The 120053-nt window shown below is 49.8% G+C and overlaps 8 protein-coding genes and 1 long non-coding RNA gene across 9 annotated transcripts; 5 read left to right on the top strand and 4 right to left on the bottom strand.

Moving 5' to 3' along the window:
• The first annotated feature begins 16536 nt into the window (after positions 1–16536).
• LOC128725935 (uncharacterized) lies at positions 16537–27940 on the top strand. The gene is made up of 6 exons (XM_053819709.1): positions 16537–16672; positions 16778–16909; positions 25145–26416; positions 26562–26752; positions 26824–27355; positions 27819–27940. Exons 1-6 carry the CDS (start codon positions 16570–16572, stop codon positions 27938–27940), a joined length of 2352 nt encoding a protein of 783 aa, XP_053675684.1. The 5' UTR covers positions 16537–16569.
• Positions 27941–36357: 8417 nt separating this feature from the next.
• Positions 36358–40237, top strand: LOC128723248 (uncharacterized). The gene is made up of 4 exons (XM_053816966.1): positions 36358–36637; positions 37663–38230; positions 38315–38639; positions 38720–40237. The coding sequence occupies exons 1-4, from the start codon at positions 36358–36360 to the stop codon at positions 39944–39946; spliced, it is 2400 nt and encodes a 799-aa protein (XP_053672941.1). The 3' UTR covers positions 39947–40237.
• A 1229-nt stretch (positions 40238–41466) lies between these two features.
• LOC128726892 (uncharacterized) lies at positions 41467–46071 on the bottom strand. Its single transcript, XM_053820735.1, has 9 exons — positions 45844–46071; positions 45189–45286; positions 44872–45092; positions 44021–44797; positions 43591–43944; positions 43106–43534; positions 42531–43030; positions 42226–42362; positions 41467–42140 (listed from the first exon to the last, which is right to left on the bottom strand). The coding sequence occupies exons 1-9, from the start codon at positions 46069–46071 to the stop codon at positions 41480–41482; spliced, it is 3405 nt and encodes a 1134-aa protein (XP_053676710.1). The 3' UTR covers positions 41467–41479.
• Positions 46072–46929: 858 nt separating this feature from the next.
• LOC128724845 (DNA primase small subunit) lies at positions 46930–48366 on the bottom strand. Its single transcript, XM_053818567.1, has 3 exons — positions 48231–48366; positions 47190–48147; positions 46930–47125 (listed from the first exon to the last, which is right to left on the bottom strand). The coding sequence occupies exons 1-3, from the start codon at positions 48364–48366 to the stop codon at positions 46930–46932; spliced, it is 1290 nt and encodes a 429-aa protein (XP_053674542.1).
• Positions 48367–51023: 2657 nt separating this feature from the next.
• On the bottom strand, positions 51024–74378 carry LOC128726893 (putative cyclin-dependent serine/threonine-protein kinase DDB_G0272797/DDB_G0274007). Its single transcript, XM_053820736.1, has 5 exons — positions 74064–74378; positions 61255–61446; positions 53151–53434; positions 52901–53068; positions 51024–52826 (listed from the first exon to the last, which is right to left on the bottom strand). The coding sequence occupies exons 1-5, from the start codon at positions 74154–74156 to the stop codon at positions 51827–51829; spliced, it is 1737 nt and encodes a 578-aa protein (XP_053676711.1). The 5' UTR covers positions 74157–74378; the 3' UTR covers positions 51024–51826.
• Positions 74379–83839: 9461 nt separating this feature from the next.
• LOC128724844 (enhanced level of genomic instability 1) lies at positions 83840–88074 on the top strand. The gene is made up of 3 exons (XM_053818565.1): positions 83840–84017; positions 84103–87643; positions 87744–88074. Exons 1-3 carry the CDS (start codon positions 83855–83857, stop codon positions 88072–88074), a joined length of 4035 nt encoding a protein of 1344 aa, XP_053674540.1. The 5' UTR covers positions 83840–83854.
• Positions 88075–89109: 1035 nt separating this feature from the next.
• Positions 89110–92763, bottom strand: LOC128724843 (uncharacterized). The gene is made up of 4 exons (XM_053818564.1): positions 92760–92763; positions 89759–92130; positions 89556–89688; positions 89110–89489 (listed from the first exon to the last, which is right to left on the bottom strand). Exons 1-4 carry the CDS (start codon positions 92761–92763, stop codon positions 89110–89112), a joined length of 2889 nt encoding a protein of 962 aa, XP_053674539.1.
• Positions 92764–93624: 861 nt separating this feature from the next.
• Positions 93625–94065, top strand: LOC128726833 (cytochrome b5-like). Its single transcript, XM_053820668.1, has 2 exons — positions 93625–93876; positions 93946–94065. The coding sequence occupies exons 1-2, from the start codon at positions 93625–93627 to the stop codon at positions 94063–94065; spliced, it is 372 nt and encodes a 123-aa protein (XP_053676643.1).
• Positions 94066–104034: 9969 nt separating this feature from the next.
• LOC128723484 (uncharacterized) lies at positions 104035–119000 on the top strand. The gene is made up of 3 exons (XR_008410813.1): positions 104035–104112; positions 107233–107578; positions 118587–119000. It is a non-coding gene; the product is annotated as an uncharacterized LOC128723484 (long non-coding RNA).
• The last annotated feature ends 1053 nt before the right edge of the window (positions 119001–120053 follow it).

The following is a 120053-nucleotide window of genomic DNA, read 5'->3' as shown; positions in this document are numbered from 1 at the left end:
GTGATGTACCTCGGTCGCTTCTTTCTTTTTTGTCGTATTTTCAAAACGCGCTTTGAGTGTTTTTCTTTGTGGTTAGCGTAGGGAAGCGAATAAGTGGATCGCGATTCCTTTGTAAACCTCCTGGAGGCTTCTGGCGCGCTGAAGCTGAATCTAGCGAGCACTTTCCGCTTCATCGAGCCGGTTCGTCTAGCTCCGGTGGTGAAGCGAACGTGCCGGAACGGGCGTTTCCCCGGTTCGTTATTTATCTTGCACGCCTGATCAAACACCTTCCCGGTTTGGGTCCTTGCGTCCCCGAGGCGAGGATTCCCTCCTTTCGCAGGGTCGTGCCTGGGCATCTCGCGGAATCGCCAATTGCGTGAACTCGCGTGCGTGACGTCTGCGCCGTCGGCACGAGTGGTATTTATTTTTCACTTATCCTTCTCTGTCTCTGCATGCTACGAGGTCTCTGTTCGATCGAACGGAAACGTTCCCCGGGTGGGATTCGATCATAGAGGTCTCCCATCCCAAGGGATTCGTGGGCAAATATGCGCTCCAGCCCTAGGGCCTTTGTTCACGCGGTGGATGATCAATCAAGGCCGACTCGTACCGATGGGAGTCCCTTTGGGGCGGAGTTTTGTGTCGGTGGCAAAAAGAACAAAAAAAAACAAATCGAAGCGCTACCAACGAAGGTGCGTGATTCCGCTCGGTAATTGAAACATAAATCACTCCCGAGAAGGGCGATCATCGGCGATTACGGTTTGTTGCGGCTTGGAGTCCGCGAGGTTTCTAATGAGCTCCAACCGAAGGTCAAGGATGTGCAGAAATTCGATCATACGGCTCATTTCCTTCTCGAGAGCATATTCCAAGGGCGAATATTTTGCTCGCAAATGAAGTTGTTCCCTCGACGATCCTCATGTGGATGATCTTACCTAGCGCACGACCTAATGAGCCGGAACAAATAACCCCACCATAGATTGGGGCATTGGAGCTGTAAGCCGCTTAATTGTGTGCCGGGTCCGTCTCTATTGCTCCGAAACCGGGAAAATGTCCGCAGTATAGAAACGCCAATCAGTGACCGGCATTGTCGTGTGGTTGAGCCGCGCTCGGATGAGTCGGATTAATGCCGGATATTACTCCGGAACGTCATTCGATGCGGGTGACGGTTGGCCTGAATTGTGAATATTGTCCAAATAAACACCGCAAGAGTGAAAGGCTCCACGAGCCAAGCGATCGATTAGGTCGTGTGGGAAGTAATAATCACCGAATTGGTCGGGACATTCGAAACCTCGAGCCTCCAGAGAGGACACACCTGTAGCCCCAAAGTTGACCCAATTAGTACGTCGAGATCATCTTCGAATGGGGGCTCTATTGTCGGGTAGGAGACCCCCACGACGCCGTTCCCGGAATGTCGGTCACGTATTTCATGCTTCTTGGGGTTTGAATATCGCGTTTCGCTCCCGCTGTGACGGAAGCAAACAATACCCGCAGTAAGAGAGGCCCGTTTTTGTTCACCAAACAACGAAATGCAAATAAATCACTCCTAATGAAGTGGTAGCTCCACGCCACGCGGTGGCGTTATTAATTTCGATGGCTTTCTTTACACTTGCTCGAGCGAAAGGGAAGTGATCGTCAGCATTTACATACGTGCTGTTTTGCCGCTCCAGGTGGGAGTCCATTGTGGGGCACTAGATTGTGGTGGCGAAAACGAGGCAAACAAGCTCGGTAAACAGCTACATCAACAGGAGGGGATGATCTCATTTCGAGGGAAAATGTACCGCCCAGCCAGCGAAGACATCCCGTCAGCTCGGGGAGACAACCTGTCAATTAGGGGGAAAACTATTACGATCGGCTTGGTGGTGTTTTTCCGGCGGCAATGTAACGCTTTTTCTTCCGCTTCCGGTCGCGCGACATAAATCACGTGCAGTGAGAGCCCAGCTGCACTGGAAAACCACCATAGAAAAGCCTGCAAAACCAGTGGCGCAAAATTTCTCGCACAAACGTTTGCGGTTGACAGTCGCGTGGATGCCATCGGTGGTCCGTTTCTCTGGAAACGGAGCCACCGTGCGGTTGCTGTGCTGATGAACGGCTTCATCAACTGTGCAACCGAGCCACTTGATTGTCTTTTACACCGTTGAATGGCCACCGCCCGTGGGGTTCTATCAAATTCTTACGTGTTCATTCGGAAAATGTGAGCTTCAACGATCCCATCTTCGCCGGTAAAGGGGGCCGGATTTCGTTCGTAATGAAGAAGCGGACGAATTCCAGACTCCCGGAGCGGCTAAAGCGCAGCGGATAAAAATAGCTTCGGTGCGCGCGCAACCACCGGACGGGCAGAAATCCAATTAAACGTAACCGTAAAATGCTTTTGTCTTCTGTCGAGCACGCCCGGTAGGTTCGGTTGTTTGGCTTTTCGAGTGCCGCCCAAGAATCTGCCGCCCGACGTGGTTCCCGCGGTTCTGACGCTGGTGACAGCTTGGCCCCCGGGAGACGAGGGTTCGTCGCTCGATCGGTCGTTGCAGTCTCTCGTCGTTGCAGTGCGCTTCAGCGAGCAAACCGACGCCTTTTTTTGTCTCGACCGATCAAACAACCAACAACCCGGGCTGAGGAATGGTTTGTCGATTTTTCCGACGGCCGCAAGGCGCAATAGAAAAACCCCAATGCTGGCTACACACGTATACGCGCACGCACACACAAAGCAATCGCGTGAGCGGTTTTGATTAGACGTGCAAGAATCATAAAGTGAAAATGCCCGGTTTGAAGGAACAACGGCCCGGACCCGGACCGTTCAGGAACTGCCGTTAACCGGCGGTGATGAAATATCCGAACGTCATCGTTTAATGGCGTTCGCGCAGAAGCCCACGGTTGCGATTGATTGCGGGATTAATTCGGGGCGTGTTGGGCGCCGCTTTGCTGCTCACACCTTTTTTTTCCCCCTGCTCGGGGTGGAGGGCGTTGTGCTCCAGCTTTGATTCGAGCCTCCCCGAGCCCGAGGATCAACCCTTTTTTTTGCCTGCTGCTCCACGGCTCGGTAGCGAAGGAAAGCAAATTTTTCGGCCATTGCCTCTCGCTGGCGTGCTTTTGTCTATTAATATCGGCCTGAAAGGAAAACCGTTCGAGGTCGGGACGCGGATCGAATCGATTGGGCAGGCGAGCGAGCAGCCGCTTGAAGTTACCGCCCGGTCTGGCTCGAGGATCCACGTTTCGCGGCTTGTATTTTTTCCCTCTCTTTGATTGAAAAATCAAACACTCACGCTCGAATTAGCCGGCACGTTTCGTTACACTATCAACGGTGGCTTTAAATACTGCCGCCGGGTGATGGAATTACGTCCGGCCATTCCGCTCCCTGCAGCAAAGTCAAGGAGCTTGGAAAGGGATATGGAAACGAGCCTAAGTGGTGTCTTGGCGCCCCGTGAGTAAGACATCGACGGTTGAGGCGAAATTATTCGATTTACTTGTCGGCGCGCGGCGCACCTAATCGTTTCCACCGCGAGGACCGTAGTGTGTCAAGGTGGTAATTTAGGTTAATATCGTCCCCCTGATGGCGTATCATTATAAACAAATTTCATACCTTTTGCTTGCGCTCCTCTGGCTGGCGGAAAATCGACGCGGGAAGAACATTAGCGGGTCCATTTGCGAAGTCCAATGGATAGTTTCTCTCCATCAGGGCTGAAAAAAAAACTTCAACACACACAGTCAGCGAGCCATCAAACTTGCACTTTGGGTGAAAAACCGCCATCCATTATGATCGCAATAATTGTGTCGATAAGTAATAATCATTCTTTAAATTAAAAACCACAATAAACTTTGCTACCTTATGCTGCCGTCCTGGAGAAAATGGTTAAGAACGTTCTTTCATCTTACTCACAGTGAGCAGAACGGCAGAACAAAAATCGAAGGCCAATCCATTGACCTTGGCATTGCAAGCCATCCAGTGCTATGAACCCCGGGAAATCGTGCCGGAATGACACTCGTGCTAGGGCGAAACCGAAACATGGTATGGCGAGCTGAAACGACACGAAATGGCGCAACACTTTCGTTTTAGCCGCTAAGGCATTTGGCAAGCGAATGACGACGAAAATGAAACTGTTTTGAATTTTATTGCACTGATTTGCCCGAGGGGCAGGATTTTATGTCTGCACGATCGCTTATGTCTTGCTTCGATCAGGTGGCGTTTCTTTGGGCATTATCCAACCAGCGCCTACTCGGATCTGTTTGGAATTTATTTACGACACATTCACAAACTCCGACGCTCTTTCCTATCCGTTACGCAAAAGATAAACCAGAATAGCAGCACCAACTGAAACCCACCCATCGACTCGGTAACTGAAGATTGGATTGGCAAAACCTGGCGACGCCACAACAGGTGCTGGCTTCTCGCACCGCAGGGGTCATTCATCTTCACCTCCGGACGGTAGATGTCTACGGCTCTAGCCTCCAACCTGGCCAAGGTGTTAGCTTAACCTTCGAGCCTCGGGCTTCCGGTGGCCAGCCGTGAACGCTTCTCGTTAGAATCCGTTAGCGAACGATGATCGATCGCACGCAACGCTGGAATTGGCGATTGAGGTGGAAATGGTGCTCGTGAAATGGAAAGTACCCACCGATGCCGCTCGATGGGGCGAAAATTCCACACCGCACCGTATGGCGAGGTTACCGGGCGTTTAATGAGCGTTTTTCTCCACCCCTTGGGGTGCGATAGAGGGGCGCATTTTTAATGGAATTGATGATGTAAGTGGAAAATAAAAATGATACAGATTTGTTGAATGTTGCTTCTCGTTGTTTTGCTGCTATTGTTGCTTACATTCGCGATCAAAAAGCTTTCTTCACGAAAATCACGAAGCCAGTGGCATTGTGATGAGAATTCAACGCAAGTTGGCAGAAATAGAATTCCCTTTGGTATTGCTTTCGCATTTGCGAACGTAAAACAAACCGTTCAATTGAACCGCAGCCATAGGGTTTTTCTAATTTAATTTTCCCAGACCCATCTCGGCCCAACCATTCGTTCTTGCGCCAAGTTCTAACCGCAGGTTCACGCTCGTACGAATTGCATGCTTTCAATCACACGCGGTGTACTCGCAGCCTGCGTGATTACCGGGGGTTTCGATCGAAATTATCGAGCGTGAGAGCCCACGGTTCGGCCCCCACGGGCCCATTAGAGCCGGCGAGAAAAAGCCCATCCCGGGGAAAGGGCGAGGCCATTTTGTTTCGGATTTGCACTCCACCGTACCGTACCGTGGGTGATAGTGCGAAAGATTTGCGTACAAATCCACGGTGCCGGTGTGCGGTACAGTGAACCTGCGCCGATCGTACGGTACGATGAACTGGCGACGGCAACGCCTGTAAAGGCGACGAACCCTTGCTCACAGAACAGCTGGAAGGTGAACATTCGCACGCTGATCAATCCTTGCCGTTCGATCGAAACCGACGGCCTTTTAAACGGGAATGCACGCGAGAATAATGACTTAATTACGTGCGAGCAAACGAAATGGGCCCTTTTTTTTACGAGTTCGCAACCCTGCGCGTGGTGAGATCGTTGGGGGTGTTTGGAGGCGCTTTTTTTGCTGCTTCAATTAATTAAAATAATTTCCCCAACCCACTCGGGACGCTTGGACGGCCTGTACGGTGTTGAATGTGCTTGTTGTTGAAAAACAAGCTAAAATCACCCACAATCTGTCGGGGTTGCCTCAAACCGACCGTGGAAATGCACTTGCACGAGCATAATTATTATGATTACAAGCGCCGCTGCTGCTAGTGGGCTGTCTTCTTCGCCTTAAGCCCGACCTGAATGAAATGCGAACCATTAATAAAGCCACTCGAGCACAATCGAGGGAAACGGCTGCCGGTGACAATCGATTATTTCCAGACGCTCCAAGAGGCAAGCGAGCGAGCGAGCGAGCGAGCGGGCATCTTGATCTCGAGCACCCTGAAGCAACGATAGGGATAGGGCCAACGTCAACATCAACGTCATCATTATCATCCCGCCGGGTCCATCGCCAGCAAACAAACGTACCCCGGCATGATGGCCCGTGTGGGACGTGTAAGTGGTTGCTTGATGATTTAATTATGGTCACACAATTTTCCCTATCCGGCCACGGTGCAACGGAGCGGCCCTTCAGGCGCACGCCGAAAATGTGTCCTTGGGCTTGGATGTTGGATTGCATTTACAACGGGGTGCCTGAAACCGAGACCATAATCCGGAATGCTGGAAGCAATTGTATCGGGTTAGGGCAATTTTTGTTCACCACCGAGTCCGATATGGTCTGTGGCTGATGTTTCGGTTCGTTTTCCCTAGCTTCTTTTTTTCTCTCCCTTCTTCCAATTTCCCTGGCCACACTCGGCGAGGGGTTTTTCGCCCTGGCCTATTATTGCCGTTCACCGACCGGGCGCCGCCGTCCCGAAAAAAAAAGGGAGAGGAAGCGACATTATCGTTTGGCAGATTTTATGATTCCGCTTCCGGGTTTTTCACACACTTCCGGCATTACTTTACTCGTGTTCCCTTCGGTCATTCGGTCTACGAGTCGCACGAGTGGACGTTTCACAGCTCGAGTGTGGGGTTATTCGGTTCCCGGTTCCCAGTGGTGTGGGTGCGTTTTTTTCCCCCACGGCAGCCACGTGCAGATGGTGTTTCGTTTTTGTTTCCACCCACGATGAGTCAAACGCTCTAAGGGCTGCCGATGATGGTCGGATTAATTGCGCCCGATGCTTCCCCGAAATCGATGCCATTTTCCGATGGCGTATGGTGGCTTTTCGCGCGGCTGAAGTCACCATTCATCCAGCGCGGCAATAAAGTGTCACCCGTGTCGCGGCACTCGTGGAAGGATAAAACCCACTCCACCGGCTTCCGGCGATGACTACGTTTGTGTGTTTGTGCACGCTCGCGCTTAAGCCGTTGATTGAAAAACGGGCCCCAGAATCGGCCGGGCAAAAACGGTCACCGATGCGGTTCGTCGCACGTGAAGAGGGAGGAAAACCGGCGCAAAACAAACAAAATCAATTTGGATTTAAGGGTATAATCTGATTTTCGATGTGCATTTATTGCCTGCCGGTTCGACCGGGTTGTCTGGGAGTGTTTTTGTTTTTTCTCGTGTTTTGTTTCGCGGTGCGATTTGTTCCCTCCATTTTCTTACACCAAACGGCCACCGCTGGCGTGGCCGGAGTAGTTGCGTTTGGGTTATTTTTGGGTGCTGTTACGGCACAACTAAATCACCACCACCAGGGGCAGCTAGTTAATTCGATTGGAATAAACATTCAACATGTCTGGGTCTGTTCGCGCTGACGAAAGAAGGGACAAAACTCCGCGGTACTTAAAACTCTAGCACGTCATTGCCCATTTTTTTTCTGTGCTTCTGAAACCCGCCATCGAGACCCATCTACGCAGCGCAACCCTGTACGGAAGGAATTACGACCGACGGCTTAGATTAAAGACCGAATGGGAACGATGCCAGGACGCGCTTGTCGCATTTTCTTTGCACCGCGACCAATGCGAATGTCTCAATTTGAGCACGGAAGGGAACTCTTGTTGGAGTGGCTTTGTTTTAGCTTTTTTTTTTTTCGTACCCGAGAATCCATTAGAACCCGAGTAGGACAATGTTCGTAATGGCGTATGGACTTCCGGTTGTGCGATTTGATGACGCCTTTAAAGATGTGCGGATCGCTATCACTTTAATGCGATACGGCATGCAAGGGCGCGTAATTATGCACCTTGTGCATGAGCCTGGGAAGGAGACACAAACCCTCGAACAACGCGCGTTTTCTTGAGCGTGCGTATACGACGATGCACCAACTGAGCCGACCATCACCGGAAACCGTCCCAAAAAGCACTCCCAACCACGGCCACACTGTTTGTCTGCATTATTTGAACTGCGTTCTTTTTAACGTCCACCGTAATGGAACCCGTTCGTCTCGCTGGACGTGCGTTACTCGAGATCTGACGACGGGGCCAACATTCAACGACGACGAACATTCAACGACAACGCATTCTTGCGCGTTGTTTGTTGGTTTGATTTTTCACTTAGCTTGCTTTGGGATTTTTCCTTCACGTTCAGCACCAGGACAGCGGGATGCACCGTTAGAAGGTGGACGAGAATAAGCCCCTGCCCGAGGTTTTGGTTAAAAAAAAAAGAACAGAAGGAAGAAATATCAACACCAGGCTCACCGGTTAAGCGAACGAGTCTCGTGGTTTAAAACGGTAAAGGACCGCCGTTGTCGCCGGCATTAGCCAACTAATGGGTGTGTTTTTTCTTATGTTTCTTGCTTGCACCTCTTTGCGGCTCCATGTATGGCACCGGCAGCGTTTCCCAAAAGTTTTTTCGCTTTTGGACCATCGATATTTGGCTGCAAAGCGTCAAGGGAGGTCTCCTCCTACGAACATTCGTGTTGGGGGAGCAGCTTCTTAGAAACGACAGTAAAATACGCCCGCAATACCGGGTAATGAACGGGAATATGAGCTGTACATGAAAGAAAAAAAAGCCTGCATCGGGACGAATCACGCCAATATCACAGGGGTAGCAAAATGCATTATTTATCAGCCACAAGAACGCGGAAACGAGCCACGTATTGCGTTGCTAATTATGGACCACCACGAGGCGGAGGGTTTTCGCCTAATAATTTCCACGAACGCGAATGCACTCCCGGAAAACGGGGACAAACGGGGCAGATGTGATTGCACCGACCGCTCACCAGCAAGCGATAACGATCCCGGTTCCCTTCGGTGAAACGAAGATGGCTCCCAAGATGGTGAATACCTTCTTAGTCCGCTCGCCCGGCAGGCCCAATTAAAAGACAGCAACCGACGAGCGAAAGTGCAGCCGCGTGTTGTATCTCTTCCCTCTGTCTCGTTTGCTGTTTTCGCTAATAAATGCCTTCCGTTTGCATTCCACGCGGTGGTTCCGCCGAGAACTCACTCGCGGCGAGAGGGTTTTTCCGGGATCGACCCGCTTCTTCACTGGACCGAAACGGTTCCCGGTTTTTTTATCCCGTTTTGTGGCACTAGTTTTCGGGCCCGGCATCGGGATTGGACTGGCGATGCAACCCGGCGTACCGGTGATGCGCTCTCCGATGTCATGCTCGGCGTATCATGAGATTTGATGTAAATCATGTGAAATTGAATCTTGCCTGCACTCGTCTGCGAGCCCGTAATTAGCGGGCACATGGTGGGAGCGTGACCAGTGCCAGAGCCAGCTGACGGGAGCCGTTAGTGCATGCGAAAATTGCGCTGCTGCGGGAAAACGCGAAACGAGAGCGCATTCGGCAAGGATCTACCGCTTGAACGGTGCGCGGCACAGATGGGTGCTGTTAATTATTATCTAATCTCTACTACGCCGACCAGCGTGTACGGTTGGAGCTCGAAGCGCTGAAGGTTCGCTTGTGTGCATCGTTAATTCGATGATCTGCAGCCAATTAAGCACGAACCACTGTTCGTCGTGGCGGTTTGTGTGCTTAGATGTGGTTGGTTTGAAACGGTTTGGAATGTAGAAAATTCCGCCAGAACATGCTCGGGGGTCGAGCAATGGAATGTGGCCTCTTAATTGAGGTGATTGGCTGTCTTATCGATCGTTACAGGCTACCCTTTCGTGATAAGATAAGGTAGAAACCTTTTCTTATTAATGCTAAATGTTTATTCATCTCTACGCCTACTTTGATCTAGTAAGACTGTGCCTTTAGATCACTTCGATTACGTACCAGTTTTTGATCAGGATAGAACTAAACACCATCACAAGATACCGTTCGCTTGTCCGCAAGTGTCGGGTTTGATTTAAATCGCGCATCGAAAAATCACACACTGACCCACATTTGGTGGTGTTTCAGCAAAAACCAGACGAGAAGAAAGATCGTTCTACTTGATCGCCGCAGCTCACTGTCACACTTCCTGTGCCGACAATCGAACCGAGCCAGCTGGTGCAGTGTGTCACCCGTGACAAGGTTGACACGGTGGACAGCAGAAAATTGGCTCGACTTCCGATTCGAACATTCTTTAATTGGCGATCGCACCCCTTTCTTCGACCGGTTTCCCGAAGCACGTAGCGCTTGAGTCACCTCACCGTGTGCCGTTGCGAAATAGCTCGTGCCAAGAATTTGACACTTTTTGGCGGATGTTTTCGTTGCTGGAGGGATGAATATTTATGCACGCTCTGTCCCACACACCGATTCGGCGATCGCTAATGAGCCGCCGTGCGGAAACGGGAATCCCAGCGACAACGGGATGTCCCGGGTGGATTGCTGTTGACCCAATCGCCGATGGGAACAAAATGGCGTTAATTTCTCGCCCCACCAAACGAGACCCATCCATGGGTTGTGCCGTGGGTTACCGCGTTCTCGCGGATAATGGATGCGTTAAATACCCATGCACGGCTCGATACGGCAAGTGTACACCTCGATTGTCGAACAATTCTAACCGAAAACGGTATCCCTCCCGTTAGACCCGCGAGCGCACGGTTTCATGGATTTTTCTGGTTGCGAGCTCTCCGGGCGGTCGCGATGGGAGTGCCTTTCTTCGCTTCCCACTCGGCCGCTGCATCGATGACATCGATTTTCCTCCCAATCGGACCAGTGGCAGTGGCGGGAAAGGGGGACAGCACTGAACATCTGAAACACAAACGGATCGGAACCGGCGCGCTGCGTAGAGAAAGACATCAACGGCCGCACAGACGACGAACTCGATTCTCACGCAGCATGCCACCACAAGCGACGGTTGCGGATGCGATGGCCCGCGGTTTCCACCATTTTTCACTCGACTCGCATCCGATTGATCGATATCCGGCCAAGCGGCTGGGGCCGTTTTCCTTCCCATGCCATGATTTTGTTAACTCTTGTTGGGCTTTTTTTTTCGTTTTTGGGAACCGAAATGACCGTGCCCCCAGAAAAGAGGTCGTATGATGTGACGATCGTGCTTCGTTTTGGTTCCTTCGTGATAGCTCATCCCGTTCGCGAGTGGAATTACGGGTTGGAATTATCGAAAATTAATTACCGGACCTTATTACATCATCCGCTGTCAACACTCGAATAAAAGCGCTTCCTGGACGGCGAGTGACAAGCAATTGGGCAGATCATCCCGCCGGGTGGAACGAATCGATCGGCCTTGCGATCGTTGAGTGAATGAAACGGGAACTAACCATACGAACATTCCTTAGCCCTCAAAATGTTACCCACGTAGGGCTTCATCTTGCAATTTGGTCGGTTCCATCGTTGTTGTTTTTTTTTTACTACAGTTCGTTCCCTTTCGTTGCACTTGCTTAACCGATGTTCCGCAAATAAACAAAAACAAATCAGAAAACCTGTTACCCGATGGTTGCGTTTCCTGCGCCGGGAATTACATCCCTCCGAAGTGGGTCATCGCTGACCTGCATAAGCCGATAATGGTAGTAATCATCGACCATCGGCCGTCTAGCCGAGCCGATGGCATTGAGTCATTGATCCGGTGCTGATCGTATCGGTAAGATCGAACCGCTGATCAAAGCTGCACCGACTAAGCCTGCTCATCCGCAACCACAATCAGTAATTTCTTATTCCACCGCTGACTGCGGGATCGATGAAAGTTGAGAACGAAACAAAAACCAGGGCTAATTCGGATATTTGTTTGCCTAGATGCAGTTACTTAGACCGTTTTTTTACTACCTTGATTTATGTGATTATGTATGCTTAACAGTCAACGGAGCATGCGTAAACTCACTGCATGTTTCTCTACAGGATTCCTTCTAACATAATAATTACCACGCAAAAATGTAGAACAAAAAATCGGGACTGATTTTCCCATACGATAATCGAGGGCTGTTTGCTCGTGTTAAAGAGCATTACATAGCTAATGAGTGCACTTGCTTACACCTCCAGGTTGTTTTTTGCTCTCCTAATCGATCGAAACATATTTGCTTCCGGAAGACTCACCTCATCATCAACTACTTTCGCCATACGCTGTCGGTCAACATTAAACGAGATCAACAATAGTACGGGCGAAAAAAAAAACGCATAATCGTGCCGCCCATGTGTGTACCGTTAGATTTATTACCGGCGGCCCTTCATTAATCCACCGTCCATCATCTATGAGACCATTAGGCGCGCGCAGTTGTTATTATAATTAATCAGATTCTATCACACCGCCGGGGTGGATCATTAAAATATCTTCCCAACTCAGCGAATGGGTCCTTTATGATGGATTGAATACAAAAAAAGGACCACATCCTTCGGTGATGAGGGAACCACCTACCTGTGCGTTGTTTCCGCATGTTTTGCTCGCTGTTTGTTAATATTCGAAAAAAGTAGACCTTCTTAAAAAATCTCTGTTTGTAAAATAGCTTACTCAAACAGTTAGCTTTGTGGAGAATTTCCGGCAAAAAGCACCTTCACTTGGGTATGTGCAAAAAGGTACACGACAAAAAAATGCAATCCACACCTTTTGCCGCCACACACATTAGCGATTTCACCAGCGCGTTAAGTGGTTGGGTGTAATTTGATTAAAATGTTGTAAGCACAATCTCAACACCGACATCAATTGGTGCCGATGGCGATTTGCCATATATTTTTTGCACCCTTTTCCAGCTTCAACGCGCGTAACATCAGCCGGGAAATGCGAACGGCCGACGATCAACGATCGTGGCATGCGCTTTTTTTTTGTTGTGCTCATACGTCCGCATGTTTCGCGCTTGATTCATTTATTATTTTATGCTGCCGCCCAACGCGTCCGAAGGGCTTACCATGGAGCCTGAGGATCGGTGCCGACGTGCGGCTGTTTGCGATACCTCGTCAAGCGAGACGAGACGAACACGTGTTGCCGACGTCGAATCGTTTTGTTATACGCTTGTGCTTCTGTCTGGCTATGCCCCGCGGGATGGTGATGAATTGACGTGATTCCGTTCTGATGACGGTTGAAGCGAGCAGCGTAATAAAGACAGGCGAATGATCTGCTGTATGAGATGTTCCCTCTCGAAATGATGGCTAATTGAATGATATTTTCAGATCATTTTGAATTTGTAATTACCGATTTTTGTCAAAAAGTTTCACCCCAAATGACGCGAGTATTTTTTGTTTCACGTTCCCGCGGCCTCGACATACCTTCGATTTCCTGTGTGGAATGGATTTTTAATACCACGTTCCACGACGAAATAGCCTCTCGTATTCCTGCAAATGCACGGTGAAGATTGTCCCAAAATTCATTTTTCCGTCGCATGTGAAACGACACTGCCGACGTGCCGACAGAACGTGTCCCCAAAAGCTAGCAAATGACGCACGATTACTATAATCGCTAACCTTTGCGAGCGACCTGGAGGACCCCGTGGCAACGAACTCTCGAAATGCCGGTGACAGAACTCGTCGTCCCCAAAAATAAAAAGCGAACCCGCTACACATCAACGCAACTTTCACCCCACCGTGATTCATTTCCATCCACCCTACACGCGGGAAGGGTTTTTCGCCCGTTTAGCTAGAAAAAAAAGAAGAATAAAAGCCCACCCGCCAGTGGTTAACCGACACGGACGTGACCGCATCGAGCTGCATCGAGCGCGACGACATCTGCGTTCAGGTGTGTCCCGGGGCTGGTCAACAATAGCCCATTATTAGCACGTCTCTTGGCACCGTCATCATCGGGAGCATCGCGATTTAACCCTCATCAAACGCAAGGAGGCCCATTCGTTTCGCTTCCGGTCCGGTGGTGGGTGCGAAATGCGATGAAAATTGTCATTTTTCCCACTCACAGCTCCGGTACCGGGAGGAAAATAAGCGAAAGTTTTCAAGCAAAAACCTCAGCGCCTCTGACCTATCGGGCTTTGTTGTGCGCTCGATTGTGCGCGAACACCGCGTGGTTTAAATTTTAATTTCACGATCACCACGCCACGCCATGTGACCGTGATGCGTTGTTGGTTGGGGTTAGGTTTGAGGGAAATTTTCCTCCCACATGAAAAAAAGGTGGGCTCCCTGATGACCATTCCACTTTCACTTGGAGCGGAAAATTGTGTACTTCCCGTGTGATAACGCGTGCGAGATTTGACACACCCTAGCTCTCTTTTTTTTTCGGGGGAGTAAAGCCACTAAATGCTGCTGCGGGGGTGATTAAGAAAAGCGCCTACAGCTGGCGATAAAAAGATGCCTGAATGAAAAGGTACAAAAAGATTGTCCAACGTGTTCTCAGGCCGGTACATTGTTGCGGATGGAGGCGAATTGGTGTTGTGATCGGAATCTGGTGAAATTTTGCGAGCGGAAATTTGGCCTTGGGAACCTCGCGCGATGCCAGACAATGCACGCGGGAACGCGAAACGATCAACGCGAAACGAACACATTTCGTCCATCGAAAATTAGGTGCTATTAATTGCGCAGGAACGTAAAATATGCACCCGATCCAGGAGCGAGAGTTCGCGCAATTAAAAGTAAATGGTTTAATTCATTCCTTAAAATACCCCCACCCACACACACATAAGTACATCGCACGGGTGCAACTGCGAGCTGATGATGGGGGTGGAATTTTGAGCTTGGAATTTTGACGTACATTCATGGGAGGGCGCGAGATTTATGTTCCACGCTTGGGCGAAAATGGCTTGCAACCGTTTCCCGGGTGTTTCGGTAACGAGCTCTCGCATACTGCCGCAAAGTTTTTGCAACACCTTGCACGGAAGCGTGCCGGAATGTGTGCAATGAAACGTGGCCTGGCGCTTGAAGGAATGCCGGTAGCTACTCGGCAACGGCAGCTACTTCTGGCGAAGGGCCCAACTGAACGAGAGATCGATACGTATCCGAAAAGAAAATGAAACACACAAAACAAAACCCTCGGTACGCCAGTGTGACATGGATAGCGATCCCTTCTGGAATGCCTAACGGTACTCCCGGGCGGGGGACCGAAACGATCGCAATTGAAAAGCGAAAGAGACAACGCTAGAGGAAGAAAAATGTTACAACAACCACAACGAGCAATTGAGGCCCTAGTTTTGGGGCGTTCTTTTTCGTGTGGTGTGGCTTTTTTTTCGGTTTAATTTTTATTGGGAACCCAGCCCGCCTTTCGAGCCGATAACTTTGCATGACAAACCGCACTCGTTACGGCCGGAATGTGACGTCCATCTTGGTGCGGGAAAACACCTTACGGTGCTGCTTTCCGATCGGACACGTGTGGAAAAATAAATCACCCCTCTTCAGCTGATTGCAGGCGGTTGACCGCAACGTGCACCGCAACGGTACCAACGGGACGAGGGCTGCCAGTGTCGTTTGCATGCTTTAAGACGCTTGCCACTTGTTTAGGGTGACAAATGTTTCCCTTTTTATCTGGGTCAGCGATCGGAGGTTAAGCGACGAGACGTGACCGTTCCGGCAGAAATGCAGTTAAATTGTAACCACATTTTCCAACGCCTCACTTGATGGCTGCGTTGTGTGGTTTTAGAAAGACGCAGCCAAAATTAAAACACAGGACGCAGCCATCAGACAAACCGCTCCTAAAGCTGATCAAACGTCTCTCGATCGATGATCGACATCCAATGGGCCTTTTAAAGGCCAATCAAAGCGACCGATCGATGGTAGTGCTGGCGCCTGGGACACTTTCGTTTGCGGGCGTCAAAACACGCTGCTCAGCCACGTTCGGACGACGTTAAACGCCAATTACATCGATACCACGCCAACCGGTGTCCGGCGAAGAGATCCATCAAACAAATAAGACATCAGCCTCCGCTAGGGGTAAAAGCACCCTCATCGCAAGCGTGGGGAATTAATGAAGTAAAACTAACACGCCATTAAGCAGCGGTTGCGCGCCCATCGCTCGAGATTGAAACCGGGACGCAAACGGCCATCGCAACTTGCCTTCTAACCGGGTATCAAACCAGGTCAGCATACCGGCCGCGTGAGAGGTGCTTCTGGATTCCTGTTTCCAGCGAGTGCGCTCCTCAAGTGCCACTGCAAACGAAGGCGAAACCGGGAAGGTTCCCTTCCATTAGGACCGTGCCAAGTCGCGGGAGTTTGGCATTTCGCTTGGCCGTCCCGCGGGGCTGCACTGGTTTCGTTTTGACCTACATCCGCTTCCTCGTTCGGGTGGGAACATCCACACATGCCTGGCAGGAAAAGTTTGCATGGCCTCCCCGTCGGGAAACAGGTTCACGGCGGTGGGTTCCTTTCGCAGCAGGTAGCGAAGTGAATCGTGGCGAAAGGCCGCCCTGGAGCGCAGGAAGGGCACCAGCTCAAGCCGATCGATTAGGCCGATCCATTATGAGCCGCGTGGTTGTTTGATCACGATCACGGTCAGGCTCCAGGGCTCGACGGTTGGCATCCCCATGAGGACACGCTGCAGGACGATGGTACGCATATGGGCGCTTTCACCCGTGGCGTGGTGAACCTACTTCCGAAAAGGAATGAAGGTCAGCGGGGAAACGGGTAACAAGGGGGCACGAGTATCCCGAGAATCGTGATGCACTTTTCCAACGGCCAAGGAATCCTCTAGCTCAGACCTCCCCCACTTGCGGCACGATCATGAATGGATTAGGTGAAGGTGGACGTTTATTTGATGGCGTTTTTATTCGCTTTTCCTCGTATAAAAATCTCACCCCATCGGTTTTCTTTTTTCCTCTTTTCCAGCTAACGTTAGGGATGGTGGCCGCGGATGGGTTGCTGCTGGGTGACACCTGCCAGCACGACATGGACTGTTCGGACAGCGTCAAGGGCAGCTACTGTACCCTGGAGGGTCTCTGCGAGTGCAGCCCATTCTACGTAAGGTTGAACGAGTCAGCCTGTCTGCCGTGTACGTATGCCAGTTCTTGCCTGTTTGGTCTGGTTTGGTCGATTATCCCACACACACTTACTTTTTCTTGTTGTTTTTTTTTTTAACTCTCTCCTTCGGGTGTAGCTCAACTCCTCGAGAGTGACTGTAGCCTCTCGGAGCAGTGCTCGATGCGCGTAGCAAACAGCAGTTGCATCGATGGACATTGCCAGTGCGATGCCGGATTCCTGCAGTTCCGCAAACACACCTGCCTATCGCGTAAGTACGCTACCACCGACGTCCAACCGAGAACGAACCGTTGTGCTATTCTCGCGTACACCACTGTACCGTTCGACACCTACGGTGGCTCGTATATCGATACGTGGTCATCACTTTTATTCACTCACTCCACACGCGGGCTGCTTGTATTTGGCTTTGGTTTGGCCTCGATTCCCTGCTGCAGGCTGACCAACTTTTCCGCTGCCGTCGTGTGTGCACTTTGGTGCACGTTGGCCAACGCCAGCGGCACATTATGGCGCTCGCTATTTCACCGAGAACCGCAGGGCACCATTTGCATTCACGGCCTCCGATAGGGTGCATCGTGACGGGCCATCGACAGCGCTGTCGTACAATAAATTATTCACACGATCGTGCCGGCATGCGGGATCCACCTTTGATAAGCCGTGGGTTGTGGAATGTAAATCTGTTCCACGGAACCACGGAGGGGCTTCCTCGCTATCGAACTGGGGTGGTTCATTCCTCCTCTGGTTTGACTGATTGTGCTGCTGATGGAGAGCCCACCCGGTGGATGAGATTGTCGTGACCGGTAGCCTGGAAGACCTCCGAAGTGACCTCACAGGACCCGGGCATGGGAAATGGACAGGACAATCGCCACGGACGAACGTTCGATCGGATGTGAGTTCGGAACGACGCAAAGTAATAGAAATGTCGATTGATAGCCGTTGCAGCCGTACGTACGAGCCATTGTTGTCGCGTGTTGTGGCATGAATGTCGCTGTGGATGAGCTAAACGGTCGCTGGTTGACAGGTTTTAAGGCATATACGAAGGTCTTTGGGATCGTTTGAAAGATCCCGGAAGCTGCGGTAATCTTTCAACATGTCTTTTTCTATTGAGAATCAAAGTTTCAAATCTCTTAGATCTTAGCTGCTTGGTTCATTTTGACGGATATTTTAATCCACATGTTCAACGCGGAGGATTTTTTTCCTAAATCAGTAAGACAAAACTTATATAGATTATTGATTGCTAAGCCGTCTGGTGATTTTATTTATGCTACATTTATGATGGAAAATAGAATGTCTTTATTGGGAACGAATCACGCGAGTTCAATCACCATATTATGTTCTTATTTTCTATATAACCCACCATCAATCCAAGTTGGCTGCGCCAGCAGATTGTTCCAGAAACGTCAACAAATCACTAAACCTTTCAACAGCACCACTTTTCCGGTCAATACTTGCCCTAATAATTTCCCTACTCAAACAACGTTTCTGCTTGAACTGGACACTTCTTGTCACTGCTGATACTCTCGCCCGAGGAAATATTACATTTTATTGCCTGCCAATCCCCCATCGCTAAGCACACGTACGCGTATGCTTTTCTCTCGCTCACACCCCGTCAACAGCCATTCCAACCCTCCAAAGATGCGCCATCGGCCCGTTAATTGCCGGCCCGGAGCCCGGAACGGCACCGATTCGCTAATGACAGCCGAAGCAAAGTCCTATTTAGCGATGGCCCCTGGCCGAATCGAAACCCGTCGAGATAATGAGCCCGCGAGGAACAATGGCACTCATCCGCCAGCGCTAGCGATACATAAGCCAGCGTAATCTCGGCGTGGCTAAGGACCCGCGTCCTGATATGTTGATGGCGAATGTGATCTCCTTAAGGATTGGAGGTTGACTTGGAGGGTGAATAGGAAAAACACAGGAAATTCTTTTCGAAGAGCTACAGCTGCTTTCCGCCTTACGAACGAACCTGCTGGGGCCTGTTGGGGTTAAGGGCCCTTACGAGGACGAGGAAATTGATCAGAAATCATGGCCCTTTCCAAGCAAATTGTGCGGAATGCGGGCGACACACTGGTCAATCGATGCACGATTAAGCCTTATCTTTGTTCGCAGCGTTTTGTTCAGTGGCCGTATTTCGTACCCCCATCTCTTCGGAAACCACCCCATGGAAATGGGAAGACGGAAATGGAAGTGAGTGAGAAAGAGAGAGAGAGAGAGAAAGAATAAAGAGAGGAAAGAAAAACCTGACCCGTGCTACCATTCATACGCGGACGCGTGTTCCGGTTTGCAGGGTATGAATGCCGAACGTAATTTACCCCCTCGGGCATCCCACCTACCCACCACACCACCCAACCTCCACCCCCAAGGGTAAGGGGAAAATATGTCAGCCCCGGTCAGCCGCGGTCCATCAAACGAGCTAATGAGCGCGAGTTTTCCATGCGAGTGACAACCGACCACCCTGGCACCGGGCTTTTCCAGACTCACCCCTTGCACCGGGGAGACAAACAATGGTATTGCACCCTCACCCTTTGGGCCACGATCCGCCACGTCCTCACTTATGCTGCGGCCAGTCGGTGATGGGCGATTATTTTATGTTTCGTCGTTCGTCGGCTCGCACCGCACTGGGCCAGCGGCATAAGTGGGCAAAACACAGATTGGTCCCATTTTCCCCTCACGTGGACCTACCACACCCTGTCGGCACCCGTGGCCCCCCTTTTGGGGCGGGAAAAACTCGCCCATCTTGCGTGACAGTAATGCGCGAACGATGGAGCGGATGGAGAAGAGCTCGCGCGCGCCCGATTAGTGCCTATTTTACCGAAATAATGAACATCACCCGGCACGAGAATGGGCCGGACCGTGGAGGCGCCCATTATCGATCGGGATCGTGTTGAATCTGTGCCATCGGGTATGTGGAGCACCTGATGCCGACGTGTGGAGCAATTGACTGACGTGTGCCAGTGGACACGTTCTTGCGCTGGGTATTCAGCCGCAGCCACAGGAAGCTATCGGTCATCATCCCTTCGGTTAGGGGTGCGTTATGGCTGCGTGAGTCGATTTTCATGCTAATTCTGCTCACCGTCGGGCTATTAACGAACAGATGCTCACGTCGGAGGAAGTCACGACGATTCGGATGAAAATTATAACATAATCCCTCTCGCGCTGTCGGGCTAAATGACGCCCTGTTGCGATTTCTACGCAGCCTTCCCGATTTAGCGTCCGCTTTCACACAGGAAGCTGCACTCGTAATCCACCCCGAAGCCCTATGCGCCTTCGTCGAGTGAAAGTTTTTTTATTATTCTCTATTTTTGGATCCCAAAATTTTCCCTCCCCATGGCGCATAATGTTCTCAGTAAACAGGATACGCGCTGGCGTAACACCACCAGGGAGGATTTCGCTTCCCAACCCATGGTGACCGATCGGGTGCGGATTTGTTTTTCGGCTTTTCGGGGAGTGAAATTTCAACCCGGCCACTTTCTCCCGATGCTCCCAATTCGGCGATGACACGGAATCCAACACCGGGAGCAAGCGTGTGTGTGTGTGTGTGTAACGAGATGTTTTTCATGGTTTGGCTCTGTTGCGGTTTCGCAAAAACCAGCCCCCGACCTCGTGGCGTGACCTCGAAATATTCGCAACCGGAGCGCCGGTTCGGAAGATGGAAGGAAAACAGCAACAACAAAATCGGGCACCCCCGGAAAATGGCATTCCCACGCAGCGTAATGGCGTTGCGCAAATGGAGGGTGCTTAATGTACTTTGGTTCATGTGTTTTTTGTTTGCTGTTTTGTGCGATGAATGAAGAAATTCGACCGTTTGCCCAATACTCGTGTTGCACCTGATGTTGAAGGTTGAACTGGCACATATAGGTTAAAATCTAGAGCATATAGAATATTTTTTTATTGCATCGTGGAACCATGTTAAAGCACTCCCTGAACTAGTTCATTTCTCCCATCAAATGGGGCTTTAAAGGCTGTTTGATTAAAAAACACAAGCGCTTATGATCCAAAATCCCAATCAACCATAGACCCTGTTTCCCTTTCGCACATTCGGAATCGGATCGCTGGCTCGATTATGTTAATCACAGATTACCCGTAGATCGGCGCGCGTCTAATAATAGACTAGCATCTGTTGATTCTATTACGAGGGGCGTTCTTTTGGAACGGAGGTTCCTCCCTCTGTGATGCTCCTTGGCTTGGTGGCTGAAAGAACGGTCCACTAATGCTTTATGCTAATGCGTTTCGATCGCGTCAGATCGTCGAGGATCGCCTTACGAGCTTGCTTGCCGATGCAGCGTGCCGGTCGTGAACTTGACCTTTATGCACCTAGATGGGTTGCTCTTCTGCGCTTCTCCAGCGCACACCCAAGAAGGAACCGGGAAACGCCCACCCACCGGAGTTGTTGGGTGGGGGAAATTTTAATCAAAATACACACACACACACCCATACACCATGGCAGCTGGTTCTAATCAGCCACGATGCATTCTTCCACGAGCAGCACGGGGCACACAAATGCGCGTCATTACAAGGCGGTAATGGTCACGAAAATTACATAATTCAACAAAAACGCCCATCACCGAGCATCGGCGAGCGGGGCTTGGTTCGAAACGGAACGGATATTCGATTATCCGGGAGTAGCGGCGAGATGCGAGACTTCGTCGGTTCCAATTATGCTTTCTGGTTGTTTCAACGGTTCCCCGGTCCGACTGGCCAGCTGGGGTGTTTGTGGACGGATTCGACGCACCTTTCGGGAGCGGCCTATTTGCCGACGGGGGATTTATTTAAACGCTTAGCGCCGGTTTTTTTCTTTGTTTCTCACCTGCATCCGGCTGCAAATCGAACCCGGAAGGTGTTAGCAGGCACATTTCCCGACGGATTGGAGGAAAAACACGGACCGAAAATGGGCGAAAATGTGGCTCCAATTAGCCCACCGAAGCCAATGTAATTCCGTTTCGGTGAACGTTCATTTGAGGACCACCGGCTGGAAAAATGAGACAAAAATCTACCCACCATCAAAACGTCTTTTTCGGTGTGTGCTTTACATAGCCCGTTAGTCGAACCGAGGCAGTGTCCTTACAGAGTTCGAGTATTTGCGTTAATCCACACCGAAGGCGGCAGTGTTTGAACTCCGATTGCGTCCGACTCTCGGAACCACCGGTGGGTGGATTATGCTCACTGATAGCACCGTTGGAAATGGCATAACTTCGTCCATTCAATAATAATGAGCACTGGTTTAGGTGGCGACGAAACGCGGTGACGGAACCGAGTGGGCATCGTTTACTCCTTCGCCCGTTCAATTCGGCCTGCTATGTGATTTGATGAGTTTTCCAGCCCCACTTAGAGCGGGTGTGTGTACGGATCGCTGCAAATAGGCCCGTTACCTAACCGAAACCATCGAAGCAGGCGCTTGTTTGTTCTTTTTTTTTTTGCACGATGTATGAAGCACAAAAAAAAAAGCTAATAAAACATCTCATCGGATTAAATTATCCAAACAGTGAAATTTGCTCCCCCTCTCTCTTGCTCTCTCTCTCTCTCTCTCTCTTTTTCGGTCCGTTCTTTTTTCATGCCATAATGAACGCATGAAAAAGATAATTAAGCGGCATGCGAGCGATGGCTCGTGCGCCAGCAGAGCGCCGTGGGTCGGGAAATGTGTCCAAACAAAAGGCGAAAGAAAAGCAATTTTTAGAAAGGAACGAATCGAAACTGCAAAACTTTCCTTCCCTCATCAGTGGCGGTTTGCATGGAGGCTCGAAACCAGAAGCAACATTCCGGCCAGTAAGTGTGTCAGAGTGTTTCTAGCGCAACAGTACCGTGGCCGAATGCACTTCACCGCGCCATTCGATGTGGTCTCGGTGTGGCGGGAAAAGCCGGGTAAAGGGTGGTGAGGGCGGAGGAGGGCGAGGGATATTGAAACAACGCAAAATGGCCACATTATGCCATGTGCGCCATGATTACGCCGATTGACGGCGGATTACCCGCGTGATGGTGATGGACATTTGTTCCAAGCAACACATCAAACCCGGCCACCCGTCAAGGACCTGCACTCCTTTGGCAAATGGTCGCCCACGGCCTGGAGAAAGGTCGTTTGGGTGCGAAACCGCAAACGGTCGGACCGGTGGAAAGTGAAACTCGAACCCGTTTCTCTACGGGGACAATGGGCGCCGGGTGGACAAATGGCTTTTAATAGACCCTGTTCGGCCTAATAGAGCCGTCGAATTAGCCTGCTCTTGTGTGGAACGGTCCTGCTTTGGAAAGCTTCTTGTTGCTCTTTCACGTGAGCATGTCCGACCGTTTCGGGTTCCATTTTGAAGCCTTGCACTTTCTTCATGTGCCAGGAAAGCAAGCATACTTCGCTTTACTTCGCTCAATGCATCGTGTGAGAAATTTGATACAACAAAAAAAGCGGCAGGAAAACAAAACGACCCCTAAAAGGTGCCTTTGAACGCCTGGGGTGGCACGAAAAGCACGGAGGTCGTTGGAGAACAAACAAAAAGAAATTACAAAAAAAAAACAACACAGAGCGGCCCTTTCGCGTGCCAACCCTAACCGGGGGTCTTTTGTGCCCGTGGATAAAGGCGCCACCTTCCCGAGAAGTGGGTTAATTTTTTATATCTCCCACCTGCGTGCCCGGAAAAACCACCCCAAATGGGGGGATCTTCTTCACCTCACACACGCACACCAATTTGCATGGCAAACACGAGTTATGCTGCCCCGTTTTTGGATGGAGCCACGCCGGGCGAAGAGAATGGAGTGATTTTGCTGCCATTTATCAGCTTCCGCGGTGGGTCTTTCATAAATCGACCGTGGTGAGTTTTCCCGCGCTTCCCGTGCCTTCCGGTGCGGGTTGCCCTTAAGCCATGTCGCGCGGGTCGAAATCAGGGTCAGGGCGCTCTCTGGGTAACTGTAACCCGAGACCGTTTGTTTTTACGATTATCTCCACCTCGTTCAGCGAAGGGATTGACATCGGGGGTTGGTTGAATTGTTCCGTCCACACGCCAAATGGCCATGCCTCGGTGTCATCCGGTGGTCAGTGAAGGGATTAATTGAATGGGGTGGCCCGGGGCGTGCTTCTCAGGTATGGTAATTGATAGTAGGCCTTGAGGCGAGTAAAAAAAAAAGAGTGTCCATAACTGACCTAGCTCGCGAACGTCGCGTGTCTAGGGCTATTAATCGTTGTCCCGAAAGCGATAAGGCGTGTGACGCGTTTATCGCCTTCGGGGCCCATTATCGTCCATTCCGTTATCAATCTCAAGTGGGCGACCGATCATTGGTCATTGGGTGCTGTGGATGGGAAGAAACGCACCATTGGAAAACAAGCCGATTATGATAGGGTTTGATTGTGTTACAGCCACGGAATAAGGTTGCTTTGCAAGGCTAATGTCATTTATGTTTGAATTCCCATGAAACTGATCAGCCTTATCTCCATCATGGCTGCCTTGCGTTTTAAATCCGCAAACAATTCTCTGCTCTCACGCATAAAATGGCTGCTAATTTATGGCATCTTGCCGCGTACCGCGTAATGCGGTTAAGAAACTCGATCCACAAATCCACAAGATCGTCTCACATTTCCAGCTTCCCACCATCGTTGCATCGTCCTATCATCGCTTGCGTGCACCAATCGCGAGTTGCAGTTTTCTCAATGGGCTCGAAATGGTACGTAAATCGCTTCCGGCCTGCCAGCGGGCACACGATCCGTGTCAGTGAAGACCGGGTGACATAATTTCACCCGGTCGTTACGACGCCACCAGCACACCGGGTTGAAATGCGATTGTGTGTTTTGTGCGTTGGGAATGGGAACTGACAGCGTCCCCCTCCCTTTCCTCGATGTGGGTCAACTGGCAAGGTTAGGAGAAAGACCACCGGCATGATGTCACCGCCAGGCTGGGAAAGCTCATCGAGCAGGGAAAACCCACCACACCGATAAGTGCCGCCGATCGGTGTGCTTTTGTTGTGTGCTCGAATGCGAACGCACAGATCAAGATGGGTCTCCTGTGGTCAAGGGCCGGAAGCTCGATGTCATTATGCACCATGCGTAACGGGAATGGGGTGGGCTTTTATTTGCGGACGAACAATGGAGGGGCCCTCTGTCAGGGTTGGTGTGTTTTAGCGAATTTATCCATTTGTTTAATGCTGCAAACATGAGTGAAAAAAAAACCACCCCCGAGAACGTACCCGCTGGGGAGGATTAGGTTTCCATTTTCAATTTCCGAACGACCGCATGGTCGTCGCGTCAAAAATGCATCTATTTATTAAGCGACCGCGTGCCGGATGTGTTCACCTCCTGCCAAAGCACGCTAATAATTTAATCGAAAACGCTTGTCGACCGTTGTCCCGAACGCGGCTAATGTGCGTAAGCCGGAAATCGAAACTCGCTTCGAAACTGAACCGGCAACTGAAGCGTACATAAATTAAGCCCCGTCTCGGCTTTTCGGTTTGGTGGTTCCGCGGATGCTAATAATTGGTTTGAATGCGTGTTTTTCTCTCGTTCTCGTCCTTTCAGCGGCCCAACCCGGTACGGTTTGCTACAGCCACGCGCATTGTCGAATGTGGGACCAGGAGAGCCATTGTGACTTCCTTATCCCGAACCTGTTCGGTCGGTGTCAGTGTACGTCGCCGGCGCGTCAGAACGGTCCAACTTGTGTGGCCGATGTAAGCCCTTCGACGGAGTTGATTGGGTTTGCGAAACCTCAACAGCAAAGTCCAGCGGCTGAGGTCGACACTCAACCCCCGGAAGGTTCGATCGATCGCATGTCGACGACGACCGAGGACGATGTGATCGTGGTGGAGAATCTGGTACTTCGAGATGACGCCCACGATGGGGAGATGGCATCGGCAGAGCAACACATCACGACGGAGTATCAGACGACGGCTTCGGATGAGGACGCAACCAGCACGACGGATTTCCTCGAGGTGACGATGGGCGGTATGACGGAGGCGCAGGACTCGGTCACAGGGATGATGACAACGACGCCGAAAGCCAGCAGTGGCATGGAGGAGTACGAGAACACCGAGCAGTACGCCAGTTTAGAGCGTGAAGTTGAGGAACAATTCAAGCAGCAGGAACTCGTGGACGCCCTATCGACGACGACGGTTGGTGAATGGGCTGGAGACATTGCGGAAGCCATCACGGAAGAAGGACAAGGTGTAGGTGATGCGACGACGCTAACGGCCATCGAAATTATGCCACCCTCGCTGGGTGACGATGGAGCAACGGATCGTAGCGAAGTGACAGTTGTCAACGAGGGAGAACAGAACTCAACCACTGAACCAAACGGTAACATCGAGAACGATGTGGAGCTTGTGGAGTTTGATCGAACCGCTGCTCCCAGTGAGGTGGAGAAGGATGCTGAAAACACCCAACAAGCTGCATCGTTGGTAAGGGAACAGGAGACAACGACGATGGTGACGGTTGATCGAGCAACTGATCGTTTCGAACACACGACATCGGCGTTGACGACGGAGAACGAAGTGCGTGAAGATTCCACCGATGGCAATGATGCGACAACAACGGAGCTTATTGAGCAGTATCAGGATGTGCAACTGCGCCGGCAGGACTCGAAACTGTTCGATGAGGACGATGGCGAAGAAGCGCATGGTAAGGATCGGTTTGGGCCACGTGGCACGACGGGACACTCCGAGCGTGATAATGAAGTCATCGACACGGAACCGATTCAGACGACCACGGAAACGTTAGTACGGTTAGCCAGCCGAACGACGGTCATGGAACCGGAAGCACCCATTTCGACCACGACGGTTGCAACGTCGACTGCAAGTGAGTAGAAGCTGCATGTTTTTCTGTGGAAGCTGCAGCAGCGCCATCTATACGTGAAGCGGAGAAGCAGTGCCGCTCGATAGATGGCGCTGCTAACAAAATGATGTTGGTTTGGATTTGAATTAACGCTGGCGTTTGTTTGTAGGAATACGGACCCGTGTCGATCTGGGTGATGGACCAGTCTCGTTGGGGTTAACCTGCACCAAAAACGAACAGTGTCAGCTAGCGGACCCGTACAGTTACTGCAACGACGAGGGACACTGCGATTGCGCCTATCACCAGCCGGATGACTCCTGCCGAGCTACCAATACCGGTTGTTCTCGGGGCACGTTCCAGGTAAGGCACTAATCAACTACTTATGTTACTCATAGGCCTCTTTGATCATCATTATTCTCCATTTATTCCAGTGCCGTTCGAGTGGCATCTGCATCAGCTGGTTCTTCGTGTGTGATGGTCGTCCAGATTGCAGTGATGCCTCGGACGAGGAATGCAATTTCGCGCCGAAAGCCAACGGTACGGCGTCCTGTCCCGAGCTATCCTTCCGATGCGAACGAAGTGGTCGGTGCATCTCGCGAGCCGGTATTTGTGACGGAAAAACGCAGTGCCCACATGGCGAAGACGAGATCGGTTGTGATTTCCGGAAGTCGCGCAAATGTCCCGAACACACGTTCATGTGCCGCAGTGGCGAGTGCCTGCCGGAGTACGAGTACTGTAACGCGATCGTATCCTGCCGGGATGGAAGTGATGAACCACCGCACCTCTGTGGCTCCCGAGCCGTACCGAACTTCTTCGTCAAGCTGTTGAGCGGTCCGACGGCTCGAGGACGCAACTACTGCCCGATGCGATGCGGAAACGGACGTTGTCGGTCAACCGCCATCGTGTGTTCAGGTCGGGACGGATGTGGTGATGGTAGCGACGAAGATCGGTGCTCGGTTTGCCGTAAGTATCCGCTAGCGGGCGGCATCGATTAACGTAATGGCAAAAATAACCACTCGGTGGAGGGTCGAGTGGATCGATTTTATGTCCTCGCTTTTCCGGACGTGGACTGCTCGTGGCGGCTCGGAACAATAGAAAGAATTTTTTTAAACAATACACATATCCGGTGCCACCCTTCGCGAGGGTGGTTGAATAATTCAGCTCTCCGTTTTGTTCCATTTTTCACACCACCCACGGCGGGAAATCGATGCACCAATGGGAAAAGGCCACCCACACGCAATCCATCGGCCAGAGAAGGGGGGGGTTTCATAAGTTTGATTTTTAAATGCCCTACCCCACGCAGGTTATTTATTTATCCACCACGCATCCGGAAACGGTGGTCCTCCTCACCAGTAGAGTTCCAGTGCTTTTCGTAATGATGGCTGTTTTATGTGCCTTTTTTTCCCATTTTCATATCATGCCCTAGGATGCCCGGCGCCAGCTTACAACAACGCGCTGCCGTTTGCAGGACCCGCCACGACCGGTGCCGTGTCGAAGCCGCGAAGAAGGACGAGCCGTATCACCGGAGGACACTGGTCACGGACATAAGTGGTCTGCCCTGCCCTGTGGTGTTTCGATTCATCGCGACGTTTCATCCTGCCCGTAGGGAGCGGACGATTTTGTAAATAAAAAGGACCCACGCCCACACAGCGCCACGGGGCTGAGGGCACACGAGTGTAGCACATAAATTGATAACGGCCAACTTACGGTAGCGCGAGAAGCAGCAGCAGCTGCTGCAGGAAGCGTACTTTTATATGAAAGCAAGTTTTGTTTTTAATCGCTACGATTTCGTGCCGTCTCAACAGTTTTCCCCAGCGAAAGCGGTTGTCCGGTGCGAGAGCGAATAGTTCATATTATATTAACTCCCACGAACGACCCCCAAGACATCCCCCCACGTATCTATTTATCATCCATTAGTAGGAGCTAGGCGTAGGCAGTAGGCGATGCGATACATTAGCGTAGCGGTAGCGAATAGTAAAGCCCCGGTTGCTCGGATACGCAAATGGCGTGCGTTTCATATAGGAAAAACCTGAAAATCATCCCAGTGAAGGGCGCACCTTTGGTGAAGGACGAAGAATCGTCGCAAAGAAATCCTTTTGCGTATTGGAGGCCATTTTCCCGGCACCCGGAAACTCCTTCACACCAGCGCCCTATCGAAATTTTGGGCATTTTCCCGCAAATGGACTCGCGAACGAAGAGCGTGGAAAAACGCACAAACTCACCCTTCATGAAGGCCGCCAGGCTGACGGGCACTAAAAAAGTGCTGCTGCCTTTCCATTTCCCCCGGATGGGGAGTGTTTTGATCGACGGTACGAAAAACGCCACCCGGAGCGCCCGAAATTTATTTATTCACCAGACAAACTTCCCGCCCCATGCTCGAGTGTGTGGCGTGTTGATAAGTGGAGCGCAAGTAGACGACCGGCAGCAGTGGAAAGCCCGTTCACCCGGCGCGATAAGTAGACTAGATTAGGGCCACGCTAGGGTTTGCCAATGAAAGCCTTGTTTTAACGACGCTTCGGAGGATGGGACGGCTGAGAGAGAGAGCGTTTCCCGGATCGGAGCTACGATCGAATGTCGTTTGAATGATGCGTTTCAGTGGCGAATGGCTTCACCTTAGCTTATCCGTCAAGTGAGAGCGGTTTCATTGGCCATTTTCTTTTACATCGACGACGATGTGGGGGCGTATCGGTCCGCCCGGTCCGAAGGTCTAGCGTTTAGTGTATTAGAGTGCGTAAGTAAATTAATAACAAAACAAAAACCCTTCCAATTCGATTGTTCGCCGGCACGGATGGCGACCACCAGATGGATTAAACCGATTGAAGCATGTATCGCAGGCAAATGTAAAATAGAAATTTTAACCAAAACCCCCACCTCGATACACGACCTCTTTACGCCATATCACATCTTCCCGGTTTCGTTTCGCATTTTAATCTGCCCACCGAGTGGCCCTTCCGAGCTGATGTTTATGCATTTATGTTTGCCATTTCCGTTCCGAACAGTGGACCATGCGGCAGCAATCACTCTCTTATCACTTCTTCTCGGGGGCGGACAGCTCAAAAAAACCGCAGATGCGTATGCTGGCGCGAAGTCGCGAATCAAGTAACCCTCCGTAATTGAGCGGTGTCCGATATTCTGCTCCGCGGACGCTGATTGCGAAGGTCACGTCTTATGAACACACAGCAGATGCTGACCGTACAATCCAATGCAGGCGCCGAGCGGGAACGGATCACGGGTTTGCGTCGTCGGGAATGGGAAACAATTTGATAATAATTACAAACAATTTGGCCATGATGACGGACGACGCAATCCTAAACACAGGAAAGGACTACTTTACGTTCGAGATGATGAACTATGTGGATTTAGTCAACAATCGCTCACATGCAAATGGATCCACTATCGGCTCATGAGAAGTAATGCTTAAAAAAAATAGCTAAAATTAAACAGAAACTCAACCGCAATCGATGGAAACCATGCGAACGGAGAGATCCCTCCCTTCGCACGCATTTGGTGAGTTCGACACTCATTTTCATCACTCACTCCAAAGCCCAGAGGTCACCATTTCCTTCTCTGCTCTCGCTGCTGGTGTTACTTCGCACGATTGTTTGTAAACACTGGTCCGTTTTGTTTCCAAGGATGCAGCAGAACGGCGAACAAAAAAAAGAGGGTTTTAGCAATTTTCGTACCCGGGTATCCAATTCACCGTCGAGCACCGGACGACGCCTTCCGCTCGCACAGATGTGTTTTACGAGACCTTGTTATATTTTTACGGCGCTGTTAGGCGTTTTGCACAAACCAGGCAAATACACACAATGTGAGCGGTTGTGCGGTGTTTGAGTGCAATTAAACGGTTTTACTGCACATTGTGCGAGACGCAGTTTAAAATGAGCAACACCGCGGATGACACTGTTAAGCGTTTATTTGAACGCAGCATTTTGTGCAGATGTGCTTGAAGATAAACTTTAAAACGAAAAAACAAACAAACAAGCCCTGGCTCCCTTCACAGCCGGTCTCACAAATTCCTACATCCGGCGGAAATGCTACGCAAAAGCAAACCGGAAGCCGCTTCCACGGGAAGTGCGCGAATTTGTGCGAAATTCTAGTCACCCAAAACCGGCGACACCGCTCATAGTGCACTCGCGTCCGCTCCACCAGAGCCACCCATGCAAAGCATCGTCCCTATCGAACCCCCTTTGGTGAGTGAGTGCGCAGAAGCAGACTCCCTCGTCCTGGGTATGAGCTTGTGTGCGTAAGAAAGGACGAACCGTACCTGTGCCGACGAAAAGCTGCTCAGTATTCGTCGAACGGTCACAAGCAGCACGGTCCAACGTGTCGGTCGTCCAGTAGCGTGAAAAAGTTTTACCTCCCGTTTTGGGGCAGGATCAGCAAGGATGCAGTGCTAGTGCACTAACCCCCGGGAACGTCGTCGCCATCATAGAACCTCCTGGCATACAAATAATTCGAACGATAAGAGTGGAAATAGTAACAGTGGCCTTCGCGGAACGGCAGCTCGATGTGAGCTAAGGCAGTGGGGTGCCTTATTCTCTTTTTTCCTTTCCTTCGGCTCAGCCGTCCCAGTCGACGAGGCACGCACCAGCTGCTGCCTTTCTGCCCAATGTTCGTCGTGCCGCAGCTAGGCCGCGTCCGGGGAGCCAGCTGCCGCACATCCTGTGAGAATCCTGCGAGACGGCGGCACTTGAGACGGGTAGGTAGCACCGCGAATTGTCGGAGAATTCGCATTCGCCGATTGTGACCGTCGAGTGTCTGGGGATATTTTTAAAAACCTACACACACTCACACACACGTATCGCTCTCAATTAATTCCCCAACGTGCAGGATATTATACCGCGTTGCCAGCACATGTTTGTCGCGTGGTTTGGGATTCCTTTTTGCGTGTGGAATCGTGAAACGGTGAAACAGCGCCAACCATCAATCAATGGACACAACATTTCGGTGCCCCCAACGACCCCCAACGTGAGCTGCTTGATTCATTCGCACTTTTTAGCATCATTCCTCCACCCCAATGTGAGCCATCTCGCTCACTCGTGTACTCTCTCTCTCTCTCACTGGTGGGGTGGGAAACGAACGCGCAGAACATCGCCACATCTGCTCCACCAAAGTCTCGGTGGGGTCTCGATGTCTCGTTCTACGGTTCTCGCGATTAGTACGCTCCAAACAGTCGCTCGTCGGCTTCGTGCGCGTAGGTTTACGAAATACACATCAGGTTTGGCGAATTTGTTGGGTGATCGCTGGCAGGCAGGGACCGCGGTTTTCCACCATCTTCAAGGACCGGTATCCTTTCACGGTGCCTAAGGATACGCACTGGCCTATCCCGAATGATCCGACCAGGTAGCTTATGCTTCAATCACTCGAGTTTCCTTGCGCGTGTACGCTGAAGTATGCTTAGTTTTAGACCGGCGCTAGGGGCGCAAGAAAAAGGAAGAAACAAAAATCCCGCACCGGTTTGTGAAGTGATTTATTTATATCATCGCATCGTGTGGTGAAGTGACGGTGAGAAAACGAGCGAGCTATTTTCCTGTCACCATCATCGACAAACGAGAATCGTGCAAGAGATGTAATCCGTAAAGACGAAAGTGATAGGTTCGGTTGGGTTATCGCACAGCCGAAAGGCGAGAGATTCCTTGCCGCTGACTGGTGTCTAGGGCTGAGAAATCTCTTGCAAGTATCATGTATTTTTCTTTTGCGCGTTTGCGTTTGCCCGATGCACGCAAGTGAAATAAGAGCGTGAGCGAGTGAGCGTGATGAGTACGTGTGCAGCGTGAGAACAGCATCCTCGGGAGCGGTGCATTGGCGCGATAACGAGCCTCCGAGGAATCTGAAGAGTGCGATGTAACGGCGAGAATTCACCGGAGTGACGCCACCGTTACAGGAAAGGATTCTCGTGCCAGTCGATGCTGGAAAAGCGTCAGTATTCTACCCTCGTTGGCTAGGTGCGCATTACCCGCCAATTGTGCCGTCGTGAAGGCGCGAAAGGTCAGCAGGTTGATGGCTGTAAACAAATACCTCCTTGGCACGATGACCAATAGTGTTCATCAAGTATGCACTCTGCCGAAGGTGACGGTGAAGTCAGGTGCTAAGTGAAGCGTTTGTCACCTGCACAAGCTGCTGATGCCATCGTGATCGCGATCGTAAAGAAACACCGCGATCGATGAGGCACGCTTTAGGGTGATGATAGGCAACGAAAAACAATAGCGAACGGAGCCATCCCGAATAGCTAGCATGTGCGAATTACCACCGGCAGGTTCTACTTAGAAATCGCGGGATTTCCATCGAATCGGTGTCAGGTTGAGTGGTTTTTTGGAGAAATGAAAAAGTTGTTTTCGCCGTGACGGGGTTCGTGCGTGAAATATTAGTGCTCAACAGTCGATTCACCGAAGAAAGGCAAGCAAATTCAACATTCATTAGTATGCTCGCGCAAACAATCGTTCTTGGGATGGTTTCTTGAATCAACTCAACCGTGCGGGTGACCGTTAGCATTACGAGCACGAAACACAGGGAATGAATATCGCGACTCCCGGGCGAAATAAATCGCGCCTCATTTGGCGTTGTTTGTCATTTTAGCATAAACAAATGGATGCAGTGTGCCAAGCATACATTCTTCGACTCGCTTAGCGCAAACTGATCCACCAACGAGGCACGAAATGTGCAAACACAGGCACAAACGTCGCACGGAAACATTCCCGTCAGTGTGCTAAAATTAGCAGAAGCAAACAGCGAGATGATCCCCGCGACGGATCCATGGGGCAATTTTGAACCAATCGGTCATTAAAAACGCATAAGCGCAAGGGGTGTGTATTTTAGGGTTGACAGAACTGTTTAAATAGAAGGCACATTTTCGTTGTGTGCTTATCCCATCAAATGAGCGTCCGAAAATAGGACTGATGTGAAGCATTATGTGTAATTTATGATTCGGTTACTCAGCAGCGCTTATCATTAGAACATTTTTTACATGATTATATGATGGCTTAAGAGCTATTGTTATTGTAAGGTTAATGTCGTCGTTTAATCAAAGGAAGTTGCCGTCATGATCACTTACCATATCGGACATATGTTTATAAACATAGCGGCTTCGTTTATTGAGGATCCAAATGAAGCATGATCATGACTCATGGCACATGATATTCTAACACAGTAACTCTGTCCATTGGTGCCATATGTTGAACAATTTTTTAATCTTAGCTCTGAGTTTTTATTTGGTTTGCTAATGTTTAATGATGGTACGGTACAAGAGTTTGACGGTTTATACTGCTCCTTAAATTGACTCCACAACCTTGATTATTCATACGATATGTCCTTTTACCGATCCCAATCGTGCAACAGTGATTATTACTTCAAAACGCAAAAAAAACTCACATGTACCACGTTATCCTTCCATCGCTTTTATGTTATAATTGACCGTGATTAAACCCTCTTGATGGTTGAGCTTTGTTGTATCGAAATAATGGAAGAAATCTCACTGACGTATCAACGTGAATGTCCTTTTAATAGTTCAAAATTGCTGACCATGGCGCCACGGCATCGTTGTAACAACCCTCGGGTTGTTAGTCAAACAGCGTCACACTCCAAACACACACACACACATAAGCACACAGACACAAGGCTTCTTCTGACGTGGTTCGATATCCGCCTACTATGGTTCAACTTTTCGTCGCTGAATGGACCCGGCAATTACTCAAGCTATAGTGAAAATCGGTTCACCCCTAGTTTCTCTGCTCGTAGTGGGATTTAAGGCAACCCGTCGGATCGAACATCCTTCGAGTGCACTGGAGCTAGTGTCCCGGGTAGCGTCCCCTACGTCTCTTCAACACCAACCGCATCCGTGAAGCGACAAGAGGGCTTCATAATAGGGCCACAGAATTATTGATGCATTGTGCCACGTCGCTGTGAACCTTGAATAGATTTCCCGGATGTCGGACCGGGACGATGGAGGCGCACTCTTCAGCAACGTTCGTTAGCGGTGTTTTTTACTCCGTTTTCTTTTTTTTTTCTTTTTTACTTCCGGACCCGGTGCCGACCGGGATGCACTATGCAATGGTTGCACCTAACAAGCCACCGTGTGGTGTCGAGGGCGAATGGCACGGGGTCGAAGTTCGTACCGGGAGGATTATTATACAGTCGGTGAGCATTCAGCGGTTCAGATGGCTTCATTGCTTCGATGCTGCTGGCAGCGACAGTTTGCCAAGTGGGGATGAATTATTAACGGCTTAAAGTGGAAAGCCCAACCGGGGTGCTTGGGGTACCCACCCGTAGGGTAAACTATTTAATTACTTTGAAATTGTGGCTGGATCATTGAAAGGGGAGGATTAAATGAAGCTCCTGGTGGCAATAAATGCTGATCGCTGGAGCGCTTGATTGATATGTTATAATTTTTTAAGCAAATAATAAACGTCGCTTTTTCCCGTAGTGAGTTACACCCTTAAATCCGAAGGGTGCACACAAAAGTATGGCTTCCTTTATTTAACGCTGCGTGTAGCGTTCTCCCACAATGCCCATTTGTATCGCTTGCACTGGTGGAAGAAAATGAGATGCATTGTGCATAGCGGCGTAGCCGCCTCGCGGAAGCAACAAATTGCCCTCGGGTGCTGAGAAACGGCCCAGAACAGGCGCGCAAAATGTGCTCTGGCCTTCAATTACCGGCCCGTGACGATCGTCGTGACTATTTCTAGGGGGCCGCCCGAACGCGTCGGAATCGACCTAGATGCGCCTGATTGCATCTCGTTGGCGCATCTCGCGCCCAAGCGGGTATTGTGCAACCGTTCACGAATGCACCGGACGAGTCATCCCATCCCCTTGGAACGGTGTGCGACCGGTAGTAATTAACGAATTTTCTCACCATTCCCAGTTTGGCGTCACGCAAATCAACATACAAACGGGATTGCAAAAATGCGCCCTCAACCTCGATGACCTACGATGGATGGTTTGGCAATAAAAAACAAAACGAACCATGCATTCATCAAACGACGATCAGAGATCTGAAGGATCGGGTCTTTAGCCTGCGGGCTAACATCCTGAAGTTGGGGTGCATGAGTGGCCTTGATGTCAAGAAGTAGCAAACCATCAAACCCGGCTGGGGCCGTCCGGATTCCCATGATTTAGCCATGATTCGAGCAAAACGACGTTCACCGGCCGTTGGTTGGCCTTGGGGTGCGATGCGTTAATGGTCATGTGAAATGGATAAAAAACAGAACATGACTTCACCTTCCACCATTTGATAGGAGATGGTTTGTGCTAATCGTTTCGAAATATCCGGGCGTACGGTTGAAATAAAAAAAAGCCGATGCGATGCTTAAAAAGTTCATGGTGCCGAAGCAATCAAGTGAAGTAAAAGGTATGCCGCCCCGAGTGGATCGTTAAGAGGATTTGTTTGTTAAGTTCAGCATATCGACTATCGGCACGATCAAATTGATATGCGAAAAAACGATTGCCCCCTTTTGTATGAAATAATTCAAGGCTGTTGATGTAACACACTCCTCGGAATGTGTGTTTTTCCGTGTATCTGATGTGTATTGAACAGGATTGCGTGTATGTTGGAAGTTATATCCAAGATTTAAAGACATTTCTTAAACATGTCATTCCGTAAAACTAAATAAAATAGACATTCTGCTTCAAGCATAAGTGTCAACAGCTGCTGACAGAAAAATTCTTACTCTAGCCCACCAGTATCTATCAACCTGGGCCGAATTATTTACCAGTTTTCGAGTCGTTTATTGCACTGCGTGTGGTGTCGGGCTCCAAGTGTTGAAAGTTTTGAGGTGGCTTTTGGATAATGTTTTTCGTTGAGATGTCGTAAATCGAGAGATTAATCTTCCAATTGTCGTGTAGGGTAAAAGATGCAGAACTTTGAGTGTCACTTGAATGTAGTTTTGCAACCACCTCGGGCATCGGAGGACAACCGCAACTGACCGCACGAACACGATTCTTTCGCCCTGCAGCAATGAACATACGCTATGAAACCGTCGGTGTTACAGACGCTGCTCGAGCCCGCGGCAGCATTGGCGGTATTGAGTAAGAAGCAACGCCAGCAACATTCCACCTGTACCAACAACCGCCGCGATGCCGGTCGAGGCCTGCTGCACCAGGACAAGTGTGGCCGGGTGCCGGTCTTCGCACTGGCACTGGTGTTCTGTGTCACCGTGTACCTGTACTTCACGACCACCACGTGGACCGATACGACCCAGATGATCGTGACCATTCCGGCGGATGACGCCGACCTTCCTGGACCAAAAGGTAAGATAGTGCTTTGGGCTGTTGGGATCTCGTTTCCGACCGCATGAGTAGTGTTGCGTTTTGGTGGGGATAAGAGTTGATGCATGTTTGATGTGTGTGAAGTCAGTAAAAAAAGTCCTAATCTAAGAAGCAACATGGCACTAGCATAAATCAAATGATTTAAATAACTTCTTTTGAGTGTGTAATGTGTAGTATGTTATGTTTGAAGTAGAGCAAATCCTAGTGTTTCATTTCATGTGGATCCACGGTACGGGAAATCATGTATTGGATCTGTTTTATCCCGACGAAGAAAAAAAACAACTCCTAATCCTTGCAATCCTTGGCCTAGTGCGCACAGTACTTTCATGTCAATCAGCCTGTTTAGCAATAGTGTGCAATATACACATTGGCACTTCTTGTCAACCGAATGAAACGAATAGATTTTCCGCGTACCGATAGAATCACACACGCCTTAGTTGAATTATTTTACGTTTTTTAGAGCGAGATTTGTGTTTGAGTTTCTTGAGCAATTGCCAACGTACGTAGCACCCACCGGCAGAAGCAACACCCGAAATAGCATAAGCAAAATTCAATTGGTTTTTAATACATCTTTTTATCTATCTTGTTTATTCCTTCCCACCTACCGTTTTGCGTTCGATTATTTCGTTCCTGTACCGTGCACACCTTGGGCGCAATAAATAATTAACAAACAAAAAATCTAAAACCTCCGCGATAATTTATTCCGATTTGTTTTGTGAAAATAAAAAATAATACACTTTCACACCCGCCTTGCAATTAAACACCACCGCGTAACTGTGATATGTGATATTTGTTTGTTTATCCTCTTTTTTTTCTAAAATGCACGCCAAACTTCACGTTCCTTTTTGATGTGTATAAACATAAATGCTCCAAACCCTCCCACTCACACCGGGTCTTTCCGTTTTGAAATTGGTTTTACTTTAAACAACAATAACGCTATTAATACCATAACTCAATGTAACTGTAATCAATGCTGATCGCAAAACGCAATTAAAACAAAACCAAAGACCAAACTGCAACAAAATGCACCATCGAGCAGCTTCGCGTTGCACAAGCGAGAGCAGACGTACTGCCACTCACTACCAATACCAATCGAATTATTCCAATCGTTCCCCAAACCGATGCCGCCGCCATCAACCACTTGATCACCAACGTTACCCCTGCCACCACCAACACCATCCCGATCGCTAACGGGTGCGGTCAATCTCCTGATCATGCGATGATCGGACCCTGTCCCACTAACACCTCCACCGATGCCACCGTCGAACCACCGGCTGATCCGAACGCTCCAGTGCCAAAGGGCTTCATCGTTTGGGGGCCAGGATGTCAGATTATGGACCTGAATCCGGTCGCCAAGGATGTGATGCGGCTGTTCAGCAAGGAGCGGTTTGTGCCGTGCAGCCCCAAGCAACCGCTGACAACGATCGAGCAGAACTTCGACAACGACACGGTCCTGGTGCGGTTCCACCGGGACCAGATGGAGGCGTACATGCCGCACTACATGCGGTACGTTCGGTGCTGTTATCAGAGCATCGAACGGGCAGGGACGAAGGATAAGGCTGACAAAAACTTCTGGTACGTTTTGTGGGCAGCAGCGATCGTGAAATGCATTCTCGAAGGCTTCACAGACTAATTGAATCTTTTAACTTCTTCTGACAGGGTTGGAGAATGTATCGCTTTCAACGAGTCCTTTTTGCTGCCGTCAACGGTGCGGAACGGTATCCTAGTACGGTGTAAAGCCGGCGTTTCCGAGTCAAGCAAATCCAAAAAGGCCATCTACACCAACGTACACGCTTTGGTACGTCCGCAACAGAGCGTCCGAGAGCGAATGGACAGATTCAATGGTCGCACGGAAAAGCGACCACTCAGCGTACTTATGATAGGCATTGATAGCATATCGAGACTGAATCTTATCCGTGCGATGCCCCACACGGCCCAGCATCTCTACGATACGGGCTGGTTTGAGCTGAAAGGGTACAACAAGGTAGGAAGCCTGCAAGGATTCGCGTTGGATTGGTGGACGAGTTGTAGCAACGTACGCTTTTTTTCTTTCGTTGCTTGCAGATTGACGACAACACCTACCCGAATCTGATGGCCATCCTGACGGGGTATAACAACTCGCTCGCGTACTCGGTGTGTAACCCGAAGAAAGTCGGCCAGCTGGAGGAGTGCCCGTTCATGTGGAAGTACTTCGCCGACAGTGGATACGCGACGGCCTACGCTGAGGACGAAGCCAGCATCAACACGTTCAACTACCACAAGTATGGCTTTGTGGCGCAACCGACTGATCACTACTTCCGGCCAGTCGCACTGGCCGCTGAGAAGAACCTGTCGAAGAAGATGAAGAACTCGCTCACGTTCTGTCTCGGCTATCAGAACTATGCCGATTACATCTATCAGTACGCGCTGGACTTTGCGGCGCAGTACAAGAACGATCCTTACTTTGGGCTGTTCTGGACGAACACGTTCAGCCACAACGATATCAGTGATCCATCGTCAATGGATCGACGCATGAAGTACTACGTCGAGCAGTTGGATGAGCGGGGCATCTTGAACAACAGCATGGTTGTGTTCTTCAGCGATCATGGGCTGCGTTTCGGGCCAGTGCGGATGCTCCTGACTGGCTGGCTGGAGGAGCGACTCCCGTTCAATTTCATCTGGTTGCCGGAGTGGTTCAAGGACGAACATCCCGAGATCGTGCAAGCGCTCAAGATCAACCGCAATCGGCTGACGAACCCGTACGATCTACACGTTACACTTAAGCACGTGCTCGAGCTGTCAGGACGCATCGACAACTTGCCAGGACCGCTTAGTTGCCCGAACTGTCAGAGTATTTTCACTGAGATGCCCTGGAATCGATCGTGTGAGGAAACGGCGATCGAATCGCACTGGTGCACCTGCGCCAACTTCCAACCCATCGACCGGAGGTCCTCGATGGTGCAGAAAGCGGTCGCATTCGTGATCGACTACGTCAACCGGGACTTGGAGGATCACCGCAACAGCACGACGACGAACTACGCTTGCGCAAAGCTGACACTCGGATCGATCACTCTCGCTAAAATGGCCCGCGAACCGAAGGGTAAGCTACCGTACAACGATTATCTGCTGATATTCGAAGGAAAACCGGGCGGTGGGAAGTTTGAGTCCACGGTCCGCCATTACCAGGGCCGGGATGCGTTCGAGATCACCGGTTCGATCAGCCGGTTGAACGAGTACGCTAGTCAGAGTGAGTGCATGCACGTGGACTACCTTCGCAAGTACTGCTATTGCCAGCGGACGAAGATCTTCTAGGCTTTCTAGACTTTCGGAAGGGCTTTCAGATGACTCGAGCACCCGGGATGTGTTGAACGTATCAACGAATGATCAAAAATTGCCTCGAGCACAATATCAAAGCACGTACCAGGTACGGCTTTGACGTACTTCCCCGCAAGAACAAACTCGCTCGCAAGACAAAACGTAAGTCGCGGCCTAAATTACAAATTGTTCTCTTTACGTCTTATCTATGTTAGTAACGCTTATAAAGCAATCTCCCCCTTTACCATTCCACATATTGAAATTTACCCTTCTCTTTATGGTTTAGTCAAAAAACAAAAATTCAACATCTCACTGTTAATCCTTTCGCTTGCCAACAGGCGAACATTTTCGAAATGTCTCCAAACGCCTGAACATTTGCGCCACCGTGGCGCATCGACTCTAGAACTAAAGTAGAAGAACCAATCAACGTTCCTTCGTTAGAGCGCAAGGTGTTAGCTAAAGCTCTAGTAAAAATGTAAGTTGTTTCTTAGATACTATCAGTGCCAACGGGGGTGCGGGAGTGTAGAACTGTAGATTGAGCTAGTAGAACCGTGTTTTGTAACACGGTGGACGACGTGCTGGGGTTAACGAAAGAAACTTCACATCGTGTACAAACAACGCAAACGAATTGAACTCAAAACGAAATTGCTAGATTACTATAGGGTTATTACGTATTAGGTGTGTATATTATGGTTTGCTCTATTTTTGAGTGAGAATTTACAAGATACAGAGTGCGCGTGAAAGCGCTTGAGAGGGCAACCCATGCAAGCAAGAAGCGAAGTCCTTTTATTCTTATGATAACGGGAAGATGATGATTTTTTACTTATCAATTGATAGCAGACGCTGTCGCGTGGTGTATTATTATTAGCTGACTTTGTTTTAGCGTGGACCAACATGCTAGTAGAGAGTGCTACATCATAATTTGTAGCAGGATGCGTGTATAAAACGTACGGATAAGAGAACAAGCTATCTGGTTGAAGTATTCTTTAAAAATCGGTTAAATATCAGTTGCTCTAAGCCAGGTTGATGGATCGGCTTTGGATCTAAAAATGAGTATAGTAAAAAGCACAAACGTACCAGAAAACACGATCGCACACGGGACGGGAATATACACAAACAAGTAGAGAAGAAAAAAAACAAAGGAAAAAGCTAGTGATTATATGTACGAACAGTAGTAAAGAAACCTTATGTAGTTGGAGTGTACGTCCTCGTAGGCGCTGTAAATAGTTGAACCTTTTTGCGCTCCCTCCCTCCCTTAATCGACAGAATAGGATCAAATATACAACATTAGACGAAAATCAAACAATACAAAAGACATACTAAAAGCAGATGCATACTATTTTACGTTTTGTTATTTACGATTAGTGGACCTGGTAAGCGGCTGAAAACAAAACAGCAAAGTTTAAATAAATGAAACTGAAGACGAATGGTTTGCTTACAACGAAAAATATACTTTATTAGCACATGAATTTGCCATCTTATGTATGTAGAGTGTTAAGGGCTAGGTGGCTCAGGAGACGATACAAAAATCTATGTTTCTGGTCGCCGATCATTGTTGGTCGTACCGTAGTGTGAGCTGAGGTACGCATCGAACCTGGACACGGCACTGCTCGAACTTCGTGCACTTCGCCGGTCGTTGCCAAAGCTACCACTCAGAAAACCGTCATCATCCAGCCGGTCCATCGAGAAGGTGCGTGTCGCCAGTATCATGCCGACGGCCGATGTTGTCCTGGTGATGTTATTCTGGGAGGGAAATTTTCCGAAACACGTGCACACTTTACTGGTGGCGGGTGTTGCCGAATCGCCACTGGAAAACGTCTGCGAAGGTTGCTGCTGGAGAACAGCACCGGTAGTTGGTGGATCACTACGCATCGCTCGCAGATATTCGGCGGTTGTGAGGCGCCCGTGACAATTCGAGCAGTGCATCGAGCCCGGTGGAACGGGTCGTATAAGATCGGTGTTCAGGTGGACGGCCCCGGATCGTCGTTGCTCCCGACAGACGGGACAATGCTTCGCAATCATGTCGTACGCACTGGCAGCGACTGTTGGAACCGACGTATTATTGTGGTGAGGCAGCGGTCGACTGATCGAATCACATAAGCAAGAGCTTCGAGTAATCGAAGCGGATGTTGTGAGTTGGGATGTAGCTGTTCCGTTGGAGTTGATCGTTTCCTGGCTGCTGTCGGTCGACCTGAGGATAGCGAGAAGAGTAAATTTTCCATTCAACCTTCGCACGGTTAGCGAATGGATCGCTTTGAGATGAAAGGCATACTTACAGTCCGTTTTCGTTCGAAGTACTGCTGCTATACCCGAACAAGTAGGCATCGATTTCCTGCATCTGCTCGAAATCGAGCGAGTTGAAGCTATTTTGCGCCACCGTCGTTGTGGATAAATACTGCTGTCTCTGCTGTTGCTGTTGCTGCTGTTGCTGTTGCTGCTGCTGCTGTTGCTGTTGCTGTTGCTGTTGCTGTTGCTGTTGCTGTTGCTGTTGCTGTTGCTGCTGTTGCTGCTGCTGTTGCCGTTGCTGCTGTTGCTGTTGCTCCTGTTGCTGTTGCTGCTGTTGCTGTTGCTGCTGTTGTACCAGACTTGATTCGTCTAAGCTACCACCAAACACCTGCCAAGTACGCTCCGCTCGATTACCCTCGCTAAAGATGTGAGTTGGAAGCCTGCCCAGTGAAGTAGTCACTGTACTACTGCTCGCAGGAACACCGCTACTACTGCTGACGTTAATACTGATGGTGTTGTTGGCACTTCGGTCCGAGGACGCGGCCGGGTTGATGATGAAAGGCATGGAGTTGCTGGATGATGGCAAATGGGTTACGATCGATGGTTCACCGGCTCCACTTGTTCCGCCACCGGTCGGAAAGCAAACCGTACTGGTCAGATAGCTAATCCCGAGCGTGACCGGTACAGAGTCTTCCGCATAGCCACACGGCACGCTGTTTGCAATACTGGCCGCTGGCAATGCTGCGGCCTGCAGTGCGAAAAACCGTGCATTGCTCTGGTCGTACGTTGGCGGTGGGCTGGCCGATTGATGTCCACCGACGCTAAGGCCCTGGCTCGGAGACGACGCTGGAGTTTCTGTAAGCGCCATTCTAAACGTCAAAGCTTACACTACCGCAACCTGATGTGCACGTGGTGGCAGCACAAACTCACCCAATATGCGGGAGCTAATGAAGAAGTCTCCGCGTTCCTCGATGTTGCTCCAGTTGGCCGATCGCAGGTCGTGATCCTCCGCATCCATGTCCGCATCGGAGTACCGATCGTACGCGTCGCTGTCAGTCTGTCCGTGATCCATCCCCAGTGTGTATCCGCTCGTCGACGGAAGGCTGTCTGATTCCGGTGGCAGTTGTACCTCCAGGATGGGATTATGCACCTCCGAGGTGTTGCTGGGTCTACGCGATCGTCTCATGCGACTGCGTCGTCCGGAAGCGGATGAAGAACGCCTGCGACGCTTTCGCCGGATCTCCTCGTCCATGCCGACTTTGATGATTTCGTCATAGTCCGGAGGTGCTTCGTACACCGGTGGATCGTCCAGTTCCTCCGCACCGTGCGCATTGTTGCTGTCTACACGGATCACATTAACTAGAGATGAATTCCGTGCAGTACGTCCTGCGCAACGGAGCGGAAGTAAAACTCACCTAAAAGCTCGCTGATCGTCTGCAGCTGACTCTGCAATTCTCGTTGCTGTCTCGCGCGGTTGCCGGTGCGGTAGAGCAGCACAATTAGGGCGGATATCAGCATGATCAACCCGAGACTGCTGGCGATAAAAATGATCGTGGCCGTGCGGAGATCCGGATAGTGGTCCATCTTGGGGAAATAGTAGTTGGGTGTGTGGGAATACCAGCGTCGATCTATTACGCCACTGGACCATTCCTGGACGCAACTTTCCGGCTCGTCGCTGTCATCGCCACAATGGTCGAAGCCATCGCAATGCAGCTGTACCGGGATGCATTTCCGGTTCTGGCAAAGGTATTCGGTTCCCATGTAGCAATCTGCGTAGGAAGATCGTCAATCCCGTACGTTAGCAAATCCGTTAGCCCATCGTCGAAAGGAATGCTCGAAACATACCCAAATAGCTAAAGCCCGTGTAAACCAGCGCCATCCTCGACAGGTACCCGAAGGAAGCTCGCAGATGCACGTAGAATCCGGATGTGAGCGGAACGACAAGGTCCTTCCGTGGAAGAGCACTATCACTCTTCGCCACACTCAACACCGTACCGTCCGACGTGGTTCCTTGGATGATCGTCATCACTGATTGCGCCCCTAGCTTCTCGAATGTGTCCACCTTGAGTGAGAGATGCGTTTTAAGGTGTGCGTACGTGTTGGGTGGTTTGATCAACCACACGCAATCGTACATCCGGCTCTCGTTGGCGTTGGTGAGCATTTTCATCATCGTAATGGCACCGCCAATGTTTTCCACGACTCCACCGCAGTTCGTGTTCGGATGGAGCGAAACATCGGCCGCACTGGTGACGTGTACGAAGGACACCAACGCTCGGTAACCTAGGGCGGATCCACCGTTCGCATAGAAGCGTATGATCATCGAAGGACCACTGCTCTGGATGACTGGTGGACGAAACATTGCTCCTGAGACAGCTCCCAAACGTTGGCCGTTCCAGTCGTAGAACTCCATTGTGGAGGTTTTGGCCAGCTGGAAGTCACTGAAGATCACATTGATGCGGCAGGCTTCGACGTTGCAGCTCAGCACGTACTCCTTGCCGAAGTCCCGGGGATAGTAGGCTGGGAAATATGGCGTTGTGATCACCCGGTGATGGGATGGGAAGCTGCTGATGCTGGTGAGGTTTTGAGCCGGACCGGGATTTGCTTGAATGGTTTCACGGTTTCCTGCAAAAATCAAGCCCAAATCAAACATGTTCTCCACTACGAACTACAACAGCCTTCTCAGGGTTAATGCTTACGTTCAGCAACATACTCCAAGGTGAAGGCGTGCGTGTGATTGCTCCAGTAGACGAACTTGATCAGCACCGAACGAGTTTGCGTTTGGTAGACAACGTCGTGGCCACAGTTACGCCGACCGGTGTATTCTGATGAATCAAACGGTGGCTCTGTAAACTCCAAATAGTCACACCGACACGGCGGTTCATTGTGGGCCGTGCACTTGGCGGGAAAATTCGAATAACTGAAAACCCGTCCCGGATTAAGATTATTATTCGCGCTAAGCTCGACCAGAGACCAGAGGTGGCCAACAAAGGAAGGTGTTGATTCTGGTGCTTACCTTAATGAGATTTTAAAATTGCACGAAGGGCAGGTCACCAGCTCGAGTGTGCAAACATTGGCGATGGCGGTTTGGTTTGCCAATGCCGTCCGAGGAACCTGTGGGAAGGTGGAGAAGATAATACCTGTAGTTCATTGTGGGGACAAAAATTGTGGCTGGAGCTATCATTCACGACTCCTTGCTGCAGAACAGCTAAGCTAAGTATTTTCAAACATGCCGCAGACACATGAGTCATTATTAATTGCGAAACAAAACAGCATCGCGGAACGTTCACTAAATATGACTAATATCCTATACCAAAGGAAAACGGTCATAATTGTCGATGCAACGTCAAAGTAGGCTTTGAACCTTGACCTTCTCGTGTATGTCTAAGCGCGTTACATCGCTTCCTTTGACGCACTGGTAGGCTCCGTCAGCGTGGTGTTAAAATTGAACCGTAACCGTTGGAAAAACACCCTTTAAAAGCTTTTCGCTGCACTCCTTCTGTTCGCGAGGCGCTAGCGAAGGGTTTAAGTACCGCATCTTTCCGGCCGCACATGATTTATGGCGCTACGTTTTCCTGGATGTTGCCGTTATTATTGTCCCATAATCCAATTAACGAACGTCGTCGTCGTGAGTCACTGAAATCGATTTCACCGCCCGGGAACACACTTACGTAAGGCACTGTCACATTGGTCGCCTGTAGTTGCCCGCGGTCTCCAAGCTCGAAGTACACTCGATGGCCATTGTACACTCCGCATATTTCATTGCTGCGGAACACTTTGGGAAGGCATTGGATAGACGATATCAGGAAGGATGCGCCACACAGGAGGAGTAAACTCGTGGTCAACCGAGATGGAGGCAAGCGAGTAGTGCGTTTAGCCCGTTGGCTACTATAGAGCATGCTCGAACCGATGAAAGCTTCGCGAAGGGTTGGCTTCCGGCAGGATATAAATCACAAATGGCTCGCTTCCGATAACAGGTATTGCAACAAATTTTGTAAAACCCAAAACTTGTCCCTTTTCCGTGGGACGGTTTCCTTTGATGTAGTTTCGTGTTCGTTTCGTTTGAAAGTCGCGATGATACTGATTTCGTACTGGCCGCTTGGGATATCGTCAACGGTTTTCCGGAAGCCTTAGAGCTGCCGAGAGTGAAAGAGAAGGATGGGTTGCGAGCAACGACGCTAAACGGACACTGGGTAATATCGCACGCAGTGGAAAAGCGGACGAAGCATCTAGCAAAACAGGTTACGTTATTTTGACAAATTAAGAACTGCGCAACAGCGGCCTTTATCTGGACGTTTATTTAGTGCCGTATAGAAGCACTTGTTACATCTTTTATGCGTTATGAACGCGAAGAGCAGGATCTATTTTAGCCTTATATCATAAGGCTTGCTAGAGTGGGCGGCCCATGTGCTGTTGCTGTTTCCAAAGGTGGTATAACGAACTACTTTTTTTCGTTGTAAGAGATTTGAATATTTTTCCACAGAAACAGGCGGTCGTTTTGTGCTGCAACGGACCGCTCCATAAAAGGGAACCCATTCATACCACCTGTGCTTCGCAACCTTTGGGCTTCGGACACTGTGCGAACAATTAGGGGCAATTTTTACATAACTTGACCACGAGGAAACGTAATCGCCACCCATTACGAAATAGGACATGGAACTTTTGAATACATTGTTTGTCTCCATGGTAGAATTTATTTGTATCGAACATGTGTTTTGTACTTGTAAAACCACCGTATCCTTGATGTATCGGTACTTTTAGAATTCCATTTTCATGTCAATTCGAACCGTACCCTTGTCTTTAAACGTTTTTTCTAGCTTGCGAAGGAACTCCTCGAAGATGACTGTTCCCTTGAACATGCTCGTCTTCTTGTAGTCCTTTATTTTCGATCGATTTTCATCTCCATCAACTGTATTTTTTTCGTCGAACGCGTTTACTTCCTTCAGAAGATCCCTGTAGGGAGAGAAAAAGGTGTCGGTTGATTTTCAGCGCGCGAAATACTCGTTTGCATACGTACATTATGGTGGGAACGTCCGTGGGATCGAACTTGGAGGCAATGTTCGGGTTGAACGGTACGCAAATCTTGCCCGTTTTCGGATGCACACAGAAGGGCGATTTCAACAGATGATTAAATCCCTTCGTTACGTTGATATCGAGCCGTGGGTACGTGAACGCCAAAATTGTTTCCTCGACGATGAATTTGTACCGGCGGTACCTGTTGCTGTTGCCTGACATGCGCATTTCTTCGAAAAATGCTGTGAACTCCTTCCACACGCTTTTCGAATCAGATTGAACCGATTTCAGGCGCCGCTCGAGCTCCGAGCGTACAGTGGGGTCCTGCACCATGGCTACAAGCTTCTTCACACCCTGCGCATTGCCGAAAATGTTCTGTTCTTCGAGGCAAATCTCGGCGAACATTGGTTCGATAATGCGGTAGGCACGCTTAACGCTGTGGTGCATGTCATCGTAGATGATGACGCGCGTAGCCGTTCCTTCGCCACCTGAAATAAGTACATTCAGGTATTGCGCTATCGCCGATCGAGACGTTGCGTCCAGATGGCGGGCCGATTTGTCGCACACCCAGCAATGGATACCACGACGACCGCTGAACACCCACAGCAGATGCTCGTAGCCAAAATCTTCGCGCAATGCTTCATCTAGCACGCGGCATGCGATGGTCATGAACTTCCAGCACTTCTGGCATATGTTGGCCTCATTGCAGCATGTTCGAATGCTATCGTAATCGGTCATATCAATATCGAATACCAGCTCTCTTTGCACGGGTTGTAACACGGAGCTTCCGCGGTGATCCTTAGGGCGAATGTTGAAAACAGGGCCGATATCGATTTTGAATGGGGCCTTTGCGCATATTTCCCGCTCAAGCTCTTCCTGAGTTTCGAACGATTGGAAGCGAATGTAAATGTCATCCTGCAAGGTGAAAGAAAATTCTCGATTGGAAAACACGGACGACTCAGCTAGAATAATAAAATAAACGAAAGAAATCATGAATGAACACGAAACTATAACGTATCGTCTCGAGGGAATTGGCGTAACTTACAGCGTCCGTATGACATCCAGCGGTAAAATTGTTTGTGAGGAAACAACCGCTTGTAGTACAGTGGCAAAAGGTCTTGTAACATGTTTGGATCAAAGCTCTCTTTGGCTTTCGTTGTTGATTCTTCCTGCTCGGTCATTTTTGGTGATTTATTATAGAAACTGAAGAAACAACCGAAGAGTATGTAGCACTAAACCGTACTGTTGTTTGTTGACGTTTTGAAAAGCGCGCCAAGAAAATGGTAAACAAACCAATCGACAGCACTGACAGCATGCAGACATTTTTGTTGCAGCGGCAATGACTCAAATCAGGATGAAAAAGGCAGATATTTGAAAAGATTATACATTGTTTAATAGTTTTAAATGTATGTCATAGTCAAATAACATAAAACTGCTTCCATCTTTGTAAAGAGAGAGAAGCGTTGCTTCGTTTGAAAATATGCTCCACGTGGCCGTATATGTTTAAAACACTTACTGGAACGAATACTGTTCTACTAATATTAAAATATGATTAATATATATTGATTCATATCAGAAGTACATCATAATACAATTTGAATTCTTCGAGAAGGAGCCTCGATGCGCATGTTCGGAAATTAACATGACGAAATGTTCCAACCGGCTACGAAGTTGACGGTAATGGAATTTTAAAAACAATAGACGTGTCCTGTTTGACGTTCGTGCCGTCATTGTAGATGTTTTGGTCGGTATTTCATGCAGAGAAAGTGATTTCACTTATTTCCTAACGCAAAAGTATATTAAAACCCTCGTTCTAGCTACAGCAAATTCCGGTTGATACAATTCAGCACAAATATCGGAGGCGCACATCACCAATTAGCCATACCGATAAGGAACGTAACTTCGCTACTAAGTTGCAAAACGGAGAAAAGGTTATCACAGTACTACAAAGCAAAGCGTAGTAAATCACATAAAAATGATCCGAAGGAGTATCGCCTGGTGTAATTGGAACAACTTTCGATGCTAAAATTGTTCTCAAGCAGGCGTAAAGCATACTTGCGTTGGAGCGACCCGGTGCGATATACCAGTATTACTCGAATAGTACGCGGAACAAAATCATCGTGCCGTATTGGTTGTGGAGAAGAAATAGATTTGACCGAGCTGTCGCTGGTTGCAGCGAGAAGCGTCATCATTCATCGAGCCAGGCTAGTCCGGACGCTCCGGACGAGGATTTCAGCTAAATCATGTACTGTTTGCAGTGTCTTATTCCGGTGCTGCTGATTCCCAAACCGACGAACCCGGTTCTCATGCAGACGCATGTCATGTTCATCGTGCTCTACCTGATCGGATACTTCCTTGAACGCAAACCATGCACCATATGCAGCCTGGTGTTCCTCATGGCGGTATTTCTGATTTGTAACAGCGGCGTTGGGAACTGCCTGTTCTGGGGAAACTGCGAAGGCCACGTTTGTGACAACGGCTAGAAGGCGAATGGCGCTCTGCGAAGCATCAGAGTCGCGCGGCAAGTTGGTTAGTAATGGTTTACCTATTCCCCGTTTTGTTTCACAATTTTGCTTCCCGATAGCGTAGGATTGCGGATGTGCCGATGTGATTAGTTGGTGATCAGCGATCGGCTTAGCGTACCATAGCGACTACTTTCATTCAATATGGCCAAAGATGTAGAGAAACACGTGACTTATGCGCGCATCCCTTTATAGTATCATGTAGCTAATGTAATTAATTTTCGTTTCCTTTGAATGTAAACGTTTCGTCACATAAATTTAAGTCGTTACACTCGCCGGTTAGACAATTATTCGAGAACATAAAGACTGCAGATCGCAAATCAATCTTTCGCCGATTTGAAAACAGGAAGATCCTGCTTGCAAATACGAAACGAACAAACTATAAAGAAAATGTAACAATCCAAGAATAGCGAAACAAGTGATGGAAATGTAGTGTATAACACCTGCCCGGAACGAACGGCGGCATTGAGATTGTTCCAACCGGTAGAAGTAGAATTTTCGAGCTTGCGCGCTGTAAAAAAAACGCCCAGATGAATCAGTACTCCGTAAACGCAGGACGAAACGAACAGGAACAGGCTTAATTTGTTTCACACCGGTTGATAAACTTTATAGCGTAACGTTTTGCGACACTCATTAATATCGTACTCATAATTAGCGGTTGTTTGTTGATGATATTGGCAGTTCTTAATCCCCATTAGCGGCCCTTTTTCGAATAGAGCGTAACGTTGTATGCTACCAAATTGATTCAACTCTTGGAAGAGGCAAAAACGAAACAAAAAATATCATTATAACAATAATCAAAACAGGATATATCACCTATTCGTCCAACTTTGGTCTTGTTAGCATTATCATTCGTAGAAGAGATTATCAAAATCATTGACATATAGTCTGCGACTAGCCACGTACGTGAAGCTAAAACGCCGCATCGTAAGGCATCTTTTTCTGTAAAAAAATGACCCATACGAAAGAGGCGATGTCCCGGAAGAGATCGAAATCGAACACGAGAGGACCGAAAAAGGACATGGCCATTGGGTGCCGTGTAGGTGTGGAGCGACCTGTTCGGTTTGTCCAAATATGAACGAAACCCAAACAGTTCGTAAAAGAAAACGGCGTAGCTTACGAAGAAACGAACGAACGGTAACTGTACATAGTTCTGAACATAAATGTAGTATTTATTTTTAAAATTACAACAAATGTTCTTAGGTTAGCGTGTTGAAATAAATTCAAAATGGAAATGTACACAAATTAATAAAAAAAAACCTTAAAGCCAAACGCGAGAAAACGGACCTTTCTTTCTGCTCAGTTCGTAATGAATTGTAAGGCGTAACGCAGTTAAAATCATATTTATAGATTTATTATCAGCTTGTAACGTACAGTTGATGCTGTCTACTTGTTTCGTCTCTCTGCTAGAATGGGTGTATTGCTTTTGTTGGTACGCTTGGAACCCTCGTGAGGGGTAATAATTTAGGGCAGATCCGGAAGAAGCTACCTCTTTTGAATGCTTGCGGTGTGCTCAAATTTGCCGTCTTCGAACGGAACCAACCGTTTCCATCTCGTCTGGAATGATGTTTTGTTGTGTCGGTTTTTTGTTTAGTTTTTTTCCGATGCATTTCCGTCTAGCTGGTCGATCTTGATCCTCGGAATCTCTCAATCACACGTTCGCGCCGTTCCTGGTGCGTATGCGCGCCCATTTATCACTTAGAGTAGGAAACCCTTCGAGGTGCCGCGAACGTCCCGACCACATTCCCACTCCCAGTTCTCGCCCGAATCCAAATATATGTACATATCCTTTATCGCCCACGCGCTGGTCTCCACAGCCACGCTGAGATTCGCTGAATTGTCCTGATGTTTGTCTCGCGTTCCTCTCGCTCGCGGCCACACGATCCTGCTTATGTCCCGTAGTACTTGTTTCGTCCTTGTATCGGTAGTAGGTGGTGGTGTTTTGCTAGTCCGTAGGTGTGTGGTAATTCTGCGTTAAAATCACATTTGCACAATTGTTTGTGTTCGTTTCGTACGGTGCGGTTTGGGGCGCACATAAACAAAAGAAGAAGAAAAACAAGCCCATAGGGCGTTGCGGATTGGGATTACCTCCGCAGTGGTAAGCCCGCTTTGTACCGATTTAAACCGATCGCGGTTGGACGTAGTGCGGGCGCACGGCGTCCTCCTCGGAGGCGGATGTCTCGACGACCTTGCCGGGCAGGCTGATCGGCGTCAGCAGGCTGCGACCGTAGTGGATCCGTCCCATCGGGAGCATCGGTTGCGGTTCCGGTTGCTGCTGGGGCGCTTGTTCGGGCGTCTGTTCCGGCTGCTGGGCAGGCTCCTGTTCGTCCTGGTGCACCATTTCCGGTTCGGTCGGGCGCGGTGGCTGTTGCTCCTGCAGCTCACGTTCGTCCGAGTGCGGCGAAGGACCTTCCTGGTTCGGGGCGTTACGGTACGAGTCGGTTTCCTCGTCGCTTTCCTCCGAATCAGCGATGCGGGCGATCAGCGATCGCAGCTGCTCGGTGAACTTCTGCGCGGCAAAGTCGGCCACATTCAGCTCATCAGACGAGGGCATACCGAACTTCTGCATAGCCATGTCAATTGGCATCTCGCGGATCTGAACCTCCTGCTGCTGGGGCTGCTGCTGAGGTGGCTGCGGCTGCGAAGGCTGTTGCTGTTCCGGTTCCGCCTGCTGGCGGATGATCTGCGGTGGCAGGAATGGACGCATGATCTCCGGGATGGGGATGCGCTGCAGGTGAATGCGCACTTCGGTACGGGGTGGCATGCCCGGTTGGGGTTGCGGCGGTGCCTGCTGGTGCATCTGAGCGGCCATGATCTGGGGCAGTTGCTGCAGGAACGGATGGAAGTTCGGGCGACCCATGGGGGCGTCGGGATGCGGAGCCTGCATCATCTGAGCCGGAATCGGAGGCAACTGCTGGGGCTGCTGGGACGGTTGCTGAGGCTGCGGTGGCTGATGGTGCGGGTTCATGAGCGACATCTGGAAGATCGGTCGTGGCATCTGACGGATGATCGTCTGCGGACCCGGTCCCATCTGTTGGGGTAGGTGCGTGATTGGTCCAAAGGTACGGACGGGCGGGATCGGAATCAACACCTGACGAACGGGCTCAGCATCTTCGTTCCTGCAACAGAAAAAACCAGGTGCCATTGTCAAACAGGTCCTTGAACGTGAACGTCTCCGTTTCAGTGTACTTACTTCAGCTCGTTTCCAGACTCACAGAAGATGGCGATACGCTCACCGGTGACCTTCTGCTGCTTCGGGTCGCTGGCCAGATCCATTCCGAACGGGAGACGTACCATTTTCGGTGGTGCATCAACCAACTCCTCCGAGCGGCGTCGTTCAACGATGCAGTTCATGCGGGACCTATTGAAACGTAGAAGGAACCAATCTCGTTACATGCCAGTTTCGCATCAACCCCCTTGTTGCTAACAAGACCAACACTTACTTCTGGTTCTCCCGAAGGATGGCATTTGCCAGATCGGTCAGATGCAGGTCCAACGGCAGGTTGACGTGATGACGGTTGTTCATGTCCATCGACTCATCGCTCTCGCCATCGTTCGACGAATCGTCCTCGTCATCCGAATCAGTAGACTCGTCCGAATCTTCCTTGTGTTGCTTGCGGGCTTCTTCCTGCTTGCGTTTCTTCGCATCGTCACGATCGATTGTCTGCAGCGTGCCCTCGTCAGCCGACAGGTTGTCCTGCATCAAAGCCTGCGCTTTTGGCAGCTCCTGATAAGAAAAAGCAAACATTTGCCGATTAGCTATCGATGCCAGTATTTCATTTGTCTTTTTAGAGCCACAACACAACACCAAAGCCACACGGTTTTACTTCCACAAAATAGGCAACTCCACTGCGAGCTTCACCGAATATGTCCTCTATCGACGGCGCGTGATGTAAGCGCGGTGTAACTACGACCCGGACGTGATCACGCCTGCCCCAGTGAAAGCACTAACTAGCGGCAGTACTTCCTCGTTGCCGGTTACATTGCGTAAAGTGTGCTAAATGCGTTACATAGCCACCCATCAGCGGCTCGGCTTACGTCGGCATCGCCAATTTGGTGCGTGGAAAGGAAAAACAGCTCACTAACACGCCGCTGCATAAAGCTGCCGATACGAACAATGCGATTCTCTCGAGTGATGAGGGTTTTTCCAACACGTTCTGCTTATGGAACGGCACATGCCGTCTGATTATCGCGTGGTGACTGATTTGGCCGGAGTATTTACCACACCGGGTTGCACACATCACGCAAAGTGCGTTGCGAAAATCATGATCTTTGGCGTGACAACATAAATCCCTCTTCAGACACACGGACTCGATCGCTCGATGCTTATGGCGCTGAAGGCAGGATTGGTGCAAAAAATAAACGCCACTACGTGCTTTGGTGTGTAGCGTGTGCGAAATTGCGTCCTCCAATGGATCAACATTACACGATGCTTTAGGCGCCCTAATGTCCGTTAGCTGCACGCACGCCTTCGAGCATTAGAAGAAACGCTTTTGGTAAACTCTCGCTTGCCTGCAGTCGATCGCAGTGGCGCAAGATGAAGCTGAACGAAAGGACCATGCCTAGGGGTGACCTTTTTTCTTGCTGATCGATCTCCAGCTCGGCTCCGGCTCATGCAGCGATCTGTACCACTTTGCTCTGCCAGACGGCCGTTGCCGTTCATCAGCGTTCACCTCATCGCTTCCAGTGGACTTAATCGTCGACTTTCGAACAGATTTTGTTGCTCGAATGAGCGTGAAACATTTAGAAATGTTTTGCAGCAAATCGCGCACACTAAATCCAGTGATCACCGGTTCAGGGCTTTCGCTGCAGTTGAACTCCCATACGAGAGAGCTACTTTTCAACTTAGCTCCTCGTTCGCACGGCCCGCGGAGATAACTTTAGACAGCTCAACTTAACGTAGCATTCATAATCGCTAATTGAGTGGCAAATTACACAGCGAATGCCATTTCGTGTCCACCCTGTCAGGCCCATTCGTCAGCGCGGTACAGCAGTGTGACCAATCGGTTCATCGTTTATTGCCCCGTTCTTGCTCGTGAGTTTTCCCGCACTTTGTGCATTTGTTGTTGCTACAAGAAATGGTAGCAGTAAGCACAATCCAAAGACGTGTTGTGTTGGAGGCACATCCCCCGAGCATCACAGTTCCACTTACGCGGGAGATGTATGTTGTGTTGTGGCGTTAATGCGACCAAGCACATGGCCCTCGTCAGCCGGTCCGATCCGGTGCATGATAAATATGGTAGCGAACGGTAACGATTATGAAACGACCTTTAGCGAGTAGCCCAAACCGGCAATGGCATCCCTTTCGCTAGGGGCTCTAACCTTCTCCACCGGTAGCAGTGCTGGAGGAGTGGGATTAGAAACGGTACAAACGAAAACCCACCACGAGATGGGTCCCGGCTGGTGGACTCGTCTCGATCTTAAGTGCACCCGGTTCCGATGGTGGTTGAACGTACTGGGGGGGCCATTTTGAAAAGCTCAAACCCCAGCCAAACCGGAGGGTATAGCTTCGGTAGCTTTTGAGGCGCCGTCGAGGGTTACTTCATCGTTTCCAGCAGCACGCGAGCTCGGCAGCTCGCGCGTTGTACGGTGGTAAATCATCCGGACCGAGATCGATCGCGGCCGAACCTTTGAACCCGATCGTTTTCCATCACCGTGAGGGTTGGGTGGTGGCTAGAGGGGAGACCCTCCTAGAGGGTAGCCTGTCGCTGGCAAACCACCGAAGGAGAAAAGTGAAAGTGGTTTTACCACAATCGTGGAAGACGCTCGTCGACCCAGGCACCGTCATCACCGTTGTCGGCGTTTTCAACAGCCGGATTGTTCACTTTCTTCGTTTGTGTTCGTTATTACCGTTCCGTGGTTGCTTCCCACGTGAATCCCGGTGGTGGTACGACGCATGCTCGTTCGATTAGGCGCTAAGGGATGGCGAACATAAATCGGACGGTTGCGATGGGGGTGAAAGACTCAAAGCGACGAACCCTCGCTTTCGATATCTCGCGAGCTTAATCAAGCCGTACGCCTGGCTGGGGTGGGGTTTGGAAGGTGTAACAAACGGGACCGGGTGCTGGATTGCTGCATGCTTAAGGGCCCCATTGGCCGGGTCCCATTCAAAGATTAGTGACCTTTCGGGACGTGAAGACGAGTTTGGGTTGCATCGCCTTCGTCAAGCGTCATCGAGTTCGTTGAACTGAACTTCACTCGATTAGGATACTGTTGTCGGTTTGAGGCACCCTTCACGAGATGTGAACGTTATGTAACGGGATCGTTTAAAGCGTACCTTCATCCCTAAGGCTGTGTTCGGCCCCATGAGGATGACAAAAAAAGGGTCGATTTTAGGAACGATCACCACCGAGAACGGATCGTCTTGATTTCACTTTCGTCCCGTGGAATGGAAAGTCCACGAAGTGTGATGTCATTTTAAGCTCGGATTAAAAGCGCACACAACCGACGGGAGCCTTTCGCACATTACCTCGATAAACAGAACCGAAAAAGTGAGAGGAAGCTCCTCCACCAGGCCAACGATCTGTCACGCGAACCAACGGAAAGGGACGTTGCATAGCCTACTTTTTTAAGTTCGGTTTATTCGCATTGAGCGGGGGAATGTAATTTCCACATCTTAGCAGTCGCATGGCTGACGTATTGGAGGGAAAACCCACCCTTTATTTCACGTCGGTTTGTTGGTTCCGTTTGCGGTTGTTTGCCGAATGTTTTCACACCGACCGACCAGCGGGTTCCTTTCGCCTCCGCGAAGGTTCGATTTTTGCATCATGCTAAAGAGCCGCTCAAACAGTGGCAGGCAAACAGACACGCTTTAGCCGCGATCACCCGGCCGGAAAGTGATCGCGGTGTTCTGATGGATGGTCGAAATTCGGCACTGAAGTCGTTTGTTGATGGAAGGGCAAATAACCTGACCACAGATGGGTTGGTTTGTAGTTTGGTTTTGTGCATTTTGGTGGCGTTATTTTAAGGTGTAGCTTGCCGCACCTTGGAGGTTGTTAATGGGTAGCGAAACCTTCGTCATAAAAACCAACTCTGTAAAACAGCTCCGAAGGACCAGGTCATCAGCGCCAACGAAAGATGACAAACGTTCAGATTGTTACTTATATTTCTCCCAACGTGCCACTCGACTTGTTTGTTTGCCATATTTTTGCAGGATGTCCATCCCCTGTAAGAAACCGGTAGAAATGACCAAAAAACTGGTTCCGCTTCTACCACATCCGCTGTGTGTGCGTGATGTTTCACCCAAAAACCGCCCACACAACACCCCACGGGCATGATGGCTTTGGAAAGTGGACGCGTGAAAGAAAAGCCGCGAAAGCACTCACTCCGTTTGCCATTTGTGTGTTTTGCTGCCATTTTTTGCTTGTTTGTTTGGCATGTTTGTCCTTTCTTCCTGTGTGGATGTGTTTTGCTTTTTTGGCGCAACACGTTACGTGGTGCCAAAATCCGGTCAGTGGGCAAAAAAGCAACCCACAACCGCCCATCGTGCCGAAGCAGGAGCCACACACAGCCATTACCCCACGGTGGTGCACGCGACCAACGCAATCACGATCGCGCTGCAATAGCGCTTTGTTTATGCAATCGGTAACGGAGGAGAAATTAATCACGCGCAAGCAAACAGTACCCGAGCAGGCAGGGGCAGCTGCAGCAAAACAAAAAAGGAGGTGGGCAAATAGCGACAATCTCCCGCGGGTGGTCATCAGCGTAATTCCACGCGAAAAAAAGAAGAAGAAGAAGCAGAGGGGCGCTCAAATCGTGTCACCGACCACCATCGTACAACTAAAGTGCGCTGTCCTTTGGCCTTTACTGGCCATCCGGCGTTCCGAAGAGGCAGATAAATTACGTTACGTCGTAGGCCTCCAAGGAAGGGCAGCAAAAAGAAGCAAAACCACGCTGCGAAACAAGTACGCGAAGATGCGCGCGCAGATGAAGCGGGCAAGCTGAAAAAGCCAGGCGGAACTGCGTCACTGTGAGCGCTAATGATACGATCGCGATCACGATCACGATCGTGTTGGGCAGTTGGGGCGGAGCGCGATACGAGCTTGACTTTTGTTTTGCCCAACCAGTGAGCTACATTAGCATGCGGGAAGAGGGCAGCTCCATTGTAGAACAGTGGGGAGGGGGTGGCTCAAATTATAGAAAATCAATTGCTCATTGTTTTCATGCGAGGCCCCAGTATGCGATGCGGGTGGATGAGAATCGCATTCCGAGCTCCATTTTTCCCTTCAAACCCAACCAACCGCCGGCGGGGATGGCACGTGGAGCTCATGTGAAACTATGCTCGAAATGTGCGTCGCCCGTGGACTATAAAGTGGAAAATGCACGGGAAAATCTCTCTCTCTCTCTCTCTCCCCGGTTGGGAGGGAAATTTATTAGCACACCTGCGCTTGGGAACACGTGTGCTGGGTGGGTCACATTGGGCACTGGGGTTGAGGAAAAACAATTTCCGCCCGCACACGCACGGTAGCGTTCGTGGCCCATTTTGTCGTTGTCGCTTTGAAGGCGACCAGAACATGCAAGCCTGTCGGAACGCCTTTTCTTTTTGCCGCCCACCGGCCGTGCCCATCGGCAAACGAGTGCGAATTTTAATCACGAGCGCGGGAGGAGAAGCATTTGAACTTTTCTAGGTCGAGTTACCTTCACATGAGCCGCTCGGATGTTGGGGGAGATAGGCAGTATTTGTTTAATTTTTTCTTTTGCCTCCACGAACAGTGCAACCGCTCGCGAGATTCCCGGGATCTCGTTGCGAGCTTATCGGAAGGTGATCGGAGGTTTAATTAGCCTTACAACGGGCCTCCCATCCGGCCACCGAGTGGTGGAGCTCGAAGGGAAACTAATTTTCCGACCAGCCACCGCAAGGTTTCCAATAAAAAAAGGTACGCCCCCTAACGGGCGTGATGGAGCCGTGTGACAGAGGCAACATCAGATCAGCTAGCTTGATGGTGAAAATCTATCCACAATCCAACGGAGATCTTTATATAATGTTCCCAAAACGATCCAGTGCCGGTGATAAGCGAGCTGCGGCGCAATAGTGTCGGGAATGCGAGATTTTCAACGTCGGAGATCGGTGGCGGCTGGAAATAAAATAGCCTCTCATTGTTGAGGCATCTCAATCTCCATCTCCGGTAGAGTGCGCTTTGTCACTGTTCGTCTTATACAACCTGGCAGAGTGGTGTCACTTTTCGCGAGCAAATACGCACGAGTTCAAAGGAAGGATGACGAACAAACGATTGCCGGACAAACTCTTGATAGCTCGCTTAATCATTGCGACCGCGCGCAGCACATTTGCATCCGCTTCAGATCGCCTTGTTGGATCGTGAAAGGCCGCTTTCAAAATCAAACACGTCCAGCGGATGAGGGCTTTACAAATTGAAATCGTTCTCGAGTCCATCCTGGCGGAGAGATAAATGTCCGCATCCAAACACGAGCCCCAAAAACCCGTTTGATGGTGGCCGAACTCGCGTCGTTTAAGGAACCAGAATTTCCAAAGCTCTAAGCAATAAAAACGAAGCAAATCCGCCGTTGTTTACAGCCTCGAGAACGTTCTCCGGGGCGATGAACTTGGGGGAAAAATAACAACAACAAAAAAACAGCAAAACTTTCGGAACATGCCCCGTAAAAGCTAAGCCTGTTGTGCTTTAGCTCATTTCACAGCAGTGGAAAGCAATTTCGGGCGGGTTGAAATAAAAACCAGTTCCACTCGCGCATGGCTACTCGAATCGACACGAAACTGTCACGGTAACCGGTGCAGATCTCGGCCACAACAGCGAACACCTTGTCATACGCCAATTATGACTAACGTAGACCCACGCTGGTGGTTTAAAAAAAAAGCTTCTATTGTGCTTTCCTATGCTCGCATATGGCCATTGTTTCGAGGCGTCCAAGGGATTAACTTTACCGCGGCTCGGTCGCAAGTCACGAACTGTCCTTGATTTTCCAAATGCCACATCATACGGTTAGCCGGGGAGCGTGGCGTTACATATCTATAAATGAATATACATGGACCGGTGCCATAAAGTTAACCCCCGAAAGGGTATTTATGATGGATGGACGGATGCACTCGACGGCACGTCGTACGATTGTTATTAGCGGTGTAATTTGCATCGGAATCGCTCTCGTCACCCTCTCGATCGTGGGTGTGTAGCGTTGGCTCCCACATGGCAGGGTGGCTTTCAGAGTGCAATCTCTTTTGGAGGGGCAATTAATTATGAGCTAAACGGATGGTTTTGCTGTCGGAGTGTGGCTGTCTAATCATCCACTGGCGATCGGCGACGGCTATAAATCAGATTCACAAGCCCGCGCCCCCATTCATTTGAGAGCTTTGCAAATGGCGCTGCGTCGGAGATGGTAATATTTCACGGTTGTTCCCAAGCCGAGTCAAAGCAGTTTTTTTTATGAATGTTATGGAAAATTCTGCAATAAACCAAGCAACGGAATTTATCGTTCTAGAATACCGTATAATTCGCAAGCCTCAAGTGGTAAAGCGATTCATCAGTAATACCGGAGAAACGGGTTGGATCACTCCAACAAGGTGAACAAAAAAGGCATTAATGGACGGTGCGCTAGGATCCTTCTAGAGGGATAAAACGTGTCAATTGCCTTCTCAGGACACGTCAAATCCCCCCGATGAGTTTTCTCTACCTGTCGGTCAGAGCCTCTCTCATAGCAGACGAACCACATCCGCTGGGTCAAACCGCAGGTCCTTGAACTGCTCACACGTAAATCTCCCGATGCGTTAGCACGTCGTTGTGCTCGCGTGTTTTGCGTTCTTTAAACAGCCAGCAGAAAGAAACCTACAACCACGCCATAAACCTGTCAGCTATCGCCAATGCGAGTGTGCTTTTTATGACCACTCCGGATGGTAGACGGATGGCCCTAACAGCCCTCGCGAGTCTCGAGAATCACAAACATCCGTAAGTCTAGCTCCAGCCAGCAGTAAAGCCCGCAGCATTCAACCGTATAAGCGTTTTACGACAATGATTCGATGCCGTCATTGGATCACAGAATTACGGGACCGAAAGACCTTCGGGAACGCTGTGCCATCCGCGCTTGAAAGCTTAAAAGCCTCCGAGGACGGAAGTCGTCAAGGGAGACAAAACATGAGCAAGAAAACGTCGACCAAACGTCAGCAAACCGCGTCCAAGGCACGCCATGCAGAATTGGGCCGAATTGTGGCTCACAACAGGCCCAACCACAGAGGTGTTGAACTTGGCAGCTCACGCGGAATCCCGACAACGAAAACACACCTAACCAAAACACGGCCCCGACACGGGAAAGCCCACAAAGTTGCTTTGACAGTTTGTAAATAAATCATGCATTTTACGGCGAGGCGGCTCCACCACTTCCAAGAAAACAACCCGAAGCGGCCCGAGGCGTTTTCATCCGGTTGGTGGTCAAATCTTGTTGTGGGTTTCCAGGTGAGCAAGCACGCAATCGTTCGTGGAAGCGTTAACCACTGACAACGGTCCCCGGATGGGAGGTTTAGAATATTCATTATGGAGAGAGAAAAAATGTGCTTTACGTTATCTCGAGACCCCCAGGACTTACCTGCTGCATGGCTTCCAGCATCAGCTCCTTGTTCAGGACGGCATCGAGAGCCTGCATTTGATCGCAAGACTGCTTCGCCTGCAGATACGACGAGGCCAGGATGAACGATCCCAGAATGAAGGACGACAGCACCACGGTGATGGCGATGATCTTCGCGATCTTCACCGAGTTCGCCTGGCGCATTTTGTAGGCCTGCGGATGGGACGGAAATGGGTAAAAGAAATTAAAAACACTTTCCAACTCAAGCACGGAAAACTGTAATGGATTGGGATTGTGTGGTCGGAGGCATTGCCCTGGGAAGGAGTCATTGTTCGTTCGTTCCGTTCCAGCAGAGACATTCACGCTGATCCGCGATGGATCGGTGTGATTAAAGCGTTTACTGGAATCCCTAAACCATGAAATGAGCACTCGAGAGAGAGAGAGACTAAATGCAAAAAAAAAACTGAAGGAAAACTCGTCAAAGCCATCGCCAAATGACGGATCGATAAACCGCACGCTTCGCACGCAAGTGCTTTTGTCGCGCAGAATGAACCCGCACGGATCAGCGATAAGCTGCCTTTTCTTTTGTTGTTTTAATCGGTCTGGTTCGGGTTCGATTTCCGGTGCTCCATTGCGGTTGCGCATCCGGCTCTACGCAACCGGAAAGCGTGCATTTGCATACGCGAGAGCACCAACGACAAGCGCGATCGATAATTCCGCTCACGTACGCGTTACGTCGTTTGGAGGTTTTCCTTTTCCTTCAGCGCCAGTGTTATTGCGCGCCTTCTAAAGCGACGAGCTGAGGAATAACTTTCGATTTATTATTAGCACATCGACAGTCGAGCGAAGTCGTTTACCGATCTCGCTGGATGAATATTCTGCCCTTCCAAAGCGGGAGTTTGTGATTCATGCGACAAAACAAATAGCTCCACGTTCCCAGCAGATCGAGAGACGATTGCGAGCCTTTGTTTTTTCCTCTTTCCACACATGATCCGCATTTGTGGTTGAAGTCAAACCACGTAAACCGGCACGCCGGTCGGATATTCACCGGGAATAAATACTTCATTTTCACCGAGCCGTGTCAATATCGTTAAATGCGCTGTCTTGCGTTTTCTGTGCGCTCGTTTAACGACTGACATCATCGAGTGACGGCTTTCGGTCGAGTTTACCGCCGAACTCGCGAAAGAGAAAGGGATTATAAATATTATTTTTACTATCCTGCAGCCGGCGTCGCAGAAAAAAAAAGCTCACCGGAAAGGCGTGTTGCATACCTTTCGGGGGCTTTCCCGAAACGCCACCACAAACAGTACCACCCAGCGTTCCCACCCGGATTTAATGGGGAGCTTTTTGACCACGCTGCGCGCGCTCTTTCGCTTTACCTTTATAGCCACGTCGATAGAAAATTGGCCCAATTTAAAACCACTTAACGGTGTCCCGAACGGGGGCCTCGATCGGTTTACAACCCGGAACTGCAGGCGCACATAAAACGGCACATGCAAATTCTGCGCCTACTGCGAAAGGATCACCCGACTGCATGGGTCTGACGCAGGGTGAAAGTATCCCGTGATCGGTTTCATACGATTTTGCTCACTTTTGTCACCAACGGGCTGAACGGGAGCGGTGTTTTGTTTTCACCTCTTATTAGCAGCTCGAATTCAATCGCCCGAAAAGCGAAAGGTACAACACGAGAGGAAGTTTCAACATTACAAACCCAAGCCAACAGCGCACATCGACCGGTCGTTCTCACGATGTTTGCCTTTCCACTGGTGTGGTGTGGTAGAGTTCATCCATCTGGAAAGCGCACCGCGAACGGATTCGTTCCGATTCGCAAGCTCAAGAAAGCAGAACCGAATCGGTTTGCCAGGGCGAGAACAGAACCTCTCGGCACAAATCGATGCCAAGCGGTGGTTGAGCTCGAGCCTCAGGCGAAGGATCTTTTAAGTGGCTTTCCACTGAACCGTGCCGAGGTACAGTTATTGCTGGCGGCGATTGACCTCCGGCGAAGGGAAAGGTTCGCTTTAAATTGAAACTAAGCACGACCGACAAATTGGGCTGCGTAAAACACTCGGGACAGAAAGCGCCGATAACAAAAAAAGCGCGGTCGTACACACAAGCGCACTGGGATCGTGTGATCGTTTGCCCGAGATCGAGCTCATCGTCCCTCACATTTTATGATTGATGATTTAGTGCCTACCACGATCGCAAGGAGCCACATCGAACTCACGTGATTCCCGGGATGGGGAGCAGAATTTTCCAGGTCAAACCACCGATAAAGTGAACGGGCAAAGATCACGGACCCACGAACAGGGGCCTCGGGTAATTAAACGCAAATAAATCATTACGACCGTACAGCTTCCCAGCCTAGCGAAGGTCGCGGGAAAGGTGAGATGACTTTCCCGAGCTGGAAAAGCCATCGGAATCGGTCGCTACCAGCGAGCCCCATTTGCTTGCCTGTTTGTTTTATGTGCCTTTCGCTCGAAGGAGGCGAAAATTATCCTCCCGGAAAGGTTGTTTCGTGTTTTGTTTCTCTTTTTCTTGGAAATGTGTTGCGCGGTGTTATTTGGTGATGTTTCGGCTAAAGATGGCCCAATCAAATGGCTGGTTAGTTGGGGAATGAACGTTCGTCATTAGTGGCGTGATTTCACGCGATGATAAACGCCGTAACAGGGTGTTTTTTGGAGTTTTTATCCTGCTGATTTCCCTGCAAAATGGAAGGCTATCTCATCCTAGCGATCAGCTACACATCTTGGCCGTGCGAAAAAGCACTCCAGACCCGAAACACACGCTGCATCTTGCGATCAGGACGACCATCAGGTTTGTTCACTTCTGGACCGCTGTGAGACTATCATTACCAACCGAGAAGGTAATGCCTACTCATCGCCGGTTTTCAGACAAGGGCACCGATGGTGGCGATGAGCGATTTGGCTGTTGTGCCGATCGAGCAGTTTTGCATACGAAATGAAACGCTGTACGCTTAAATGAAACGGCGCAAAAAAAAAGATATGGAACGAAAAAAACGAACCGTTCGCGTTCAAGTGGAAGAAGAACGCGCATACACACTCAAACAAACATGGACAAAAAACGCACCCTCGAAAAGCACCCCAACACTCGTGATGGCGAAAAGACGAGAGATACAACTACAGAAAAAAAAGCGCGGTGATCATCACGACCAGAAAATGGCATAAAGGGTACTTTGCGTTAACATCATTAACGTGAGTATGGTAATTTCGAGCTGCCGAGATTCCGAACTGAACGGCACTCAAAAACGCCGAGTTATGGAAATGGCTGAGAGTGAGAGAGAGAGAGAGAGAAGTGCCTAGCCTTTTGCTGACATCATCCTGCCGCTTCACGATCGTGCCGATCACCCCAACTACGGCGAACTACGCCGTTAAGATTGCCGGAGGTTTCGTCTTCATTCGGTGCGCACATTAGGCCTAAATCTAAATTAAGTTCGGTTAGCTAAAACTAACCCCCATAGCCGGGTGTGCGCCTGATTTAGAAGCGCATCAAATCCATCCCTTTCCAGGGGTGGGCCAACTCGCATCCCTTCCCCGGTGCGGGGTTGTAAAAGAATGATGGGCACATTTTAAAACGCCCCATCGAAGATGGCCACGGCAACGAGACATTACGCAACGCCCGCGGCAAGTGTTACGTCCGCAATTGTGCATTGGCGGGGGTTTCATCGACTGTTTGCCCAGCCCCTCCTCGTCGGATCGATTATTTACGGGTGTAGCTGGTGCAGTTGACCCGCACACACACACACTCACAAACACACCCCAGAGTGGAAAACAAAAAAACTTCAACACTGCGAATGCGCAACGAAAAACCGTTCACGTTCGCGCCATCTCGAACGCGACGGTTCGGAAAAGTGCGCGCGTGTGTGTGTGTGTGTGTGTGTGTGTGTTTAATGCTTTTTTCTTCTGTTTTTGGTTACGTTTGTTTGTCCCCCACCCACCTACACCGGGAGGCTGCTGTTGGACACGTATTTTCCTCCATCAGTGCGCGCGCTTTGTTGTTTCCAGCCTCACGGTTTTCACCTATCCGTGGGCTATTTTCCCAGCATTTTCCAATCCGGCGTTGCCGCATGCCACCCGATCGAGCTGCAGCTGCATTCCACCATTCACCACTCACCGGCCGAGTAAGGCCACAGCGCGAGGAATGAAACAAAAACCTACCAGGCTACATGCGCATGAGGCGCGGCTGCTTTGTTTAATCACAACCTCGGTGTGGGTCGGCCCACAATGTGGGAATGTTTTTGGGAATGTGCGTGTTTCCTTCGCCACAGCCTGACTGACTGTGGCTTATCTCGCCAGCGGCGTCAGTGCTCGTTGTGGCCCTACCACCGAAGGGACAGAAAGGTAATAATGATGTCGAGCGGGAGCTAGATTGAACGTCATGGGATGACTTTTCCAAAACTGCCCCTCTCGGCTTGGAGCTTAATTTTCTGAGGCGGGAAAAAAACCCAACCCATCCAGCGTTCGAGGAACGAAAGCCCTTTTTTTGTGAGGAGAGGATATAACAGGGCTCGATACAATCCCGCACGCATCGATCACGCGCGGTGGGCCTAGAAACACGCTAACCTACAACGATGACCGCGTGGGGATCACACATGTCGCCGAAAGGGGCCTGCTTGGAATGAGCAAAACGACCGTCAATCAAACGCAACTGACCGCCTTTCGCTCGCTCAGGCCCTCTCCTCCTATCCCAAAGCCACAACGGAGTGTGCCACATTTGCGATGAAAAGCGAAATTGAAGACGCGAAAGGCGCCCCAACACGTGGCTCGAGCTCAACGTGCAACACAGACGGAATCATTGTTTTCGTGATCGTATGTCAAGGGATGGTGGATGGGGGGGGGGGGACGGCGGGTGGAAGGGAGGTGGAACCAAAGGGTGGGATTGATTTGTGGAACCCAAGCCATCGCTGACAAGGGGTGGGTTTTCGCTGGGAGGTATTAATCGTCCCTCGGGTACCCTCATCACAGGGAAAAAGGGAGCGTCACTTTCAGACGCGAGGTTTTTCTTTCGCGATCGAGACGATCTTGCGGCCCGCGTCTAATCGGTTGTGTTAACCGTATCGTATCGCATCGACGGTCGGCAGAATGGTCGATTGTTTCTTCGGCGCGTGTTCCCCCTCGCGAGACTGCGGTTATTTAATCGATCGCTTCACGCTTCGATTCCTGCATCGTTTAGGCAGTCGATCGACGTTGAGCAATTAAGGGTGGCTTACGAGGTTTATGGATGGAGCGAGAAGGTTGGCTTGTGAATGCGGGAACCACCTGGAAGCATGTTCTTTTCGAGACGCACTCGGAGAAAATCCCATCCAAATGCTAATGATTGATTACGTGCCATGGATCGGCGTCTAAAAAAGGCTGACGAAATCATTGCTCAACCAGCGCCCCAAACCAGGCCAAATAGGCACTCTCCGTGGCACTTTCTTTCAGCCTTGGTGGCGTGGGTGAAATGATCGTTGTTGCGAGAAATTAACCTCACCGGGCAATGTCGGAAAAATCAGATAAGAAAATCACCCGAAGCGAAGGGCACCGTGCGACACCGTAGTTTAGCAGTTTGTTTTTACGCTTTTACCACAATCAGTGTGCGCGCGTGCGTTGTGGATAAATAAAAAAAAACGACGAACAACAACAAAACCACACCGGAAGTATTACATTCTAGGCCGCCTGTCGTGTTGCTGGTGCCCCCATTTCTGGTTTCCCCAAGCGCGACACGACGGGCGGGTAATTTCTCGCAAACTCGCAAAGCAATCGGCTCAGTTAGTCGGGCAGTTATTTGCTCATCAGCCGGCGCATGGGTTCGGGATCGGGACAGATAAATAAAAATAGCCCTCATTACATTAATGGTCGACCTGGTGGTCATTACCCATCCACCCACCCAACCACCCACCCGGGGGATGACTTCCTGGATGCGTTCTTGGGCAGGGGTTTTCACCGGTTGGTATTATTGTTTCGTGTGGCCCATCAGAAGGCCCATCGAAGCGTGCGGATTTGTGGTTTTTATTTTTCAAACACGCCACATTCTGACCAGCTAGAGGGCGGAAAAAAGCATTGCTCTTTTTTCCCAATTTTATTAACCATAATGAGCGCGCAAGCACCACGCTCCGTGGAGATAATTCGCCGGGTGGCGATGATGATAATTGTTCGTTTTCCGCAAGGGCTCAGCCGTTGTCATGTGCTGTTCGCCCGGAACGAGCGATCGCAGGATTGATTTGCGCTTTTGTTTCGCTACTTTAGACCCGCGATCATTGCCCAACAGAGCTTCGTGAGACTGATTGCCGGTTTTGGTGAACGATCGGCATGACGGGGATGATCGGTAGATTGGCACGTTCCAATTGCATCCGGCCAAATCGCCACCGGCGCGTCTCGAGTTTGCGGAAACGTCTCAAGGGACTGCTCGTGATAAGTACGGCCCAGCGCGCTAGCACGATCGTGTACGGCTCTCCTGATCGATCACCTCATAAGCCACCGTTTGTTCGACGATGGTTGCTGACGTCGGCAAGACTAATTGCTTCCTGGAGTGGAGCGAATTTCGTGCACTCATGCTGACTGGAGACGTGGCGAAACCGTCTTGGCTTCCCTGACGATCGATCGTTCGCCAGAACGTGAGAGAATCATGCCCGTTCAAGGTGAATTAGCTGCCGGTTTGCGAGGGCCAACGGGTTGCGTCACGATCGGTGCCTCGCGCGGAGACAAACCGGTGTCGTTTGCATGCGACTTCGATAGCAAAGCATAATTTCTGTTCGATCGATCGCGGAAAACGAAGCACCAGCAACGAAGCCTTCAGCTGCCGGATGGCAAACGTTGCGTGTTTATCGGCCCCATTTCCCGTAGTAAGTCCCGTGTGTTAGCTAATGCGCTTTCCTTTTACCGGACGCCGGGTTTCTCCCCGGGGGGTGTACTCCCACTAATATGGTAATCAATTACTGTCACCCAGCGGTTCCACGGGCCGCAAGCATTTTTAACATTATGCTTTAGCCGTAGATGGGCGCAACCCGATGCCGATCGTCCGGGCGTTGTGGGAGTATTTCCTTACTCGACCCCGAGCCGGGTTTGGTTGCGACTTTTACTTCACTTTCAATTTCATCCCGCCACGCGGATTGGTGGGTTTTATTATTTTTTTCCACGCAAAACCCATTTGAATCGCTCGCCGAGGGTGGTGACTTTTTTTTTCTCTCCCATGTTGCAAATCCAATTCCACACAAAGTGTCGCTTTTTTTGTGCGCTTTGTGAAGCCGACTATTTTCGTAACGAGCTGTGTGGTGAAGTACGAACCACGGCGAAATGGATTCAGCCGGGGGGTGGTTGTTTTTACTGGGCTTTTCACCCTTCACGCCCCCATCAACCCGCGAGTTCGCGGAGATCTTGCGGGAGACCACAACCAGCGCAAGAGACCCTCGTTGCGGTTGATTTGAGCTGTGGTTTTGAACACCCCCTTGGCTTGGCGAAAGTGTTACCATCGGGCGCTGGTCTTCGATGGCCCCCGCACCCCTAACTCTTTACCACCCCCCCTCCTTCCGTGGGGAGGGCACTCGAAACGAAACCAAAAAGCGATAAACCAAACTCCTCGCTCGCGGGCGCGATTTCTCAAAGTCCACTTTCCCCCAAGGAACTGCCCAGAGCGGTGTGTGTGTGAGTGAGTGGGTTGCGTTTGCCTTTCCTTCCTTTGGTCCCGTGTCGCACCGTACAAGAGGGTTGAAATTATTACTATTGATGACGCTCTGTTCAACCCCCTCGAATGGCATTAGTATTGCCCCAACTTTGACTCCGTGGGCACTCCGAACGGGTCAGTGCAGTTGCAATTGGTCAATTGGTTCTTTAAGAGACAGAGAGAGAGAGAGAGAGAGAGAGCGAACGAGAGGTCTTTAGGACCCTCGAGGGATGCTTGGTGGTAAGTGGTGTGTTGTTGGGAAAATGTAACCCTTCGACCGGTCCGAAGCGGCGATTGCCCTCTAATTGCACTTTAATGACAAAATTGTCAAATATTGAGCACACCAGCCGTTGGGGGTACTTCAAGGGTGCTGGTTTTTGTGCCCAGAAGGGCCCAAACCCCAACCAAGAACGTACGGCTTTGTATGCCCTACACTTCCTCGACGGGGGCCCTTTGGGAAACGACACGCACCACGATCGAACCGTGGTCAGTGTTTGGCTACTCACGAGATAAGCATTTGCTTTGTCTTCCGGTGGTGGTCTATACCGCGATCGCGAACGTACGTGACCCAAGCGCTGGCTTCCCAAGCGTTCGTGATGAAAAAGGAACAGAGGAAAAAAAGCTCCGGGCCCCATCTAGGCGCTATCGGACGACCCCAATGCGACCGTCCTTTATTTTCCAAGCCATTTTCAAACACAAACCAGACAACCGGAGGGGATGTTTATGTTTGCACAGCTGAAGGTGCTGCTCGGTAATGGCGCATCGGCACGGGGAAACAAAAAATGCAACACGACGAAGACGCATAGCAAGAAGATCCATCCGCGGTTCTGTGAGTTCGATTTGGAAACCGTTCGTGACCGAGAGCCGTAGAGCTGGAGCTTCATTCCACGAGCGTCTTTTTTGCGGCCACATTGTTGCACGGGCATAGGGCCACGCTCGGTGTGCGTGCCATTCGGCCCGGCTCTCGGTCACGCCATGGGAAAGCGACGAACGGTTTTTCCGACCCCCGAGTGCACCTGGCAGCTGGCTAATTAGCGGGGAAAAATATTGAAATAATAGAACCACGGAACGATCGGTCTGCAATCGATTGGAACCACGCGCTGGTTGGAACGCGCCAGGGAACGGATTCGCGATCGGAATTGAAAACGTGACGAATCGTCCTGGTAGAGTGGAAACCCATCGATCGCACACCGGCACCGATACGATCGTCAAATACATCACCACGGAGGCCATCACCGGTGCGGACAGTTCGGAGTTCGGATTTACGTTCCCTTTTTTTTTGCCTCCCCCGGACTACGGACAGCTACGGGATCTGGGTCAACTTGGAACGGTGGCACTTCAGCGATCGTTCGCGATCGATCATCCTTGTCGTTTGTGCTACCGAGAACACTCGACAACGCGTCCGATTTCGCACCCATTCAGCTGACAAGCGACCGAAGCGAGAAGCCAAACAAACATGTTTGCCAATTAAGCTCGCATTCTGCTTGCGGCCGGAATCGTGAGATGGTGCGCTTTTTTTTACCACCAAAACCAGCCTGCATGCGTCCACGTGGCGTTGCGCAAATACACAAGCGGCCCATGAGCGGCGTCTTCTTGAATGGTGAAAACGATGTGTTTGCGTTCGGTCGTTCTGCGATGGGGGTCGCTTTCCACGCGGTCCATGCTAATGTCCCCATGAATCGAGCCCTCGTTTCCTAACGAGCTCTCAGTTTTGTATTGTCTTTCTATGTGGAGGTTTTTTTTTCTGGGCTTTAATGGGTGACATTTCAATTTCGCCACCGCGATAGGGCATTTGCTTAATTAAACGCACGCGCGTTTAGTGCACGTTTGTTGCGAAATTACGACACAACGGTCCGGTTGTCACTCTGAAACAGAAAAACCAAACACCCCAACGATGTGACACTGTTGGGTCGCATTTGGGAATAAAATGGACCGTTGGGCGCGTGGCAGTTACGAGCAAAAGGCAGAGAAGGAAAGAGAGAATTTAGAGCCCGCAATTTCGGAACCATGTGTTTGAAATTCCGCCGAAGGGAAGTTTTGATCTATTTTCGGTGCGTTCGGTTTCGCTTTTTCGGTTGCGCAACCGAGGCCACAAATCATGGAGCCCGTGTAATAGGCGTTCAACGAAATTAGATATAACGCTGGCGATTATGGAGCCGCGAGCCACGGACATAAACGGAATGTTCCGTTGTGGGGTTCTTCCTTTTTCCCGCGCTGGCTCGCCTGCGGTCCGTGGTAAAGCTGTACGGAAAAGTGCTTCCCGCTGGCTGAGGCTTTCGCTACAGCTGGCATTTACTTTCCTCGCTTCAATATGCATGATTTACGATCGTTTCCGTGTTCCTTTCCATTTTATGTTTCATTTGTTTGCGCGCATTTGCTCGCTCTCTTTCGCTCCGGGGTGTTTTTTTTTTATTATTTTGCTTCGTTCAATCCAAGCATTTCCATGCGCTGGCCGATCGTTTGTTGTTACCCATCATGCAAAACCGTGGTAATCTTGCGATTTCTGCATTTCAAGAATCGCACCTCGTTAGCGAATCAGTGAGCGTTTTTTTTTTGCGCTGCTTTTTTTGCTTGCCTGTCCAGCAAGGTTGTGTGGTAATCGCACCGAAAGTAAAAACCCATCGTAAAACCCTTTCCTGTGGGCGGAACACGCCCCCCGGGAGCAATAAATTAGACAGTTCGGTGTGTTGCAAAAACAAACGAGCGGCAACAAAAAAAAACAAGGGGTGAAAAGGAAGTGCTCCATAAACATATTTGCTTCGCTTTGTTTTCGGCCACTCTCTCCTTGTGGATAGATATCTCTCCCAGTGAACCCACCACCTGGACATGAGCCGCAAATTCTTCTGCCTCGGAAGCTGCCGGCAACAAGCGCGTTCCCGCATTGTAGCAAATGGGAAATGGCAAAACCCATCACAGCAAAACCAGAAGACGAATGGAAATCGCTTCCCACCGCGGGCGAGAGGAATTATTCCGGGCGTTCGCTTTGTTGTTTTTTTTTTTCTTCTCTTTTTGCTCCTCAAATCTCGCTTTAAATAGTGCGATTGGCAGACAAACTGGGTGGCTGAGAAAACTGCATACATTTTCACGCGCCGCAAAGTGAATGTGATTTGAAAGTGACGGCATTTTGGGGAGTGAAACCTTTTTTCGATTGCCCCCGTGCCCGGAGACCAAAAGACCTGAATGCCGCGCGAAGCGACGAACGCTGCGTATCGGACTCGCGTGAATCTTCACTCTCCCGCCTGCCCGGTTGGTGAGGGTTTCCGGACCACCGAAAACGGCTGCCACTATCGGGAAACAATGCAATGGGGTGCCTTATGGGGCCAGGGACAATGGCAGTTCAGCTGGCTGGCAGCACGCGGGTCAACACGCAAACAATGCATACTCGCGGGCAACAATGGGTGTTACAAACCACACCGGATGAGCTGGCCTTCTCCCAGCCCGGTGGGCCCTCTCTCTCTCTCTCTCTCTTTCATCTCACTCCGGCATAGCATTGGCGCACGAAGGGTATTTTCACCACCCCAAAAACCCAGCAAAGACAATTGCTGCAAGCTCTCCACTCTTCGCGATCGCTTCCCAGACCCAGACGGTGGAACTTTCGCAGGCAAATTCACTCCGGCAGCTGCACGGTTGGGTTCCATTTGATAATCCATTTGCTTTCGGAGTCAGTGCGTTTTCAGTTCACCGCAGGGTGTCTCTAGCTCGTTAATTAGCCTTCTCCGTACGCCATGCAGGACGCACTTGTCAACGCGATGGCGTGTCATCGCTCGAGTGCATTTAAATGTGAAATATGTTCTGGGCCTGACGGCTCGTGCCAACTCAAATGCAGCGCCACTTTCTCGTACAGATTTAATAGCACCGACAAGCTGAGCACCAACGAGCATGACGTACCGGTTTGATGGTGTGATTTTATGCTTTCGATGCTCACGATCGGCAATTTACGCTTCTCAAGCACAACAAGCGCCTGGGAAAGAGTGCTTCCTGGGTCAAACCGGGCACTAGAAGGCGTAATTTAGCGTTCTGATCGAGAACGATCGTACAGACGAATTGAATTTCATCGTGAAGCCCAATAGATGCTCGACACGACAATCGCGCATCGGCGGTTCCCAGCGCCAACGCGAAACAATGCACCGCGATCACGATTCGCGCAAATTATTTCGTGGGCTTTCGAAGGGAACGATCGTCATGATGGATCTGCCATGAAGGCTTCGAAGATGCACCCAGTAAACCGCCATTTGAGCTTTGACATTTAGCGGCTCGTGGAAGCGGGCTTTCCGTCGTTCCGGTGAACTAAAAATAAAACTCCACGTAGAAAGAGCGGTCGGGGCGAGTTTCAGAAAACAGAATGAAGGTTTCGCTGTTCGAAGAACGTCGGAACGTCGCTCGACGGCAAAAATCGACACCGATTCGAATCTCCGAGGAACAAAAAAAGCTCCCCCCCCCCCCAGCATCATTATTATTCTCAAGGTCTCTCGACTACGATCTGATGCGCCTTGGCGGCGATGGAGCAGGAGTTTCCTCCTGTGGAGTGGAAGAGGTTTGAATCGAAGCGCTTCGGAATCGTCTTCGGCCACAACGCGCTCGTGGAAGCCTCAAATTTATGGCCGCTCAGTGCCGAGGGAAATAAAACAACTTCGAAACCACAACCGATGAACGTATGCGATGTAAATGAGCCGCAACCGACCCGATGCGGGATGCTGTGGCTTGGGGTTGAACGTAAGGAGTGAGTGGAAAAGCGAAGAAAAAAAGAAGTAAATGCGAGCTCGAAGTCTCGCTTTCAGACAGCCGGAATCATGCACCGCGCCAAGGTGGACGAGTAGATGAGTGAATCACCCAACAACTGCTGCTTCAACAACGCGATCGACTCGAGCTGCCAAAGAGCGAATCGACGGCTGAAGTGATTGTCACTGCTGTGGGTTAAAACTCATGGATCGTGCCGTTTTGCCACAAGTCCACAGGTCTGACCTTAATGGACGCTCAGACACATCACGGCAGCAAAACAATGCAGCTAATGTACGTGCACTTAGCCTCCGATTGCCTCCACAAAGAAACGTGAGCTTTAGGTGACTTGAGCTTAATTTACACCACCCCTAGTGGAGCTTCCGGTGTGCTTCCGAATAGTAACGCCAAGCAAGGATGAGCAGGAAGATGGACAGACAAAAGCGAACACTTACGGGTGGTGCTTCACTAGTGGTGCTGTACACTTCACTCGCAGCATAATCCTGCTTCATGGTGACGGCCATCGAGTCCGGTTCCTTTTCCAGCATCCTCACAGGCGGTTGCAGAAGCTGGTGCGAGTTGAAAATTAACGACGACGGGCACACGACGCGGTCAAAAACAAGGACACTTCTCGCGATACCGGGACAAGCGAAACGCGAAAAATCTGTACGATCGCGACACCAGTAATGGGGGTTTGGAACAACGCGGGGGTTGCTACCGAGGGTTGGTTTTTCTTCGATTCCGAAAGGTGGGACGTCCGCTCGCGTGAACAGTCGCGAAACGTTTGAATTATTTTGAAACCGTCCGCCAACATATAATAGTGAACCACCGTCGGGGTGGTGCGAGACTGTCTCTGTGTGGCTGCCTGTGTGGCTGTGTGAGTGCGCTAGTACGATCGGTGTACGATCGCGATCGCAGCTGGTGGGGTGAAGCTGGTCTGGGTGTGTTTGAGAGCGTGCCTGAGAGTGTGTGGAGTACAGTGGAGGACAAAAGCACAGGTTTTCATCGTGCTCGATCACCTGACGTTCTGTTATGATTTGCTTCTTTTTTGAAGTTTAATATGAGGCCACAAATCGTGATCGTATCAGTTGAATGCAGCGCACTTGGGGGTGGTTATTTTTCGCAACATAACATTTTAAAATTTTGGTAGACTATTTAGAGTTTGAGTTGATTTATTGATAAAACATTGTTAAAACTATTTTGTGATAAATATTTTTATAAAGTGAATTTATTTATCTTGGGCAGTTTAAAAGCATATTTCACAAAATAAAATTCAAGTACTCAATAAATACTTGATCAATTCATTTCTCAATCACAAACAAGATTGCTTCTACAAATTTTTATACAATTAAATTAGTTGCAAATATGAACAAATATTACGAAAAAAATGTTGATGATCCAAATGAGATCCAAAGAGCAATTATATCTTTTAATAAAACTATAACGAATTACAATTCATAGCATAGAACTGTCGCACCCTTGTACTACACAGTTCCAGCCCAGTACCCCATCATGTGCGTGTATGCGTCCAGGAGCTGCCTACAGCTCATATGTTTGCTTAGCTGCCTGCCACCGGATCGAACCACCCTCGGGTGCGGCAATGGGAAAGCGCCCTCCACAGACATCAGGGTACGAGACGAAGAATGGGCGGCGAAAGGCTTCACAGGCGAAGGCGCCCAACAGCCCGGCGGGTGGAGAACGCGTTTTTCCAGTTCCCGGCACGAGGTTCATCAGGTAAACACTTTCGTTACTGGCACCAACGTCTGCGCCCCACCCAACGAGCCCTCGAGACCACCTTACCCTCTACCCAGCCTGAGAGGGTGGGCTCACGTGCGTGTGTGTGTGTGTGTGTGTGTGTGTGTGTGATTCGACCTGATCACTCCCCGAATCGGCTCTTTCTTTTCACCCCTTGTGCTGGCAAAGCCCAACCCTTGGGGCTGTTTTTAAAAGCTCTGCCCTACCCTTACTCGATCTCGCATGATCTCTCTCTCTCTCTCTTTCTCTCTTTGATCGAGAGTGCTTGCAAATCGTTATTCTTTGGCATTTATTTTCTTCTTCCAGATTACCGGTTTTCGAGTGCACTTGGAAAACTGCACCGGATTGGAGCTGGAGCGGAAACAAGCCCAAGATAGCGATCGTCGAGGGGGGTGGTGGTCGAGGTAGGTGGCGACGGAACTGGATGAAGGAAAGGGCCGGCAGGCCTTTCCCTTTCGTTGGGGCGCCGTTGCGAGGGGTGTGAAAGAAAGCACGAAAGAAACGCGAAACAAAAACAAAATCTCCACAACCGAGAAAGAGAAAACGAAGGAAATCCGAGGCAGCGCGAATGTTTTTCCTAGCGTGCGCTCTTTTCCCATTCGATTTTTTTCCACCCCTTTTTCCGTGGAGAATTCATCGGAAGGAGCTCGTTTTGATTAGAACTTGCCTGTCTGAGGTCCGCTGCATCGATTTTTGTTTGATCAGATTTTGTTCCCCGAACCAACTTTAGGTCAAACAGACCTACTTAAAAAGGGGGTGTGTTTTTTTGTATTTATTCTCGTTAATGTGCTAACCGGCTCGTTCACCCAACTATCGTCCATTAAATGGAAATCACCTAAACGATCGATATTGCCCTTCCGATCTCAGCCGTGCCGGAAATACGCTCCACCCCACCCGTTGATAATCTCGCATGCGATAATTCAAGCGCCAGGCAACGATCGATTCCCGCATAATGGCACAAAAATGCTCTCTTCCTGCTGCAAAGCGGGTGCATCGTCAGCGTCATCGATCGCCACCGGTCCGTGCTAATCACGCTTACGTAAATGTCATTATGCCCTCGCGCTCTGCCTACGGGGCACTTTGCAAAGCCCTTAAGGTGTTTTTCCAACAAACCGGGAAGCACTCGGTGAAGCACCATCTCAGCCCGCCATCTAGCTTCCTTGCGAGCTCGCAGACTCGCCATCAGAAATCAGGAAAGGGCCTGTTGCCGTACGTTACCATGCGGCAGCCATTTTTACGCATGCACAATGTTTGTCACACACCGGCCCGGAAAGCTGGCAGTTTCGTCTAAACAATACCACACGAACCACCCTTTTTTCCGAGGGTGTCGCGTTTGGTCACGTTCGAGCAAACGACGGGTTTGTCCAATGTTTTGTCGTTTATGCGTACAATGAAGCACTGTCACTAGCACCGATCTAGCAGCTTTCGCGTAGAACGTGTTGCAGCTAAGCTAAAAGTCCTACATAATATCTCTAGATCAAACAGACAATCTTTCGCGTTAGAAAACACCACCACCTGAAGATGTTCTGCTTGATTGATCGAGCCTTTCTTTCGATAAAGCCACCATTTGACCATTCTCTACTCAACAAAAAAAAACAAGGCCGCAAGAGAAAATGTCTCGTAAAATGTGAAAGCAAAAAAAAAAAACGTCTCGATCGTCGTAATGACGAAAAATGATAATTACGGCTAGTAAGCGGTCCTTGCTTGGCGAGGCAATTGCACGAATTATGGGGTACGCTAGAGGGTTTTTGCTTTCTTCGATCGAGCCGATCTTCCCCGTCCTTGAGGGTTGTACACGGAATCTGCATCGACATCGGACACATTTCTCCGCAAGCCCGCGTGCGCTACCGATCGTGAATGCGACTGCTTTGAGGGTGGATGGAGCATAAGAGAAAAAAATTTTTTTCCCCGGTGGTTAAATTGAATTAGCCATCCAGCGGCAATTAGGGTGGCTGACGAAGGCTTTCGCGAGCCTCCCCATCAATTCTGAGGGTTTATTGCAATCGATGAGAGTGCGAGAGAGAGAGAGAGAGAGAGAGAGAGAGAGAGAGAGATAGAGAGAAAGGCTTTTCTTTTCACCCATCGATCGTCACGAATGGGAAATGCCGTCTTTTCCGTCACCATTATCAGACGGCGAAAGGAGGGAGTTTTGGGAGAGTCACAAACAACCACCCACCCCACCCACAAACACACACACACACACATACAGAGCCCTTCAAAAGCAATGGGCATGCTCGAGTGGCGCGCGAAAAATCACGCCGTTCCGGTGTCTGGTGGTGCTGTTCGGTTGGAAAAATGGCGCCGACGTGAAGCATAATGGTCCGCGTCTAAATAAAAATTGAGCACCCAACTCCCCTCGCAGGTTCGAAGGAGTTGCGAGCTGAAACGTATTACCTCACGAATGAATGTTCACGGTTTGGGAAACACGTGTTAAAATTACGCCGCACGGTGGCGTATCGGATCCGCGCCAGGAACGTCCACCCGTCTGGTGGATATTAATTTCTTTCACGGCGCGATTTGGGGTGCGGGCAAAAATTGGAAAGGAAAATGGCGTGGCGCCCCGTGGCATGGCGTGGGTGGGAAGCATTTAGGTAGCGGTTTTTAAAAAAAGCAGGAAAACGTGCCCAAGTGCCGCTTCCGTCCGTGGTGCTGTAACGTCTGCTGGTTGGAATTAATTTTCTCCAAAACCTCTCTCACTCTCAATTAGAACCCACGCAAGGCCTCAAGAAAGGATCTTTGTTTTTTGGAATCACCTTTCGACAGATTGTCGTGACGTCTGTGAGGCATATGCACGTGCAAGAAGCAGCTGCATCGTCGTCGATTGGTCAAAAGCTGCATGAACCGAAACACGTGTGGTGCGTTTGGAATCGTTCGTTCGAGCGCATATTTTATGATTCAATCAAAGCCATCCACGCACGACGATGGCTTGGGGTAGTCGCCATGGCAACCCGGTGGCTGCACGGTTAATTATTAATGGAGGCGCCGTGGATCAACGCGTTGCCGAGCGAGCTGGAAAGTTCGACGCTGCTCAATCGGATGCTAATGTGTTGCGGGAAATTGCACCCGAGCCGTACATACGCCGATGATGACTCAGCTAGAGACACTCGAGCTGAGTTGTGTTGGTTTCGATCAAATGCTTCTCTCTGCCATACACGGGAGCCATTATGATCCTTTTAGCTAAAAGTGCATACATAATGGAGGGCACATTTTTAATTAACAATTCTATCAACACCAAAACACGAGCGTAGCTTCTATTCAGCGCAACGGTCGCCATTTCATTAGGAAGTGTTGTTGAAAAGGAAACCATTAATCATCGGCAACAATGGGACACACGAACCCTCCGTGAAGGCATTATTCGTGTGCAAAAGGGGTGGCGCGCGAAATCGCTTCCCTAATCCACAATTGCATATTACGCGAGCCAAATCGTCTAACGCCTCGCGGTGATGACATCTGACGGTGATTATGGTTGGTAAAACGACTGCGCTTTGCTTGCAACAATCATTGCCAGTCTTCAGAGGAGCACGTGACGCGTTCCCAAACTGCACCACAATCGAATGGCAACCTCCCCAGGCAGAAGCAGTCGAAGTGTTATGTAAAACCGAGAAGAAAGGCTTTCTACAACCGTGCATACAACCGTAGAATCGAATGATGAGTCTATTTCACCGGAAATGTTCTTGTTTTCTGGTTCAGTTGGCAGTTCGAATCGATTGAGTGATCCTCGAAAGATCACCTCGTCCTGAAGCAACGCCCTCTGGTGGCTCAAATTGACAGCACGAACGAACCTGACAGAAGAGTGACAAGGATACTAAGCAGCTGTCTAGCTGACCGGGAAGCGAAAGTGATTTCCTGATTAACCTTTTCCACCTTCCCAACGGTGGCATCGGTGGGGGTGCTTTTTTTTTACTATTTTCTTTCTCTTTACGAGCCCTCAAATTACCATCGGTGGCCTCTTTGGGGCATCGATTTAAGGCTGTACCTTTCGTCCGGCTCGTTAGCTCGTTTTTGCCGCCGTTTCGTAGCCCGAGGAAGCTGAATCTCGCTAGTGGATCATCATTTGTTTCGATTTCGCCCCACGTTTTGAGCTGCAGATGCAATTCGAAGCTGCTGCATTCATGAGGCTGACCTGTTTTGTGAACCCCAGGCCATTTGCAAACAATATTGCCATCTTTGCAGTCGGGTTGGGTGGAAAATATTCTGCTGTCCATCATCCCATCGGAATCAGGCTGGAAGATGGGCTGCTCGCGATGACGCTGGCATTATGCAAGACCCAAAGACCTCATCCAGCGTGGCGTGAACTCAACCTCTGTTGCTCAGTAAACCGAGAGCGGATATTATTTCCTCCCCGGCGAACCGATCCGCGATGGTGGATGGATTTCCGTTTCATGTCCGGTGCCGAGTTTGTAGCCTTTTTGTTGATGGTTTTTTGAGTGCATGGGCGGCGAGAAGCGAAATCCATCACTCTCGGTGATGCTGAGTGTTAGGTGGAATTTTAGAAAGCCAAGGAACCGAAGCTTCCGTCGTCCGGTGTTTGACGATAGGATAATTTGTGTGGCCGAGAAAAAAGATGTACAGAGTCTGTGGTTCACTTAGCGTGCCGCAATCATCCACGAAGCATCGTTGAGCTGAGGGTTGGTACTTGTTTTCCCTTATTTGTATCGATTGGGAGACATTAAAGCAGCACGTGTTCGAGCTGGGGAGAAAAAAAGCTATAGTTTAACGTCGGGAAATTCGATTATTTTGAAACTGCTTCAGATTGCATAACAGACAATTTTCCATCCAACCAGGCCGTAATTTTAAGCATTTCTTGACAAATCTTTGCCACTCCTTTTCGTTTGTTTTCTTCAGTTATATGTTGCAGTTCATTAGCGCGATAGAAACAAGTGAACCGATTAATCGTTTATTGTGGCTGTACAGAAATTGCAGCATTCTCTCGTAATCATACCAACTGATGTGTTTTTTTTTCTTTCTTCCTTGAGTAAGCAGCAGTTCCAAAAATTTCTCTCCACGCCTAATGATTTGCATGCTGTCATGCTTCGTATGCTTCGAATCTGCAGCAGCTTTCGTGTGGCAACTGGAGTGCGTTTTTTTTTTGCTTAACGTTTCCTTTTCCAGCTAGATAGGCGTTAATCGAACGGATTGAAACCCAACCGGAAGACTGACTATCGATTACTTCATCCCCTTTTCGAAAGAGGGTGGAAAGAGAGAGGGGGATTTGAGCATGGTTGTGTGATAAATATGTTTCATAAAATTTATTGTTATATATTTCGATCGCCTTGCAAACGAACGAATGCCAGAGTTGCGTGTCGAGGAAGAGGGAAGTGGAATGTAATTTTTTCTTTCAATTACACGCCCAGCAAATGTGGGTGCGCGTTAACGAATTACGTTGGTGAGGAAAATTATCGATTTGAACGGATGTAAAATGCATCAAATCTATGTACTCTCTGTACTGCATAAATTCCATTTCTATTACGAGCTAAACTTTATGCTAAATGTGGGAAATAGACGCCGAAACGAGACAAAACGATAGCAAAACAAATATGCGAGTGAATGAGAAGGATAGTGAGTTTGAAAAGTGGTTGGATTGCTCGGAAGAATGCAATATTTTAAAAATTTATCAATGTCAAATTGTAGAGCTGAATAACTGTAATTTTCCACCCATTTCAGGATGCAATAGACTATTATGTTGCTACGATATTTTAACCAACAAAAGCAGGCCATTTTGATGTGATTTGTTCCTCAAATAATAAAACATTCGCTCAAGAATGGATACAAAGTGCAACAGTGAAAATAGAGACATTTACCATTGGGAAAATGAAATTAAATGAGACACATTTTCCATTGGGAAAAATAAGAGCAATTGTGTTGTGCAGCCCTGTAACCGGGTACAGAGAAAAATACAAGGAAAACAGGAAAAATAGCTGATTGCATTCGAGTTTTGATTTGAATTTTTATTTAAGACTGATTTAACAGCAGCTGTTTATCGTTTATCAATTCTAAGTCTGCACTATCTCTTTACCATTTCCAAAACATTGGAGAGATGCTTTGTTGCATAACATTTATGTCAATCCATTTACTGCAATTAAATGGAATACGTGCAGAATTTAATTTTGAATTAGCTTGAATTTATTCTCCACGAAAGAAACATGTGGGCAAAAGCGCTAATTATAACCAGGATTAAGAAATAAAATGATCCTCGGTGAGAGCTTCAAATCAAGCAAAACATTCTATGCGATCTAGCGTGCAAGCAGTTGCGTGCAATAAATTTATTCGGTCGAAATTTGTCGCATCTTGGCATGAAAATTTAACTTTTGGTACCAGGAGAGCATGAGTTTCGGAGGTAACAGCAAAAATAATATTGTACTAAGTAAATTCCTAAAGCTCGGAATGAACAAAATTTGCAGCTCGTAAGTAAACTTCTGAAGCTCGGCGCGAAAAATAGTCTCCCTTCACTACCTCCCTCGCTACTAAAAATATTGATTTTACCTCCGAAGTAAACTTCTGAAGCTCGGAGCGAAAAATAGTGTCCCTCTCGCTCCTATACACGCTACTAAAAACATTGATTTTACCTACGAAGTAAACTTCTGAAGCTCGGAGCGAAAAAAGTCTCCCTCTCGCTCCTACCCACGCTACTAAAAATTTTGATTTTACTTACGAAGTAAACTTCTGAAGCTCGGATCGAAAAATAGTCTCCCTCTCACTCCTACCCATGCTACTAAAAATATTGATTTTACCTACGAAGTAAACTTCTGAAGCTCGGAGCGAAAAATAGTGTCCCTCTCACTCCTACCCACGCTACTAAAAATTTTGATTTTACTTACGAAGTAAACTTCTGAAGCTCGGAGCGAAAAATAGTGTCCCTCTCGCTCCTACCCTCGCTACTAAAACTATTGATTTCACCTACGAAGTAAACTTCTGAAGCTCGGAGCAAAAAATAGTGTCCCTCTCACTCCTACCCTCGCTACTAAAAATATTGATTTTACCTCCCAAGTAAACTTCTGAAGCCCGGAGCGAAAATAGTGTTCCACCTTGGTAGTAGTAGGACTATTTTTCGCTCCGAGCTTCAGAAGTTTACTTCGTAGGTAAAATCAATATTTTTAGTAGCGTGGGTAGGAGCGAGAGGGACACTATTTTTCGCTCCGAGCTTCAGAAGTTTACTTCGTAGGTAAAATCAATAGTTTTAGTAGCGAGGGTAGGAGCGAGAGGGACACTATTTTTCGCTCCGAGCTTCAGAAGTTTACTTCGGAGGTAAAATCAATATTTTTAGTAGCGAGGGAGGTAGTGAAGGGAGACTATTTTTCACGCCGAGCTTCAGAAGTTTACTTAGGAGCTGCAAATTTTGTTCATTCCGAGCTTTAGGAATTTACTTAGTACAATATTATTTTTGCTGTTACCTCCGAAACTCATGCTCTCCTGGTACCAAAAGTTAAATTTTCATGCCAAGATGCGACAAATTTCGACCGAATAAATTTATTGCACGCAACTGCTTGCACGCTAGATCGCATAGAATGTTTTGCTTGATTTGAAGCTCTCACCGAGGATCATTTTATTTCTTAATCCTGGTTATAATTAGCGCTTTTGCCCACATGTTTCTTTCGTGGAGAATAAATTTAAAATTGAATCCTGCACGTGTTATTTATTAAGGCTACGTGTTAGCACATAACAAAAAAGCGAGATGTAATATGTTTTTCTGTTTTGTATAATTTTCGCTGCTGTAAAGTTCAAAGATATATTTGTTCTTTCATATTTTAAATCGTTCGATGATTAGTAATAATTTTGTATAACGCTCACTTTTATTTCCTCAAAAGGCAGGTTTGCATTTCCTGTCTTAGTACTTGTCATGATAAATGAAAAATCCTATGAAATGATAGATTTTGTACGTACAATTTATTTGTTCGAATGAACCACAAGCTTTGTCATCCAAGCGTTGTTTCTAGCGATGCCTCTTGTTGTGTTGTTAATTTGCGAGAGCGCGGATACGCTCTGAAAATACGCGCGAATACGATTTGTCAAATGGAACCAGAGAAAAAAATACATCGGAATGCAACTTCTGGTTTCGTGCATCGAAAGCTAAATATTTGCCAAAATCGTTGCTAAAATCAATCAATGTGACTAAAACTCATAACAATGAAGTTGGTTTTACCTGCATGATGTGCGTGAATCGGTAGTTGAGTGTGTTTTATCTCAGTTTTATGCTCGCTGCAGCTGACGTAGTTGTTTCTCACCCCCAACACGCCCATGTTTTCTGCGACCACTTCAGCTGGTATCGTAACAATATGCAGTGTAACCAATAACGGAGTCGATTCGTCCTTAAAGCGTCATGAGGATGGCAACGGATGCAAGCACGAAAGCGTGCAGTAATCATTTACCGGTTCGAAAATCCGAATCGGTGGCATCGTCGTCTTCTTCGTGCTCGATCTCTTCGGTGTCTTCGTCAGGAAACGCGCTGCTGACACTGTCTAAACCGGATTTGGATCGGCTGATTGCCGAAAACATGGCATCCGTGCTGAAGTCGATCAAGAAACGCAAGCACGCAAAGAAACACGCTCGTTTACGGCAGGCAGCGACAACGGAACAAAACGCATCCGCTGATAAGATGTCGGGAAACAAGGGTAATAAACAGGATGGAACTTTGGTTGACCACATGGACCGCAAAGGTCCGAAGAAGGGTAAGCGTGGTGATGATGGTTGAAGTGACAGTGAACGTTGTTTGAAACCTATTTCCGTTGTTTTTTTTAACAGATAAAAGCACCAGCAAGAGCCGAAAATGTCTGAACATGAAAGAACGAAACAGTACTGCCGTTAAAGAAACCAAAACTAAACCACAGGCACATAGCTTGAAAGAAGTACAACCGGAAGTGAAAAACGAATCGATCCTCAGTGCAGGAATCACGCCTAATCCACCGTCGATGGAAAAAGGCGGCAAAGAGAACAAAACAATCAACGCGTTCCAGCTGATGATGACGGCCCGTTCCAAATGCATCGGTTCCAACTCACCCGGTAGAGATCGGGATGCACCGGAGATGAGTCCTTCGCAACAGGTAGCGCGAGAGCAGAAGGCAAAGCGTACTTTACTCCTGCAAGAGTGGGCGGCCCAAAAGGGTGGTGGGAAGCGAAAGCTGCAGGAAGTTGCCGAGGATGATTATATTGAGCATCAGCTGAAGAAGCGCACGAAAAGACTGAAGAAATTAATCAGCAACATGAGCACGAAGGAAGACGACGGAGATGTGATAACGGAGGAACCGGCAGTAGAAGTGCTACAGCTGGACGTGATTGAAATCCTGGAATCGCAAAGCTCCTCCGAAGTTGTCCTCAATGGTAAGCAACACGAGCAGCAAACAAAAACCACCAGCTCGGGTGAGAAGTCACCCGCGGAACGGAACGTAAACGGTAAGGCCAATAGAAAAAAAATTCGGCCTCGGTCTCGGAAGATAAAAGCTGACACGCCGAAGGAACAGGACGAAGAGCCGGCTATAATCGATATTGATGATAATTCGAACGAAGAATTTCTCAAGCATCTGTCCTCGCCGAGGAAGAAGAAAGACAGCTTGCTGGGATATTTTGCGAAGGTGACACCGGAAACGCGAAAAAAGCATTCGTCTTCACCTTCACAATGTGAAAAGCCATCCACCCCAACGTCCAACGCTTCGCAGGTAAAAAAAACCCACACAACTCCACCGTCCGATGCGAACACACCGACGACGGATGCGAATGTGGACACTTCGCCAGTGCCGCAAGGCTCATCGCGTCCCCGCCGTTCCTGCGCGAATCGCATTAAAGATTATTCTGCCTTCGAGAAGTATAGCCCGGCGAAGGAAGAGCAGAGAGTTCCGAGCAAGAAGCCACCGATCGTGACACCGCTGAAGATCATCAACGTCCAATCGCCGAACGCGATGAAGGTCGTCAAAAGTCCTTCGTTGCGGATGTTTTCCTCGGCCAATGGGGAAGCTTTCGCGAACGGGACGAAAAGCTCTCCCTTGGTGGATGGTCAAACAACACCCAAAACGGTTAAACTGGCGCCCGTTTTTGCGCGAACTGCCGGTGGAAAACCCCTGCCAGCGATCGATCCGGAAAAGGCCCGCGCGCGGCAGATGTTTCTGATGTCAGGAATACCGGAGAAGATGCGTCAGGAAATGGAAAAACGTGCCACGTACATCGAGCACGTGCTCAACGAATCGCCCGTTTTTCCCTTGGTGAGTCACGTCACTCAGCTGACCGAGCAGACGAGGGAAAAGGCAGCGCCATCCTTGCGGGAAAGCATCATTAAGGTTCGTCCCGCCGACCAGGAGTCACCTTCTGCCAGGACAATGCTGAAGAACATCAAGAACCGCAAGATACGCTTCGGAATGTTCACCACGTGTAGTGAGAACGATTTCGAGGAAGCAATGGAAAAATGTAACCTACCGATCGATTTGGACAGCAGCCAAGAACAACCCAACGATGACGCGTTGCCGGAAGTGGAGAACGTGAAAGAAATAGTGCGAGATTACAAAAAGCGCTATCCACATTTCCCCGTCTTCCGGTGCTACAAGCAGTTCCGGGCCGTCTATCATGACCACCAAAAGGCGCAGGAGAGCGAACCGGAACAGCTTTGCGAAACGGCAACGAAAGGGAACGGAAAAGCAACACCGGAACCGTTGGATGACAGCGTCGTATTCGTTGAAACGTCGTGCGGTTTCAGGAACGGGGAACTGTTGTTCACGGAAAAGTACCGCCCGCAAAAAACGGAGCAGATTCTGATCAACTTCTCGCCAGCTAACCAACTGACGCAATTCCTCTCCCTCTGGCAGGACGAAGCCACTAGCGGAAGGCGCACGAATGGTGGGGGGGACTATTTCGCCTCTAACAGCAGCGAAATGGACGGCGATTTCTACGAGCACTCGAACGGGAGCACTGCGTCCTCGAGTGTCGGTTCTAACGTCTGTAACCATGTCGTGCTTGTCGGACCGCCCGGTTGTGGCAAGACTTGCAACGTGTACGCGGTCGCACAGGACATGAACTTTAACGTGCTGGAAATTAACGCCAGCAGCCGACGGAAGGGCAAAATCATTCTGCAAGAGCTGCTCGAGGCCACCCAAAGCCACCAGGTTCGACAAAAATCCGAGCGATCGAATTCGGTCGATGGATTGCTGGGACGGTTGAAGGGTGGCAAAAAGGCCGGTCCGGGTGGATCTGTATTGCGCTGTCTGGAACGAAGGCCATCGTTAAACGACACGAACGGAATCGGATCGAAGAAACTGTCGCTCATCCTGATCGAGGATGCCGACATCGTGTTCGAGCAGGACGATGGTTTTTTGGGGGCAATCAATCAGCTGATTGCTACCTCGAAACGCCCGATTGTGCTGACGACAACCAACCCGTCGTGTTCGCACATGGCACGGTACATGGCCCGCAACAACGTGATTCGCTATGTCGCTCCGGGTATTGGGAATGTGGCAAAGTTTCTGTCTCTATTGGCCCTGGTGGAGCGGATACCGATCGATCAGCACGAGCTGGGTCGGTTGTACGCGTACAACGAGAAGGACATGAGGAAAACGGTCAACGAGTTGCAGTTCTTTGTCCAGAGCGGCGGGGACATTGTACGCTTTCAATCGTCCAACGGATTGGATCGCTCTCGGTTGGAGTTTGATGAGGAACTTAACACGGCGCTGAATGAAACGAGGGAAGAAGACAGCGAACAAGCGGCCGGTTTGGATGACCAGCCGGCGACAAAAGCTTCGAAAGGTCGGAGGAAACGCGCGAAGAATGACCAGGATACGCAGTCGCAACATCACGCTTCGCTGTACGAGCTGTTTACGCGGAATCAAAACGAGGAGATGATCATGCGACTTCCGCTGGAATTCGATGCGCTGTGGTCCAACATGGAGCTGGTGCTAAGGTCGACTCCAAACGACACCCCGCCGGAACGGTTGCTTGAGAAAGGTAGGGGGAAATCGAAACGAAACGGCACTCCTGGTAGACGCAAGCGCGGTGCTGATGATGCTGCCGATGAGAAAAAATCTCTCACGCCGCCGGATGTGGCGCGGTTCGAGGAGCTCTCTTTCCTGTACGAAAACATTAGCCGGGCGGAGGCAGGATGGGGCGTTACGCAGCGGAACCGAATTCGCTACGGGAAAGATCCGCAGGACGAGCAGCAACAACAACAGGTTGCGAACGAGATGGGCCACGCTCTGGTCGAAGGATCCTGGATGCGCTGGTTCAAAGGAAGCAAACAATCCAAGAACGAGCCATACACGGGTGCCAAGGCGTACGATGCGCTGCGGAAGGTACACCAGGAACCGAGGTAAGTAACCGGAATAGGGTCTCCGTTCCCCCAACACTCCATCGTTGAATGAAACGGTTCTAATGTTCCAATGTGTCGCCCCGCGGGGTTTTTTTTTTAGACAAACGATTGCTTCCCACATCGGAGTCAACAGCGTGCGATCGCGAGTGGTAGCGTGTGATTATGAGCCACTGTTGCGACAAATCTGCCGTTACGAAAGAGACCGCTCCATGCAGGAACGGCGTGGCAGTCGTTTTTATCACTACTTCCGCAATTTTGGCACATCGAACGCACCCGCCCAGCAGCAACTGATGTCGATGGCAGCGATCGCGGCTGGAGGATTCAGCGTGGATAATTTCGATGCACTTAGCCACTGCTTCGAGGAGCAACCCGTAAACCAACCGGTAAACCCCCCGGAACAGAACGGTATTGATGGAGCAAATGGAGAATAAACACGAAAGGACTCTCTCAGTCGTCTAGTGGCCGGGTTCACCTGGGACGAGGAAACATGATGTGTAAAGAAACAGTAACGCAATTGTTTGGTGTCGTTTAGAAATAGATTTTATCATATCAATAGCGATAACATCTACAGCTAGTGCTAATTCCGTTAAAATATTGCACAAATAGCCGTGGAGAGGGATTTTTGCACTACATCATCTTGTTAAATGTGTTTTTGATCGGCACTCCGTCTCGATCCGTTGTTTCTTCACTGTACTGGGTGGCCAAGGGGCCCACACCATGGGTTCTGATCAATCCGCGGGTTAGCACGGCCAGGCGGGATATAGCACGACGGAGAAGAAAATAGTCCAACGTTCGAATCACGCTTCCAGCGTGGACAGGAACGACATGTACTCTTACTCGCCGTGGCAACAAGAGAACACGAAAAAACGCAAGCATACGGATCAAAAAACTAACAGCATGTGTGTGTTTTTTGTGTTATCTAAAACGAATCGCCACATTCGTGCTCTGCATGCTCGGAAGCGATGTTACGTGAATTAAATATGGAAAATGTCTACGAAATAAAATCAAAGTAGCTAATGTTATAAACGGTAAAACAAATGGCTCTGCTTACGTTACTTATCGCTAAAGGGGGAGTCCTTCCCCGGGAGGTTAGATCAACACGTTAATATGCTACGGTTGGCGCACATCAGATCATGTCTGGCTGTGCCGGTTGGTTAAACATACTCTACACATTGCTTGCGCACGAGGCGCTGCGCTATCGAACTGAAGCCGACGTAGGGGAACTGTGTCCCTCGCGCCAGTCGGAGAGCTACGACAAGTGGCCGTCTACGACCGACGCCTTTCTATGGACACATGGACCTATGGACCTTGTTGGTCTTCAATCATTCAAAGCAATATTTACAATGAAAAGCAAAATTAATGCACACGATCGCACGGCCACGGCCTGTAAGCACGTGGAGGATCTGATTCGTAGTGCGTGCGCTACAAACGGAACGCTCTAGTTGGCCGACATTCGAGTCGCCGCCTTAAAACGGATGCACCAGCTCCGTCTGGTGGTGGTGTTGATGCCGTTCCGATTTTATCTGCTTAATCTGCAACCGGTCGGTACCGTTCACGTGGTACGAGATGGTGGCGGTAGTGGTGGCCACTCCCTCCACCGCTGCCATGGCCGCTACGACATCACCCGCGGCCAGCGCCATGGAACTTCCTGACGAGCGCATCGGTTCGCGACGCTTGCGACTGTCGCGGATCATGTTTTGCCGCGAGTGCTTGATGAAGCTTTGGATCGCGGCAAAGATCGGTTTCTGGTTGGTTTCCGCCTCCTCAGCGCTCTTGCCGAGGTTGAGCGTTTTCGTCAGCAAATCGATGATGCCCAGGCTGTTGCCGAACACGTACTTCGTGTACTCTGAAAGTGGAGTAAGTGGTAGAGAGGGAAGCAAGCAAGCAGAAAGGCCAGAGGCCGTATACTCACGCCCATTGATGGCCGATTTGCCGCTCCAGCTGAACTGGCACAGGACCTCGTACGTGACGAGTGCTTCCATCATTCGCTTGATGTTGCGCTGGAATGGCTGCGAGTTGTGTATTTCTTGGTGTAACCGGATCATCTGTCGAATGCATGGGTAAATGGATTCAATTAGCTCAGGACCAAAAGTGCTCACAGCGAGCGATGGTTACCATTTGCAGCAGGAACTGCTCGTTGTCCGTGCAGTGATCGTTGAGATCGAGGAAATCGCTCACGGTACGGATCGGTAGCTCCGGAATGTCGGGTAATGAATCGAGCAGTTGGTTGCCGTTGGTGCCACCAGACGTTAGTGCCAGGTGCTGTTGGGTCTGCGACAACGGTGGAGTTGGCGATGGTGAGGGCACCGTGAGCGTCGTCGTGACCGGAGTCGCCGGAGGTTCCGTTTTCGGGTGTACCATCGATGGTGGCTCCGCGAATTGATAGTAGTGTGTGCTTCCGATTTGGGCAGTGACTTCTTTGGTCACTGACGATTGCACCGCCGGTTGATGGGGTACGATGGAAGCCGTCGATTGGCCACTGTGGCTCACGGAGGCGATCGAAAGGTTTGCCGTGGTGTAAACGTGCGCCGTTTGCGGCGCTGTTTGTGATTGAACCGACGGCGGATTGGCGGAGGTCGACGTGAGGAAAATCGCCTTCGGTTGAACCGTCGGCGAGGTGGCCGAGGAGGATGGAATGGACGCCGTGGGTTGCTGTGGTTGTGCAACAACGGTCAACGATGTCACGGGAACCATCGATCCACCGGTCTCGCCGGAAACCGTCGACAGTACCTGTTGCTGTTGCTGAACCTGCTGCTGGGCGACGTGATTGACCAGATCCGTTTCATCTTCCAGCTTGCCGATGAACAGCGAAATGATCCGCGTTAACCCGTCGACTTTCGACTCGACGCGGTTGAGGTTCTGATTGACCAGGTGCACCTCACGCTGGAGCGACTTGATCCGTTCCTCGATGATTTGGTAGCGAATATCGTTGCCATCCGCCAGCACAACTTCCGGCGCATCGTTAGCATCCATCTGTGCCTCGGAGATGGGTTCTTCCGGCGCATCAACGACCTCCGTAGTAAGCATCGCGTCCGGACCCACCTCCGTCACGTCGGCGTCTTCCGTCAGGGAAATATCCGGTTCCAGTTTCATCGCAACGGTGCCATCCGGCATGTCGTAGCTCTTGAAAAATCGCTCACTATCCCCGGTGGCGTAGTCTTCCTCACCCGTCCCAACCGTCAAGCCGTTCGCACTGACCAACAGCGCTGCGGAAGCGCCCCGGTGCAGGTGAGCTCGTACGCTTTGTGTCACCACCCGGTCGGTGTGTTCCGGTGGTCCTCGTTCGAGCCGTCGGTTGCGATATTTCGAGTGCGTTTTCAGGTGCTTCATGAGCCGGTACTGTTCGCGGAACGCTTTCGAGCAGTGTTTGCACTTAAACGGCCGTTCGCCCGTGTGCACCTTTAGGTGATAGGACAGCGTGTTGGAGCGCGTGAACAGCTTGCCGCAGTACGTGCACTCGTAGTTCCGATCCGTCTCCAGCTCATCATTCGCCGGTCGCGTGCTCATCTCAGCCGCAACCACGGCCGCAATGTCAGCATCCGCCGAAACCACCGTCGTCGTGGTGTGGTGATCGGTCGTATTTACAACCTCGATTCCGTCCGTTCCGTTCATGAGCGCATTTATCGTTTCCTGCAGCAACGGATCGTCATCCGTCTGCATCATGTGCAGCTTGTCCACGCTCGTGGACTCATCTACGACCGTTGCCACGCGTTCCTCGCCATGCAGCTCTTGCCCGTCCACGTGGTGGACTCCTTCTTCCTCATCCTCTTCTTCGTCGTCCTCTTCCTCTTCCGCTTCAACCTCATCCGGCTCGGGGTGGGTTGCGCTGCTTCCAGTGGTACTGCTGCCGCTGGAACTGCTGCTGCTGCTACTGCTGCTGTGGTTGCTGTTGCTGCTAGTGCTACTGCTGCTGCTGCTGCTGTGGCTGGTGGTGCTGCTATTGCTGCTACAGTGCGCCGTTTCGGTGGCACCGACCGAATCCACTATCATCATCGCGTTCGCTTCGTTATCTTCCGCCACATTCGTCCCGTAGCACCGCATCTTATCATCGGTCGCGTCTGGTGGCGTCGCCTGCGGTTCGGTTGTGTTGTGGTTCGTTGCGCTGGCAAAATCAATAACGGGCAAATCGCTCTCGTCCTTATCAGCGACATCGTACTTATTATCGCCATCCTCCTCGTCCACGGCGGTGGTGCCCGCCAGGGTGACGGTGATTTCGTTCATTAGCGGAACCGTAGCCGCCGACTGATGCGGGTGGATCGATGATGAAACGTCCTCCTCCTGGACGTCCACCATCTCGGCGGGGCTGCTGGCCAGCGCATCCGCCGTGTCCATGATGGCGCTTTCCATCGCCGTTGAATCCGTCGCTATGGTAGCGTATAAATTAGGAACCGTGTTTTGCCGCAATCCGAACGTACCCGTACGTATGCGTGTCATCGTTGCCCGTCGTCTCGATCCAGCCGTACTGCCACTGTCAACAGGCAGCAGTCCTACGCCAGCAACAATTTACGCGGTGGAACACCATTGTTTGCACAGCAATGAATGTACACGAAGGTAAAACGTCACAAAAGATAGTCTATTGCTTCGGGCCGATTTCCAGCAGATCGATGATATTAAAAACACACAATCCCCAAAAATGCTCCTTTTACGCGCGGCTGAGATTGAAATATTGTAATTCGTTCTACCGCGCACAATCGTTGCGTTGCACAAACTGCTATGACGACGGCAGAATGAGTTGTCCTTGCGGTCGGTGTAATGGCATGATAGCAGTGGGTTGTACGTTTTTTTTTCTACGTCGAAAAACACGTAATCTAAACAGCGCTTTTTTGCACCGAATTTTTCACCCTTCTGCTTCGCGTGTGTTCGCCTGCGATTGTGGACTACAACGGGGGTAATGGAATCGATTGATTTAATTACGCCAAGGGTCGCAGTGATAAGAGGAATACCTGAGGAAAACACTAATATTGAGAAAACATATCTTAACAGCTCACTTTTCGACACTTTTCTTTCGCTTCTTCTTGCGATCTTGCGCGAGGCTATTGTACGTGCGGAGAAACCAACTCTCCGGGACTTCTCTGGGTTAATTATGATAAGAATTTCTTGGCACTGGTGCACTAACGCATACTGCCATATTTTCGCTGCAGGCTTCCCTTCGAAATCTGAACGATATTTACTAAATGCAGATATTACAGGATTTACAGTTTTGTTTTGAAAATTTTTCCTATTGTGAAGTTTCTGTTGACGTTTTCTGCTGGGAGCTGTGTGTTTCCATTGCTAGATGCAAGAGTTCGAATCTCTGCCGATTGTTCTAAACATGGTGTTCCGTTGATAGCGGCTTGAAATCAGAAAAGTTCCCAAACAACAGATTTTAGATGAATTTTTAAAGAAAAGATAAGAAAAGAGAGGTATATATGATAAGATAAGGAAAAGGGATAGTAATCCAAATTTGATTTTCCATACTAAACTACACAATCTACAGATACAATTTGTTAGTACAACAGATTTGAAAAATACATGCGTGATGAATAGAAAATATATCTTTGTTCAAACCATGTTCTGCAATTTCTATTCTATTTTGATCAAATTAAAAACTTAAGCTTAAATTTTAATAATTTATGTTCTGCTTGAGAGTAAAGAAAACCTTCTCATTTGCACCTAACACGTGGTGCACACTTTTAGCACATGTTTTCCAAAATTTTTCAACATTTTCCCTCAAGAACTTAGTGACGTAAATCACCGTACTTTGGTTATCGTTTTTTGATGAACAGAACGTGCGGTAGGTCTGGAATGATACGCCCACAACAACCCTTCCGTCTTAGATCACGTACACTTATTGTCCATTCCGCAATCTACGCACGCGTCCCTGATTACACTAATCAGATTGCGGACAGCACCGTATAAAATTACTGTCCGCGTATCCGAAAGCATTCATTCGCAGATTCTCGTACCAAGTCCACGCAAAGCCAGCAAGTCGATTTGTAATAATGACCGGGAATCTAATCGAGTACACGCTACCGGAAGTGGCCTTGCACAACGGCAAGGAGGGCAATTCGTCGTGGGTCGTGATACGGGACGTCGTGTACGATGTAACGAAGTACTTGGAGGACCATCCCGGCGGTAGCGATCTCATAGCCGAGTTTGCTGGAAAGGACGGGACGAAGGAATTTGAAGATTTCGGCCATTCATCGGATGCGATACGCACGCTGAAAACGTTACAAATAGGAGTGTTAGTTGCCGTAAGTTTCAAAGTTTCCGTTTGACGCGCTGGAGGATTTTCCCATTGTGAGTTATATTTTCATTTGCAGTCCGATCAAGCTAAGAACCGTTCGGGCAGCACCCGGAAACAGGATGAGGCGTACTTGTCCCAAGAGGATGCCCTGAAGAGGAAGCGAAGCAAACGACGAATGTTCATTCTCTGCGGTTAATAATTGATGTGTAACGTTTAGCTAGAAATCCCAGGGAACAGTGTGATATACTATTAAGCATAAGTATTACTAGGTGTAGCCACAATGAATAGTGAATAATTTAGTACATTCTAATTTTATACATGAAATGAATATATTTTATTACAACTGAAATATAACCGTTGTCTATTTACCCACCATCGGTGTTAGAAATTTGGAGCTAAAAGAAAGCGTGATCATTCGATCAATAAATAAAGAAGTTTGATCATATTCGTTAATTTGAATTCGATAATTAAGCTACACTATGTTGTATAATATCAGGTATTGCTTTTCGTACATTCATTATTCTTTTGATAATTCCCGAAACACAGTTTTGAAAATGTATTTATTTTACGAAAAGAATATTTTAACACCCAATTTGATGTGGCGTATGTCTTAATACCGATACTGATTTTTGAATCTCATTCGAAGGTGTTTTAAGCAACCTTTTCCCACCGCGTCCGTGTAAGCGTGAACTTCTGTCGGCGAGCTCAGCCTGAATGGTTTGCTGGCAGTTTGTGGACGGGTAAAATATTTAGCGTGAAACTTTTGCCTCCCAGAACGTATGCCGGCAGGGCAAAAGTTTCCATCGATCGCAGCACATTTCCCGGCGAACCGGAAGCGGCACCTGACACCGTTCCGGGAATGGTTGCGGTTTGATTTAAGCCTGGCGGACGTATCGGGATTATCGATCGCCATTATCGGTCAGTGAAGTCGCTAATGCATGAGCAAGTTTGTATGTGAGTGATGTTGTGCCCGATATGCTACATTATTAAAGCGTTACTTTTGAGAACGCAGAAAAGTTGCTCCAGCCAAGCAATTAGTATGCATGTAACATCCTGTAAACAGAAGTAGCACAAGGTGCATAAATTGCACTGTAAACATAAAGTGTACATTTTCGATTAGATACCTCCCATGGTCTTTCACAACCAACGCCTGCAAAATGTCACAATACAGCAGGCTAACGAAATGTAAACTTAAAAATTGTTTATTTGCAGCGTTCAGTAGCTAAACATCGTTGCCTAAACAAATTGCTTCCGATATGCTGTAACGCCAATAAACATACCCATCCGCGGGCGGGCGAGTGTGCTTTTCGGAACCAGTAGGCCATGCCTTTATTGGCTGAGTTTTCCTCGCACCCGAGCGAATACCAAAAAAAAAACAGGGAAAGAAAAAAATAACGCCTGTTTATACGAGCGCTCAAGCGCCCCTTAGCAGCAGAAATTGAAAAATAAAATCACTCCACCAGCACCAACACCCGGTCGGAACAGCGTGCAGCAGCACACATGCGATCTGGGCAATGCAAGCCCTCCAAGTTCTTGCCGCAGTCAGCGCACTGGCCTGAGTGCAGCAAATCGCGCCCTTCCAATCCCAGCGAGAAGGCCGAGTTGCGCTTCACACGTCGTCGAACCGGCCGGTAGGGGTCGTTCGGGAAAAGTTCACATGACTTTTCTCCCTTCTCTCGGCTCGGCGTTCGGGGCAAGGTGAAGTGGCCACATAAATCATTAAAAAAAAGCTTCCCTCTTGCTCTCGCGCACGTGGGCCCAGGAGTACGCCACCGTGCAGGTAGCTGCAGCAACATGGTAAGGCTTCCGGTTCGCTGCAGGGTGCAGGCCATGCCACACGGCAACGGTTGCAACCTGCTGACAGCGAGCACTACCGAAAGTAGCAACTTTACTGTCTTACACGGTTTCGAAAGCGAGTGGAACAAGTTTTTATTTTTCGAGCGCTCTTTTTTTTTTTTTTTTTGGTTTTTGCTGCCCACCCTTGCACTCCCGATCCTGCACGGATTGTTTGGTTTTGGATGCTTTTTCCTTTAGTGTGTGTGTGTGTGTTACCATTCGAGAAAGAAAAACTCGCTCCCACCCGCACAGGAGCGGATTGGTTGATCCGCAAAAGGACGCTAAGGGCCTATAATGGATGAGCAGCTCGCCCTTGGCGACGACGATGGAGCACGAAGCGATAGTGCAGATAGTTTAGTTTAAAGTAAACGAGATGGCACCAGAGCAAGAGAGAGAGAGAGAGAGAGAGAGAGAGAGAGAAGCAAAAAAAAACCCGAGGGGTGGCTGTCGCTGACAAGCTATATAGGTGTAAAAGAGGAAAGTTTTAACGAGATTTCGGTCGTGTTTCTCACGCCCAGCTCGCCCACTGGAGGCTCTTAGTGTCAAATCAAATAAGTTCGATAGTCCCCGGGAACCGTTTGGCGCGTTGGTCTGCCGTCTGCGGCACCTGCCGCTGCAGTGAAGAGTAGTTTGTGGGGTTTTGTTATCGATCTTCGCCGCGTGCAAAATGAAAAGTCCAGCGTCCGGAAGGATGGCGATGCAGTTAATGGAAGTGGACGGCGTTAATACAACCCATAAAATCATGACCCATCGCTAGGGGGATGCCGCGTGTGCGCCATTTTGCGTTACACGCAGGGCAAACACCATTTTCCGCCTTGGTTCGATCGGGGAGCGAAAAAAAAAAATCCGATCCTGAAACGGTTCCACGGGATGGGAAGTTCGATCGTTACGGCGAAAGAGACTTGCCGATAAATCCGGGTACTTATGATCAGGTCCGCGCTTGGGCAGGATTCGTCCGCCGTCTCGGCTGCACGGTGCTCGAATTAAACTTTCAAAGCTGCTTGCTGGAGCGCGCTCGTTTGCACTCCGTTCTCGGGGACGACCCCGAGGAGGAAAGATGCTGCCTGGCCGTTTCGAATGGTGAGTGAAGGAAATAAAACTGAATATTCGCAATACCATTCGAAGGATTCAATTTCTCCTCGCGCCTCTTTGGTCGCCTCAGTGGCCGCCTCGTGGCGTTTTGTCAATCCAACCGTACGACCGGCCGGAGTGCCGTTTCGGAAAACCGTTTCACTTCGTCGTTGATTCATTATTGATTTCAGACTCAATGCCTTTTTTTTCTACATTTTCCTGCCGGAGGAGGGTGTGTGTGTGTGTGTGTGTGCTTCTAGCGAAAGGACACTGACACGGGGGAGTGAGATCGAGGGGTCCCGATCGATGAGAAGTCAAATAAATTCACCAACGTCAACCCGAAAGAGTCGTTCCCGGGAAAGAGCAAATTTAATTACGATGATTGATTTCGTGCACGACGTCGAAAGGTCAGGGGCACATTGGCCCCCAGGGGATACTGGTGGGGGAACGGGGGGGGGGAATTGTTTATGCCTAAAAAACGTAACCCACTTTTCTTGCTTGGGTACCCGCACCCGTCTCAGGTAATGGGGCGTGTGGCGCATCCATCTTTCGGGAACGGGTTTTAAAAGAGTTCAATTTAATTATCGACCTGCTCGAGAAGATCGACGTTTTTTGGAAGGTCTTGCCCAATTTCTGTCCAACCGAGAACGCTCCGGTGGTGAATTGTTTTTCTACAAATATTGTTTAATTGATTACCCGCTTCCTCCCCCCCATTCCGATGGGTGGGATGGGGCCACGTTCAAACGGAATCTATCAGCAACGTTGCGCCGAATCTAATTGGCGAAATGGCCAAACGTCAATATGCGCTAGCGTGCTACCGGCGCGATCTAACAACACCCCGGGTCCCGTTTGCTGCATCACCACCTGGCATCTGGCAATTTGGGAAACTGTACCTGTACCTGTACCACGAGAAAAAGTGAGGTTAGGTTTGGGACCACGAGGACGCGCGTTGGTAATTTTCCCCGACCAGTATTTACTCACATTCACGTGAGCTCGGGTGAGCGCGTGTGCAGATGTTAATGTTAATCGGCTGTTAATTGGATAGCTGATAAAAGGGGTGAGCGTGAGGCGTAGGTGATGAACATTTACGACTCATCCAACCCACCGCACCCGAGCCCAGAGCCAATTAACGGCCATTTTAAAGCCATACGATAACGCTTTCCCCCCCCACGAGTCGGTGCGAAAGAAGTGTCATTATTTTGAAAGCTTTGGCATGAAATAAAAACATGCCCATCGTAATCCCATGATGCGATGAATGATGTTTTTCCCACCCTTGCGGGCTTCCCCGCTGACAAGACATGATCAATATTTAACCCCTACAAAGCGTGGCACCGTGGGTGCGTGCGCCATGCAGGGAAATTAGCCCTTTACGAAAAACCACGTCACCCACTTGACGTGACGGGACGTCACCGGCATCGACGTGAGATTTGACGATGAAATCGCTCTGCTTGCTTCCCGTATGCCACCCCCTCCCCCACCAAAGCACGTGCAGGAAGCCATCGAAGCCAGATCGATGGAGCGCTTTCGTCACAACCGATGGCGATGGAAAGGACCCTTCATTTCCGTGAGTGGCATACGTCAGGCGCAGGGCGCATAAATTCGTATGAAAAGTAATTAGAATTTACAGCCTTTCCCCGACGCTTCAACGGCTTCACTTTGCCCTTCGCCTCGAGAATGGGTGACGGCTTGAATTAGGTGGTTGGTTGGATGTTTGCGGTGCAGCGTGGTGCACCTCCTACTTTCGCTCGTCCTTTCGGCTTGAACGGGTGCGCATGCAAAAACCAACCCCGGATGCATTCGGCGGGAAGATGCTACCGATGGCTGTTGGGGGGGGGGGGGGGGGGGGGGAGGATGTTCCGTTCCCGAGAGGTTAGCGAGTTACTTCAGTTCACATGGCCGCACTGACGCGAGCGTGCGTTATTAATGACGGCAGCTTACATGAGCCGTTCTGAATGGTGCGATCTTCCGGACGCCAGGAAATGGTGGAAACTTTTCAAACAACCAACCGAAAGCCACCGAACGTGGCGCGCGTTAATTCCCACCAGGCGTCGAGGGTGGCTGGCAGATGCTCCCGATTTCCAGGAGCAGCTGTCAAAGCGAGTGAACGGGTGGGGAGTATAAAGTGGGTGAAGCAAAAACAGAAAAAATACGAAGTAAGGATGTTAATAATAAACCCCATCAAGCGACAGCTGCGAGGCGCGTACCTAACGCAAGCGACAAGCCGAACTTTCCGGGGTCGGGGAAACATTTTCCGTTAATGAAAAAATATCGCACGTTTGGTGGGGCACTAACGGGTGCTTCTCCATGCACTGAGCCACCTTCTCTCCCCCACCCCCCCAACCCACCCATTCATGTGGGTGGCGGGGAGCAAATGTTATTTGTATGTATTCGCTTTAATTACCCGCGGCATCCGAGCCACCCGGGGCGCCATTTGCGATGATGAATATTGATAATTTGAGTGCCCGCGTGGTCGCGCGAACTGAGGGTGTTCTCCTCCCTCCCCCCCCCCCATTAAGGGGTGGTTGAAAACGGTGGGATGGTAAACGAGCCGCCGAAAGAGTTAGTCAGGATCCAGGGCTTAGCCTGTCACCCGGTCGGTCGGTCGGTCGAAGTGCAGAGTGGCTGGATGGCTTATAAATTGTCACACAAAAGGAGAGAGAGCAAAAAAAAAACACGAGCAAACGCGTGGTGAGCAGGAAAAAAAAATGGAAGAAAAATGTATGCACACTGATGGCACACGTTGGTGGGATAATTTCTCCCCGTCACCCTGATGGCCGGGTGGATTATGGCCGGCGGGGTGGTGGTTAATTTAATTTGCGATTTGTTAAATTAATACATATTTGTAGCCACGCTCGTGGGAGCTTCGGTCGTTCGTTTGGCGACGTGTTGATTTTTCGTGTGCACACGTGATTGGTGGGAGTACTCGGGAGGTCCTTAAATTATACCTTGTGGCGTGGTTTTGAAGACGTCCTGGTGTGCGAATACCACCACGGATTTACGCCGCAGTTGCTAAGCCGAAAATCTCAACCCCACCCTGGCAGGGGGGGAGTGACTTCCGTGCGCCATCGTTCCGTGCGGGTGATAGTTTCCATTCCCAGGGCAACAGACGGCAAATTGGCACAGCAAGGCGCCGGGCGCCTTCTTACCAAGCGATCCGAAGGCTCGGTTACGTCGGTTTTCACCCGAAACACGGCGTCAATGGTGGATGGCGTTCCGCGAATTGGGTGCCGTGTTTCGAGCAGCGGGCGATAAATTAAGCACACTAATGCATGGATTGAAAAGTTCTGCCACTCTCGCCCACCGAAAGGGCGCACTCAACGCTCCAAGATGGCGCGTTTCACGCTCGAGTTGGGCGGAAATCGAGTGTTGCACAAGATACCAGAGCTAAAATGGTGACACCGTCGGTTGGTCGACTGGGGCTTTTGGTTTCGGCCTGGTTTTTGCCCGGCCCCGTACGGCGACACCTACGCCGCGAGGACAAACTTTTTGAGCCACGCGGACGGGCGATGAATGGCTTAGTGTGCCAGTTTCATGCGTGTGTGTGTGTGTGTGTGTGTGCGAGTGGCTCAGATAAAGCTGTCATTGGTTGGAGCAGTGAGGAGTGTTGAGTTGTGTGACACCGGAAGGAGGCGATCGCGGTCGTGGTTTCGCAGAAAATTAGCTCGTGGAGGCGCTCAAGGATGATATTTCTGATGTGCACACGGGTGGTTTTTTGGCGAGCGGCTGTGTGTGTGTGTGTGTGTGTGTGTGAATTATGTGCCAAATAAGGAAACACAGCCCGGCAATTCGAGGAAACCCTAACACGAGTGTCGTTTCGGTGAAGTACGTCCATCACGATCGCATAATCATTGAAACGTACACCGTTGTGCGAAAGAGGAAAGACACACACACACACGCACGGATCCACATGCCGGAAGGTGTATTACATTGACGGGATGTGATGGAGCATGCTTTTTTTTTGCGCCACTGCCACCAGCCGCTTCCGGAAACAGTTGTAATTTCTGCATCAGCACTATCGAGCTTGTCATCGCGCACGTTGCACACGAAATATGCATTGCATCCCAGTAGCTCCATGGCCTACTGTGGTGGCTTTCCATCATTTCACTTCCCCACGGGCACGAGAAAAGGCATGGAGAGAGATAATAAAACTATCGCTTGGAAATGGTGGGGGGAAAAAAAAACAGCGCCATACGAGCTGCAGTTGAACCGGGCCGGGAAGCATGCTCGCGTTCATTGTCACATTTATTTAATTCTATATTGTTCGAAAACTTTCACGTTCCGGCGCGGGCGATACTTGCCCAACGGGTGGATGAGGGAATGTGAAAGGGCATGAAACACAAACCCTCAGCTGCTGTCCCTTTCTCTCTCTCTCCAGGCGCATTGTGTGCGGCGCTTTGCCTTTGGTCCCTTCGTCAAGCTTCGCGATCGGGGAACGGATGCACTGGAAAAGCGCGCCAGCAAGCTTCCTGTCTGCCTGTCTGTCTGTCCGACGGTCGGATGGGCGACCAGCGAGAAGGCACGAGAAGCGGTAGGATGAGACAGGATAGCGGGAGGATGTCCGCCGGTCGACTCTCGATCGGGTGCACGCTGGGCGATGAAATTGAAATGGGGAAGAAAGTGGCCATAATGCGTGAGTGAGAAAGCGAGAGACAGACAGAGAGAGAGAGAGAGTGCGATTCGGTGGTAAACTGTCTGAAAACGGGGACATGTTGCTCGTTATCAGTGTTGCCACACAATAAAAAAGTCCGCCACCGTGGGAACTTCATTCGGGCGTGCAGTGTTGCATGTTGGTTGCCGCTCGTGCCATACCACCTACGTTCCACGGCGTGAAGCGTGCTGGCTGGGTAAAACCACCGACCAACCATCCACAGATAGTGTCGAACGAGTCGAGAATAGACAACAAATAGAATAGATGAAGGGTGGAAACGAAAAAAAAAATTGGGAATGAAGGGAAAACCGGTAGTGCGCCGAGTTTGCATAACGGATGCTGCAACTACTCCTATTGACTGGCAACTTACTGGTAGTGTCGCGCCGTGTGTGCGTGTGAAGCTGAGTGTGATGTGAAAAAAAAAGCTCCACTCATGGGGCACGTTTTTGAAGAAGAAAACAGAGAGAGAGAGAGAGAAAGAGAGAGAAAAAAACAGCCGGGAATATGATGATGAAATATGAAAATCGTTTTGTTCATCTGCGATAACTTGTGCTGTTGAATGTGTCTCGTTGCGATGCGGGGAGGTTTTTATGAGCTCTCCTTCCATCGTTCCAACGAAAGACAATGGGCCCACATTTGTTGGTAAATTTTTGTTTCCCACCCACCGCAGTGCCGGCGATCCAGTGAAGACGAATTTGTTTGTGTGTGGGCATTGTGCTGAAAAATTGTTTCACTGTGCTGCAATAATATATCGTGAAATGTTCACCCTCCGTTGTGCATTACAGATTATTTGCTGTTATTTTAATCGCAGATATGTTAGCGTTGACCGACAATATACATTTTTTGTTCGTGTGATGGAGGCGCCTGGTGATGCATATTTTTCGATGGAGACGCATGGTGTTTTGTGCTGCATGTAAATTGGTTATTAAACCTATCATGATAGGATCTTGAGGAAGTTTCCATTTTAAATTCAGTGCATTAAAGTGCGCACTGCTTGCTTGGGGTTCTGCTTGTTTCATGCTGAATACTTTATCCGAGACTCCATCATGCACTTTGATGCAATTCAAATAATAGTTCAACTAACACCTTCCGGGGCTTCCATGCTTATGCGTGGCTGCTATTTTTATCGCACATATGTTTGCTTTGAATGAAAATACTAATCTTCGATTTCATTTGTGGCATGGAGACGTAGAGAGAGAGGCACCTTTTCGTCGATGGAGGCGCCTGGTGCTTTGTACCGCATGTAACTTGGCTATCAAATATTTCGCTCTTAAACTTCGATGCATGTTGCTGCTCAATTGTTTCACAATATGCATTACCACAGTTCAAAGAATGGTTCGGCTCACGGAGCTTTCATTCTTATCCGGGGCCTAATTAGAGCCAAATCACTCTCCACGGGCCATGGTGCTCAAACCGTCCTCAAATTATGTGCCACGCGTTAAACCATTCACGGTACGCAAACAATCGCATGCAGCGTGTTGCTCGGTGCATTGTGCAGCCGGTGCTCAATTATTGAGCGGCAAAAATGATGTGCCCTCCGTGTGCGCGGTGTAATTGGTAATTTTCGAAGTCATACGGGTGGATGACGCGAAAACGTAACCCACGCCACCCATAAACGCGATCGCACGCTTCGCTGCTAGCCTTCTCTCTCATTTGGCTAATAAGGCACGTGACGTCTACCGTCAAAAAGCTAATTATGTGCACATTCGATAAACTCAATAATCCCGCCCGGTGCTAGCGAGGCATGAATGTAAATTGGACGGCCGGAGCTGCCAGGTGCCGGGTTTGAACCGGTTCATCCACGGCTTCGGTTCGCTGCACCATCTTGGCGGGCCCAATGGTGCTCGGGTCGCGTGAAGAGCCGCCACACTGCCGGAACGTGTTGGAGAGGTTTACTTAACACCGTTTTACCGAAGCGACATCACGCCCCGGGTTGCAGCACGTTCATATGGGAGCACGGTGCGGCCTCTTCCCGCCAACTCGTCGTTGATTCACGTCGGTGTCATCACACCGTGCTGCACTTCGATCGGTCAAACGGAATCGGAAAGGCAGCCGAAAGGAGCAAGTCCGGGAAGCAAGAGTTAGCGATGTGAGGATGAAGCTGATACAAACCCACATAAACACACACACAGACACACATGCACACGTGAACCAGTTCCGGATGGCAGGCGGGTGCCTAGAGCATCGTCAGAAGGAGGGCAATCATCGTTTCGTTTTCCTCCCCATCGACATCGATGATGTTGATACTTCGTCACGACCGATTTCCGTCCACCACTCACGGGCGGAAAATTGGGGAGAAGGGAGAGAAGAAAAAAAAATATCAACCCCATGCACACACACACACACACATTGATGAAATAAAACGGGCAATAAAACGAGGAACTCACCATCTGGGAGGGGTAAAACGCGCCATCACGAGCGATGGAAAGCTTATGGTGTACGGGAAAGCTTCCGCGAGCTTTCATCAAAGTTGGGGAAAGTGAGCGTGCTTGAGAGAGAGAGAGAGAAAAACAGGGTGTGTGTGTGTGTTGGGGGCGAGAGCTATCTGATATTTGCCGTAACCGATGGCCGGGGTGCTTGGGCGCTTCAACGGTCGCGTCAGTTCGGCCGAGGACATCGACGCGTGCGGATGTGCTGGCTGTCGCGTAGCCGTTGTTAGAGACATCTTTTCGCGCTGGAAACGCACGGGTAAGGTGGTAGTAGGGGTGGTGGTACATTTGAGTTCATTGGGGCTGGGATCTTTCTGGATAGAAGACGTCCTTTTCTCCCCATAACAATTCGTGCCTGTGGTTGCTTTGTGGTAAAGGTTGTAAAAATAAACGTCAAAAAACAAAATCTTACTGCGTGAGAGCACAACGTATTGAAATCCAAGTAAGCGTGCTCACAGTGTACGAGTGGCTGTGTATGCACGCAAGTGTATGTGTGTGTGTGTGTGCGTGTGTTCTTGATAGCCAATTCTGCATCATCTTCTGGCAGATCTTACGGAAAAGGGATAATTTTGCTCCTGTTCGCCTCTCTGCTCGATGAGCGAAGTGAGCGCGTGTGACACGAACGAGTGAGAGCGCTCGGTAGGGTGAGACGGTGAGAGTTCATCCTTCGACGGTTGAGTTTTCCTTGAATCACACACAACGAGAGTGAGTTTAACGCGAGGGAGCACGAACGCAGCGCCTCCGAACGGGGTAGCGAAAAATGTGAGCGAGAAAAGCGCCACCGAACCGAGCATCACCCGGGGTGGCATGCGGGGGAGGAGTTTCCCTGGGTGGTGGGAAAAGAGCACCCGACGACCCGGCCGAGAGCCTACAAAATGGAAGCAAAAACATAAATATTTAATCGCGCTGGTTTCCCGCGAGCGCACGGCAAAGTTTCGCGAACGCAGCAAACAATTGAATATTTGATTCAATTTTCCCCAAACCCAACCGTTGGTTCCGTGTGCGTGTGTGAGTGTGTGTGTGTGCTTGAGTGGGGGGACGGATAAAAACGAGCACGATGAAAAAATAAATAATTTGCCAAAGGGATAAAGGTGCCCGGGTCCCACACCCAGACCATGCCCGGTGGCGCTAGTGACAACACAGGACGAGATTCGCTGGCGTGAATTGCGAGCGGTAGCAGACTCCTTCGGTTTCCAGCTCCAGGGTGCCGTATGGTGTGTCACAAGTGTTAGTGCCGGATACGGAGGGAAAAGGGCACCCGATTCTGATACTGTGTCAGTGTTTCAAGCCGGAAACGCGAAAACAACAATGAATTCGCGAAATGGGAACACACCAATTCGGCACCAAACGTCGTCGTCGACGGGTCAAGGATGGATCGAGCAAATCGAGCGCAATTGAAGAGAGACAGTAGGAGCAACAACAACAAAAAAACACAGCTCAAAACGAACCATTTCAGCCGTTCCATCAATCTGTTGACGATTGTTTACCATCGTTAGATCGCTGCTCTGGCTGATGTGTGTTTGCTTTCATCGTGTCACCGTCGCGGACGTCGAATGAAGTCATACCATCACGCGGGGATGGCCATTACTCGACGAAAGGGCCCGTTTGCCAAACAATAGGGAAGCACGGCTGTCCTGCTCACCCGCTGCTCACCCATGCCGGAAGGACCACCTCCCATCTGTCATTCGCGTTTATTTTGTGCCTCCGTGCGCTCGTGGCGAGTCTTTTTTTTTCTTCCCCCGTTTGCTTGTTGTTGTTGTTGTTGCTGCTGCTCTTTTTATCGTCGCAAAGAATTCCCTCGCCGGAAGCGAACCGAAACTCCTGTAGGTGAAGTGGAACTGTCTGTGTGTGTGTTTATATGTCCCACATGTGGGTGGCTGTGGGCGAACTCCCGTCACGCTGGTTGGGTCGTACTCAATTCGCACCCGAGCACTCGACAAATGTGTTTTAAGGTTACATGAGTTTTCCTTCGCTGAAGGTCATAAAGCAGGGCCCCATTATCCCTCGTGGTTCGGCCCTTCTCTTTCTGCTCGATGGTGCGTGCTCGCTCACTCACCTTCGTTCTCGCTCGCGCAGTTTCCTCTCACCACAACTCCGACTCCGAGCAGCAGTTGTAGGATATCGAGTTCGTCCTTTTTGGCCTCGCGCGCCCGCTCTCTCTCTCTCTCTCTCTCACACGCTCTCTGGAGGATTTGTTTTTATTTTCGCGTCTAACGTGTTCGGGCATGTTTGTGAGGTTTTTTTTGCGTCTAAATTCATTTACCTCACGGACAACCCAACGGGCATGTTTGTTTCTAATCAGCCTAAGCCTGTATGAGGAAATTTCCGGGCAAATATTCCCTTTCCGCCAATCCGCACGTTACATTTGCATCGCACGCATTTCGCCACCCAACACCCCCCCCAAAAGCTAGCGAGTTAATGAAACCATTTTTCTTGCCTCGGGTCAGGACAGCGGGGAAGCTCGCCGAACAGCTCAGGCTCGCGCGCGAGAATGTGTGCGTTTCGTTCCGAATCAGCTGGCTTTCGCTCTTCGCTGCGTTATGTAAGCTTTCCCACAACGAACAGTTGTGTGAGGCTTGCGAGCGGGCGAAAAGCTTTTGTCACTCGCTCTCGCATGTCGCTCTCCAGCTGTTCTTTCGGGTCGGTTAGCGAGTGAGTGCGGGTTTTCCGCGCTTTTCACCGAGCTCAGGTCCGTTTGCTCGTGAGCTCCATGGAGCGTATTGGTATGAGCCCAGGACAAGCATGCAGCATCCGCAGCAGGTCGAGTCAACCTCTGCTTCGGGTTCTTAGGCGTGAGCGAGACAACACGAGGTACAATCTCTCTCTCCCGTGTACACACACACACGCGCACACACACACACACATAGGCGGGTATGAAAAACGCATCGCACGGGGGGTCGGCTTTTTGTTTTCTTTTTTTTATTTTCTTCCTTCGTTTCATCTGCCTCACTCGCGATGCAGCGCCGATGTTGGCGACGAGCTCAAAAATTGTCATCCCATCCGCACCGGACCGGGGAGTTAGTACGCTGGGAATCCGCTCGACGGTGCAACGGTCGTGGCACGATTCTGATCGCTGCAGTGCTCGTGTGCGTGCGTACGTGCTTTTTCCAGCCAGTGGCGATCATCAGTCGTAGGGATCGTGAAAAATCGCACCCCGGTGAGGGGGGTGTTTATGCATATTAGCGAGCCGTGCTGATTAATTATTCTAAAGTGTTATTGTAATGCAATTAATCGACGAATCCATCACATTAAAAGCGAGCGTGTGCATTGTTGGAAAGGTTAAATTTGCTGCCCCTTCACTGTATAAATGAAGCCGTGTGTCAGGACGAGCATTTTGCATAGTTTTGAGCTATGTTTATTTTTCCTTCTTCTGCAATAGGTGAACGAAAAGCAAAACAAAAAAAAGAAAACTGTGCAGTGAAATTACCAAAGTGTCGAACGAATATTGATATAAATTCCATCTCGCTCGTGCTCCCGGTATGATTGATTGACGTTGCAAGGAATAGCGGTGCCTTGTGGTGTTGAAAATTGATCACCTACCGAAGAAAGTGAAGCAAAATTAGAAAAAAAAGGTAGAGGAGTGAACAAAATGATACGCTGCGACGTGTTCGGCGTTCGTGAGTGAGTTAAAAATTCGTGCCAGGCAAAGCCGGGAAGGAGTAGCATTCCGTTTGCAGTTGAAAACCCGCTTGGAACTGAAGCAAACCAAGGATCGGAGCGAACAGGTACGATGTAATTCATATAACAAGCGACGCAAGTGGGCAAGTGGCCTGGAATTCAACGCTTCTTACGGGAAATTGTGGGTCCTTCGCTCGTCTCCAAGGTAAAACATCATTCGAAAATCCAGAATGGGAAGCACGGATCGTTTATTTTTCGCTTGCCATTATTCCCCGAAATCGCTTTCCCGCTGGAATGCCACAATTAACGGCAATAATAGATTCCACGGAACGGAGACCGGGAGCATATTTGGGTGAATAAAATGAGTTCGCACATTTTTCTTTCCCAAGAAGCGCCCGGTTGGGTAATGGAAATGAAGTTTAAATAAGCAGGTAAACATGGCCCATCTTACGTTGCGTGGTCGGGAAAACCCCTGGATCGATCATGCTCGAGATGCGTTCCATTTAATAAGGCACGTTCGGTGGCTGGTTCCGTTGGCCCGACGATAATGGAAAAGGTTAAAGTTTACCTTTCCGTTTAAGGACCCGCTCGTAAAGCAGGCTGGAAGTATTGGTTTCTCTGCCAGCGGTGGTCGAGCATACAATGGTGCGTTCGTCGAACCGTGGTCTGTTCGCTGAACCGTGCTGTAATTGTAATTTAAACAGCGCTCTTTGATGGCAGCACGTGTTCCTGATTTCGTAGCCTTTTTTGTTCCATGAACACATGTTGTTCGCGGCTGGGACGAAGCGGAAAAAGAAATAAAAATACGTAAAATTGAAAAAAAAAGCCACTCTCTTAAGGGCGGATAAAATATATACAAACACCGTGGGGAATTGTGGCTTCTCGGTTGCTTGCCGCCCCCACGCGTGTATTGATATTCAACTTATCGATTCACTAACGAAGCCATATGTTCCGGACGTCCCCGAGTTGGGCTTTTTTTTTTGGGTGTGACATTCGCGGATAATCTACGAACAAAACGCTCGCCCCCGTGCCAGCCGCTCATTCATTGATGGTCCCACGCAGCAAAGGACGACGCTTCTGTTGCCTTCTTATTGCGTTTCAAAATGAGAAAATTCTTACGACTTCCTCTCGGATGTCGTACGGAACACGACGGCAGGAAGAATTTTCCGAACCAAACGTTTTTTTTTTCGCCTGCTCACTCTCGCCTCAGTTATCCTACCCCTACGCTGGCGTTGGGTTAGCCCCTTTCGATCGAGCAGCGAGAGTAAAATAAAATCATACATTTTTATGCACCAACCAACGGAACGCTTAGGGGCAACATGCAAAGCAGCCGCCTGAGTGGTGGTCACGCGTGAACATGAAAATATGTGGCCATCAGCCCGCCCGTTCACAAGCTGGTGCGAGCTGGCGCCCCGGTGGCACCTGCACGGATGCCATCGCTTCAAGCAGCCGGAGTATATTTGTGGGAGTCTCATTTTCCTCCCGGACTCCTCCCGGACCTGCTGGCGCATCTCGACCCAAGTGGGGCTCGAAATTTATGGTTCGTGCGTGAGCGGAGAGATGAATTATAAACGATAGCACGTGGTGTGCCACTTGCCCCGGCAAGGATGATCGAGCTGCGCCCCAGCACTAGCTGGCCGGTGCATATCCTTCGGATAAAAAGGAAAATAAAAAACCTCCCACCCGTGCACCGGCGAGGCACCGGCGAGGGCATATTTTTGCGTGAACGAAGCACGGGTTCGAGCATGGGCACAATTTTCTGATGGGAAAAACATACGAAAAGTTCCAGCTCCGGATCGAAGCTCATCGACCGGGATGAAAATAGGCGTCTTCGGGTTACTAACCGAAGGGTCCTGTTGGCATGGATCCTGTTGGCGCGGCAAAGGGCGGCTGAATGGAATCAATTTTGAAAATTAAAAAAAAATTGGCAAAAAAAAATCGAAAATGGAGATGAACGACCCGGAGCGCCAGAGGAGCGATTCCGTGGTCGGACGAAAATTGGACGCGTGAAGGATTGCGGCGAAGAAATCGGCACCAACCTGCACGGCACGAACTTTCGTTCGTCCTTTCGCGACGGTGCCGATGGGAAAGGATTATTCATTTTTCTCGACACGAACTCGTGGCCCAAAAATAAGCCAGAAAGAAAGCAAAACGAGCAACACGAAAAAAGGATGAAGAAGCATCCGCCTGCGTCGGAAACGCGCAACGCGAAGTGAATAAAGGTCCCGCACGTTTGCTCGTGCCCCAAAAATGCGTTACGCCCCCGTTGAGGTGGATGCCGCGGCAGGGTGGCGAAATTTATGCAAGTTATGCTCGAGTGCAATGGAGATGAATTACGGCTGGGCTGCGTCACTATGCGCGCGATGTAAAACCACACAAACATGCCGACATGCGCGCGTGCCCTACCCACTTTTGGGGGTGGTTGGGTGGAAAGTTATTCACTTGCGTACGTTGTTAGCCTCGCTTCGATGTGCGCCCACCTTTTTTTTCGGTTATCCGTCCCGGGCTAACCCATTTTGGCATTCCACGTACGAATTTACCGAGCGAATATTTCATCGCTTGATGGCAATATGATAAGGACGATGGCTGTGTGTGTGTGTGAGTCTGTACAATGCAAAAAGAACAATGAATTTTATTCTCGTTCTGCTGGGGAAGCCAATGCGAGTTAACGAAAGAATAATCATCGTAAGCGGAACTTTGCTCTCTCTTTGGTACGAAGTTGTGGGGAAGAATTTGCATACTTTTCGGTGAAAATATGTCTTACTGAAAACGTAGATGAAGCTATAGGATTTGGGGAAAAAATAAATGATTATATCGCTATTGAGCTTTGAATAATCACGCTTTTCCACTCGCAAGCTTCAAACTCTGTGTTTTAAACGAGAGAAGGAACGCTACAGAGTTGACATTTTGACGTGTTCAAGCGAACCAGTTCATTTTGCTCCATTAACCGGACTCGAAACGTCCCCAAGCTAACCATCGATCGACCGTGCCATTGATGAGGTCAAGGTGCTGCTCGTTTAGCTCAGTTTTTTACCCCTTTTTTTTGCGCTCTCTCCATTGGCCCACCGTACCGCAATAATCATTATGAACGTCAACGATTTGCTGGCACGGGCAAAATGGAAGCAAATATTTATTACCACCCGCCGGTAGTTGCAACCGTACCGCGTGCCATTTTCGCCGTACACCGTGCAACCAGTCGCTCTTGGCTTTGAGCGTCGTACGGGGGGACGCTGTTCCACGCTGGGGACAAAATATGACAGCCAGGACAACTGGCTGCCCGCCGAAGCAACTAGGGCAACCGGATCCGGATCGATGATTAAAAATAGCATGCAAACATTCGCAACCCGACCAAGGGCGTTCGATCGCACCAGTTTGGGGGTTTTATTCTTTTCTCTCTCTCTTTCTCTCCCTTGGTGTGTTTCGCTTTTGATCCGTACCCTTTTACCATTTGTACGAGAGGACGGCCCTTGGACGGAAGTGGGGGCCAAATCGGAAAACTCAACCCCTAAACCGACCGGACTCGTTTCGCCAGTCGTATGGTTGGTTCAAAGATTTATTTTCCACCGTGCGGTCAACCCGGAGGTGGACCGGTTCTCGAGATGGACGGAAGGATGAAAGGCTTAGCTCGTTTCTGTTTCGTTTTGTAGTTGTGTGTGTGTGGGTGTGTGTGTTGCCTGGTGTTCTGGTGGGACTCAATCGTTTCGATTGAACGGTCAAAGTGATGGCAAAGTTCATTTTTCTTGTTCCCTGTTCAACGGGGAACACTCCACGCCCGCCTTAGCTTTGACCCTTGGGAATGGCACCGATGCCAACTGCTGCAAGGATGCAAGATACACACACACACACACACACATTGACGAGCATTCCTTCATGTTCTGGTGGCATTCCGACGGGATGTACCCACCGGACCGGCACCGAGAGTCGGAATCGAGCTCTCACCGTTAAATGGGTACAAAAAGCGATGGACAAAAGCAACACAAGCAAAAATGCAGAAAATGAAAGAAAGAAAAGGATATAAAAAAAAGAGAGTATACGCCTGTTTCCGTCGAGTGCGATGCGGGAGGAAATGATTCACTTTGAGGTGAGCTGCCACTAGCGCATCGAACAGAGTGCTTCCGAGAGCTCGCGTGGTTGCTTTGGACGTTGCGCCGACGGAAATGATGCCGGCGGTGTGGTGTTTCCGGCATCCGGAAGGGTATTTAGTCGGTATTGCGCGTATACACTGACGTGCCGATAATGAAGGTGACCGTTTTCCGGTACCGAGTGCGGTTGTTTCAATCAGCACGATGGTGTTGGATCGTTTCGTTCCGTTGTCGATTGCGATTCGGCAGCGACGTTCGAATGCGTTCCGGATGCGATCGTTGTGAAGGTGCACAGGAGGAGTTTGTTCCTTCCGAACGATGCCAATGCAATCGAACGCCGGTGATGGGGAATCGAAACGAACGAACGGTTGATACGATACCCGATGCCGGAAGTGGATGCACGTGCTGCAATGGCCGATTGCGATTGTTATTGCACGCGTTCTACAAGTGCATCGTGGATTTTGAAGCAGCTACTCTACTTCAAAGGTTGCTCGATGTGGATTGGAGAAAAACACAAAACAAACAATTTAAATAAAATACAAAGCACTCAAGAGGAGCGTTGTGTTTTTTTTAAATCCGTTTGAAAGGCCAGTCTACTCGCCCTAATCGCTGTTTCCTTGGTTCGCCCACTGGTTGGGAAAAATCAAAATAAAATCCTTTTAGGTCCCTGGTTTTGAGACCGCTCGTAGTGTCCGGCTTGAAACAGGCCAGTGTTTTATCCTTTTTCCATCGACCACCGAAGGGCGCGGATGAAGCCATCGAGAAGGATCGTGTGGGTTCACACTAATGTGCCCCATCGCTAAGGGAACCGCACGCGAAAGGATCTTTTTTCGCCAGCCTTTCCCAGTTCGTGCTTTCGAGTTCAAATAAATGAGTTCATAAAACGCGCATCATCGTGTGAAAGGGCCGGACCATCGTAGCAGGCCGGCACGTTTCCCTTCGAATTCTACCCACACTGTTGGTTGTGTGTGTGTGTGTGAGGCAACATTTTCCGCCGTCGACATGAGACGTTACTTTCTCGCAGCCGTGTACGGCAAAATGTGGCGTTAATGGGGTCGGAAACAGGGAAGCTTTCCCATTTTGTTTTATTCTCACGCCCTTCGCCGATGCGTCCTTTGCTCGCGTTGTTGCAAACGCAGTCCATTCGCTAAACGAAACGAACCGAAAAGGCTCACTTTCCACCCGGAACGCGCCGAAATCGGCTCCAAGCTGTCTCGAATCAGCGATCGAGCGGGCTTTGTTTGAACGATGCGCTCGTGCAAATGGAGGGGAGAGATTGAAGGCCACGGCGTGAGAGGGAGGAATATTTCGGCGGCCAGAAATGGCTGGGGCGCTTTTGCCTTTTTGACCAGGACATCCAGGAGCAGGGCGAATGGCGAAAGGAAGGATATCCAGGCCGAAAAGAGGCCGAAAAGTCGTTCAATATTATGATTATAATCGGGTCCCGCTAGTAGGGCCTCCGTTAAACTGCCTCCACGGGGCACGTGGGAGGATGAGGATTTTCTCTATTAACCCCGGGTTCCGAAAGCAACTCGCCAGCTACTCGCGTGGAAGGCAAATCACGGCTCGGACGTCAATGGAAGCGAGCGTATTACAGTGGCGGACCTTTCCGGGATGTTTCGGATCGTTTTCGTCGGGCCGGGCTTTTGTGGGGTTTTCCATCCCCTCCCATTAGTCAATACCGCTGAAGCTGGGGGGGGGGGGCGCACACTTTGACCGAGGGTAGGTTCCTGTAGTCGAGAACATTTGGGGAAACAATCGAGCGCTTGGAACGTTCGCCCGCGGGGAAGACCGTACGTTGTTGTTAGCTTAAACAAACCCCAACGTGGTAGGTGGTTTTCATCGCCATAGCATGTGGGCGTTGGTGGGCAAAATTAGTTCGGAATTCAGTGGGCTCTTTGGGTCGGATTTTGTCAGCCAAGGCCGACTAGGGAGGGAAACGGACTGGGGCACGATTTTACACCAATTAGGGCGATTTATTGAGGTCGTTTCGGCCGGTGAGGTGGCAAGGTGACCAGCCGAGCTGGGGTGTGGTCAAGCGTCTGAGAAACATCATTATCGGATGATAAAATTATTCCATCCGACAACTGGCCACCGATGGGGATGGGTCTATTAAAGACGAGTATCGTTCCGTCAGAAGGATTGGGTCGCTACTGTTTAGCCTCTGTTGAAAACGAAGCATTATTTTATAGTCAAAGCTCTTTTCCGAATAATGATGGCTCATAAAAATAAGCGTGAGGCTAATAAAACTTTAACACAAATGATTCAAAACGAATTTGAAACGATTTACTGCACGTTAAGGTGAATTCCAATTTGCATACCTTCAGACGCTGATTGCAAGAAGCTCCAAAATAAATTAGTAAGAACTTGTGAGCTTCGCAAAACATTGTATTTCATTGGCCGCCTGTGTTCTACAGCGGATGCAGTCGAAACGTGCCACAAATCGGCGCGATGTATGCCGAAAAAAAAAATATGACAAAGTCCATCGCCCACACGGTCCGACGTGGCTTGCGGAATCATTCGTTCTAATCGTGAATTTTTCGTTTGATCTAGCTCAGTGCTTTTGAACCTTTTCCCCTGTTGTGGCACAAAAGCGCTGATAAATCGAATACAAAATTGAACAGGCCGGCTGCGGCAGTAAAATATATTTGCGACGAAAGGAGGCACAACAAACGAATAAAACGAAAAAAAAAACCGAACACATTCTACAAAGCGCGCCCCATCGCGCCCGAAGCCGCTAGCGGATGTTCGCTCGCCTACAGCCCGGTCCGTCCTAGCCAGTAGTTATTTATTGAGCCAGAAGAACAAACAACTCGCCTGCAACAAGCAATGTGACCGCATCGAAGTCGGCATGTAGCGCCGGCGACCGGTCAGCTCACAGTCCACGCCGCTAGCATAAGCCAGGTCACGAGGCACCCTTCGAACGGTCGGACCGCATGTTGGGGGCGATCAAACCGTCAGTCCTGGTCGAGCGGCTGTTCAAGAGGCTTCTCAGGCTGATGCGCTTTACACGAACGGCGAGCGAGTTCCATTCCAGAGGGGTGGATCGTTCGGCCCCGGGGCTTGGGCTCGCATTTCGATCTGCGGATGGATTTTTCGAACCAACCGGCCATCCCGTGCCGGACTGTCTGTCTAACGAACCGATTCTGCGATTGCTGAATGACGGATTTCCTGGCACGTGGCACCGCAACGGGTGTGATGCGAGTCGGCCGAGAGTTGGAGAGAGAGAAAGAGAGAAAGAGAAAGATAGTTGATGGTGGCGATGGAGGAACGTTTCGTGATCGGAGGAACGTTGATCGGTTCAACTAGCTCGGACTTGTCCCTCAGTTGATTGGTAGGCCGTGCGCGGGCCACGAAGAACGGCACCGTAATGCCGCACTGTCTGGGAGAGCCTTTTTGATGTGGTAAACATGTTTATCCTGGCTCGTTTGTGACGATGTCGCTTAGAGCCACAGATGGAGAAAGCGAGAAGCCTGAGTAAAATAACAACCATCGGCCCTATGGCTTCGTTAACCCCTGCGGGCTGTGTTGTTTTTCCTGCACGGTCGTAAGCCTTCGAGGTTGGTTTCGGTACGGGTGGTGCTTTCTAGGGGCCACCAGTGACAAACGGGTGCGGATTGTTTCGTGGAGGCCCCGAAAATGCTGCTATGTCAAATTTTTTGCCTCTCCCTCGCGAGCCCTTACGAGTCTGCCGGCGTCGGCTTGGTTGCCTTTCCATTCAGCTGGACCAGCTGCTGATGTGATGTGAAATCCTGTTCGTGTTCGCCTGTCCTTTGTGCTTTGGTTCGATTTTTTTTGACGAGAGGATGAATGCGAGCGTAACTGATTTCTTAATTAAAAACTAAGCCTGCTGATCATCGTGCCGTTACGCAAAATTCTGCGAACGGCTCGGAAACGGAGCGTAGCGTTCCGCGATGGAGGCGCCTGGTGTTTTGTGGAACGTTCGCCAAAACTGCTCCAAAACCCCGTGAGCGTGGGAAAATGGGGCCATATTTTCACTTGCCACAGGGCTTCAACCAGCGAGCAGTGGTACCCTGTGGGAACTTACGCAAACCGGCTGCGAACAAACGCGTTCGGAAAAGGGGTTAAAATTTCATATGCAAATAAACTTATAATTTCTTCGCCGCGTCTCCAGAGGCGGGGCTGGGTTCATTGTTACGTAAAATGTGAATTCATACCCGTTCACTACGCTCCATCAGCGCGCTCCGGTTACGTTCACGGCGTACGTTTACCGATTTTGTGTACACTTTCTGCGATATTTTCCCAACGGTGCAAAAACCGTTCGTTGGAAAGGAAACCCGACCCGACCCGACCCGACCCGCGCGGTTGACGTAGATTGACGGGAGTGGCACGCCCCGGTGGTTGGTGGAAAAGTTATCACGCCCGTCGAGTCGTGTTACATTCGCGATACGATGCATGCACGTAAATCCGCGATTTCGGGGCACTTTCTTTAAGCGCTCGACAATGAGCCGATGTGTTTCGGGGGATTGGAACCGGTTGCTGGAAAGCGCGACAGCGTACGTTCCGTTCAATCTGCGTCTCGGGTTACTGCGTTTTTCTAACGCTTTGTGTTTCCATTTTCTTGCACTTTACGCTGGTGCAAAAATTCTTTCCACTCCACGGCAAACAACTATCAATCGAGCAATCGCGTCGGAATGGCTGAAATCTCGAGGGTATATGCCAGATTTGGCGTCTTGTGTTGCCATTTTTATCGTCAACGATAAAGCCGACAAGCAACCGAAGCGGATTAGTGCGGTAAAAGAGACGTAAGTGTAGCGAATTTATGTATTTGTTTTACCCCAAAAAAAAACACCATCAAAGAAGAGTCGTCTCTCGCGGGCAAGCGACGATGAAAGTGTTAATTGAAATTAAAAAGCAACAAACATGGCCCCCGATTGAGACCGCGTGCGTCGGGTTTCGTTGTTTAAACGCAAAGCAGGAAGCATTTGCACCCGTAGATGAAGTGATAATTACAACGATGGCAACATCTTTCGGCTTGGCAATTCACAATTCTTTGTATTTGCTCACGACGCAGCCGGGTTTGGGCGTATCGCTCGCATGGAAGGGTCCTGCTCGAACACTTGTGCGTTGCTCATTTTTGTGTGCCACCCACGAGGAAAAAGAGGCGTTGAGGGAAAAACGCATTACCACCACTCGGGTGCTTAATTCGAGCGAGTTTAATTAGTGAAATGTTTTCCCCTTCCGATCAGCCACGCTGCCGTTTTGAGCCCTGCCGGGCATGACACTGGTAGGGCTGTGGCTTAACAGACAAAAAAGGGCACTCGTAAGGGCGTGCGAACGTGCCGCCCGAGGGGGTTTCATGTTTGTTTGTTTGTGCTAGTGGAATTACAATTCTTCTTAATTGAAAAAAAAGAAATGAAAGAATCGTTGATCGAGCGTGCTGTGAAGGGCGTACCATGTAACGATACATGCGCTGGTAGAAATCCCGCAAATGCGTCGCATTTTGAGCGTGCACGTTGTTGAATTGTGCATTTTTAAAACGAAAAGCTTTGACGAACGGCTGATAAAATGAGCGACAAAATACCGCTGAAGCTCGAATCGTAAATCCGGCAACGTGCGATAAAACACGATGGGTGAAAACGACACTGCAGGGGCTAAAAAAAAAAAAGCTCCAACGAAGCTAAAAATAAGAGCCACGCTGACGAACGGATAATTAATCGAATTCTGTAGCATCATCCATTAGTGAGAGAGAGGATTGTGCCGGATCGGACAAATTTGGTGAATTCAAATGGCCCTCCCTGCGTACGCAACGCGCTGAAGGACGCTCGAGCGGTGGCGTGGCTCACTACTTCGCTGGAGGCTCACTTTTTCCACGGCCACTCTACTCCACTGCCGAGACTGATTGACGCAAATTAGAGTTCAATTCTGTGATTTCCGCAACGAAACGCCACGCCGATTGCACGGCATTAGTGCTGGCACGCCACGGTACGGCGCTGGTGGATGATGAAGTTTGTGAGTTTAGTCATTTCCATTAGGATTAAATGGACAATCCCCGCCCGGAACGGATGGTTCTCGTTTGATCGAATGATTAATTGGAGTATTTGGGCAGCGAGCGACCGCGTTGCAGCCGTTTGCCGTGGGCATTAAGTTGAATTGCATTTTCGTGGGTCCACACTCGCCTGCCAGCGGGCTGGGATAAATCGGTCGAGTGGTGGAATGAAATAACAAAGCGGAAGGAATTCAATTAATTGATGAAAATGAGGCTGGCCGTGCCCGTGCCCGTACACTCGCTTTTCCCGCTGGCACAAGCGCAGAGGGGACGCTGGATTCCTGGCTTCGAAACTCGCGTCTAAATGGTGTCTCTCCTACCCCCCACACACACAATCAATTTCCCACCATTTGCAGCTGCTGACGTGGGACAAATTAATTTCTACCGATTGTGCAAATAAAATGAGCGGCAGCTTGCGCGAAGAGGCCACCGTTCAAACGGGGGCCATTTTTATAATCTGATCAACCAACACGTAAGACAGGTACATTCTCGTTGCGCTATCCGGTGCAGGGGCTCGTTGTTGTTTTTTTTTTCAACGGTTCCGAACCCACCGCGAATCGACGGGGCAAACATACCGGTGGATTGATGAAACGTGTTTCTGATTTATTCATCGCCGCACCGGGACGATGACGATGTTGGAAAGTGCGTTCCCTTCAACATTTATCGTCCGATTAACGGAGGAACACAGTGGTGGGAGTTTATTTCGCCATTCAATAAATCCCTCATTTCCCGTGCGTATCCCGTACGCAAACAGGGCCTGGACAAGGCTGGGCTTATCACGCGCAGTGATGGGCACGCGAATTAATTGCCGACCGAGGAAAAAAAAATGGGATGGTACGATCAGGACCAGGAAATGCGGGGGAAAGAGAGAGAGAGAGAGGGACCCAGGTTCCCGGACAAAATGAAACATGCGATTTTCATTAACCATAATGAATATGGCATCCGTTGTTTGTTCGCGATAATCGTTGGAAGGATTTAATTTTAAAACTCCCCCGGTTTCGTTTGTTTTATTTTTAATTACAGCTCATTTCAGGGCCTTACCGGCTGCTCATCACCGTGGCAGTGGATTGTGCCGGTGGTTGAGTTTCAATCATCCTGCCTGGACAAAAGAAGACCCTGTGTGGCTCGGGGAGCCCAGGACGGCAAGGGCACGTACAGCGTTGGTATCGGAATACCGGCGTCACACACAAAAGCAGCGCGCACACGCAGCGTTTGATCCGAGGGAAACGTCTTAATCCGGCTGCTGGGAGTGTGAAGAACCGATCAAGCTGACCGAGAAAGGGAGCCGGAAAGCCACGTGAAGCTAGGAAAAAAAAACACCATTTGATTGAGGGCACGAGCGAAAACGAGTCGTGCGAGTCTATGAAATACCTGGTCGACGAACGACGAAAGCAAAAAAAAAAAAGAAGCACCGCTTTTCATCTATCCCGTGTAATGGAGCACTGAGTCCAGCGTGGGGGAAGGCACATTCTTCACCGTGGGAAGAGTGTCGGAAAATCGCACCCACCGCCGGTTTCTTCCCGGGCAGAATTCATTCCATTGCGAGGACAACGCTCAGTGTAAAGTGCACGCGTTCGGGTACGAGCTGGGTGTAAAGTGTATCGAGCATTCACCCTTCGGTGCTTCATCGAGTTTCCATCGTGGGGCTACGTAACAAAAGTGTCCGAGTGCGTGTGTGTGGGTAGCGATAGAGTGTGCCAAGTAGATGCAACTGGGTGTGCGCTTGTGTGTGTGTGTGTGTGTGCTTGTAGTGTGAACGCCATAGTCTCGCAAGAAGCAACGGTTCGACGGAGCGCGAAGTGGAAAATCAAAGCAGGCCACGATACTCGAGGGATGCGGTACGACGTTGTTAGTGTGTGTGTGCGCGATAACGGGCGGGAGGGCGTTCGGTTGGAAAAGGTGTGAGGCGTTTTCTTTGCGGAAAGGGCGATAGAGCGAGTGCTTTGTGCTTTGGTTCGGGCAGGAGACGCACAACGGCAAAGGATGCGTGCCGGTCCGGACGGTCGGGGGATGGCCGCAGGCACCCGCGGGGGTACCGTGTGGTGAATGGGATAATCTATTAAGTGGATTTATTATGGTTTAAATAAAGGATTATCAAGCAGCGTTCGAAAGCGACGAGCGCGCGCCCCATTGTTGGGGTTGGTGTGGGCGCAGTCGAGTCGAGTCGATAAACGAGTGGAAAAGCGCACGGCGAGAACGAGAAAGCAACAGAGAGCTAGAGAGAGAGAAAGAGAGAGATACGTCCAGTAAAGAGGAACAACATCAAGGTAAGTGTGTAACGAGCTCACCTGCAAGTCCTCCAGACACAACGAGGCTCATCCTCGTCACCGAGCGGATGCGAGCTCGTCTGGAATGATTAGTTGTTCGGTTCGATCGTCGTTTCGCATCAATGTGTGTGGGTGTGTGTGTGGGTGGAACCATCAATAAACTCGCCACTTGTGGCAGCATCCTTCGAAGCGTTTCCGAGTGCTAAATGGAAGACCGGAAACT

Source organism: Anopheles nili, chromosome 3 (genome assembly GCF_943737925.1).
Source record: "Anopheles nili chromosome 3, idAnoNiliSN_F5_01, whole genome shotgun sequence".
In the NCBI taxonomy this organism is placed as follows: Eukaryota; Metazoa; Arthropoda; class Insecta; order Diptera; family Culicidae; genus Anopheles; species Anopheles nili.
This window is presented reverse-complemented; position numbering and strand designations above follow the sequence as displayed.

Coding starts and splice junctions, on each gene's coding strand:
- LOC128725935 (XM_053819709.1), top strand. CDS start 16,570: ATGGACTGTTCGGACAGCGTCAAGGGCAGCTACTGTACCCTGGAGGGT. Junction 16,673..16,777: donor CGAGTCAGCCTGTCTGCCGT/GTACGTATGCCA, acceptor CTTCGGGTGTAG/CTCAACTCCTCGAGAGTGAC. Junction 27,356..27,818: donor AGATCGGTGCTCGGTTTGCC/GTAAGTATCCGC, acceptor ATCATGCCCTAG/GATGCCCGGCGCCAGCTTAC.
- LOC128723248 (XM_053816966.1), top strand. CDS start 36,358: ATGAAACCGTCGGTGTTACAGACGCTGCTCGAGCCCGCGGCAGCATTG. Junction 38,231..38,314: donor AAGGCTGACAAAAACTTCTG/GTACGTTTTGTG, acceptor TTCTTCTGACAG/GGTTGGAGAATGTATCGCTT. Junction 38,640..38,719: donor AGCTGAAAGGGTACAACAAG/GTAGGAAGCCTG, acceptor CGTTGCTTGCAG/ATTGACGACAACACCTACCC.
- LOC128726892 (XM_053820735.1), bottom strand. CDS start 46,071: ATGCTCTATAGTAGCCAACGGGCTAAACGCACTACTCGCTTGCCTCCA. Junction 43,945..44,020: donor CACGGGCTTTAGCTATTTGG/GTATGTTTCGAG, acceptor CTTCCTACGCAG/ATTGCTACATGGGAACCGAA. Junction 42,363..42,530: donor GCTTAGACGAATCAAGTCTG/GTACAACAGCAG, acceptor CAGCAGCAACAG/CAACAGCAGAGACAGCAGTA.
- LOC128724845 (XM_053818567.1), bottom strand. CDS start 48,366: ATGACCGAGCAGGAAGAATCAACAACGAAAGCCAAAGAGAGCTTTGAT. Junction 48,148..48,230: donor CTGGATGTCATACGGACGCT/GTAAGTTACGCC, acceptor TTATTATTCTAG/CTGAGTCGTCCGTGTTTTCC. Junction 47,126..47,189: donor ACGGACGTTCCCACCATAAT/GTACGTATGCAA, acceptor CTCTCCCTACAG/GGATCTTCTGAAGGAAGTAA.
- LOC128726893 (XM_053820736.1), bottom strand. CDS start 74,156: ATGCTGGAAAAGGAACCGGACTCGATGGCCGTCACCATGAAGCAGGAT. Junction 61,447..74,063: donor CCACTAGTGAAGCACCACCC/GTAAGTGTTCGC, acceptor TCCCATCCGCAG/GCCTACAAAATGCGCCAGGC. Junction 52,827..52,900: donor GAGTCTGGAAACGAGCTGAA/GTAAGTACACTG, acceptor TTTCTGTTGCAG/GAACGAAGATGCTGAGCCCG.
- LOC128724844 (XM_053818565.1), top strand. CDS start 83,855: ATGGCATCCGTGCTGAAGTCGATCAAGAAACGCAAGCACGCAAAGAAA. Junction 84,018..84,102: donor TGACCACATGGACCGCAAAG/GTCCGAAGAAGG, acceptor TTTTTTTAACAG/ATAAAAGCACCAGCAAGAGC. Junction 87,644..87,743: donor AAGGTACACCAGGAACCGAG/GTAAGTAACCGG, acceptor TTTTTTTTTTAG/ACAAACGATTGCTTCCCACA.
- LOC128724843 (XM_053818564.1), bottom strand. Junction 89,689..89,758: donor AGCAGTTCCTGCTGCAAATG/GTAACCATCGCT, acceptor TGCATTCGACAG/ATGATCCGGTTACACCAAGA. Junction 89,490..89,555: donor CAAATCGGCCATCAATGGGC/GTGAGTATACGG, acceptor CTCCACTTTCAG/AGTACACGAAGTACGTGTTC.
- LOC128726833 (XM_053820668.1), top strand. CDS start 93,625: ATGACCGGGAATCTAATCGAGTACACGCTACCGGAAGTGGCCTTGCAC. Junction 93,877..93,945: donor AAATAGGAGTGTTAGTTGCC/GTAAGTTTCAAA, acceptor TTTCATTTGCAG/TCCGATCAAGCTAAGAACCG.